This window comes from Puntigrus tetrazona, chromosome 13 (assembly GCF_018831695.1).
Source record: "Puntigrus tetrazona isolate hp1 chromosome 13, ASM1883169v1, whole genome shotgun sequence".
NCBI classification, from domain to species: domain Eukaryota; kingdom Metazoa; phylum Chordata; class Actinopteri; order Cypriniformes; family Cyprinidae; genus Puntigrus; species Puntigrus tetrazona.
Window position 1 is genome coordinate 18,913,154 of NC_056711.1, and position 115,000 is coordinate 19,028,153.

General features: G+C 37.6%; 2 protein-coding genes and 2 pseudogenes across 2 annotated transcripts; 1 reads left to right on the top strand and 3 right to left on the bottom strand.

Annotated features, from left to right (window-relative positions):
* Window positions 1-44,549: 44,549 nt before the first annotated feature.
* LOC122357020 (bcl-2-like protein 11) lies at window positions 44,550-62,371 on the bottom strand. The gene is made up of 4 exons (XM_043256197.1): window positions 62,019-62,371; window positions 60,211-60,488; window positions 57,565-57,698; window positions 44,550-47,388 (listed from the first exon to the last, which is right to left on the bottom strand). Exons 1-4 carry the CDS (start codon window positions 62,033-62,035, stop codon window positions 47,272-47,274), a joined length of 546 nt encoding a protein of 181 aa, XP_043112132.1. The 5' UTR covers window positions 62,036-62,371; the 3' UTR covers window positions 44,550-47,271.
* Window positions 62,372-62,677: 306 nt separating this feature from the next.
* Window positions 62,678-95,713, bottom strand: LOC122356839 (acyl-coenzyme A oxidase-like protein). The gene is made up of 7 exons (XM_043255910.1): window positions 95,670-95,713; window positions 95,116-95,269; window positions 93,170-93,259; window positions 88,195-88,289; window positions 87,601-87,712; window positions 71,412-71,513; window positions 62,678-64,025 (listed from the first exon to the last, which is right to left on the bottom strand). Exons 1-7 carry the CDS (start codon window positions 95,711-95,713, stop codon window positions 63,849-63,851), a joined length of 774 nt encoding a protein of 257 aa, XP_043111845.1. The 3' UTR covers window positions 62,678-63,848.
* A 436-nt stretch (window positions 95,714-96,149) lies between these two features.
* Window positions 96,150-105,816, bottom strand: LOC122357017 (annotated as a pseudogene).
* A 3,199-nt stretch (window positions 105,817-109,015) lies between these two features.
* LOC122356840 overlaps window positions 109,016-115,000 on the top strand; it is a 13,234-nt pseudogene continuing 7,249 nt past the window's right edge.

Sequence of the window (115,000 nt, forward strand, 5' to 3'; positions counted from 1 at the left end):
CTATCTATCTATCTATCTATCTATCTATCTATCTATCTATCTATCTATCTATCTATCTATCTATCTATCTATGTGTCTATCTATCTATCTGTCTGTCTATCTATCTATCATCTGTCTGTCTATCTATCTATCTGTCTGTCTGTCTGTCTGTCTATCTATCTATCTATCTATCTATCTATCTATCTATCTATCTATCTGTCCATGTGTCTATCTATCTATCTATCTATCTATCTATCTATCTATCTATCTATCTATCTATCTGTCCATGTGTCTATCTATCTATCTATCTATCTATCTATCTATCTATCTATCTATCTGTCTATCTATCTATCTATCTATCATCTGTCTGTCTGTCTGTCTATCTATCTATCTATCTATCTATCTATGTGTCTCTCTATCTATCTATCTATCTATCTGTCTGTCTGTCTGTCTGTCTGTCTGTCTATCTATCTATCTATCTATCTATCTATCTATCTATCTATCTATCTATCTATCTGTCTGTCTGTCTGTCTGTCTGTCTGTCTGTCTATCTATCTATCATCTGCCTGTCTGTCTGTCTGTCTATCTATCTATCTATCTATCTATCTATCTATCTATCTATCTATCTGTCCATGTGTCTATCTATCTATCTATCTATCTATCTATCTATCTATCTATCTATCTATCTATCTATCTATCTATCTATCTATCTATCTATCTATCTATCTATCTATCTATCTATCATCTGTCTGTCTGTCTGTCTGTCTATCTATCTATCTATCTATCTATCTATCTATCTATCTATGTGTCTATCTATCTATCTATCTATCTATCTATCATCTGTCTGTCTGTCTGTCTGTCTATCTATCTATCTATCTATCTATCTATCTATCTATCTATCTATCTATCTATATCACATAAAGACTAAACATACAAAATTAGACAGAAAGCTGTGTATGAACATTCAGCAGTTTATGTCAACCTTATGAAAGCGTACGGTCTTATAGGTTAACTAAAGTCTCAGTGTTGCACGTTATATTATTTTTCCATGAATTTGTTCTCTCTGACAGAAAAGGAAGTCTGTGTGACCTTCTTCATTTCCCATGCACCCTTTGGATTTTTCCCGGCGTAGTGTGGGAGAAACGGCTCCCTCCTCCAGTCTATCTTTGGCTGCTTCGCTGTAGGCAGGGCTGCGTGGTCCATTCAGAGAAACGCTGGCTGGGTCCCAATTCATATCCTAGCTCTCATAAACAGGCTAGTTGGTGCACTCCTAACCGTAGTAAGAAGAAATGCAAAGCCAAAATGAACAAATACGAACCTAAACAGCAGTAATGAGACATTTTACTACTTAGTACTCGAGACGTTACTGAAGGAGAGCTCTGTATTATTGTTTTTCACTAAATCGGAGAGATATGCAAAGCCAAAGTGAACAAATATGCCAAAATATATCTTTAAAATGCATTCTTTGGTGAATAATGTGCTGCATGGAATATTCACAATAAAGCGTGGCCTGTCGTACCTTATTGCTTTTATACAATGCTTACCGCACAATAAAAATATTACAACCAAAAACGTATGTATTAATATGTGGGTTCGTTAAATGTCCGTCCGCTAAAAAGTAGCAGTATGTTCCGAAGCCTCATCCTCAGAACGGAACTGGAACTAACCTTTTTATGAACGTTTTTATAAAGCCAAAATAAGCATATAGCCCTATTAATAAAGTGGGCTAATAGTAACATATTTGAATAGGGTTCGTATGAGGCGAGTGTTACACGTTGTTGGGACGTTACATTTCTGATGCTTGTGGTGTCCGGCCAATCACAATGCACTGTTTCAGTTGGCCAATCAGAGCAGGCTGTGCTTGTGGGAAGGAGGTGGGGCTTAGAGGGGTTACAATAATGTCCAGTATTTAAAAAATAATGTGTTTTTTGAACGAAGCACGTCAACATAGTCTGGTACACCGAAATATTCCAAATAGGGATACTTAAAATTGCATCACGTGACCGCTTTAAGATGAACAGCATGCTAATGCTAACACTGTAAACTCAATGGTAGAGCATGATGATTTTCATAAAACTGGCAAGGAATGCAAAGGTGAACAAATACGAACAAGTATTAATAAGTTAAATTAACATATCATAGTAGCGCTGTGAGTTATAAATAATGCACTACATGCTAATGCTAATATGAAAACACAAACAGCACTACTGAAGCAGAGATGGCTGTCATAAAACTGAACAAACATGTCAAAGTGAACCAACACGAACCATTTAAGATAAATGATGCACTTCATGCTAATGCTAACATGCAAACAAATAGAACTGGACAAGTTGAATATTGCACACACGTGTTCCAGTACTGGCGCGTTACTTTACTACGCATTCAAGACGAACCATTGTAATGCGTTTAATTCAAACGCTGTTTCATTAGAAACAAATCGATTCATTCGTCTACCGAGAAAATGACCCAGAGAAGAGCTCAGCTTCTGGTTTTGAAGCTAAAGCGCGTTTTGCAGAAGTGTGACAGGTCTTGTTTTGATATTGCCACGCAGAACAGACTAAAATAAGCCCTTCACGCAGGCATGTACCCCACACTAGTGTACCATTTACAGTAAGTGGAGAGCGTCAGAACTGATAGCGTAAACCACTGGCTCCAGGGAGCATGATGCATTGAGCACTGCGTGGGGTGCATGGGCGGCGAAGACAGAGATGAGTCAGCAATCTTACCAAGCAGAAAACAGAGAAAAAAAAAAAAAAATTGATTAGTCTTTAACGTTAATCTTTGATCTAGAGTGTAACATTCTCATAGACGGATGATTCTCGGAGAGCTTTCGGCTGTAGCGAGAGAATTGAATCGGAGGTTTGTTTCGTGATTTATTTTTCTTTCTAAGAAGGTTAAGACTTATTCTATGCGTGAGCTCATCTAAGACATACGTGCATCTCGCTTTACACAAAGACTGCACTGTCATTGATTAGAATTGTAACGAATTTTTGATGCATTCAGCTTTTGCATTCATGTAATTATTTTAAAGCATTACTTGTGCAGCTTTTATGATTTGTATTGTGCTCTGCTTTTGCACACTGTATTCATTTAGCATAGTTAATAAGTTAATATTTTTTATGCTGCACACTGTATTCATTTAGCATAGTTAATAAGTTAATATTTTTTTATGGTGCACACTGTATTCATTTAGCACAGTTAATAAGTTAATATTTTTATGCTGCACACTGTATTCATTTAGCATAGTTAATAAGTTAATATTTTTATGCTGCACACTGTATTCATTTAGCATAGTTAATAAGTTAATATTTTTATGCTGCACACTGTATTCATTTAGCATAGTTAATAAGTTAATATTTTTTATGGTGCACACTGTATTCATTTAGCACAGTTAATAAGTTAATATTTTTATGTTGCACTGTATTCATTTAGCAAAGTTAATAAGTTAATACAATTTTTTATGTTGCACACTGTATTCATTTAGCATAGTTAATAAGTTAATATTTTTTATGTTGCACACTGTATTTATTTAGCATAGTTAATAAGTTAATAATTTTTTTATGTTGCACACTGTATTCATTTAGCAAAGTTAATAAGTTAATATTTTTTATGTTGCACACTGTATTCATTTAGCATAGTTAATAAGTTAATACAATTTTTTATGTTGCACACTGTATTCATTTAGCATAGTTAATAAATTAATATTTTTTATGTTGCACACTGTATTCATTTAGCATAGTTAATAAGTTAATTTTTTTTATGTTGTACACTGTATTCATTTAGCATAGTTAATAAGTTAATACAATTTTTTATGTTGCACTGTATTCATTTAGCATAGTTAAGTTAATACAATTTTTTATGTTGCACACTGTATTCATTTAGCATAGTTAATAAGTTAATAATTTTTTTTATGTTGTACACTATATTCATTTAGCATAGTTAATAAGTTAATATTTTTTTATGCTGCACACTGTATTCATTTAGCATAGTTAATAAGTTAATTTTTTTTATGTTGTACACTGTATTCATTTAGCATAGTTAATAAGTTAATACAATTTTTTATGTTGCACTGTATTCATTTAGCATAGTTAAGTTAATACAATTTTTTATGTTGCACACTGTATTCATTTAGCATAGTTAATAAGTTAATAATTTTTTTTATGTTGTACACTATATTCATTTAGCATAGTTAATAAGTTAATATTTTTTTATGCTGCACACTGTATTCATTTAGCAAAGTTAATAAGTTAATTTTTTTTATGTTGCACACTGTATTCATTTAGCATAGTTAATAAAACTTTTAATCAAATTTGGCAATGAATGGAATACTTTCACTTGACAGCTTTAAGGGCCACGTCATTTATTGAATCTGCTTGACCACTAGATTGCACACACGTCATTTGTTGCCCATATTTGACCGCTTTTGCCTTTTCGTATTATATAGCGAAGATTAATATTTTAATGCGAAGCAAAATGCAATGCGCGTTCACATTTAATGCAAAACAATCCCTTAACCCCATGTACAACTTAGAAGAACGATCACAAATCGGCAAATATGATCAGTCTTTTTTTTATAAATGCAAAAAGACTTTAAGAAAATGGCTTTCTTTTCTGCCCGGTGACAGAATAGGCTAGATACGACAGAAGGTGGCTTTTGAAATAAGTTTACACGACTTGTTATGATTTCTGGTAAAGGTGATGTTGAGCTGGCTAAATGTCATCTTAATGTCACAGGAAAAGGACGAGTATCAGTTGTTCGAGTGCCAAATGACTCTAAAATTGCCTATTTGATCATGCGATCCTGGTTTCAGTTCGTTTTGTCATCAGACCGAACTATCCGAATTACAAATCGCAAATGTCTGCGAAACGCTTTAGTCATTTCGTCAGGTCTCTCTTTTTAGTAGTAAGATTCAGCACTTTTTTTTTTTGTTTTTTTGTTTCGAAGGGTGCGAAGAATAGGTTTGCTGGCGCGTGATGTCAGCAGGGCACCGCGCGGCCCCGGGGCCCCCGTCTTTCTCCTGCTTTTAGTCAGCGCTGCAGATGCTCGAGATTGCACGTTGTTAAACGCGTTAACTCTTTGCTCATCCGTTCATCGCGGGCAAGACGACCCTCGTATTTGGCTTGTTGTCATAAACTTTCACCTCACCGCCAATCGAAAACAATAAACGGTTTTACGCCGCGGATCGGCCCGACTTCAAATGCGCCACTGAAACAATATGCAAGGCCAAAAACCGAGAGAGAGAGAGACTAAACAGGACAATATAATTAATAAGTTAATATGTAAGTTGATATAAGACATGGGAAGTGCTTTGTCCTTACATTTGCACTTTTTGATCGCATGCTTTATTTAGCATTGTTTATTCTTTGCTGTTTGTCAGAACAAGCCCACACTTCGTTCCGGGTCAGATACAAACGTTTTAGCTTTTTCCCTGTTAGTGCTTTCGTGTAGTTTGTACGAGGACGTTTGCCCTCGGAAAATATGCCGTGCTCCCAGTCAGAAACATGTCTCGCGAAAGAAATAAAAGAGGGTGAGTCGATGAAGGCAGCTCGCTTGTCAGCAAGGCCGTGTTTATTTGATCATAAACGCAGTAAAACAGCAACAGCGTGGAATATTATTACGATTTAAAATAACTCTAAAATGAGAGAGCGTTTCTGCTCATCATCAGCGGTGCTTTGTATTTTTGTGCAAACTGCAATCCTTTTCATTTTCACGATTTAGGAAGTTAAAAAACAAAACAAAACAGACATACTACAATGCATCCTTGCTGACCTTAATATAAGAACTTAATTGTGCTCGGTTCTCAGTTAAAACAGCTGCGGATATGTCATCTCATTACTGTATGGCTTCCCTTTGCTGGACGGATTTGAAATAAGTGATGTTTTACTCAAACGGTGACCGCTGTGCATGTACAACTACTCTTTTTAGTCATTTTTCAGTTTTAAAATCAGCAAACCCCGCGTGGCTAAGTTTAGGAAGGCAGGCCAACCCTGTCAAAAGACCACAGCCCATTTTATATCGAAAAATATTAATTAAAATAAATTACTGACGTAAGACGAAATATTAATTAAAATAAATTACTGACATAAGATGATTGAAAGATCTGTCCCCGCCCACTTCTCTCCCTCCACCAATCAGAGCACAGCTGTGCTCATTGTTTGCAGCTGCTCTGCTGAACAGGAGCTTATATAAAAAAGCTCTCTGCTTGATCAGTGCAAACACAGGAGGTGCTGTTAAATTATGCTTTCTTAAATATTTGCCTGTTTTTATGTTCCTTTCAGTCTGGCAGCATAATTTCACCCCCCTTCAATCTACCACATCTTATTTAGTTTTATTCTTAAATTTGTTTGAGGCACTTTCATTGGCTTAACGGAGAAAATAAGGGGAAAGGGGAGGAAAAGAATCAATTTTATGAGGTTTCCTGGCCGCTTTCTGCCCTTGATCAAATTAACTTGAGCGAAACGAGATGTATTTGCAAACGGAAAAGGTTTGTTACGGTTCCAAGCACTTTTTGATGCAATGAAATGTAGGGCGCCGTTTATCGGCTTGCAATCCCGCAGTTGGCCAGCTGGTGTCGCCAAACGCCCGCTTTTAGCCGCGGCTCTGTTTTTCTATCGTCTTCCGAGTCGTTTCGACGCAGGTATCTCTCCCCGTATGCCACAAATTAGTCATTTTGAAACAAAGGGAACTCTCTTTTTAATTTCGCAGTTTCATTTACAAACGTGCGACCTTTAGTCTTTCTTAAAAAAAATAAATAAATAAAGGCGTTTTTCATGAAGAGGGCAGAAGCTGCAGCCTACATACAGAAAGTGACCCGGACCCCGTCGAGTTTATTTAAAGCCACCGCGATTACGACTCAATCTCTTCTCGCTTTTAGGCGACAGCTCATTACTTTCTTAATAAATTACTCACAAACGACCGCCCTTGTAAATATTCTCATGGTTTCTGTGGGACTGTGAGCTGTTTAGCTCCAGTTAACGCGGCAAACGGCTTATTAAACGACACCTGAAGCCATTTTGAGTCAGTCCCGTGAAATTAAATCCGTTTTGGCGTTTCTTAATTTTTGGTTGACCCCGCTTTAATTGCAGTTACGCTTAGCACAGTTTATTTCTATTGTTAGGCCTGCTCTGCCTTTCGAAATATTAATCAGATTTCTAAATGTCATCGTTCTGGGTTTCAGTGTCTCTTTGAGTATATGTCTGTTTTGTTAACCACATTCTGAAATGTGATTAAATATCCAGATTAGCATAGTTTTTCATAAATTGCAACAGGTTAGCAACTTTTTGCATTGCCTGTTTATTTCACGCTAGCAAGAGAATTATATGCAGGCATAAATAAAATAAATAACACTGTGATTTCTGTTTATCAAATAATCCTAATCCTGTAATATTAATATACACTAAAAAGTGAATAAATACATTGCAACCCCAGCTGGCTCGTCATAATTAATTTCTTGGTTACAGTCTTATGTATTCTGGCTGATTTAGTCATTTATAATATTTCTAAATCAAACTTATATTTTGATGTGCACATAAAGCACATTCACAGCTCTGACGAAATGCTTTTTAATTGTAGGATCTGTTTTCATATCAAAGGCCTTATCTTTGTTCATGTATCGTTGTATATTAACCTGAATCACTGGGGTGATTTGCATTTTTAGTCAGATCCTCCGAGGGCGTTTATTTCCTGAGCTGCACACCTCTTATCTAAAACCTTTTGAATTCGCTCTTGTGCGTCAGCATTTAATTTTTGCCCTTAATTGTGCGAAAAAACCCAAATACATTTCTTTCTCTCTGCATCACAAAAGCGATTTCTTTGTTTGAAGTCACTCAAATGCACGCATTTTAAAAACCAGGCTTTTGCCCTGCTCTGAGGTCATTGCCCCCGGATTAAACCGAGATGTTTCAGGACGTTTATTGTTATCGTATCAAAGCGCGTGCCCGATCAATGCGACTTTTAAAGAAGCAATCGATGAGAATTGTGCGTTTCCTCACACGGTTACCTCACTGACATTTTGTGAGTTTCACACACATTGGGCGTCAGGGTTTCTATCTTTACAGCCAACACAAAAACTATTGCTCACATTTAGAATAAAAGTTTCCAGTTCATGCTCAGCGCTTGAAAAATGAATCACACGAGTGTTTATCCACGATGCGGTCTTTATATATATATATATATATATATATATATATAAGTGTGGAAAATATTTGCAATGATTATAAAAGATGCAAAAGCCGATTCTGCGCTCAACTTTTAAGTTTTAGATTTAGTTGTGTGTTTTTTCTTTCGCTGTCACGAAATCAGTTTTCCTTCTCAATTCGGTCTCATCTCCGGCTGCCTTCGTTCGCTAATAACCGTGATTTATGGGAATCCTGTAGTGTCTGCCGCTCGTGTGCCCTTTCTCGTGTAGGCTGCAGCCTTCAATTGTGACATTCTGGTTCGCTCACACTGTGGGTGGATGAAGACAAAACGAACAATCTCGTGTGCAAGATGCGTTGCGTTCCCCTAAAAGCCGCCTGTAAATCAATAAGGGTTTCTTAGCGAGATTCGGAACGGACCGGCGGCGCTGCGTTCGATAAGAGACGATATCGCGGGGACTATTTCGATATTAGTCAGTGGAAACGGCTTATAAGGATCGGTTTTAGATCGAAGATTGTCGAATGCGAAGGGTGAGTCGGGCTGCTTATTTTAAGTTAATAACTGGAGGTTTGAGGTGTCTGTCGTGTTTGGGAAGGGCGTGCGTCGAGTTGTGGGCGTCCATACGATGAATGTGACTATATTGTTGTTGTTGCAGGGACTTTGCTTGTGCCTGGATGTATGTGCGCGCGCGTGACCGCTCGCGGTGTGCGTCGAGTGGAAAGGAAGCACTTTGACAGGCGTTCTCTTTGTTCTGAAGCATCGGTTTGACTGTGCCGGGGCTGATAAAGACCGTGGAGCGCGGTTCTGATTTTGCTGCAACGGTTTGCCACGCACAAGTTTCTAAACATCCTTGAAGCCAAATATCGGGAGTTTGTAAATGTTGCAAAAAATTTTTTGACACCACGCAGATATTTATAAGTAACCAAGAAATCAAACACCGGAGTGTGTGCGTGTCGCTCGTTTTTTTTTTGCACTTAAATGTTTCTCTGCACAAACATGAAAATGCAGGTAAAATTGCATTTCGGCCAGTCGTCAACCCAGCGAATATTAATAAATAGGAGCGTGTAAATATTGCTGCAAACGTACTATAATTCCACTCCAATTTTAGCATCTTGAATTGCTTTGAGACTCCTTTTTAAAACTGCGCATGCAAAAGTTAAAATCAAATACTGAGTGTGCATACGCACAATTGCCTACTTTGGTGTCTAGTTGAATTTCATGCTATGTTTAGTTGCAATATGCAATTCAGGCGTGTTTCTTTTTGTCTTGCATATCAGATTAATTGGCACCAAAATACTGTGAGGACGGTGTGAAAAGCCAGTATTCTGAGCCTATTCTGTTTTCCTCCTCAGGTTTGATTTAGTGCGGTTAGTTGCATTTTATTATTTGCGCTAAGCTTCAGTTTTTTTCCAGCTCTGTGCGATCAAAACAGACCTGTGACCCATTTTTGTCTCGCGACCCACCGGTTACAGCACCAGCTCACAAGATGCGTGTGTGTGTTTTTTTGAAACAGGAAATGGCCACATGACCAGTTTATCACCTCCATTGTCCTTCTTACTGTGTCTTTATGTATCGGTAAAATGTCTGTGCGGCTTATTAAAGGTTTTGTCGGAGAAATAAACTACAATGTCATCCTATTTAGCGCAGCAGGCGATTTATACATGTGCGGTACAGTTTACAGTCGGGGTAGAAAGATAAAAGCGAGCATTGGTTTTAAGACAAGTGCATTTACTTTGCTTTGCTGTCCGTCATACAAGGAAAACCGTGGTGTTATGTTTAGCTCTGTTGCACTTTGTGAAACCAATGCGATGGTTCAAAGCAGCTGTATTTTGGGCTTTTTGCAGCACAGACACGCCGACCTTCTCCCGTGATGGACCGAAAACCGCCGGGGGCTCCCGAAATTTAGATTGTGAAAACAAGATGATGACATAACAGAAGATAAGAGCGGGCCGTCGCCTCTGAAAGCCGAGATGCGGTAAAAAGAAGTATTGTAAATTGCACACGGCTGAGACGAGAAACTCGAGCTGACTTCCACATTGTAGTTTATTTGAAAGCGGCCCGGTGGCACAATTGTTCTGCTTTGAGCGAGGAAATTGAGCAAGGCCACTTATTTAAGCAGCGAGAAGGAAATACGTAATTGGCGCATACAATGTCCTGAAAAATGCACCGTATGTGAATTTTTTTTTGCCGGATTACTTGACTGATAACTCGTGAAGCTGCTTATTTTTAGATGAGCTTATTTTTACAGTTACAGCATGGAAGTGCATCGCTCGATAACCACGTATGTCACTGAAAATAAATAAACTGATGCTTTTATTTACCATTCAATATCTCTTTTTTAAGTTTCTTTGCATAGAAATGTGTGACAAATGCATGGATGTAAATGCTAAATAATTGCATGATGCTATATTAAGCGCACATGAATCAACCGGTCTTCTGGGCTTTCACGAACGTGGATTTTTCAGTTTTCGATAACCATCTGTGTTCTGAAGTCCGAGTGAGTCTGTTTGCTATTCGTCTGTTTTTTTTCATTCCCTCACTGGAAACTGTCGGGAAGCGCGGCCTGTTTCACTGTGACCTTTAACCTTTTATTCGTCTCTTTGAAGAACAGCTGCGCTAGTCTTACTACGCGCAACACGGGACTGTTTCTGCAGCTCTGGAAAAGCAAAAAACGATGCCTTTCGCGCCGAACGGAACGAACGCGCGCCTTTCGCGTTCGCGTTTACGAGCTACAATATTGCCGCCGGAGCAGCGCTCCGGACCGGTGGCTGTCGAAGATAAAATGCAGCTTTCTGATAGCGAATTACCGCTCGTTTGATATTAAAAACAGTTTGCTGAGAGATAACAGGGGAGAGAGCCGCGTGTTTGTATGCGCGTGGGTTGGTTTCAGCACAGATGGCAGCAGCCAAAAGCATAGGATGTTTAAATGTCAGGCTAAAATACCATATCCTTCTCAAAATATAGTACGGTCTCAGCCTGAATAAATTGACTCTTTTTTTCTCTCTCTCTCTTTCTTTCTTTTTTTTTTTTTTTTAGTGAAAACCACAAGACTTTTCAGTTTTGTTTTTCGGGCGTAATTTGGTTTATCTTTAAGCTCATCGTCTTTTGTGTTAAGACAAACATTCCAGGAACCTCCACTGAGCATCGCCAGCGTTATTCAGAAAGCCTCTCGCTCTGGGCTTTATGTTGGGTTTTGTTTGCACGCGTCGATCGCTTCTTCGCAGCTATCGGTTTACGGGCCCCGCTCTTAATCGTTTTTTTGTATTGTGCACGCATTTGTAATGCGGGTCGGATTGCGCTAATAACGCTCAACCCAGGATTAATAGGATTAACCGATATTCCAGATGCCTTTACCGCATCGGTTCAGAAATGCACATTTTAATGAATCCAATCCAATCGCGTTTTACCCTTTTGGTAACCAATTGGATGATATTCTTGGATTGGTGCAGATTCAGAAATGTTGCTTTAATTGTGTGTTTTAGGTTTCTCTGCAAAATATTTCACATGGTGCTAAAAAAGAAAAAATATCACTGGTAAACCATAAGATTAAGATTGTTTCCTCTGACCTTTATTACTGCAGAGAGACCGTTTTAAGTCGTTTTCAGGTGAGATCTGGCATTAAACAGCTAATCTGTGAATCTCTGATCCAAAACAACAGGTCAAAGCCACAAAATTGTGCATAAATGCATTCAGTGAGGTTTTAAATTTCGCCCAGAAATAAATGTTACATTTCAAAAATTCACCTTAGTGGTTTTATGCCTGTGTAAGTGTATGATGTGCATGTGTGTGTATTGTTTTGTGTGTGTGTGTGTGTGTGTACTCCCACCTGTGGTTGTGTGTGTGCTGCTTTGCTCAGACAGTAGGAGGGCTTGCAGACATTTTAACGGCAGTCTCATAAACACTCCCGCAAGAAGCAAAAAAAAAAAAATACCCAGCTGCACACGGTGGACATTTTAGTAACTTTCTGAAATGCTGCTAAAATTTTATTTTTGATGTTCATCCCAATTCATTTTTGAGACCACGCTCTGCGTTTGTCAAAGGAAATGAGCAAATAGCATGCCATCAAAGTTTCCATGTTTACATAAACGTCTTGCCTTCACCTAATGACCTTCACGCTATCAAATAAATCACTTATAAATGCACAAAAAGTTCTTGATGGATATTTGCACCGCTTTTGGTTGTATTATTGATTTATTGTGGTTGATTTCCTCTGGCATTTTTCTCATGCACCTTTTAGCTCTCCTTTTAGGCAAGTCTGCGTTGACTAATACGAGAATGATAAGGAATTTAATTATATGCTTTGAAAAAAAAATAATACGTGAGTAAGAGTGGATGAGCTGTGCCGAAGGCTGGTCTGTTGACTGTGAAGTTTCAGTATTAATTTCGTGTGTAGGTGTAACTTGTTATCAGCAGTCAAAAACAGCGTACGATTTTACTCAAACTATTCGTTTTGGAGTCGTCACCATCCGCGTTGCTCATAACGCCGGGGCTCGAATGAATTTTTCGCGCGAGCTTTTAGTAAAAACCGTGCCGGGTTTTGTCAGACGACAATGCAGACGCGCGTGCAGAAAGATTAGAAGAGTTTGCACGAAAGCCAAAAATGTTATATTTTGACACTATAAAGCATTAAATTGTGTGAGGCGCACCGCAACAAAAAAGAGCCGCTACGACAGAGCTGGAGATGAGAAAAGAGCTGTAACGTTTGTTTTGATCTTCTCCAGGAAGATCTGCATCAGCGGTGCCTTCATGTGTGCAGCCCTCACATCTGAGCCGCCGCTTTAAAATGACCGACCGCTTTCGCGTATTTTCGTGCTCTTCTTGTTTCGCGGCGCCGCGGGAGAGGAAAGACAGGAGAGTAATTCGACGTTCTGCCCACGACAGTTTTCTCTTCGTTGCCTAACCACGAAGCTCATCAAACGCACTTCTTCTTTTCTCCCGGCTGCCTCAAATGACTAATTCTGATCGGGTAGAAACGCACCGTAAAAACGCATGCCTTGTCGTATTTCGAGTCGAAAAGTGGAAGGTTTTTTTTTTTTGTTGTTGTTGTAGGATCAAAGCTCTTTTTAGGTGAGGCTTTGGCTTGTTTTGGTTTCAAAACCCCCCCCCCCCATGGAGACTAAAACCTGAACGTGGTTAAATTCTTTAAATTGTACATTTCGTTTGCTAATTTTGTAGAAACACCCAAGCTCGATTTAGTTAGGTATAATTGGTTTCTTTTAGAGATCTGAAGAAATGCAGTTGGTTGCTTTTTGGCTTGTTGTTTACATTCTTAGTTTTTTCTCTCTGAAATGATCGATTTGGATTTGTCGGGCAAACTTTAATTCGGAGGCACATTCGTCTTGTAGTTGTTTTTATATAAATAAATCGAAGTCATTTTGAAACTGATGGTTTAGGTGATATTATAGAGACAGGGGAAATTTTGCCTCTTGAGCATGTTCTCACCCACTCAGTTTCGTAGGAAAATCTTTAACCTTTTCAGCAACAACACATGCCAATCAAGACAGAGAGAGAGAGAGAGAGAGAAAGAAAGTCTGTTTTTCAGGCCACTGGTGTTTTGAGGCAGACGACTTAAGGACAGCAGTTGTGATATTCATTTCGGTTATGACTCAGATTTCTCTCATTTGAAACTACAGATTTTACGACAATTCGCGGACTGATTGAATATTTCGCGAAAAATCGTTTCAGAGCGTCAAATCGGGCCGAAGTTTAGTAGACCGTATTTCAGAGATTGCAAAGATGATACCCGAGCAGCTCGTTTGAAAATGTGTTTTGCGATCTGCTGGTTTTAAACGTGAGCACTTCAGTGCTTCTAATCGCTCATTTATTCTTTCTATTATTTATTTCATTCGAAATTCACAGCTGAATCAATACAGGCACAGTCACCTAATAACATGTTTGTCCTATTTTTAATGTGCATTTCAGAGCAGCACAGCAGAATTAATAGAGACCTCATTTTCACACGTGGCCCGTTCGAATCAGAGAGGTTTCTAGTTTTAGTTCTAACAAACCTGCTTGATTCCCAAAGAGAATGATTTAAGCAGCCTGGATGCATCATGCATTTTCTTTCAAAGCCTTATTTTTTCAGCCCAGGCTAGGCCTCGTGCTTTTGACCTTTTTGCCTCCTGAAGGTCGCGTGAATCCATCGGACGTTGAGATTCTCCGAACCATTCGAATCGGCGAATTTGTTGTTTTCTCATGAACGGTCTCCTCACACGCAACGCAGATATTAGCCTCTCACTTCCTGTTTAAGCTTTTGTTTACCATTTGAAGGTGCTATTTTTAACCCTCTCGGCAGAGGCCGTTCAGACACTTTCTCGCGTGCTGCTCCTCTCCTCGTCGATGTATTTTTGCATCGAATGAAACGAATGCACACTCGCGTGCTCACCTTCGACAAATACCGTTTGACCTCGATTGAGAGAAAAAACACCCCGCCTCTGAAGTCTGTCAGCTCCCACACGAGCCGTAGACCGTCTGAAGAATGATTAGAATGATTCCTATAAACGTATCAGAAGCAATGCATGATTTTGGAGAAAATTGATTTCGATCTGCTCGGCGTTCCTCAATGCATCGATGCCAGAGAGAATGGCGCTCGGTGAATTAGCGACGAGAAACCGCGTATTGTCTTTCTCACTGTCTGACTAACTCCTGTAGTGCTTTGTGGTGAGTTTTGAATTTTGACTCTAAGATTTAGTGTAAATTTAGCGTGAACACAACTGCGTTGTGTCGTAACCTCTCCTTCTCTGTCTCATCCAGATGAGTAAGCGCGCATTTTTGATTGATATCTGGCAGGAACCTTTTTGCACGAAGAAATTTCTCGCCTACCGTCCACCTACGGGACTGGTGCTTTTTCACACAGCTCTTTTTCTTTTTCTTTTTTTTTTTCCTCGGCTCACACTGGAGACAGTTACTAATCACCGTTTCTAATTTGGAGCTGGTTTATCGACCGGCTTAGAGTAATAGATAGGAGATAAAGCGGCCTGCGCTCGCGTCAGCATGCGACACGCTTCTTTATGAGAGCTCTTGCTTATATTCCCCTCGAGTGTCCGCAGATATTTGCTCTCACGTTTATCTAAATGACAAATACCATGGCATTTATTAATGTCAAAGTGCATTTTCAGAGCTAAAGGTTAAATATTTGTGATGACTGTCATATTAGGATGTTTATTAAATCTCCCGTTTATGCTATTTGAATTATCGCATCCTTTGGTATATGTGTTACGCGTTCTTACTTGCATATGCAATTGTTTTATATGAATATTTACATTTCATAAGATTAGAGGTCAGGAACGTACGCTACAATTCGAGGCAAGGATGCATTAAATTGATCAAATATATATATATATATATATATATATATATATATATATATATATATATATATATATATATATATATATATAAAGCGATTTATAATTGTACGATATTATTATTATTATTATTGGGTATAATTTCAAATAAATGTTATTGTTTTGAGCTTTTAATTTATCACACACACACACACACACACACACACAAAATAAAGCAGCACTAAAGACTGGAGCGTTGATGCTGAAAATTCAACTTTGATCACAGGAATAAATCGCATTTTAAAGTGTGTTAAAATATAAAACTGTGTCTCACTTTATATTAAGTGGCCTACTATGTACTTGCATCAAAAAATAAGTACTTTCTGTAGTTCAAAACACTTGCTATTGAGGTAGTGCAATGTAAAAATAAGTTTAAATTAAAAATATTTCTGTAAGTGCATTGTACCAAATGGTTAATTTATTTCTAGGCCACCTAATATAAAGTAGGACCAAAAACTGTTATTTTAAATTGTGCAAATATTTAATAATTCTACTGCATTTTGCAGACTTTGGTGAATGTTGGTTATGTTGTCAACATAATATAGCCGTAATTTGTATCGTCAACTCAATACATTATTGTAATTTTTATTTATAACAGTTTTGTGTTTTTTCTCGGCATTAAAAGAACGGATCGATCGATGATTGAATAAGCCACATAATTGAAAACGGCGATGAAGCGCTTGCTGAAATCCTGTCAGTTTTACGCGTGAATATTTATATTAGGTCATCGAGTGCACCGAATTGATTAAATATACATAAACGCTTTAAAAAGGTCTCTCCTTACGGCGTTCGTCAGGCCCCAGGCCGAAACCGAGAGCCCTGTTTGCACTTGGATCTTTAAAGAATAACCACCAGGAGAAATAGAGACATTAATCTCACTCACGCATCAATTAACAGGTCAAAGACTCGCTCTCCGGTAACCCGCGGAGCGGCGTGAATATTTCATGGACAGGGACGGCGCGTCGTCGCCGAAGGGGCGTGAGTGCTGCCGGCGTCAGGCGATTCTCGTAACCCGCCGTTGTTTGGGTTTTTTTCTCGCGGGGACGTAAGCGCATTGTGCATCATTAACAAAATCAGTCTCAGAAGTGACGTGCGACATGCCATTCGCTGTAATTATTAGTGGTTGATATGACTGTGTAGTATGCGCCGTAGCAGACAGGTTTCGCAGCTAGCTGTGTTGTTTATCAGCGTCCGTGATGCATGTTTTTTTTTTGATAACTATTCTTTGATGATCTTGTGATGTGTGGTTGCATGTGTACATTAGTCTCTGTGTGTGTGTGTGTGTGAGTATCTAGGCACACTCGACCGCAGTGTCGGGTTTCCCATCAGGCCCTGAGAGAGCTTTTCTGGCTGTTATCTGTTTAGTCACGAGCAGCGCCGTCCCCTCCGGCGCTGACAGAGAGACGGGTGCGAGCCTCACCTTCACTCCTACTCAAACACATCCTTAAACTCTCACTCCGCGCTCTTACTTCGACAACTGTTTCGCGAGCGAACACCGCATTGGCGAAAAGGTCAAAGTTGTTGCTCAGACCACGCGCTTTCATAACTCAAGCGCCGTAGTAGAGATTGCAGCGCGTGTTTTATTAAAAAAAACACTTCATAGCAGCTCAGATCGTTCTGTCTTTGGGAGAAATCGAGATTTTGATTACAGTGTTTGCTGTTGTTGCAAAACTGAGCACACTTTAGGCGATTTTTTTTCAGGACAGACGAAAGCTTTATTACGCATAATAATGTACACGGTGCACTCGTATATATTATGTAAACGAAAATGTTTGGTTTGGATGCAATTAATTAGCGCTAATATATATTCAAATTCAAATTTTCACGCACATACAAAGGAAAAAGAAAGAAGAAAAAGTGCAGGGGATTTTAAATAAGAGATACAAATTAAATTAATATATATATTAATAAATTAATATTATTCATAATACTAAAATAAAATGATTAATAAATAATAATAGTATTATTTAAATCATTTTTGATTTTTTTAACCCTATCTATATATTAGATTTTTTAATTTATTTAAATTAATTTCCTTCAAGTTTTATTCATTTCTATTGTCTGTTTTAATTATTTTAATGCAAAGAGTCTTTCCTGTAAAATCTTTTAGCCGTGTATCATCGCCTATCACGTATTCTTCAAGGATGTGGGCTTTTATACGTTTCTCAGCGATAAACCAACAAAGCGCTCGATCAATGACTTTGTAGAGGGGGGACTAACACAGGATCATGTGGTTGAAGTTGAGCCGCCACGCACAATGCAAATTAAACGCTGCGTGGGTTAATATGTATTTGTTTTTGACATCATTTACTAGCACAGGTCGCACCGCCGCTCTTCCGTCGAATCGCCATCGCCACAAACTTACTTGTTTTCGCCACCTTCATCATTAGAGAAAAAACGTGTGATGTGATTTTTGAAAAGCTGCGCAAACGCTCGATGCAGATGTGTTCAGACCGTGTTGTTTTTCTCTGTAGGATAGGCTAATACTCTGTGTAATGTTTTAATAGCTGCGTGGTTGCGCTGAGATAAAGATCAAAATGAGATCTTGAATAAAAGTTTCCTTTTAGGCTTTCAGAATGGTGCTTTTTTTTAAAATGTGCTTTGAATGTCGCACTACAAAATTGAAATACATCGCATGACTTTGAAAGAGCAAAAAAAGATTTTCTCAAGTCATTTAACTTTTGTGTGTGTGTGTGTGTGTGTGTGTGTGTGTTGAGGTCAACAGCGTTATCATCTTAAAGCCCTAATCATTTTTTATGAAAATCCTGGTCATAAAACACGTCAGGGGGCATTATTTCTATACCTGCTGATGTGACACGGACTGCTTGTAATCTGAGGTTTAAGTATTATATTCCTGAAACGTGCACGGCTAAATCTGAAATAAATAATGCAGGTTCTTTCCCAACCGACGCCGTCGAGTTCTGAAAATATTACATCTGAAACTTCCAAAAACATTCTTTTTATTTCTTCGGTTATGAAAACATGAAGTGAACGTTCCATTTTAGAACTTGGCAAACGTTAGAAAGTTACTTCTGAATGTTCTCTGAAATGTTATCGAATGAACAATGGCATTTTTTTGTGTCTAATGTTTTAAAAAAACGCTATAAAACTCTCCACGTGACGAAAAAAACGAAACGTTTAAGGAAACGATGTGTGTTTTGAAGTGCATATTTGCATGAACTTTTAAATGAGCATTCGGCAGTAATTATTTTTTTAATAAGTAATGGCATTTAAAAAAGATCACCGTCCAGCTAAAGCATTTCAGATGCAAGACGTTCCACGAACCCTGCGTAGATGACGGTGCTTTTTTTCTGTTCTTTTAACATCGGAAGAGCGTTAACCGAACGTTTCTTGTTTTTGACCTTTCAGAGCAAACTCTATAAGTCTAATCCGTGGCGGTCATTGTGTTCTCTGTGCTTGTGTCTGTGTGTAATGAAGTCCGCCCGCTCGCTCCGGGAACAAAGAGACTTCTCTCGCTCATGATCGGGGAGGAGGGGGTGGAAAAGAAAACAGCAAAAAAAGCAGAAACAGGGGCTGATGAGGGCACGGCCCCAGGCCCTGAAACCTCAGCCCTGCTATTACCTCGCTCTCGCAGACAGGTGCTGCCTGATCGTGGAAGCTAACCCAAGTCTGTGTTGCTTTTGCGCAGGTCGCGGCGAGGAGAGGCCGAGCAGCGAGTGCATCGTCAGACGCGGGCCGCAGCACTTGAGGCCTTCGGGTCCTCCTGGGAAGTTCCTGCTTGAGAGCTCGGAAGTCGTAATTATGATGTGAAGCGATTCTGCTTGAAACAATCATGGACGAGCTGAGCACATTTATGCGAGTTTGCTGAAAGGGAGTGTTCAGAGAAACGTTAATAAATTGTTCGTGGAACGTTTCATTTGTGAAAACTTTTTTTAAACGGTTACTGGTTTTGGAACGTTCAGAGAACGTTCGGGAGTAACGTTGCGGGAATGTTCGCGGAACGGAACTTTTACATTACAAAAAAAAAAACACAAGATTCTGAAATAATGCTTTTTTTAATTTAATAACGTAATGGGAGCATCAACAAAACGTTCTTTCATTTTTGTCAGCTGGGAAAAGTATTTTTAGCTCCAGTGCAACAAATTGAAAAGCAAATGATAGGTGTTATTTAAGCTTTACGTATTTTATATTAGATAATGATTGAAAATGTTGTTGTTGTTGTTTTTTTAATCGCAAAATGTTTACATTAAATCAGCATTCACAGTCTTGCTTCCAGAAGTGTTTTTCTCGTTCTTTTTGCATAAACCAAAAAAAAAAAAAACATAACCCATTAAAACTTCAAAGAGCAACTAGTTCAAAGAAGGCAGAAGTGAGTGCAGTTCCATTTTTTGAGGAAATTATCTGCTCGTAAAATATTATATAAAACCCTTGACTTGCAGTAATTTGTTATTTATATCATAAGTGAAATAAAAGTGAATGGGTAACACTTTAATTAATAGTTATTAATTAATAGCTAGTAAGTTAGTTGGTATTGGCCAGCATTAGGGATGTAGAATACAGCGTTAATATGTGCTTAATTAGCACTAATAAATAATAAACTAATATTTTAGTTAAATGAAGTGTTACCAATACAAATATTAACTTTATGATCACACTTTACATTAGGTGACCTTAATAAATACAGTGCACTTATTGTGGTCATATTGTTGGAGATATGGGTAAAAAGAGCAAGCGATGGATCAACAGTGCAAACACAAACCCAATGATATAAATTAATTACAGATGTAATTATTTATTTAAATATAAGCCAAGCATGCACACAATAAATGCATCGCGCCGAATGATTAATTAAATGTAAGCAACTAGCAATTAAAGCCACCTAATAGGAATTAGGGACAATTGTGTTATTCGAATAGTTAATTATTTAATTTGTTTATTTATTTTTGCTAACGTTCCTCAAAAAGTTACAGCTTGAACGGAAGTGCGTCTTTTTAGAGCTCGTATATAGATCCGTCTCCCAAAAGGTTTATAACTCTATTAAAAAGACGAATGGGTTGCGCTTCTGGAACCGAACCGTCGTGCAGCGATTAGCTTCCGCTGTCCTTCTGACCCCGAGCCCAGCAACAAACAAACAAACAAACAAACAAACGACCGATATTATGACCAATTCCAATTGCTGATGCCGTGTCACGCCAGCACTTATCAATAAATGTTTCCCCCGAAAAACACGATCAGTTTGACATTTGTCTTTTTCTGCGGTCGGACCTGTGACTGTTTATTTTAACGGTGTGTTTACGTCGAGCTGCCCTCCTACGATCTGTCTGCCAGTCGCGAACAGAGCGGTTAGCTTGTGGTTTACATGCGCGCAGTGCATTCCCAGAGTCTGTGTGTGAGGACGCGCGTAACGCTCTCAAATGTCACTCGCCGCGAGCTTTCGTGTTGTTGACACACAAAAACTGCCTGTTTGAGACGTTTCTGCCGTTTTGTTCACCGCTTTGCTCCTCGCCTTGATTTTAGGGCCGTGCATTTCCTGAGCGTAACTATTAATAGATTTGCTTTTGTGTTTTTTTTTGCTGCTGCACCGGGAAGAATAGGTTAGCATATGAATTAATTAGAACTAACTGCATTTTAGGGGCTTTAACAAAAAAAACGGTTTAGTTCTAATTCGCATTTTTGCATTTAACTCTTGATTCGCACCGCAATTTCTGATCTTGTTTCTTTTAAGACCGCAGACGTGTTTGTGCATTGGTGTTTTTGCCCGTGTTGAGTAATGCAACAGCTGAATTTGGATTATGCAGATGTCATATTTAGTCCTCCCACTATTAACGCTAACGGGTGTCGGTTAAATCAAGCGGTCGATGCATGAGTTTTGCATAAATGTTAAAAGTCAGACGCAGACTTATGGGTTAAGGTCACCAAAATATTTGTGACTTTAGAGTGAGTCATTGTTAAAATAAGAACGGTGTCATAGGTGCTTAATCGGTGGTTAGTCGATGATAAAAAAAGTTACATGTGTAGGTGAAGAAAACCGAAAGTAGGTTGAGATTCAGAGTACTATTTGAAAAGTGTCTTTTTTTTCACTGAATGTTTGCATAAAAAAATATATATATATTTTTGTCTAGTTTATTAGTTTTCTTTTTTCATTAATTCTTTATTTAGATTTTTTTATCGCACCATAAATGCGCTTTTTTTTAAAACGATTAAATAATAATAATATAACAATTACAAAAATAACAACTTGTTACAGAATGTACTTACTTTTATTTATTACATGTAATAACTCAAACACAGATGAACTTATGTTTATACAGTATTTGCCATAAATGTTAACTTTTTACAAGGATTTTTTTTATAAGGATGTTTTTAACCCTATGATTAGAAAGCAAAAGAACAATTTATGATAAGCACTGTATGTAAAATGCGCGTATTATGTAATGTCAAAACATGCAATAAAGTGGAATAATTGAAGTCAGATTATTACGTTTTTCTTTATAGTACATTTTATATAAAAGACAGTTACGATTACAATACTATTATAAGCGAGTAAAGTGTGCGTGGGTGTATTTAGAACCTTTTATTTTTAACTCAAATAAAGCCAAATGAATGCTTTGATGCATGAATCCTATAACCGATGTTGACATTTCCCATAAATGTCAAGACATGTCATGTACTGATGCTGATGAGTATGCACATGCAAGCGGTGGTCCCTGAGTTCAGATCGGGTCACCTCAGGACAGCAAGGCTTTGGGTCCTCGCCAGGATCGTAGAGCAGACTCATCTGACCTCCGATCAACCGATCGACGCGAACATGAACAGTTACCAAAACTCATTCGCCTTCCAGGCTCGCCTTAAAAAAAAAACCGAGCTGGAAGTTTATTAGTTTAATTGAGGGAGTAATTGCTCGAATCACACGAGGAAATGGGTGAACTCGTAATCGTGCTCGCTTGCCCTCGAGACAAAAACATCCTGTAGACAGGCCCGCTCGTGGCCAGATCGGTCTGATACTTCGAAATTGTTCTTAATGTCTGTCTGGCAGCAGGTGCGGGGCAGATTTTTGCATGGAGAGGGCGAAAGCGCGCAGCTGCAGAAGCAGATCCCGGGGCTCGAGATGTTGCTGACGCACCTTACGCTCGCAGGCAAATCTCCTCCGGAGCTTCTTTTGACATTTACTGTACTTTTGACTATTTATATCACGAGCGAGGCATACCTTCATTACGCTCAAAGCACTTTTTTTTACTGCAGGTGCGCTGTTCGCCCGTCAGCACAGCGTTTGACATGAAACTCGAAATAAAATCAGGAACTAGCTCTATTTTAGAGGCATGGGTGAAACATCTCTCACAGCGGACGAAATTAGACACGTGCGGGAAAATACTGATAAAAACCCCCTGAAATGCAGTTAGCATCGCACAAAGAGTAGATTTTATGTGATTTTGGATCACTGAGTATCTAAACATTGAAATGTACAACAGTAAAAAAGACTTTCACTGTACAGTTTTAAGTGAATATTTCCGAAAAACTGATTATTTTAAATAGAAATGATTCACTTTATCAGCATAGCAGTCAGTAAATTGAAATGAATGGTAAATTAATTTATTAGTATTTGTGCTGCTGAAAAAATATCCGTGCCATCCAGACATTATGTTTAATTTTATAGCTCACATATTTTCATACTTACAAACTAAATAAGAAATTTAGATCAGTTTGCATAAACGAAAGAATTTCAATGCACACATGCATTTTTCTAATTAAACAATTAATTCTAATTATTAAATCTAATCACAAATTACATTATTACTTTGACTAATTTAATTTCAATCGATAATGCATTATGATTGCTTCATTTCTTTTTCTTTCTTTTTTTAATGTGTTCATGAAGACATCCATATTTAATAACGCGCCACAGGGTATCTAATGCAACTCAAAATATATTCCTATTTTTATGAACTAATGAAACTCATTACACAAACGTATATTTTATGCACATGCACGCATAAATATCTTTAATAAATAAAGATATCTTCAATAAATGATCTTTCACGTAAATGTTTTTACCTAAAAAAATTATTTTGATAAGTAAACAAAACATTTTCATATTTTTTACACTTTTTTCTGGAATGCATTTATTTATTACGAGTATTTCGACTGTTATCAGCGTGACGGTTTAAGCGAAGCATGCACGGATATTAAATCGGTAATAAATCAGCATTACAAATTGGTCTTTCTTTTTGTTTGTCTTAGAAGATTAGAAGAGGTCTTGACAAACAACTGCTCTTTCTGCCCACCCGTGTCTTCCTGACCACACCCACGGCTGTGAGTCAGCAAAAAAATACAGGAAGTCGCTTCATTACACAATGCTTACTAACTGTTCCCAGTTTTTCTTTTTTCACATGCTACTGTAAATCTCTCCGCCGAATCCTTTTCCCGATGTTCCAGGCGCATTTTAGCACCGTCCCGTAAAAAAAAAAAAGACAAACACGATCCGGTGTCACAACCATTATCTTATCTGGCGAGAGGCGAGAAGTCAAGGTCAGAGGGAGCGATGAGAAGACGAGAGGCATAAAAGAGCTCGACAGACGCGTCGGAGCCAAAGCATGCGTGATACAGATATGACGAATATCTGTTTACAGGCCACCGGGAGTCACTTCACAAAGACTGTGGTGACTCACGGCCGTCCGGATGCCGTCCTGCTCGCCTCGACTGGGGCTGTAAGTCAAGCCAGGCCTTCGGCGGTCCCGCGTTTAAACGCCTTTATGCCTCCAGGTCGTGTGTTTAAACAGCGGGGGCAGAAACGGAAAGGTCTGGGTGCGTAAATGCCACTCAAATGGGCAAAATTGCTAGGGATATTGAGGATGTGGATGAACTTAAATTTATCGGTTTTTATATGCAGTCCAACGCGCTGTATATCAAATGCCACGTTTCTGGAAAGTCTCTTCTGCTCACCAAGGCTGCGTACAAATGACAGCTTTTATAATATTGTTAGGATTTCGTTGGAATATATTTCAAAAAAGTAATTTATTCCTGTGATGTAAAGCTGAATTTTCAGCATCATTACTCCAGTCTTCAGTGTCACGTGATCCTTCGGAAATCCTGCTGATTTGCTGTTCAACAATCATTTCTTATTCACAAACATGTCTTTTTTCTGCTTAATATTTTTGTGCAAACTGTGACGCATCGGGGTTTTTTAGGTTTATCTGACGAGCTTGATGTTAAAAACGTCCATTTATTTGTAACACTGTAAATGAATTTTCTCCCATTTTTGATCAGTCGCATGCGTCCTTGCTGAATAAAAATACGATTGCATATGTATATATGCGGTATGTTGGCGCTTTACAATAAGGTTGCATTAGTTAAAATGAGCAATGCTTCTACAGCATGTATTTAATGTTTGTTAATGTTAATTTCAGCATTTACAAATGCACTATTAAAATAAAAAGTCGTGTTTGTTAACAGTAAAGCACTGTGAGCTAACACAAATAAACAATAAACAACGGTATTTTCATTAACCATTATTAACAAGGAATAAAAAAAGAGTGTAATAAATGCATTGTTCATTGCTAGTTAATTAACTAATGTTAACAAATGACACCATATATATATATATATATATATATATATATATATATATATATATATATATATATATATATACACACACACACACACACACACACACACACACATATATATATATATATATATATATATATATATATATATATATATATACTGTCTAATATTAAGTATTTAAAATACATAATATTTAAACTATATTTTACTGTATTTTCTGGTTGTAAAATGGGTGTTTTTGAATGAATATCTCATAAAAAAATAAAGAAAAAAAACATTTCTGAAAAGAAAAAAAGCAGTAAATTACCGTAGTTTTGACTGGACTGTATATGCAACAGCTGAGAGCGATCGGATCAATTGGGGAAAAAGTCGCTTCTGGAACGCAACGATTTTTCCTTTAATAAAGTAAATTTCTGTCACTGCTGTACATCATCCTTTAAACAGATGTTCCAGTTTCCAGAGGAAAGCCATTTGAATACAGTGTCATAATAAAACTGTTAAGTCACGGAGAAGCAGGCTTATTGACGCGCTCCTAAACTCTATTTGCGTTTCGTGCTGGATGTCGCAGCGTGAGGGATGTGTTTATGTTTCTACTTAATCCACCTGAAACTGTCTGTTACGGTCCGTACAGTACCTGACTCAACGATATTAGCATTCACGTTATAATCACCCCGTGACGACTCCAACCCCAATTACCCAGCGCCGCTCTGGGCTTTTATTAGTCTGAGGTGTGGTCATCAGTCTGCTCTTTGTTTATTCTCATGTAGTTATGACACAAATGCAGTTTTCTGTCTGGGCCCTGCGTGCGCCGCGGGGCGAGCGGCTCCCGGAGACACGCCCTGACATGTCGCTCCGCCGCCGACGTCTTCGTCCGGCTCCGTGTAAACAAACGCCGAGGAGTCGGGTGCAGAGTAAAACCTGCGATCGGTCACATTCAGCCCGTTTAATCTAAAGCGGAACAAGTGGCCCCGGATGACAAAATCAGTCACAAAAACACAAATATGAGATTTATGCATCACATGCGAGATTTATGCATCATATGGAAGCTGAATAAACAAGCTTTCCACCGATGCGTGGTTCGTTAGGACATTAGGCCGTGACTGAAACCGAAAGTCGTCCAAATTAATTCTTGGCAATGCTTATAACTGTTTAAAAATGAAGATTTTGATATGTGTACCGTGGGAAACTTACAAAATGGCTTCCCCGGAACATGATCTGTGCTTAATAGGCTAATGGTTTTATATACGCTATTTTATATAATATGCTAAAATGCACCTGTGCAATTTAAGACAGTGTCGCATATCTTCTACGCATTGAATGAAGGGCAAACCTTGGCCCTTTTTTAACTCGAGGAATATCTCAAACTGGGCTCAGATTCGCCAAGACATTAAAAAAAAATACTATTTCTAATGTCACGATTAAAAAGTAATGCTGTCGTATGATTACTGGCAAGTGGTCACAGCCAAAAAATGTGCACGTAATATTTGTACATGTATAAATACAGATACATGCATGTATGTATTTAGGAAAATATGTTTATATATTAAATATATGTGTCTATAATATAATATGTGAATATGAATATATACATGTAAATACATGTACATATGTTCCAAATAAATTCTGCATATATCCATATATACATATTACATGCACAAAGTAAACACATATGCATTCAGTGTGAAGATAAATTCACAAATTAGGTCATTTTGACATTTTTCCTATATATCATTAATAAGAAAAAAATGTATCTTTTAGACGTTCAGGTCAACACTTAAACGTGAAGATCATTTTAATTTCTCTATATTGTCTCGCGTGTTTTCCTAGGCGTTAAGCAGGCAAAAGATCTGTTTAATTTAAAGTTTCAATCATTTCTCAATTCACATTTCAATGTGAAAATAAAAAAAACGCTTTCCTCTCAAGAAAAGCATATGCATGTTCTCTGTGTTTCGGGAGAGATCTTATAAAAAACTTGTGTTCAGATTTGCCAAGACGTCAAAGTCTTTGTATTTAATTCTCTGAAGACTAAATGATTCATGCATGTGTTTCTCCTCGGCGTTAAATAGAGAGCAAATAGATTTTCTCTCAAATAAGGAGCGTAGCGTCTGACATGTGTCTCCTCTGGTTTTAGAAGAGATCCCAATCAAAGGGCCGACACTTCGGTGTGAAAACACGTTCAAGATGAGTCAGGTTTCAAGCCACACGAAAGCAAAATTACAAACGAGATCACTTCTGCCCTTTTTCTCATGGACAGAAAAGCCCCAACACGCTGCAAGACCTGCTGCTTCAGAGAGATGCATAATTTAACCATAAAATTGTTTCCGGCGGTGTAAACGAATGCGTTCGCTTGAATCAGTTCGATATTAAATTGTGTTTCAGATGTTAATCAAAAGATCGACGCTTTGATGTAAAGAAGTTTAAAGATGAGTCACACTCTTTATAATCTGCGAGATCTCAGTTCTTTCTATCTACATAACAATGAGATTAAACTGGTTTGGCTTCTCTTTTTCTCAAGAAAATCGTGTCTCTTCTGTGATTCGGAGGTTGAAATGTTGATTTAATGGTTGCAGACACTTTAAGGTGAACGTTTTGAGTTTGAGAAGTTTCTCCATTTAGTCTCTTTCCGTTGCATTAAACTCTCAGAGTCTAAAGATTCTCCCGAGACCAAATGACCGACATTAAACACGTCCCGCTTTCTGAGTCACAAATGAGATACTCCACCCAGATGATTTTCCTCCGATGAAATGATTCGCATTTAAACCACAGCGTGGATTTTATTTTAAGTTGCGTTGTCCGTCCGTTGATCGGTAAACACTGATTGTGGTTTTTTCTTTTCTAAGCAGAACATGTTCTTAGATCAACATGTTTTTGTTGGTCCTAGAACAATGTGCGTCTCAAAAAAGTCTTTACCCTTCTTCTTATACAGGTGCACAGATCTGATAGAGAAGACATTCAAAGACCACACTGAAAAAAGTCAATGGCCATATCATTTATTTAAAGTGCCTTTTTGTATTGGTCCAATCAAACATTATGATTTTTCTTCAGCTTGTCTATACATTTATATATATATATATATATATATATATATATATATATATATATATATATATATATATATATATATATATATTTTTTTATTTTAATACATGTGTACATGTGTGCTATGTATATTTATTATGTATATATAACCATGCACACGTACATGCATTTAAAAAAACACATTATATGTGTGTATATATATATATATTTTTTTTGTTTGTTTGTTTGTTTATTTAATACAATTGAATTGTTTATTTAAAGTGCCTTTTTGTATTGGTCTAATCAAACATTATGATTTTTGTTCAGCTTGTCTATACATTTATATATATATATATTATTTTATTTTTTTAATACGTGTGTGCTATTTATATTTATTATATATATATAAACACGCACACGCATACATGCATTTAAAAAAACACATTATGCTTGTATATTAAATATATTTATATATTATATAAATATATATAATATTAACCTACATTAAGTAACATTTGTATTTTTGTCTGTGAGGGAATCCAAATTTAAGGTTTGAACCGAACCATACATATAATTTAATGAAATGAAAAGAAATTGGCTTTTTTTATTTTACGCTTGTCCAAAGTGTCGTATAGCTTTCAGCGTATCTTCTGATTTATGGATCACCTCCTCCATCCGGTTATGTCATGTTGAACTGGCTGATCGTTGTTTGTTGCTTCTGATAAGATTGCAGTATGTGTTTGTTGTGCTGTGTCATCCATGCTTAGACCCGAACATCATGCTGAGATGCACAGGCCCGTTCAGGAGTCTGGGAAAGCCTGTGTTGTGTGTAAAGGCTCGGGTTTTGACGATAAGGAACGGTGTGATGCAGGCTGTTGTGTTTAGTGCAGGGTTCGGCGGGATAAGGGAAGTGTTTCTGATGCTGGTTCGGACAAATAGTGCGTGATGTTCAGACGGTTTCTGTTTTGGTCCTGGCAGATTATGATGTGTCTAAAGGTGCAACCTCCTGTGCTTATCAGATATATATATATATATATCAGGCCATTACCTTCCTAAGAACGACAACACACTCTCTGATTAGCACCAGACTGCAACGGCAGCCCTTCAGTAATATCACTGATTTATTTCAAGCAACTTTTAACACTGAAGCTGTTATGAATAGAGATTGCTTGCGTTTGGCTTAATGTTTAGGTTTTTTTCCGCAAGTAACATACAGTGCAGTTTTTATGTTCCCGTGTCACGAAGCCATTACTTTGTTGTTGTGAGAAACATGCATTACCTGTATTGACACTGAAAACCCCCCCCTGAAAAAACAGTAGTGTTTTTGCTTTTTGTAAGTATGTATTTTATAAAATAATTATCATTTGACACATTAACATGGAAGGGATGTAAATATATTTGTTTCTATGTATGTGTGTGTGTGTGTGTGTGTGTGTGTGTGTGTGTGTGTATATATATATATATATATATATATATATATATATATATATATATATATATATATATATATATAATATGTGTATATACACATACACATATTTTTTTCCCCAAAAACTCAACAATGCTTAAAAATGCTATGAAAGCATGATTAAAAGACTTTAGTGTTAGTGTTAAGCTCAGTAATAAACTCTATTTTCCTTTTGATATTACGGTAACAGAGTTGAAATTCTACAAAATAACTCTTGGTTACTTTAAAATGAAGTATTTTCTCAGAGACGGCACAGATACTTTTCAGTGCTTCAGATCTTATCTGTAACTGAAAGTGACATCATTTCCTGTACATTACACCGCTCTGAGAGTTAATTCCACCAATTTAAAGGCAAAACACTGCTTGGTAACAGAGCTGAAGCAAGATTTAGGGACACTAATTTTTCTAAGAAGAAAATACATTCGAAACGATTTAATGTTGTAGAATTAAACAAGTAACTATTTAGGGCTTTTATAAATCAAATGAATAAAATGTTGCCTATTTTTTGATTGCACATTGATGCAAAATGGAGTATGGAGTAATTCGGACAAGAAGAGATCGTGATTTTCAACTATTTAACACACTTAAATAAATTGTCATTTTTTATGGACTGTAACATCTTGTAATGCATAACCGTTAGTAAAGAGCAACAATAAATTAATTGAAATAAAAAAAAATAACCATTTGGAAAAAAAAGTGATTCGGACACCAAATGTACCCCCATATACATAAAAAGTTTTCTTCATATTTACGTTTACATTTACGCATTTTGCCGACGCTTTTATCCAAAGCGACTTACAATTGAATGCGTAAGGCGTTTCAGACAGACGTTTCACTTTGTATTTATGTGTTTCACTGTAATTGTGTAAATTCATGCATGGCTGGGTTTGTGATTGCGCTGCCTTTTAAAAGAAGAAGCGTAATGTCACAGTGTTGAAACGTGGTGGCTCCTGTGTAATCGACCTGCTAACAGATATACATTTAAACACTAATATATATATATGTATATATGTATATTACATGCATTGTCTCTGTTAGTGACTTCCCTGGCCCTCATGCCGTCCTGCTATTGGCTCCTTTGTTCATTGTTCATCCCCGTCACGTGACCTGTATTGTTCTCTATATGTAACCAGCATGTCTCTTGGAGTCGAGCCTGTTTCGAGTCAAGTCTCTTTTAGTCAAATCTCCGATTATGTTTGCTAAACCCGCCCTCAGTGCACTCTCTTTTACAATTACCCATTAAGGTTGCTCTCGTAGCATGACGGGGGTTCGTGATTGCGCTGCTTTTTAAAAGGAGAAACAAAATGTCAGTGTTGAAATGCGCTGGCTCCTGTGAAATCGACCTGCTCAATGACTCACCACAGGATGGCCTGCCAGCATTTTACTCATCTGTCCTCGCCGTGCTCTAACCCATAAACTCACACGCGTCCGCCGTCAGCTGTTTACGCCAATGCATTAGAAAAGGACTGGCCTGTATGCTCTTGATGTATCTAAACCAAAGGCATGAAAGCCGCTATGCATTTTAAGTTTGACTTCGGTGTCCTGCATGCTTGGGGTCACCGTAAAGAACGAGTAAGCGCTTTCTTTATAACAGACGGTATCGAGTGCAGGAAAGAGGAAGGTGAGTGTTCGAGGTGAGTGAAGGGACACAGTCCGTACGGGATGTTCCAGAGACATCCGATCGAGAAGTTTCATCTCTGAGAGCGTGTTTCACCTGAGCTTGCTTTATATCTGCTCAAAATAACCCGTCCGGCTTGGCCACACCTCATGAGTCACCAGCCGCTCACACACGTACACACACGAGAGCTGAATACACACATTTACATGTGCCGCTCTTTTTGCGTAAGGTTTGTTCTTTTTTTTTTTTATGTAGAATCATAAAGCTTTTTAATGTTTTACTTCTGTTCTACGGCTCTGTGGCTCTACAGCGTATTTGGCACAGAAAGAGAAAATAAATAAGTTGGGGACAATAAAAACGAGAGGAGAAATATTTACTTTAAAAATAAAAAAGGTGCAAAAATAATACATTAGAACTACTAAAAAATGCCTTTTTAATTTTTCTTTTAAGATTATATATTATACTTTATTATTATAATATAATATACTTTTAGGTTATAATAATTTGTTTTGCGCATCTTTGTGTTTTGTGGTAACTTGCAACATTTATTTTTTAAATCTTTTGATGCTTTTTTTGCAGGGCATAACTATAAAAGCCACCCTGTTGAATTATCAAAGCTTTTTGATCATTCGTTATCTGTGGCATCGCGTTTTGCGGTCATGCTTCAGAACAAAAGAATATTTTTGAGGCGTTTTCTCAAACAATTAGCCTAAACGGAAAATAAAAGCGATGTCTTTTTCTCCGAAGATAATGCATTCCGTCGAAATTTATTTTCATTTTTTTTTATTATATTGTGCATTCGTGTTGTGGTGAGTTTGGTCTGGCTGCGTTTCCATTTTTACGTGTTTTTATGCGTTAAGCCGAAGAACGAGCATCGAACTCCGAGGCGACGGCTGCAAAAGCGAACGAGCCTAAGATGCTGGCGCGTATGAAGAAGCAGCCTTCTCTGCATTATATGGTGCGCTCTGTACGGTAAAGATGACGGTGTTGTGTAAGTGTCTGGGCCGCCCTCGGGGAAAGAGCTCTGTTCGTGTTGACACTTCCTGAAGGGGATTTTTCAGGAGGGGTTGAGCCGGAGCGAGTGAAAGGGCCTATAGGATGACTGACTCACCCTGGAAAGTACACAGAAGTCCTGGAGGGTGAGGGGCCGGAACACAGGTGTGGCGGGAGCTAACCGGGATGAGGGCCGGGTTAGGGGCGGTGTTTACCCACGGAGGCCACAGCTGGAAATCTTTGGACCGTATTTGCACAAATAAAAAAAAAAAATCAGCGCGCGGCATGTGCGGATGCCTTTGGACGACTTCCTGAACTTTTATGAGGTTGCACAGTTAATGTTTGGTCAGCACGTACGGTTAGTGTAGCCAAAAATGAAAATGATGTCATTTTCGTGCCATTGCAAACTTTATTCATAAAAAAGTTTATTCGTGCGCTGGTCACTTTTTTTTTTGATTTTGTGCTATTCAGGCTTTTTCTTATTCTGCCGTTTTTGTATTAGTGACGGAAAGTGTTTAATGCACTTAATCTATTTGCGTCTAAATTGCAGGCGACACTTTTAACTAGTTTCTTAATAGCGTGCGTATTACTAAAATATTAGCCATTTATTAGTATTAACAAAACACATATTAATACATCCCTGATCCTACCCAAGTAACAATTACCTTACCGTTAATAAACATCAAATTAGAAATTATATGATTGATAGTGAATAAGTATTCCTTATTCTGAAGTATATCTAATTTTAATACATATCTTTATAGGCCATTTTGCACACTTCGCAGCACTTACATACACCAGAACCTACAGGTTTATTCTTACCCGTATGCTGAATGTATTTGCCTCGGAGTTTGCTTATATATTATTCACCTGAGCTTGCAGCAGTTCGTTGCCACTTCCTTTTTTCCTTTTTTTGTTAATGGACCGATATAAATCCCCTCTGTAAAGTTGAAAAAAAAATGAAACGATGTTCAGATTTCTGAATTAGTGAATTGTTTTTAAATCGCGCGATGGTTTGTCTTTGTGTCGAAACCTAATTTTAAAGTTTTTCAAACGACGTTTAGATTTCCACCCCTAAAAATGCATGCTAGTTAGTGCGTTTTCAATCGCGTTATGCATCATTTTCGCATTTAAGTAAACATTTTCTGCACGCTACCAATTGCCATGCAATTACAATGCTTGCCGCGTAAAACAAAGTGGATTCGAGCTCGAAAAAAGCGTGCATCTTTCATTGTGCTTTCATCCGAAGCTCCTACAGGTGGCATCTTCCAAAGCGGCTGCAAAATCAAGTATTTCAGAGAAAAGAAGTCTAATAATGGCGATCAAAGCTGGGGGTGTATTCTCCTGAAGGATTTGGGTGACACGCATTTTCCATGACTCTGGTGGCCAGCTCATGTGTTTGTCCTCCTTGCCCTCTATAGAGAAGAGCTCAGAAAGAGTCACCGCTGCCCCCCTTCCTGGAAACAGCTGCATGCTGAGAGAAAGACGGAGGGGGAAAAAAAAAAAAAAGGCAATAAAGTAGAGGGCTGGATGTATTTATTTGCTTTTGGTCTGGATTACCAGCAGCGCTAAGTTTCTCTTCCCACTAACACTTTACCAAGAGAAGTCCCCAGTCAGAGTTAAAGTCCAACGCGCTACGGTAAATGCAACCACGCTGTAGTTTGGCCCAATCGCAAACACCGATGCATGCAGCGGGCGCATCTCTATCTGTCCCATCTGTCTCCACACAAGGAAGTAAAACTTTTTGTCGCTTCTGTTTGTCTTTTGCAACGGCAGACGCTTTCGACCTACGGTGTGTTTATTCCATTAAACAACTAAATGAATCCCAGAGCAGGATTCAAAGTGCAGCTGCTTTGTGACTTAAAGGGTTTTTTTTGGTTTTTTTACAGTTGCAAGCGTGCAAGGAAAGATAGATCAGAAGGGAAAAAGAGAGAGAGAGAAAAAAAGGTGCTATGCAATGCGGCATCGATTCTGGTGCCTGATATTTTGGGGACTTTTGACATTTCATATTCAAATGAAAGATCGACATAGAGTAAGGTGGCCCCTAAAGTATTATATCACGAAATAAAGCAAATGTCATGTGCATTCGAGCATCTTTTCACTTCAGTATTTTTGATGACTTTTTGTGGATGCGTGAAGGTCACGCAGGTGTTATTCACATACACACTGTATGTATTTACAGTCGAATTAAGTTATGTGTGTGTGTGAGCGTGCATGTAAAGTGTGTTTGTGCCATCTTGTAAATAAATGACATTTACTTAAATATTATAATGTCTAATGGCTTTTCATAACGTGCTTTGGCGGTAAGAAAACATCCAAAATACAGTTTGTGTTTATTTTATAGCATGCATCCAAACACACAGCTTTATTCCTGTTTCATTTGCCTGATTTTATACAGCATTCAATTCCCCAAAATGCTAATCAGTTCGTGTTTAAACGTAACATTTAATAAATCTCGTAATTATAAGAAAGGTTGATATTTTATCGCTTATTTGTAATCGACACAAATGTATTTTTGTGCATGCAAAGCATCAACCGAACAATAGATCTAGTGCAGCACAAATGTCGAATACGAATATAAATACACTAACCACAAGACTTAAACATTAAGCGTCTCGTGCTGAGGCTGAAGACAAGGGATTGCTTACTGTCTGTTCGTATAAAGTTACAGTCAATATTTCCTCCTAATATTTCAGCTCTTGTCATGAGCACTTAAATCTGGTAAACCACAGTAACTTTCATACGAGATGCACGGGGATGCAACCTTTAAACGAAGTTAAATCTGGCCACAGGAATAACATCTGTGCTGCATGACTTCATGTGGCTTGAACAGCAGTACCACCACCAGAAAAAAACATCTCACACCCAAATAACACATGTCTTTCATGCAAAAAATTATAATAATAACAATTTAAGCGTGCATTTTGATGCACAGTGGTGGTATAAGGCCATAGGGCAAAAATGCATTTATCAAAAAAATGATTTTGGTATTTATTGCAACAAAATACACTCACGTTTGATGACAAAAAAATGTATATGTATGTGTGCACGCAGCGAACATTAAATAAATAAATAAATAGCATTTTATTCCTCTGTAGAAACATTAAGTCAAACCTAGTAGTTTTCGTCTAGTTTAGTTAATCTAGTTTAGTCCAGTTTAGCCTATTTATCCAAAATAAGCTACTGTAACGCTGAAAATGTATTTTCATGCCCCTGAGATGCGTGAAAGTTGAAGCTAAATGTATTTAATTGAGCTTCGACGTTTACGGCATATCTTTAGCATGGATTTCAAATATATGTGGGCCTGAAATGAATTTATTAGCCGAATGCTGTGCTATGTGTTAAACCAGCAACTTTCCTCTGCTCTGGTATATTTTGAAGATTAGGATCAGCCTTATAAGCGCACGAGAATGAGAGAATGACTGATGCACACGCAGCTTTAACCATTAATCCATCACCACCCTGATTAATATTGCACAGCTAGAAGAACTAGTAAAGCTGCATATTTGCCCGATGAGCTTTTTCTTTTAGTCACACTTTCCTTGTCAAAACAATCTTCTTATGACCCGCTCTCGATAGAAACTGGTTCAGGACCGGATGCATGTGCCTTTCGCCGCGGTTCGGGTTGATGCGCTGAACCCTCGAGCAGCGTTGGGAGACGCCGTTCAGAGAATGCACTTGTGTAACGACTTCAGCGGGTGACCTGTGACCCACTTCACTTCTCATAAAGCGCGGAGATATACAGAAACACGGCGAACGACGCATATGGAATGCCCTGGTACAAACAAGTCAGAATTTCCCTCACATTTCCCTGATGTATACCTCGCATTTCCTTGTTATTCGGATTTGTTTGCTTTTTACATAACAGTCTCTCACAAAGACCTACGCAGTGCATGTTCACGTGCCTTATTACGCATTATGGAAATTACATTAGCTTTCTTTTCTCGCCACATGCATTTTAAGTGAACACACGCAAAGTTTTAAATGCATTTTAGTAATATTTAAAAAAATATTTCCGACGTTCGCTTCTCTTTTGTAACCAGCGGCTTGTTTAATGGGGAGCATTGTGTAAACCGGTAATCGTTTGATAATGGTTTATGCTAGTTTTTCCCTCTGTCACTTAATGTAACTTTCCATCTTGCGTTGTCAAATTTCCTTTAAGTGACAAAACTAACAAAAGCCACTTCCTTAATGACATCATGGTCCAGGAAGTGACATGGTTAGAGAGGGAAAACAACACAAGCATCAGTAAATATTAGCAATTTGGTGAATTCAGTGGTGCTACAAAAAAATTAAATACAAAAATAAATATTACATGAAAAAATTATTTTGCAATTGTTTTTGTTTTATTTTAATACATGTATATATAAAAATATTTTTGGTTGTTAAATTTTAGATATTAAATAAATAAATATAAATAGGTTTAATAAAAATAAGTATTTTAAATATATATATATATATATATATATATATATATATATATATATATATATATAAATTTTAGATATTAAATAAATAAATATAGGTGTGTGTGAATGAGTTTTTAAAAGAATTATATATATATATATATATATATATATATATATATATATATATATATATATAATATATAAATAATAATAATAAATTATTTAACATACAAAATATATAAATATATAAAGTGTGCTTCAACATCTCCTGTATACTGTAACACAAGCACTAATAATTGAATATCTTCAAGAGACAGACGTCTAAGGTACAGCAGAACAGGACCTGCATGCTTCTGTTACCGTTATGGCTTTCTTTGAACTTTATTTTTCAGCTCATCTTCTGCGACCCACGAACGAATCCCTACGCCGGGTGTCACTTATTAAACCCGTGGCAGCTGCTGCAAATCTGATGCAACTCCACGTCGCGGCAGAGATGCACGGAGCAGATCTCGAGGTGATTCAACCGCTGGCAACAAGTCAATACAAAAGCTTTATTATAAGCTCATAACGTCTCATAAATAAGAGCAGCAGCGCCTCGAAAACACTCGGGACAAGCGTATCTGACTGTTTTCTGCCTTTCTTTTTCGACAAACACATAGCCACCGAGATTATTATTAGAAAGGACTGTTGTGCGCCTCACAACTCTGCTTTTTCCATTAGAAACCTGAGAGATGCTGGGCCGCTAAGAGCTCCTGACAGAATAGCTAGCATGCTAACCTGTGAACTACATCTGAACAACTATTTTCACTCAGAAATCACTACTAAATTTCATAAACAATTAGAAAAAAACCGTATCATTATAAGTGCTAAGTAGAAAAAATTAAACAGTATCTTCTTGTAAATCACACTCCAGTCATCACATTTGTTGCTACAATTTTTTTTTTTTTCAAGTATATAGACCAGGGTCCTTATTCACGAAACACCTTAAGGCTAAAAGTAGCTCCTAACTTGCTTATTTAGGACAAACCTTTATAATATTACCTGAAACTTTTATATGAATATGGCAACATAACATTGCCCTTTGTAATGTTTTATGAATAAACCCCTGACAGAGGCTCCTCCCCTTTCTTATCAGCCAATCACTGTGTGCATAGCGTGCTGACATCATCCATAGCAACCAGGTCGACCCCGCCCTCGCTCTTAGCTTAACACTTCTCTCTATTCCTTAGCAAAAGCAGCTTTGTGGAGAGATCTTAAGCGAAAAACGTGCTGCTATTTAGGAGAACTCTTTCAGGTTTATTAAAACTACAGCAAAATATGTCTACTACTTGACTAAAATAAACTTTGTTCAAAACAAAGACTGAAAATTTGTTTAAATTGATGCACTAATACAACTAAAATTGTAATGAAATTAATCAAATATAGATATCAATAAAACATATATTATTATAATTTTCATCAGTTGTTGTTATCAATTATTATCAAAACCAACAGGTTAATACATTTAATAAAAACAGCAACTTATCAAAACATTTAATGTACTTTTTACTAAATTAACACATTGTAACAGCTCTACTATTTAATTTAATTTAATATTTTTTTATGTATATCCTAATCACTGCTACATTGTACTGACTGGTCTGTTTCTTTATATTGGAGAAATTAAATTATATAAATGTTAATTAAAAACGCTGTTTTTTACAAAAACTGTACATAATAGTTCATTATGTCGGTTATTGACAAGAATGGGATTAAAAGTTGGAAATAGTTGCACGGTGTCAAGGCTAAAAGTCGTTTATTTGCCCTCCGGCGAATGAAATAGCTACCTAATCTGCGGGACTGTAGTAGTTATATGTCAGTATCGTAAGTATAAGGAATACAGGCGGAACAAAACAATAATTTGAGTTTAAACAGCTATCCGTTTTTCACTCTGATGATGAATTTATTTCCACATCCTGAGTTTGCCGTGGCACCGGAGCACATGCTTTTCCACCCGCGTACACGGCCTGACGCGAACTCCTCCGGCGCAGCTGGTAATGGAAACCGAGGCACCGGCTGCCACTTCAAAAACACGCTGAGATAAAAGCCCGAGTGAAGAGCATCTCGCTCGGTGCGCTTTGTGTCTCACTCAGAGCTACTGCAGGAAACCTCTCTCTCTCTCCGTCACAGCCCATCCTCCTCGGCCCTCACCGCGGCCTTCGCGTAGACTACAGCCGCTTGATCTCGAACGTCAACGACTGAAACAACATCGCGTTTCGGCTGACATCATCGCGACGGCACGGGCGGAGAAAATAGCCGAACCACTTCCCTTGACGCACCTGTCTGCCGCGGGCCGTGGCCACCGCATGAAACAGGCCCGTTTTTCCTCCCCAAACCCCATATTCCCAAATTAACCAGCTAGGTTTAGCTTTAAAGTTTGCACTTTGAGGAATATCAGAGGAGACACGGGACGCAGAAGTCGTTAACGTGAAACTAAAATGGACCGTAAACACAGAAATTTAAAGGGGTCACGAACTGCTTTTGTTGCTTACATTTGTACTGTTCTATGTTATCAAGATTTGACATAAACATCATCATGATATAGAAGCAAAAAGCTATTTTCTGTCCTGGTTTCGAGTAGGCGTGGCTGATTGCGGACCCGGAAGTAAACGGCCTTCTGTGATTGGCTAATATTTGTGTACGTCCGACGCTGCCGTGATTCAAAAAGCTCAAATAGCTCAGTACATATCAAATGGTGATAATAGATGATAATAGTGTATAATAATTGTGCTGCGACATTGCTGTTGGATCTCATACAACATTGTCTTCTAGTTTTAGTCTTTTTGAGAACCCTGCATAGAAATGTGCCTTATTTGTAAAAAAATAAAATTTATTAAAAAAAAAGGACCAAGGTCTTACCGACATGGTCCCGATCTTCAAAATAAAGTTAATACTCTATTTTCTAATTTTGGGATCCAAAGGCAATGCATGTGAACACTGTCTTTTTGTGAAGGGTCTTGTTGTCTTCAGAGCACCTTTGTTTAATTTCTGATTTATTGTATGAACCTGCATGTTCATCTCTCTCAACACTACATGCACGAATTGGTCTAACCAGACTAGAATCGGTGGGCGGGGCTGAACAGACAGTGATGTAGAATCGGTGGGCGGGGATAAACAGACAGTGATGTAGAATCAGTGGGTGGGGCTGAACAGACTACTGTACAATTGGTGGGCGGGGCTTAACAGGCAGTGATGTAGAATCGGTGGGCGGGGCTGAACAGACTACTGTACATTCGGTGGGCGGGGCTTAACAGGCAGTGATGTGGAATCAGTGGGCGGGGCTGAACAGACAGTACTGTAGAATCGGTGGGCGGGGATAAACAGACAGTGATGTAGAATCGGTGGGCGGGGCTGTGAGTTATGAGTTTGCATGTTTAATAGCAATTTCTGAACGCAAATTCTGTAGCATATCTTTTCAGTGTGATAATATTGTGCACTATTGATCACTGCAGTTTTTTGCAATGAAACAAATAATAAATACATTATGCTGCAAGAATGAAAAATATGATTAAGAGTAGATTCACTGAAAAAAGGTACTGAATTTACACGATTTTATCATCTACACTGAATCAAAATAACTAAAGCATCCTGAGAACTACATTTTTAGTCATTTCGAGCTTTTCTCTCCCGTTACGCAAACTACAGTTAAAGTAATGTCAACGAGAAAAGTTTGTGCATTTTGTATAAATTTATACGAATAATATCTTATATATTATATACAAAATCATACCCAATTAAAATTTTTTTTTACTATGTTAACAAAGCATACTGGCAACTACATTATCAGAGTTCACGAGAAAGTATTACTGTTTTACAAAGTGGCGTTTCATTTGGTGTGAAGTTTTTGATTTGAATTGGTTAAACATGAAAGTGCATCTCTAAAAAAAATTATGAATTCTTGTAAATTAGCCACCAATTCGGCAATAAGGAGGTGGAGGTTTTGTAAGATGTGAATGTGAATAGTACTAAAAAAAATGGCATTATTTTGGAGTAACAGATTCTACACAAATGTAGAAATGATTTGAGAATAATCCAGCAATTTGCCTAAAACCGGTCACGAATTGTCATGAAAATTAGTTTGCAATGTCTACAGCAAAAATGAAAGTGAGTCGACTTTCCAGTGGAAATGAGCTTTCTGGTACATTCACTGGAAGAAAAACAGCTGTGTATTTCACCATTCAGTCATCTATACTGTCCCATGAATTTAAATAACACCACATTTAATTCTCTATTGCTTTATCCAAGCATTCTGGGAATTCAGTTTATACAAATTAGCCACCGAATCGGCAAAACATGAAACAAATTGCCATGAAATTGTTTCAGCAACGTCAATTGCAAACATGTCGCAGGGCGCGTTAAAACGGCCTGATACGACTGTATCCAGAAGATTGCATATTTCAGAGAAGTACATGAATCAAAAACAAATCTAGTTTAGATGAGGAACGCGATTTAGTTGCGTGGATCAGAAATAATATTTCCTGTTTCTTAGTGTTGGAGGGTAAAAGCAGCAGAGCTGTTAGCTAATCATTTATCAGTAGCGTGTCAGCCGTTCTCGATTTTTGATTGGTTGGAAGTAACAGCAATTAAATGATGTCTTTCGCTTTACAAATGTGGGAGAAAATCGAGCCGTTTTATTCTACTCACACCTCACCACATCGACAGGTCCTGTCAGAGCATGGCTAACTGAGTCATGCTAAGTTACGCATAACTGATACTATCAATAAACCCTTCCTCCGTAGTACACGCGCAGTCATGTGAAGTTCTTTTGATTGCAACCTGTGAAAAGTGTGTGAGAAAAGGGTTTCATAGCTCATCGTATTACAAAACGTCAACGTAAAATGACGTGTTGAGATGCATAGTTCAGGAAGTGCAGTGTTGGGTTGCTAAAGGGTCGTTTTTCCTTTCTTTTTCGTGTTTGCATCTGCTTTTATGACGGTTCTTGACGCTGATATCATAGCATGACATTAATGAAGCCATCCTAAACAAACCAAACATATAGTATTTTGTTTCAATGTTGCTGTGGCTTTGTTTTCAGGTTTGTGGCACACCAACCGTTCATGTTGGACTGCGTCAATTGAAACGTAGACGTTTTAAAGGATTTCTTCTTCGTAAAAGGCATTACGATTATAGCTAACTACTTTTTTTTTAGTTTTAACTGCCTTCCAGCACCGGCTTCGGATAAAAGCTACTCATTTAACATTGCATAACAGGAACAAGAAGGCGATTTATGTTTTTTATTAACAAATTTGTTAAGGTGCGCTCGGACAATACTATATTATAAATGGAAAACAAAAAAAATCTTGGACACACCATTACCGCTGACGGTTATAGCCTGATGTGAATTCATGTTTATTTTTAAAACACTTCATAAAATGCAGATTGTTTCACAGCTGCTTCAAAGTATTAGCCTGTAAAATAAATGTCGCAAAAACTTCAAAAATTCGCGATTCTGCTGTGAAGCAACTCTAGCGAGACAATGGTTTCCTTGTTAAGCTCGAAATGGAACGAGTTGTAGGACGTTATAGTGTTGCTAAATGCTGCTGTTTGATATTGTGTTATGTTAAATAAAAATGCATTTATACGAAATGCTGATGATGTGGTTGTTTGGTGCTTTGTTCTCAGAATGAAGTGATTCATAGACACGCCTGACGGGAAAAACTCAGCGGCGTACTGGAGATGAGGGTTTCTCCCGTGTGAGCTGATGAACTCGCAATGATGGAAGTTCTCGGTGTGAATGAAGTCTATAGAGGAAGACGTTTGTCTGGGGGTCTAAACCACAATATCCTGAACACGCAGCCCCTGTTCTGCACAAGTGTAAGCCGTGACGCGCTGCTCAACACACCTCGCAGTGAAGACCGCCTGTAAGTTTCCTGAAAGATGCGGTTTCACACTAGAGGGAAACCAGCAACGAACGGCGGCTGTGCTGGAACCCAACGGGATACACGTCAAAGCAAACAGAGCTTAAATCTGTTTGCTTTGAGTTGCATCGCGTCCGACAGCGCAGACACTCGCCAACAATGCCAAGGAATCCTCTGACATTCAGACGAAATGAAGCGTGTCACATAATGCGAGTTTAATGCGTGCACTAAGCACTTCCTCACGCCAAGAACATTAACGAGAAAAAGACACACATTCAGTTTTTTTTGCTTTCCTGAAGGGAAGAAGAGAATTGTGTAAGTAGACTGTATTGGCCAACGCCTTTCAGATTTTATAATAAATGACTAATAAATGACTAAACGTATAACACATCAATTCAGTTACACTGTGTGGGATTTTATTTTATTTTATTTATTTTATTTTTTTAATAAACCCAAGAGTATTTATTCAAGAAATCAGAGACACCAATAAACAAGTAGTAATATAATAATAATAAAAAAAACAATTAAAACATTTATTTGGGTGATGGTACAATTATTAAACTTTTTAATAAAATTAACACCTAATTTATTTAATTCTTTTAGTTTATTTTTTAAACCCAGCAGTATTGAAGAAGTCAGAGACACCAATCCACGAGTAGTCGTGTAATAAAAAAAAAAAAAAACATTTATTATCATGATAGTAACAGTTAAACATTTAAATAAAATTTACATTTTTTTAATTTTATTTTCAAAGTAGTCCAACAGTACATAACAAAGAGAAATGTGAATGAATAATTGTATTATCGTTATATGTTTTATATTACAAAACGTATTAATTTTAAATAAGCATTTATGGACTGCTAATTACAGATAGTTTATACATTTTAGATTAATATTAGTTGCCGTATATATGCCGTATATATTTTGATACTGAAATGTGGAAGGAAGTAAAGTTACTTTAGCAGAAAGTATTGGAGTTCAATGTTTAGTTATGTTGAGAAACATTTACGTTGGAATTTTCCCTCATAGATCATAGAAGTGCTGCTTTTTTTAAATCAGTGTGTGATACACTTCGTTTGTGCCTATTTTGATTAGCTGGAATTAGCCAATGCAATTAAACGATGTCTTTCATCTTACAAATCCATCATATTGCGACATTAACGAGCCGTTTTATTCCTCTAAACTTCACCACATCAACAGGTCCTGTCAGAGCACAGCTAACTGAGTCATGCTAAGTTAGACATAACTGTAATATTCTGAATAAATCCTTCCTCTTTAGCGCACGTGCAGTCATGTGACCGCGCCCCGATTGGCTGAAAGCAAACTATGGAATTATGTCACAGTTTATGCCAAGCCGTGGAAGGTACCGTACTTTCCATGTCCTAGTGAAAAGCACTGATAGGTCGCTCATTTGGAGGAAGAGAGACTCCAGATCTCACAAACAAATAAAGTCTTTGTAGAGTGTGTCGCAACGTTTGAGTTTTGCATGAAGCCTGTACAAAGTGCACGTAATCTGACCTGTTGAATAGCGTTTAATGATGTAACCCAATGAATGGTCAGATTTGATCAATTATTAATTTTAAGTAAATGTCAGTTTGATTATGCGTGACAAATTTCCAACTACTTAAAAACTTTAATTTCACTTAAGAGTTAAAATGCTACCTTGACTTATTAAATTGATTAAATCATATTAAATCTTGTAAAAATTGTAATAAAGCATGGACATCAATGCTTTAAAAATCAATGCTATTTTTGTTGTTTTTAAACAGATCAATAATCACCTTGTATAGTATTTTTTTTAAGTTGTATACTATTTTTGATCATTTTATTTTATTTTTCACACTGACTGATCTTTCATTTCATTCAAAGTACTTTTTTTTGTATTTGTCTACTCTTTGCGCTCTGTCCAATGCATGATATTTTGCACAATAATGACATTAATGAATATTTTGCATAGTTCTTAATATTTTTACTCCCAAATGATTATATTTAATTAATTTGACCTTCCTAGTGATGCAAAAATGACTTTCTTTCTCTGTGATTTGTGTAGATATAATTACATTTCCTGCAGGGCATCAGTAAAAAACTTAAAACTTGTGCATTTTTTTTATTAAAATCTGTAAATGAATGCTTATTAAAAGAGACAGACTCTGTACTTAGAAAGTTGAAAAAAGCGGCTTTTATTTACAGCAGTATTGCACAAATTAGCACAGAAATGGTTCAGTGCAAAATACAAAAAAGATGCATTTAACAAACAAAACAAACAAACAGAAACAAATAATCATTGTGCTACAAATGTACTGGGTCCTGGGTGGCGTCAGATCGGGTAATGCGGGTGTTCAGTGCAACAGGACTGAAAAGACTCAGTCAGAGGTCCAGTGAGAAATACACAGGTTGGCCTGAAATTCATGAAAAAAAACCCAACAAAACGTTTTGTTCTGGAATCAAAGGGCTAAAGAACGGGAATGCTGCATAAATCTTTCAGAAAATGCAAAAAATGAACACATGCAACATGACACGATGTAGTATGCATTGAAAAACGAGGTCTTTGGTTCGAGTGGTAAACCTGGAACGGTAGACAAGCTAAACATTGTCATTTTGGCAAAGAGCAACAAAACCGATATACAAACAAATGCATATGATAACACAGGGCCATGCATCTTCCACAAGTGGAATTGTCTAACCGACTTCCTTAACTTTCAGCAATACCTTTCACGGTAGGTAGTCAATACATCAGTTCATATTTAAATCTTTGCAACTTATAAAAACACATCATTGTTATACCAACATACTTGACGACTCATCCTGAGCCTTGTGCATTGATTACTGGAATACTGGGACAAACGGTAATAAAAGGCAAAGCCGGGAGAATCTATAAGCTGAAGTAAAGACGGAAGACTGGTTTTGTTCAAGAAATCTACACAGGTGTATTTCCCTTAGTCCCTGAGGCTGTTAAAGTTCATTTAGTCAGGCCAGTTTGTTAGACTCGGGGTAAGGCTGTGGTTGTAATGCGTACGCTACTAGAGGACATGGGCAATTAACTAGAACGGTTGCAAATTTCAATCTCAAATTTGGTGTAACCATAAACCACGTTCCTGTGAATAAAATCCTGATCTATCACCATTGTGCCCCTGAGCAAGGCACTTAAACGCAGTTTCTTCTGTGTGTACGATCGCTTCAGAAGAAAGCTATTCCATATAAATCCCCTTGACCTAAACTACATTCACAAAAATAGTCATTAAAACATGCTGTTTGAACATTAATGAAATCATCAATTAAATGTCACTTTTGCTTACTAAAAAACAAACAAACAGTCCAAACAAGGAATCTAACAAAAACCGAAATACCAAATGTGGAATGTTTATGATGTCAAAACAACAAATATGTCTATGTTAGTTACACTTACTATCTTTGCCTGTCAGATTTGATTTAATCAGCGGCAGGAATTCAAACGCATAAAACAATGCTCGAACTGTGAGATTTAGGAGTACCTGAAGGTGCTCAGAAGACCTTCACACATGACTCTCATCTTTAAACACAAGCATAAAGCAGGCACTTTGATCTTAGCGGGAAAAGCTTTGAAGATAGCAAAACGGCAAAAGCTATTTTCTGGGTAAGAAACACAGTTTGTCAAATGTAGGTTCATTTTGAGTTCTATATAACGTGCTTTAAAAAGAGGGTTCAAGTTAATAATTGATTTTATGTTTTAGGCAAAATCAACGGTTATAAGTCTACAGGCCAAGAAAGGTCTAGTAGTCACTGCCGCTCAAACAGGAGTGCTTTCAAACCAAGCAGCTTTCGGTCGGTCAAAACGGTGATCACCACATGACCAACTTGAACACGAGTGAAATCTGTGCAAGAAACGTTTTTTTGGCTCTGATGCAAAACTCTCCTATTGATTCCTATTGAAATTTCTGCCACGAAATTTACCCTAAGCATGGGATCTTTTGAGAAGTCATTTTTATTTTTGTAATTTCTTCCAAATACACACTAAAATGGAAAGTGTCAGCCGTACTGTAACGTCAAGTTACTGTAACTAGCCAATGTCTTCCTTTCAGTTTATCAGACTACTGACTATAACCTAATGAAAATATTCATGTGTCCCTTCCATTTGTAACAAAGCTTGCAATGCAGTAGCTCAGTGCTTTAAATTTCTCAATGCATTGGGAGTCATGTGAAAAGGACTTTAATTATGTGGCTTCAAAGTGAGAATGCATTTGATATATGCAAATAATATAGGTAAAATTTCTATATATTGTGAGCTTCGGTCATATCCTCAATTGCAATTGTATAAAAACTCCGACTTCATTTTCTGTTTTGGGGTTTGTCATCTTCTATTCTATTTGATTTGTATAGACTACGCAAACCAAAGGCAAGTGCAAACCTGGAGCCATTGAACACGCGAGGGACAGGCAGAACCACTAATATCGCCGCTTGACCGACTAACGTCCACGTTCAAATTATACACAAAATGTACAAATTAAATACAGTGAAAATAAATATAAAAGCAATAAAGAAAAAGACAGGGTAAAGACCAAAAAGAGAGACGTGTCAAGGGCAAACAGGCAATGAAGGCACGTTTTCCACACTCCACGTGGGGTTAAAAAAACCTCCACGTCAACACAGCATCTAATGGCTCAGCTTTCCATGTGAACGCAGGAAACTCTGCTGTGAGTCAGTCTATGGATGGCCGAGGGTCCCGATTTATGTATCCGTCCAGGTCTGCACACATCCCGACAGGTCCAAAACTGTACGCCGAAACCCGGAGAGGTTTGCGGAAGAGCAGCGCTGCTGTTATCCCTTATTATGTACATATTTACAGTCAGATGTATGATGCTACATGTCTGCTACGCGTCTGCTGGGCGTTCAATGTGTCGATCATCTCCTTCGCAGGAAAAACTGTACTACACGTCCGATAAGGTCGTTCATCCACACGATGACGGCGTGTTCGTTGGGGGCGCGCAGCTGGGCCGCGTTGTTCCCGCCTGCACCGGCCTGTTCGGACGAGAGGAAAAACAAGGCATTTCTTTGAGAATCATGTTTTTAAAATCGAATAGTGCATGCAAATAGACAAGCGCTGCTGACAGATAGCAAGAAAAAGTGTTAGATCCCCGGTGGAGTCCTTTATGGACGCCGTATTCGTGTACATCAAAAACCTCGAGACATTTTCATCTTTTTTTCTATGCCATAAAACACTTTTCTTAAGCTTTACATGCCTTGAAAGAAGACTAATACAAAATACAAAGCTTATTCTCACGTTGATACAACTTTAAAAAATATTATGAATTTCATTTATTTAATTTATCAATGCTAAGAGTATTACAACTTTAATCTCACAATGCTAAGACTTCATTCTTGTAATTTTGACCATTTTCAAAACCTCACAATGCTTTAATAAAGGACTTTATTCTCAAAATATTACGGCATGTCATGTAACTCAACGTTCAGTTGAAATTTTTTATAAACAAAGACCGAGGCTTACAACAATACGTTACCGCGGCAGTGCTATATTGCATTTGTTAGAATCTAAAAGTAGTACGCATAAAATACATGAAGCATTTCATAGCTGTAATTTAACTTTAAGGGCATGAACGTAGACTTAATACGTAGAATCTAATTGGAGGGTTTAGCATAGCATACTAACATTTCTTTATTTATTAATTAGCTACATTTCCTGAATGCTAAAATTCTTTTAAGGGATTGACGTTGAGGTAAATGCTAAAAATAGCACTGTTTAGCATACTGATCTACTATTTTTGGATGCATATTAGCGCACGTACGCACATGTTGAAATCATTCTGACTCACAGCTGCTAATCTTTACAGTAAAGAGCCACCCAGGCAAGACCTTCAGCATATACCGTGACACTCTGCACCATGTTGACATATAAAATACCATGTTGAGACCTTGATGCTTTGAGGGATTTACAGTATCTTCACGCCGGTCAGATCTACGACAAACGTAATACAGGAACCAGCAGCTGCCAGGTTATCCGGTGATCTCCGAGTCTGTGAGATTTGGCAGCGGCTGACCTGAACCAGGTGGCCTCGTTCTGGCCTGCAGCTCTGCGCTGCGTTCACCCGGCGTGCTGAATGACTGCGATAAGCAGCGAGGGCATTTCCCCCAGGAGACTGGCAGGAACTCGTGAGGAAACGCACTCTACAAGCCAGAAAAAGAGACGAAAAAGAAAGCCTTTCCTGCAGAGAATGAAAGGGGGATGAAAAACAGCAGGCCGGGGCGTGACCCTCACCTCCACGATAAGAATCTACTCTCAGACGGCTGCTATCAACAGACCGGGTGAATCTCATAGAAACTGCTATTTCAGCCCACGATCCAAACACAAATGTTTCAAAAATAACAAAAATGATTCATAGAATTAATACATGTATTTAGGTGATGTTTATTTCACAAATGAAAGTAACTGAGTAAAATAAGCAGTAAAAAAAGCACCAAAAAAAATCTTAAAAGAGGCCTTTTATTTATGTAATTAATTTTACATCACATTTTCAACTTACAATTTACTTTAAATAATTTTTTTAAAGCTTTTGGTTGACTTTTTTTTTTTATACATTCCAACCAATTTTTGTAAATATTAAAAACTAAATTATTATAATAATAAGTAACAGCATTGGAAAGCTTGTGGTTTAAAGTGATCAAATGTTATGCTAATAATGCCCCGTTGCTTTTTTTCTTTAAGCCAAATCTAATTTATTTATATCTTTTGGATTTGGGGTGAAATTACCTATTTTTATGAGATTTTGTCATTCATTTCACTTCACAATTTCAATTTACAATTTAATTACAATATTTTTTATACATTCGTACGCACAAAAAAATAATAATAAGTAACAGTAATTGTAAGTTTGTGGTTTAAAATGCTTAACTTTTATGCTAATAATGTCACATTGCAAAAAAAGGCTCTTAAATAGGCTTTTTCTTTAAGCAAAACCTAGTTTATTTCTTTCTTTTGGGTTTGGAATGAAATGACCCATTTTATGAGATTCACCTGGCTATCACATACACATTCGTTAATTAACTAAATCACTGAATCAAGGCAGGTGTGCGTCTGTGAATACAATCGACCTGCATGGGGTCTAAATTAGGCCCTGTCATAAAACACTTTCTTTGCAAACAAAAGACAGAGAGTGAAAAAACACAGCTTTTAATTCAGTAAAAGCCCTGCCAAAAATCACAACGTGCCCAAGGAGGGATTGTGTGCTCAGCCAGAGGAAACAGGTGAGGAGGAAGTGGAGTGAAATGGAGGGAGATTTCACTGTGTGTGTGTGTGTGTGTGGTTATACAAGAGAATCATGAGTCAGTGGGACTGTGGCGCTCGAACCGTACATGCTTCAAAGAGAAATACTCGTTTCAAATGCTGCATATTTTCACATGACGTTCATTTCGACTTGAGTGAGTCAACGCTAAACCACGCGTCACTGCGAGTCAATGATTTCCACAACAAAATATCTCCCGAGGTCACCGAGTTTAAGTGAACTGAATACAAGGTGCATTTCAGGAAGCAGTGCCACACTGATTTAAATATGAAGGAAGCCTGATCCGAAAAAGAGCTAAGTTTACTGATATGGGTTTTTCAATGACCAGTAGGGAGTAGGATTGCCGCTGCATGAATGAAGATGAGCTTATCGGGTGACTGATTCAAATTATGTTTTGTTTTGCAACCTTTTTTTTAAAACCCAAGGAATCTGAAATACCATCAAAAACGTTAGCGTAGTTACAAATAGAAGCATACTACTGTTGTTATTGCTATTTTTTTACCTATTTTTTAATATTTCTGAACAATTAGGATGTTAAAGACATGCAATATTCTATATATATATATATATATATATATATATATATATATATATATATATATATATATATATATATATATATATATTAATATAGACATTTATGCAGTAGTTGCCTTCATATTTCATGCACTGTTTCTGCAAAGATATTTTGCAATTGTTTTACATTACTCCATATTGGCCACTTCATGTTAGATGACCTTAGAATTAACTTTTTATGTGCACAATGCATAGCATGTAGTGCAGTTAACCGAAATAATATTTAAATGCATGCGTAATGCGCTGTACGAAGCTGAGCTATATTCACGTTATATACCAAGACTGTTAGTGCGCATTTGCAAAAACAACTGGCACGATTTCAATAGCGCTAAAGCATTTACATGACATTTAAAAAGGATGAATTACATTTTTTATCTGACTGTAATCAACCGTTTTAAGTGTGTTACAAGCCCCTTAAGGATGGTAAAAATTTTAAACGACTTCAAACGGAATTCTAAGTCGGAACTTTCTGTTTTAAAATTTGGAGGGAGATTTAATGCTTCCATTAATTGGACTCAGATACGATGACCCTAAAACAGCCAAACGGCATCAGATTTATAGGTCTATCACTAGTTTACATAACCGCTCATATGCTGTTACGAAAGAGCAGTTGTGTGTTGCATGTACAACTTAAGCGGGTCACGAAAAGGCTCATGGTTGTGATGTGGTGAGCGCGTCTTCGAAACCAGCGTGACACTGCAGATCGAGTAAAATGACAGAGGCGCATCCCTCTAATCAGGCACAATTAGCTTGTGCGTCGCTGCGGAAAAACAGACTTATTTACTATTTCAACCCGGTTTGAGTTAACACAGATCAGCGCTAGCCTCCATCTGGGATCAATTCATCCCCGTTAGCTTTTAAAACAATCTTGACACAAAAGACGGTGTTTATCTAGAGTCCTATCTGTACTGTGGGATCGGGGGGCGAGCGGAGAGAGCATACGGGAGAAGAAGAGTGGCATCCCTGACTCATCCTGCGGGGACAATGGAGTCTGGCGTGGAAAAAAAACCCCAGCGACCACATGCAAGAAAAACAGAGCTGCCACAGCTCAACAAAGCCAGAGCGCAGCAAAACAATCCTCGCAGACTGTAGAGAGCTGCTAATGCATTCACAGATGGCCGGTCCGCTTTTGCCAGAGCTGGTAAAGTGCATGTAATACAACACAAGAGCATGTGCTTTCAGTTTACGTGGAGGAACAGCATGTGACAAACTCACGAAATAGAAAAACATGGAGCAACAAAAAACATATTACATGCTACGCCATATTAGCTGCACGGTCGAGTCGTGTTATTGCGTAATGACTTGAAAACACGAGAGAAACGTACAAACAGATGCAGAGGAAGCAAACTTTGGGACCAATGACAATATTTCATCAAAATTCTAAATTTACAGTAAGTTTACATTTGTGAACTAACAAACAAAAATGATCTTAGTAAATGTTAAAATTAACCTGAACTAAGAATTAAGTCCTAAAATAATCAAAAAGTGTCATTTATACATTATCTAATGCATCTGAGCCAACATAACCTAACAATAAACAGTAGTGTTATTATTTCTTCTATATCAGTTTTTGTTGTTTCAAAGTTTTTTATTAGTTTTCAGTTTGCTACAGTTAGGTTATTATATATTATTTATATTTTTAAAATATTTTTTTAATGGTCTTAGTTTCAGTTAACTACAACAACCGCATCAATAAAATATTTTTTATTAATGTTCGCAATGATTAAAAAATAATGCAACAAATTTCCTAATACACGAAACATTAAAATAATCAAACAAATCCGTCAGTTTTCAATTGGTAAATTTTTTTTACAATAAATGTTTTGTACAGTTTTTCTAATATTTATTGTTTAATTATTACATTTTATTATTACCATTTAAAAAATAACTAATGCATGCTCCTGGTTTTATCGTGCTTGATTAAAGGGCACGATAACCGAAAGCCATTTTATGTCATTGTAATCTAAATCCCAAAATAAATCGAGTTTTATATTTAATTTACCACAAAACTACGCAACAAAACATATTAAATTCATTTTACCCTTGCACAATCATTTTCATCCATTATGGTGTTTAATATCAACCCCGACCAAAGATGTTCACGCCACGAATAACTATAACAAAACATACTATATTAGTTAAGACCAATGCACGATAACATTCTGCGTGTGCTGCAGTTTTGTCATTTGCCGCTTTAAAAGTTTGAGCCCTTTCAAAGTCAAGTGGATTCTGATTGGCTGTGAGTGATTAATTGCTCATAAAATCACTCCGCGTGTGATTCCAACAATATTGTTTCTTTGTGTCAACTGCTGCATCGTTATCTACTCGATGAAGCGTCCGACGATTCATTCAAGCTGCGCCAGGCAGTTGAAGTTCTGACTTACTGCTAGTCACTCAATCAGCCCTAACCCTCAGGGAGACAGTACGTTTGCAGCATGTTCGAACATAAACGTATGCAATCATCTCCTGAGAGGTAGCCGCATGACTCAATAGAAACTTCGCCAGCTACAATGCCCCGGACTGTTCCAGTTCTCCGGGGAAGAGGCCTGCAACAAAAGAGCATTGATGCAAAAAGCTGACAAAGGTCCGTCATGTGTGATTTTTGCAGGGCGAGATGCAGACATTAGCGGCGCTGGAACAACAAGCAGCTCTGTGGCCAGACATCTGCTCTGCATTAGCGCGGTGCTTACGAACAGAGTGCTAGCATGTCACACCAGCGCTCCTCTATCAGAGCCAGCGCTGGAGAAGTGCTGAGGAGAGCGGACGATCTGGAAACAGACTTTGCGTCCAGGACAATTATAGGGTCTCCAATAAATCCCAGCTGAAGTTTCTGATTATCTTTCTATTTATGAGAGGAACTCGAACGGAAAGCTCACACCGAGTTCCTGCATTTAATAAACAAGGCTGCCAGGAGAGATTTGATTGCTAAAGTTTTTCTTCATTTATTTTTTTTTTTATTGGTGCCAAGCATCATTATTAATATTCCTCATACTCACTGTTAGGGCTTTATTCAAATCCAAAACACAAAGTGTTAGACGTTATTAGGCACATAACTCGTCCTAATACCTCGGATCTTGAGTGGGAGAGGTGTGATATTGATTTTCTAAGTGGTCGAAATTACAATTTTTGTCTGGCGAAGGATAAAACAAGCCAATAAAATCTCATAAACTTGCGATGAATTAGGGACCAGGCCATATTTAGAGGCTTGGGGATATTGTAAATGTTCTTAAGCGTCATTTTAAATTAGTGATTTTAAGAAAGTGGGTGTACATTAATGCAACTGCATCTTTAAAGATATGCCAAGCTCTAAAATATTTTGAGTAGAATGTGAATAATAATGATCAATCCATATGCTTTAACTTTTACAAAAACTGGACCTCACTGGGACTTTAAATATTCTGAAAAACTGGGGCCAGAAAGGTCTATATTATAATTAATATAAAATTAAAAAATTATTTCTAGGGTGTTGCTAAGTGGTTTATAGCAGCCTAGAAATATTTTTAATACACTATGAACCACATAGCAGTGCTCTGACATGAGCTTAGATAGCATTTTTACAATTTTATCAATTGTTTTTTGTGGCATTATCTGAATTTTTAAGTCCACATTTCAAATGTGGAAATACTTAACTTTGCTAAATCAGTTATACCAAAAATCACCACATAGACCTCATGTTAATGAATGAATGGTTCACTATGAATGTTCACTATGCATACTAAAGTGCGTGTAACCCGTCAAAATAAAAGTTTGGTTTACTATTGCTCTGAATAATGTACATAATGGGGTGCTACAAAACTTTAATTTTAAGGAATAATCATACAGTATTTCTTTAGCATTTTAACTGCGTTTATTAAACCCCCTTTATTTAAAAAAAACCCCAACTTTATTAAATAACAAATATTTTATGCCTTAAAATGTAAACACACAACATAGAATTTCTTTGGGGGAAAAATAATAAGGCTATTGTAAGAATGAATTAAACTTGTTTTTATGCTTTCAAATAATGCTAACACAGAATTTGCTAACAATAAAACATAAGCGTGGAAAAAATAAGACATATCCTAGGAATCTAAACTTGTAACTTTTGTTAAAATTTTAATAAATTGTGCTTAAATTGTGTAAAATTTATTAAAAATTTATAGATTTATTTATATATATATATATATATATATATATATATATATATATATATATATATATATATATATTTTTTTTTTTTTTTTTTTTTTTTATATATTTATTTCTGTAATTGTTAGGGTTCGTTTTTAACCCGACATTACAAATGTAGAAATACTTAAATCCTTTGACAGTTTTTCCAATCAATTATTCCAAAATTCTCCATATTGAGGTCAAACAAACATGATCCAAACAAACAAACTAACACACGCAGGAGCCCGAAGTTACATCACAGACACGTGAAAAAAGAAACAAACAAAAGCAAAGAGTTCAACCCCTCCATTAGGAGTGCTGGCAGGACGTTTCCTCTCTGACCCTGACAGAGAGCGGCTCTCGCTAGGCCCGAGTGCGTCTTTATGGCGCTGACGAGACTGACCAGCTGCATAATTAGAGCCCAGAGCCTAACCGCAGGGTAAACATAATGAAGCTGAGCCGTCCCAGACACATACAGCTCTGCCATGCAACCCTCTTTCTCTCTCTCTCTCTCTCTGTCTCTCTCTTTTCAGATGACCCCTCGGCCTATTAGAGACTCCACCAGGGCTATTAGTCTGAGTCTTTAAGAGAAGTGGGCGGTTTGGGGGGGCGGGCAGGGGATGAATTCTGCTCTTCCTGGGTCATCTGAACCACGGCAGACTCTGTACGACGTCGTTGACACGCACGCTGTAATGTTAGGGCTGCTCACCGTGTTTCATTAAATGGACCTCGCACCCGCTCTTAACCGTGCTGCAAGGTTATTTTTAAGTTTTGCATTGTTTTAACATATAAAATGTCCGAAATTAAACACCTCGGGACTTCGGGGTGACTTAAAATGCTTAAAAACAAAATACTTCTTTTCTTAGAATTCTGACTTGACTTGTTGAGTTTACGTTTCGCAATTCTGACTTCTTTCCATAGAATTTACATCCCGAAACTGTGATCCGAATTCCGAGCTTACATCCCACAGTTCTGACTTTTTCTTCCTTTTAATTCATTGGGATGAGTTACCATGCCAAAAACTCCTTGTTTTCTTCCTTAGAGCTTTCATGTGGCAACTGAAATAAAAAAAAAAGCCTAAAAGTATTTCTACGTGTGAAAAAGTCATGTAAAACACAGTTCAACATCAGCTTTCTCACACATTTATCCAGCCTAAAACCACAATTTCTGCTTTAAAAATGGCCTTCTGGGGTCCTAAACCGGAGCACCTCCTAAGATAAGGCTACAGGGTGTGTCTGGAGAACCAGGCAAACACGACACGTCTAGCAACAATGAATCACTGATGAATCAAGTGCACTTATTTACAGTAAATGCGTCATGCATCATTCTATAAGAGCCCATCTCTCTGAAGACATGTGATTGTTCTGGAAGGATATTATTTTAAGCAAGAAAAAACCTACACTTTGAAAACAAAACAAAAAGTGAAGTATGAGACACAGTTTAATCCAATTACCAACAAATCCTATTTACACCAGCATTCACAAGTTTGGAGACGGTTTTGTTTTTCAATATTAATAAAAGTAAAATTGTTTATTTAGGACTATTAGAATGATTTCCGAAGGATCGCGTGAAACCGCTTTCAATTGAAGGACAAAATGACTTCTTAAAAGGAAAAAACTATTTTAAATGGTAATAATATTAAAAATAAATTAAATAAATGCAACCTTGGTAAGCGCTTATCAAAAACGTTTTTAAAAAAATCTTACCAATGAAAAAAAATGATGGAAATGTATGAAAAAAAGCTCAAACGTAATGTCAGTCTTTCGTTCACACGCAATAAATAGAAACCGTTGCCTTAACAAGAAGCGCTAATAAATGTACCGTTGAGTTGTTTATGAGCACGTCTGGGCTCCTGCCTACAGGTATATCTTTCAAGAGGTTTGCAGGTCTTGCTCACTTGAACGGTGACTAAGGTAATTTTACGCAGCAATAACCAGAGATAGCCGGAGTAGATAAGGCTCTATTTGCATGCTGAGCTCACAGAGACGACCTCGATCAAAAGCAGAGAAGCTGTTCGACTAAAAATCCTCAAACAAGCGACCCCAATCCAAATCCATGACGAGCCGAGTCGAGAGCGCGAGGTCTGACGCAACATAATAAACACAAATACTAGCAGACGGAACGGTGTCCAACTGGACGGCTGCCCAAACAGGAAGCGTGACACACAAGTGCTGGAGTCCAAGAGGCGAAAGGCAATAATTCTTCAGCGGAGGTATTAATTATCTCAGATTTAACCAATGCAATAACAGAATCTTATCAGAGCCGGCGACGTCATTATACAGAGAAAACACGTTTGCATGTTCATAAAGATAACCAAAGGTGGACATACTGTACCGGCATGGCTATATTTGCATAAGGAATACATAAACAAACTTGAGTCGTACAGCTCTGGACGTTAATCTAACAAGGCCATATCTATAATATCTCATTTTATAGTAAGTGCTCATCAATTCATGGAATACCCGATTTGACCAATTTCATATATAGCGGTGCTAATAGCAGTTAAGACTATAACTGAAAAGATAATGCAGTAAAAATACTATGTACGTAAAAAATATGTATTGCAAAACACTTTTGCTGCTATAAAGGTGGGATAAGGGTAGGGTTAGGGAGAGGTGTGTGTAGGTATTTCAAAAAAATATAAGTACTATGTAAAAGTTAAGGCCCCTTAATATAAAGTGGGAAAGTTCTGTCTAATAAAATTACATTTCTAATAAAAAGTGAGACTCCAAAGAGGGATCGTAAATGAACGGTTACTGATTATTGTATAATCTAGAAACGGAGAACGAGATGATGAAAGGCAAAGTGTGAACACCACATCAGCCTTGATTCTTTATGAAGAACCTTGATTTCCTGACTGCTGCCGAAGTGATGCAACGTTAAGAAACACAAGTTATGAAAATAAAGCTCCCTTTACAGGGGCAGAGTAAACATTTCCCTCATTAAGGCCCTGATCTGCAGAGACTTGCGATGCCGCTTTCTCGTGCACGCTCCTCTCTGTCTGCAACACCTGATTTAAACTCTGATGCGAGAGGGGGGGCGGCATCCAAACGCAAATTCTAACCAGCTCCCCTGGACAGACAAAGAAAGGCGTTGCTCTAGCGAGTGAAAAGATTTCATCATCGTCAATCTACCGCGCTTGATCCTGTGGTGTCACCTCGATGTTACTCACCCCCAGACAGTACAGGCGGTTGAACTCGTCTCCGATGCGCCGCAGCTCCCGGGCGACCGCCATCTCCGGCCCCATGGCTCCGACAGGTGCTGCCATCTGCACGCGCTGCTGGCTAGGTTCGGCAAACCATACCTCTGAGAAACGCAAGTGGATTCAAATTTTTAAACGCGTTCGAACCTCAAATGATAGGGTTGAGCAATATGAGCAAAAATATTTTGCGTTTCTTTTTAAATTAGAGGTGATTCAAACACTTAAAAACGCTAACGAAATGTCTTTAATTTCCAAATCAAAGGTAAGTCTGATTTAATTTTTAATGGAAAACTTTAAAACACTAAAAACATATTTTGGAATACAAAACAACAGACAAAAAAAAAAAAAACTTTTTAGAAACAATTTTCATTTGCTAGTAAAACTGTTAATAACACTATAGCAATAGTAGCAAGTAACATGTATATATATATATATATATATATATATATATATGTATATATATATAATAAAAAAAAATATATATATATATATATATATATATATATATATATATATAATCTTTTTTGTCTGATATTTTTCATTTACAACTTTTTGATAAATATTTTTTCTATATAGTGAACACATTTTTGTTAAAAAAACATTACTAATCTTTCTGATCATTTACAACTTTTTAAAATAAGAATTAGTTTTTTGTCCCTTTATCAGTGAACTACTTCATAAGTCTAACAGATAAATCTGTATTTTTTTAAAAATACATTACTAATCATAGGTGATTTCTTTAAAATTAAAATATTTTAATTAAAATTTAATAAAACTAGCTTTGTCTCTGTGCATCTAGTGATTTAGAATAAGGAGGCATGTCATATTTAGAGATAAATCTGTTTTTTTACGAGAACTACAAATGAAGACATTTCCTATTTCATTTCATTCCTCTACTGTTTTTTTCTTTTCCTTCAAAAGCCACTATCAAGCATCCAAATGCGCTTAATTTAATTCAAAAATTAATTCTATTTGACAAGAGTCTTGCCGGATGCAACTTTGTCCTCTTGCATTTCTACTCTTGTATTTCGTATGGCATGGTCTGGCGCCCCCTCCAACCTCAGTTTTGGTTTTTCCAGCCATGAATATTTGGCAACCGTGCTAAAACGACACGTCGCTGATCGCAAGACAGTAGCTGGGTTCACGAGGCTAAACGCTAATATCACCCAAATTCTGTCTGAACTCAAATTGATCTCGCGTTATGACTCAGGCGAGAAGCTGTTTGACTGTTATTGCTCGCGCTCAATCATATTAGGACCATTGGATGCTCATTTCCCTTCGCAGCTCCGCTAGACCTGTACCAGACGATATCTCAAACATCGCTCGAAGTTTTAGTCAACGCTTTCACCTCGTTCTCCGCGCGGTGCCAACGATAACAATGAAGCAATGCTGCGGCGGTCGGGACGGGACGGCCGTGCGCTCGCTTCTGGGTTTGATTCATCTTTCTCAAGGCGGAATCAGACGTCTGACCCGGCAAGACGTGCTCAAGAAGGGTTCATTCGTGCCATTTCGAGACCTTGCGCCGGCACAATGCAGCAGCTGAAGGTATAAACAAGAGGCCGCTGGTAGAGGAACTCTCCCGTCGAGCTAGCAACAGATGAGAGCCCTGATAAGTTATTGTTGTTTCTCTTCGCCATTAAGAGCGGCTACAGGAAGACAATTATCGCCATCTCGTATCTCCAGGCTCTCAATGGGGAAAACGGAGATGGTTGGATCTCGTGTCTAGCCTTCACAAAAGGCAGGCTAGTCTATTTTGACTGCGCGCACTGAGGCCGATTCTCTGACTGCTTTCTTGAGGCCTCGGGACGGCGAAGGTAAACAAGAAGACGACGGGGCCAATCAGCCCGCTCCATCTGAGGCGTCACGAAAAGAGATGGGTCGCGCTCGGCGGTCAAGATGTTGTGAACGAACCGAGCCCACGCGATCTGATGTTGACGGAGAGGAAATGCAGGTGGCTTCTTTTTAGAGCCGTTTTCACAAAGACAAACGAGTCGACTCGGGGCTGCTTGTAAACGAGAAGAACATGCTTTCTGGAAGAGATTCCCGAGACAAGTGCACTGCCAAGCATCAAAACATTGTGCTTATCACTGCACTAATGGGGAAAACCGAGAGCCAAGTTAAACATCCGAAGCACTCAAATGGACGAGATTCATAAACCGCGAGAAGCGGCTACGTTCGTATTTTTAAGCACCTTTATTTCACCTGTCGAATCGGACTTTTTACTTGATTAACTATGCCGAACATGCTTGCCATATAACTAATGTATTACATTTTCACCAACATAAAATATTTTTAAACAAAAAATATGTTTTAGGTATCTGTCCACTGACCCCCAGGGGCCCCCGAAACCCGACTGCCCTTTGACCTTGGGAATAAAGCCTTGTTTTAGATGACAGTTAAACGGATTACCGACTTCAATTGCCGTAAAATGTTTACGAAACGATCGCCAAAGCGCGCGTGATTCAAAGGCGGGAAACTTTAGAATTTAAAATGACCCCGTTCTTAACGGACTAATCCGCTAAAAGAAAACCGTTAAAGCGCCTCGCTGTTCGTCGCGCTAAATGTCGCGCTCACACACCACAGAATAGAGCCTTTTATTCTCCAGGGGGCTCTTACCATCACTTTGGCCGTCTTGCGCTTCGGAAATATTGGGCATTAGCGGGGAACTTGGCACAGAATCGCTGTCGACGGAAAAATAGCCACTAGAGGACCTGGAGAAGGTTCGGCACATCGGTGACCTCGACTGGTGACTATTCGACATGGCAATCCCTCCCCTTAACGGGTCCCCATCGCTCGGCTGAGGGAAGTCAAAGTGCTCGGTGCGCAAGACGGCTCCGCCACCGGCGCTCTCTCCGCTCCCCCGCGAGGCCGGGCCATTGGCCAGCGTTTGCTCTCTGCAGAACAAACAAAACACTCATTACTGTCTTTTGCAAGCGTTTCGCAGAGGAATTGTGCGGGCTGCTGAATTTCCAGTCCGTTTCGCGGCGATTAGCACGCGATTGGAGACCCGGCCGGCGGCGGACGCCAAGACCGGCGAAGTGCGTCACAAACTCCGACTTCCTATTTCTCCCTTACAGCGAAACGTTTTGGGATTAAAAAAAAAACACGAGTACGCGCGGGTGAGCGTCGCGTCCGAGCACCGTGGCGGAATCCACGCGCGTCTTCAACTTTTGTTTGTTTCGTCCAGACGGGTTTATCGCGCCGCGCTTATTAAAACGAAAACGAATTCTCCCGTGAACCGGTTCAGTTTGCGCAAACCGCGACAAAACAGCGGCGTATTAGAAAAACAACTACGAGCTAAAATAAAAAAAAATAAACAAACTCCTTCGTGATGTCGCGCCCGCACGTCTTAGCCCCAATACGCGCTTTACCGTCCGCACGAGCGCGCGATAGAAACGCGCACGCGACCGGCTCGCGCGTTCTTTCTTCGGGTTTTCTTTGAGTCTCGCTCGTCGGCGAGCTGCGAAGTCAGCGTTTTACCAACAGCGACGAGCGTCGAGTGCGACGCCTTTATTTCTTCCTTTTAATTTCACTCGGTCCGACCGGCGGCGCGAGCGCGGGGCTTAACGGCGACTCGTTTTCGACGCGAAACACTACGCGCACCAAAACAAAGTTTCCTATTAATAGGAGCGCGTCGACGCCTCCAAGCGTTCGCGCAAACAGACAGCAGACAATAGCGCGAAGTTACGCGAGTATCGGTCTGACAGATCAGACGCTCGCGAAAAATAAATAAACAACAATAATAATAAATATAGGCGACGCGCGCGGCGGCGAGTTCGAAATCGCCAATGTTTCCGGCCGGGAACGTTTAGAGACATGTTTCGAAAGTAAAGCGCGAATAAATGCATCTTATACAGGCGTCGGCAGACATCGCCTGGCGTACATCTGTAGAACTTCAACAACAGCCGCGGCTTTTCACGGTATTTTCACTTATTTTCGGTGAATAACGGAAAGGAAAACAAAGCAAACAGGTGCCCGTCGTTCCCCATCGCAAAACAGTTAAATTATTCACTCTGGTTAAATGTCAACACGTACGGGCCACTAAGGGGAGTGGACTACATCTCAACTTTTGTTGTCTTTGCGACATTGTTTGGCTGGACGCTACGCAAGTTTCACTTTTTTCCCCCCTCCGCCGCAGCGCGCAACTTTTTGTGTGTGTGTGTTTTGTTTTTTTGCGCGTTATGCTTCGCTGGCATAAAACATCCACGCGAAAAATAATCCTCGAAAAACACTAAACAAATGAATCCACCCGATTGCGCTCCCTTCGGGTTTTAAATCACGTCGGTGGCGTAAATTCTTACCGCGTCGTCTCTTTAAAAAAAAAAAAAAAAAAAAAAAAAAAAAAGACAATACCGCGTAAAAAAGTGCAAAAAAAAAGTTGTCTTAAAGCCGGCATATTGCGCGATACGCGACAAACGACTCACCTGGACGTATCAGACATATCCGCCTGGGCGAAAACGCGTTAACGCATCTTAGCGATAGACAACAAAACAAAGGGCAAATTTCGAAGTATCCAGAGATTAAAAAGCGTCGTAAAAAATAATTGAGTACAATTCCAATAGCAGGCGATCGATGGCTCTAAATCTCTCGATGCGTTCGTTTCCTTTGGAGCAGCTGTCACATAAGATCCTGTTTGAAAATCGTCCACAGGATTGTTTTGAATGGTCTCTTTTGTCTCGGTGTTTTCTTAAGTGCACTTCCTCGCCGAGGCTCGCTCTCCGGCGTCTGTTCCGCAGAGAGAGAGCAAGTTATTCTGCCGTCTATTCACTGAAGCGAACCGCTGTGTAAAAAAACCCCGAGAAGCCACGCCCACGTGGGATGGGCTTGTGATGGTCAAACCCACAGGGCCGGGATCTTCTCAAAACCGCACGCCATCGGAGTCTCTAAACGTACACAAACACGTTAGATTAAACAAAGCGCTATAGTTCTTCTTTCGCAGAGCGAGCCTCTTCTGTGGTATATTTCACGTAGAGTCTGGTCGAATAATGTTTGATCACAAGTGGCACAAGTCACAAGTGAATCATGAGCATTATGAAACAATGTTACGTTGCGTGCAAAACAAATTCACAATCGGCAGACTAAGTATTTGGTGCACATTTTATTACGATATTGTTTAAATTAAGCATTAAACACAAAGACGATAAGGAAAATAATTCCCTTAGTTTGCATGGACAAGTGCAGAAATATCAGGGGATGCAATAATTCATTTGCACAGTGTTATGCAATTCAGTTTGCAGACATTAGTAAAAAAAAAAGAAACAATTGAAACTTTAAATAGGGTAGTTGGTAGTTTGGTTCAAACTTAGTGTATGACAAAAGCATAAATGGGCATAGAGCAGATTTTTAACTTTATTTGGCTCAAAATGTAAATGTATGGCAGTTGATAATGGCATTAGAAATAAAAAAATTATCCGTCCAACATGTTATTGTGGTTACTGTTACACAATGCATGTGCAATTACATAAATATTAGATATCTGGGTCCCACGATGACTCATTTGATTTATTTCACCAAAAATGGCCTGTCCTTTATGCTGTTACCTCTGTAAGTGCAAGATATTTGGTGCGTTTATAGAATTTTGATTCCGGTACGGCTGCTTTATTCGAAATCATCTCAGCTAAAATCACTTAAAAACTTTTAACCTGTATCACAGACACGAACTTCAACTTGTATAACTGAAGTTCCCTTCTTCACACACACACACTCTTAAAATAAAGGTTCTTAATTGGCACCGAAGACATCCATTAACATCCATTGAACTTATCAATTGGACGAAAGGTTCTTCAGATGTTTTTCACACTCAGGAAGAAGATTTATTAAAAATGTTCAATGAAATGTTCTTTTATTGGCATCTGTGGTTCCATAAAGAATCTTTTGACATCCATTCTTTGAATGTTAAATAAGGTTCTTTTAGATGTTCTTTACTCCAACAAATAGTTCTTTTATAGAACCGTTCATCGAAAACGTCTTTATGGAACCCAAAATGATTCTTCTGTGGCAGTGTTCCCATTGGAACCTTTATTTTTAAGAGTGAACAAGAAAAAGTCATGCCTATAGTGTATTTATTTTTTTAAGGCCTTGGCCATTAGCAGCAAGTCACCATTTCTTTCGGCACAAAGCGTGACGCTTAATCATAAAGCATCAATATGCGTTCGTAAGTGCATTAATCCCTCCCGAAGTGAAAGAACATCCAGCAACCTGACATCCCTTCATCGCTCTTCCTCAACCTCGTAAAGCCCCGTTCATTCTCTCTTTCAGAGCTTAGACTTTGGCTGGGTGCTGCCGGGATACTGTGGCTGCGGATAGAAGGCCCATTCGGCTCTGGGATTGGAGACTCCGGCGATAGGAGCCTGGATGCAGCAGGGCGGGATGTTGAAGTCGTCGACCACCTTCAGCGCCTCGTCCTTCACCGATCTGCACAGCTCCAAAAGCTTCAAAACAAGCAGGCCACAGTCACATGAGCGTTAATGCAGCCATTACACAACTATATCATTATACAACTGGATGTTTTGAAGAAAATGTGAGTACAGCTTGCCCAATGAGAAACCGCCGACAGTCACTCTCCATAATAAATAAGTTGCATAATTTTTATGTCTATGACACAAATGTCGAGGGACAAGTTGCATCCCAAAACTTTTATATTAACACCGGGGTGGTACCTTTTCAAAAAGATACACGTTTGTACCTAAAAGGCCCATTTTGGTACCTTAAAGGTGCATATTAGTTGTTAAAAATGTACATATCTGAACCTAACAGGTACAAAAGTGCACCGTTTTGAAAAGGTACCGCCCCAGTGACAGATTTTGTGACCTTTATTTCTGAGAGCGTAGGGTTTAACTCTAAAGCAAACATCACTAATGATGCTTCATATTAGCGTAACAAATAGAGATAATTCTTACCAGAAGAAATATTGCTTAATCAAAACTACACTGGAGAAAAACAAATGCTGGTAATATTTACAATTACAATAATAAGCTTAATTATGATTTTCTTGCAAAACACACTCCAGTAATCTTTTATTTACTACTTAAAACTTCTAATACGTTCTACAAGGTGTTAAGAGAACAATTCATCACAGGAAATAGAGAACTGTAACCGTATAGCAGCACCCTCTGGTGGATATTAACAAAGCAACACTCGAAAAAGTTCGACTTTAGTTTCCCAGAGTTCCACTTCCCAGTTTGCTCCACGGAATGAACTCTGCGTGTGGTGCGAGTCCAGACATTGATGTGTGAGTCACTGATGTGTGAGAACGCAGTCGGACCATCATGTCGGGGTCAGGAGAACAGAAACGAGATGTTCCCGCTTTAGCTAAAAAACTGATAACGTGATAAACGATAGAAATGACTCACCGCAGCCAGTGTTTGGAGTGATTAGATGACATACTGACAGATTCAGAAGTTTGCAGTACTGTAACATTGACTTATTCATATACTTTTTAAAATCTCGTGGTGTCGATATAGTTATTATAATTGCCTGGCCATATAATTGTGCCATCTAAAACATGTTTTATTATTAAAAATTGTCTGTTCTACATTTTTAGACCTGTAATATAGTGCCCTGTGCCATAAATTCCAGATATACGTTACCGTCTGTACCATTTTTAAAAAAAAGCTTTTGAAATGCATCTTTTCTTCTCACCGAGGAGGCATTTATTGGCTGAAAAGATACAGTAATACTGTAATAATGGGATCAGCATCATTACTTCAGTGTCATATTATCCTTCAGAAATCATTCTAATATATGGATTTATATATGGAACAAACATTTATTATTATTATTATTATTATAAATGTCAAAAAGTCATGCCGTTGAATGTTTTTGTGGAAACAGATACACATTTTCTTTTCAGAACTAATTGATGAATAGAATGTTTATTTAAAAAAATAGAATCGTTTGTAAATTTAAGAATCTTTACGGTTACATTTGATCAATTTAACGCATCTTAGCTAAATGAAATGATTTCTTTTTGAAAATAAGTATATAATCTTAACGACCCCAAAGCTTTGAACAGTATTACGATGCAGGCCCAGACTGTTTAAAGAAAGATCAAAAACGGTGAAAAAAGAAACTGAAAGTTACAACTTAAACACCTAAAAAACTAAACTTCCCATCAAAGCTTAACATGAGCATAAACTTTTTGTTGTTCATCATCAAAACGTATGCATGCTTATTTTGTTCCAGAGCACAGGCGTACTTGCTTAGAAATGACTAAAACTGTTCAAACTGATTAAATGATAAGAAAATTGGATTCAAATCACAATCACACCATTCATTTCCCGTCATTGCTTCATTCGCGAGGTGTCACGCTGATTCCACAGACATCCTGCGTGAGTCACAGAACCTGCTATTTTCTCTCGCGTCGCCTGACAAAGAGTTAATTTATCGTCCTGACACTTTGGCTCCTGCTCAAGTCCTCCAGAGCTCGAGATGAAAGACAAATGATCACAGGCTGTCAGTTTTCTGCAAAGCTCTGCTTGTGTATTTTGACTTTTATAACCCTGTACTATGAAACCCCCTCATTGTTCTGTTTGAGAAACACTCGCTTATCTGTGCCGCATTAACGGCTGAAATATGTTTGGACACGTCTTTCTCAATAGTCGTCTGTCCAATGAGGAGTCTGAGATACGTCTGACCTCTCTCGTTTTCTCTTTCCAGATCGGCTGAAAAGAAAGTAGCTTTATGCAGAGGTTATATGCGCCATGAAGCAACGCAGAGATAAGGAGAGCGTGTAAACAGAGCGAGAAAGAGGTGGCATGAAAGAAGAGTAAGGGAGACAGAGTTTGGTTTCTCACACACTGTGCAAAGACAAGTAAGTTAAGTCAGATCCACATGTGAGCATCTTTTAATAGCAAGATAAATATATTCTATTTCTCATAGAAGAGGGCAGCTTTCAGTTAGGAATACCTGCAAAGTATGAACTTTATATTTTAAAGATTTAAATACATTTGAATTTGGCATCAGATAGACTACCGTTTACTTTAAAATAACTTATTTTTTTATATCTGAATGCATTTTAAAATGTAATTTATTCTTGTGATGCAAAGCTGAATTTTCGGTGTCATTACTCCAGTCTTCAGTGTCACATGATCCTTTAGAAATCTAAAATGCTGATAATAACCATTTATTATGGTCGATTATGGTCGATCTTTGATGAGTACAAAGTTCAAAAAAACTTTTTTTTTTTTTTTGCAAAATAACATTTTAAATAAAATTAATGACAAAAAAAACCATCATAAATTCTTACTGACCCAGAACATTTGAACAGGAGAGTCAGACTTTAGTTGCCCGGTTTCGTGTTCCCTGTGCCAATATTTGGTTTCCTGCTCCTGCCCCTGATTGAGGTTATTTGATTCCAGGTGTGCCTCCTTAGTTCCTCCCAATTCCCTCGTTACTCTGAGTGCTTATATGCCCTGTGATTTGAGTTCTCTTTGTTGGCTGTTAGATGTCTTCCTGTCCATGCGTTATTGAGTTTGTGCTGCTGTATTCCATTGGATGATATTAAAAAAAAACAATAGAAGTTTGTTTCGTGAAAGACATGATGGTATGGGCTGAAGATGCAGCGTGGGGAAAAATATCACCCGCGTTAACGCATCAAAAGCAATGTCATGATGAAGAAGGCCTGTGTCGAGTTCAAAGGGGTGTGCAAAGCTGAGAAATCTCACGCATTCATAAAATAACTACAGATGCACGCCTTGGGAAGATGTTATTTGATTATTCAATGAAGCTAATCACAAGTGAGATCTTTTTAATGTTTTACCTGTTTCTCCTGGACACAAAGTAGTTTAAAGGAAATAGTCTCCTTTCTCTTCGCATTTAAAGTCTGCATTTAAATGTGCCTCATCTTGAATTCTGGATGGCAACATTTTCAAAATGTGCTAAAATATCGCAAGATGACCTCAAACAATTCTTAACAAACTCAACCAAACCAAGCAAATGATCTATGCTGACTTACAAAAGTTTTTGGTCTGTGAGATATCATTGAGACTCTTCTGCTCACTAATGCTACATTTATTTGATCATACAGTAATACAGTAAAGCTGCAAATAAATTATTACAACTGAAAATAAGTATTTTATATATTAATATTTTGTAAAATGCAATTTATTCCTGCGACGCAATGCACACGATCCTTCAGAAATTATTCTTATATACTAATGTGCTGTTCAAGATTCATTTATTAATGTTAATTTTGCTTTTAAAGTTAAAAAGAACAGCAAATAGAAATCTTTTGTGACATTAGAAATGTCTTTACAGTCACTTTTTTATTAAATGCATCCTTGCTGAATAAAAGTATTAATTAAAAAAAAATCACTCTAAAAAAATACTCTAAAACAATTGAGAACTCAAAGTCTCCAAAAATTAAAGAGCAATAATATGGTTTTTCCCTCTACATCTACTAAAAATCCTCTTAAACAGTTATCCATTACTCATACGTCATCACATAAAGCTCACAATTAAATCTAAAAACACTCTCCAACACTGCCTCTCTGTGTTGGGGTGAATGTGTTTGTGTGTGTGTGTGTGTGTGTGTGTGTGTGAAGCATGTGAGTCTGGCTCTAATGTTGACACATGTAATGATAGGAGTGTGTGTACAATAGAACTCATTCTAAAGAGCTGGAGCCACACACAGAGAAATCACACGTACATGTGAGGATCTCATCCACAGATACTGTCCTCAGCGCTCAGACCCCACACACACACACTGTCTTACTCAAAAAAACACTCACATACATTTCTTCTGCCTCACTCACTGCCACACACACACTCACCAATTAGTGTCAAGTCAAGCACTATTGCTGCTCATACTGAGGGTAGTGACCTGAACAAATCTTTAACCGGTGTATTAAACGTCAGTATCATTTGCCGGACATCAAACGTTCAGGAATCACACAGACAGAATGTAAATTAGACCCAAGTCTAATTTGAGACTTGAGCATTTCGTACTACAAATTAGAGAGTCATTTCTCTCATTATTGTGACAGATGAAAGGGAGTCTCTTCATACGCTCGCTGTTATGAAAACAAAGATTATTTTCATATTGAGTGGCATTTGCATACGCAACGTTCATACGTTTGGGGTCCGTAAGATTTTTTTTTTAATGCTTTTGAAACAAGTGTCTTCTATTCACAAAGACTAAATTTTATTGCAATTTAACATAAACGTTTTCAGTTGTAATATATTTTAAAATGTAATTTATTTCTATGATTTAAAAAGCTGAATTTTCCGCTTAATTTCTTCAGTTTCACATGATCCTTCAGAAATCAATCTAAAATGTTGATCGCTGGTACATTTACTATTGTTATCAATGCTGGGGACAGTTTCATATAGTTCAGGTAGTATTTCCTTCAATATCCTTTAAAGAAAACAATAATATACACAAAAGACTTATATATATGAAATTAACTGTGCTGAAAAGTGGAAAACTGCTGAAAGTGATTCAGGATGAGACATCTGTTCATTCAGCATTGTTTCTACAACACAGAGATGTTCTGGTTTGTCTTCAACAGACACTGACTCTCACCTCAATAACAAAACGTAATGCCAATCAGAGCTCTCTGAGCCTGACGCTATTTGCATGGCTTATTCCACGGCATGGAAAACTAGATGATAGGCAAAGATGCTCTCACTCTTATCTGTCCAAAACATGTTTTCATCTTGTCCGTGGATAGATCCTTTCTTCATCAACTCCCACTCAACCGAAAATAAGACAAATAGAGTGAGTCCCAACATAAACACGAAAGTCCCAAGGAAAATGGGTTGCTCTTTTACAACTTTACAAGACAAAATAGAGTTCTCAATTATCAGTCTATAAAAGCAGGCAGAAATAAGTCAATAGTTTACAAAAAGTAAGAGCATGAAGCTAAAAAAAAAATGTATGCGAGTATCCGCTAACAAAGTTATGAAAAAATGCTATTACAGTAACGTTAATAGAATGTTTGCTCAGAGTTATCTGCTTTAATTCTGTTTTCAAAAGATTAGCCCAAAAATGTTAGCTATACATCATTCAGAGTGTTTTTTTCTGAAAAGATTAGTTGACTGTTCATGTAATGTTTACAATTTAACATTTATATAACAAAAAACCACGTTAAAAACATGTGATAGCACCTCCTACCATACACAGAACATTTCTGTTAATGGCTGGGAAAGAGTTAATGGGAACATTCCCAAAATGTTCTCCCAACACAGCTCAGATCGTTTGGCCTGAGAGAGGTTTATATTGAAACTGCACGATGTGAGACATTACGGTCTTTTGACACATTTGGCCTTCCCATTTGAGCGGTCAAGATATTAGAGATGGCATTTGTGATTCTCATGTGCGTCCTTAAGTGAACAGCAGCTAATTATAAACAAGCGATTGGGTTATTTTCGCCACGTTATGCAGCCTGTCACATGATAAATTATCTTCAATAAGCCATTGAAAACATATAACAATAGTTCATATGAGTGCGCTGAAAGGAACCGTAAGCACATGCCTTCAGTCACGTGCGGCGGCCGCTGCAGACGCTCTGGGACAACAGAAGGGGTTGTTTGCACAGAGACGGCGGCTGTGTTGTGTTTGTTCGAGTGGTAAACATGCAGTAAAGCACCTGCTGACTGCATACTGACAGAACGGTGTCGACCCCGCTGTCCTCTCGGCTCATGTGTGGGAGTACCCCAGTGAGGCCGCCTGCCTGTTTAATCACAGCTAATTGTGAACAACTGGCTACTTTATGTGTGTGTGTGTGTGTGTGTGTGTGTGTGTGTGTTTCAGGTGGACAATGCTAATGTTCACATTCTGCCACTCTCTGTCAACGCCAGTTAATGTGCGAAGGGTTAATGAGGAGGTCTAATCCCAAACAGCCTCAGATGGGCAGCAGAAAGACTTTGTGCATCTTTAGCTGCCTATAGTCTGATTGACAGGATGCTGATACCCTTCTGATGCAGCTGCAGGTCAAATTCAGCCCATTTTCTCTCCAAAAGTGAGAAAAATTAAAGCACGATCACTTATTAAGATGCTATAGGCATTGACCCACTAGTAATTGCATTACTTTTAATTGCTCGCCTCATGCTTTGGCTAAAGACGCATGCACACACATTAACTTTTTAACATTAAAGCTGTATTAATGTTAGGACAAAATGTTCTTAAAGTAATAGTTATGGAATGCTCTAATAACTTCATAATGTTAAAAGATGTTCTTTGAACAACAATCTCAAATCGTCTATATGATGTTATTTGTTACATTTTAATAACCTTTAAATAATGTTCTAATTATAACAAGAAACGTTCCTAGAATAAGTTCTAATCGGGACATTTCAAAAGTATTCAAAACATTTCAAAATAATGTTTCCAAAATGACCTAAAATGTGTTATTTTAGGGCATGCATTTATAAAAGCAGAGGTGATTTTTATATGTATTTAGACATTCATTGATTTTTTTTGAGACACTAGCCTTACCGCTACCGTTACCGGAAGTCAGTGATCTGAGTTATAATTTTAAAAATAGAAATATTTTTGTTACAAAAACCCATCAATCTGCTTTAAAAGATGTGCTGGAGGTGTAAAGATTAGAGCTTCAAAATCATGGCCACTATCCACCAGCATTACCAAGCTTAGAAGGGCCAGGATACTTTTTATAAAAACTACATTTTAAAAAAGAAAGTTATACACACTTAAGATGGCTTGGAGGTGAGTAAATTATGGGGTAATTTTCATTTTTGGGTGAACTGTTCCTTTAAGTCAACTGTTCAGGGGGCTGAGAAATCATAAAGGTGCTTGACCGTGCTTTAGTTTTTGATGTCTTGGGAATGAGAACGGTTGTCAGATGAGTGAATACCTGGCTGCGGATCTGTCGGCTGGTGTTGGGGGTCAGGTAGTTGTGCTCCAGATACCAGGCTCTCTCCTGATACACCAGACTAGTGCCGTGAAGTAGGCAGAACTGGAAGAGAAACAGAAAAATATGCAACAGAAAAGACATTAGTAACACAATTTGACACAAAGACTTGATTTGCACATCTTGCATCTGATTTAATATTTACAGGCTGCAGTAGCCACACTGCAATGAACATTAAATGGTCACAAATGATAAAATGCATTACGTTCACAGTGCATACATTGCAGCATGCTGTGTGGTGAATTAAGGGTGGGAAATCAATAAAAAAAAATTTTTTATTTATTTTGAGGCACTGGGAATTGAGAATCAATTCAGTCAAAGATTCTGCCCTTTTCCGTTCTATAGAGCCAATTAATTATTAATAAATGCCTCTTGGTTGCTAACAGTGATGTGAAGTCCAGTTCATTTCTCTAAATCAGTTCTTTTAATAGTTGGTTTAAATTAATCAATTAAAAAAAAAAAAAAAAAAAAAAAAAAAAATATATATATATATATATATATATATATATATATATATATATATATATATATATATATATATATATATATATATATATATAATTATATTTATATAATTATATTTATATATATATATTTATTCAATTAAGTTAATGAGGTTTGTTTAACTCTGTGATCCTGATAAATACTGGTGGTATTTATAATGGTATTTGGTTTACAATGGTTTAGATTCAGAATTTGTTCTGTTGGCTTTAAGTGCTGCTCTGGACTAAATGACAAAATAACAGACACTAATAATAATCAAGGAATACTTTAAAATGAGATAAGCCTTCATATGTTGTAACATCGGGAACATATTCATCCAATCTATACTAATTAAAAGATCAGAGAAGTCAATTCTTGGAACCAACTTCCAGAATGAAGAATTAGAGTTAAGTCCAAACATTTCTGAATCAGAACAATGGTGAAATGCAATGAAAAACTATTTAATAACATGATCTTTTGAAATATAGGCTTACATAAGCAAATGAATGAAGTGCACTATCAAGCGCTGTCTGAAAAGGCAGTTGGGTCTGTTCCAAATGCAAAAACAGACACATAAACAGCACGTTCATTTTAGCAAATCTGATTCCAGTGGTTTACAGTCATGGTTTGAGGTTTGGGTTCAAATGGGTGTAAATGCGACACCCCTCCGTGTGTATATTAGATTTCATGAGAATCGAGTTGTAAAAGTTTGTATCCCCCACCAGCAATCATTTTATTATTTATGACCATTGTCAAAAGAGATATTCATTGGAGTAAACCAGAAATGCAGTCAGCTTTATTTAAATGCTGCTGATGCAAAACGTTTAAATTGGGCCTTAAGGGGCCAGTCACACCAAAATTATAACTGTAAGGTATATTATCATCCACACCAAAGCACAATCATGTTTTGTTTATTATAAGTGATTGCTGCCATTTCAGCGGCTATAATTGTTTGAGCTATTTAAATTCATTTAAATAGTAGACTCTGATTGGCTGTTGAGGTCAACAATATTGTATATTAAAGCTGCTGAAGTTCAGAATTAGAAAGATTATTAAAATATTTATAGTTATTGTTACTTCTTGATTTTAACATTAAAACATACATTTTCTTTAAATCTATAAAACAATATTCATTGTAAAAAGTGCTACAGTCATGGTCAAAATTGTTGGCACCCCTATTTTTTTTTTATATCTCACAGAAAATTAACATGTTTTGCTATACACATTTTTTTGCCTTTTGTGTGTATTGGAACAAAACAAAAAAAGCTAATTTGACAATGTCACAAAACTCCAAAAATGGGCTGGACAAAATTATTGGCACCTTTAACTTAATATTTGGTTGCAAACCCTTTGGAAAAAATAACAGATAATCAGTCGCTTCCTATATCCATCAATAAGCTTCTTACATCTCTCACCCAGAATTTTGGAGCACTCTGAAGACCCAACATCTCGGACGCAAACCCAGCTTTCTTACACTACATTGAAATCCAAAGTCCTTTGGTAATCCTAACATTTCATGATGCCTTGCACACAGTCAAGGCACCCAGTACCAGAAGCAGCAAATCAACCCCAAAACATAGCTGAACCTCCACTATATTTGACTGTAGGTACTGTGTTCTTTTCTTTGTAGGCTTCATTCCGTTTTCGGTAAACGGTAGAATGAAGTGCTTTACCAAAAAGCTCTATCTTGGTCTCATCCGTATACAAGATGTTTTCCCAGAAGGATTTTGGCTTACTCAAGTACATTTTGGCAAACTGTAGTCTTGCTTTTTTATGTCTCTGCATTAGCAGTGGGGTCCTCCTGGGTCTCCTGCCATAGCGTTTCATTTCATTTAAATGACAATGGATAGTTTGCGCTGACACTGATGCATCCTGAGCCTGCAGGACAATTTAAATTTCTTTGAAACTTGTTTGGGGCTGCTTATCCACCATCCGGACTTTCCTGCGTTACAACCTTTCATCAATTTTTTTCTTCCGTCCACACTCAGGGAGATTAGGTACAGTGCCATGGGTTGCAAACTTCTTGATAATGTTGCGCACTGTGGACAAAAGCAAATCTAGATCTCTGGAGATGGTAACCTTGATATTGTTGCTATTTTTCCACAATTTTGGTTCTTAAGTCCTTAGTCTATGGACTTTGTGTTGTTGTTTTCATGTCCCATGTGTTTATTTTCTCATTGTGTTCAGCTATGTCTTGTTAATATAGTAATTTACTTTGTGTGTTTAGTTCCTGTTTGTTTCAGTTCAGTTTATCCGATCTCGTCTTTATTACATGTAGTTTATCTGCCTGCCTATCTGCCTGTAGGAGTGTTATTTTCTCGTATGTGAATGATTAAAACTGTTAAAGTATTATATTCTCGTCTAACGCTTCTCTCTACAACCACACCGTGACAGAAGATCAGATCGTAAACAGTTTATTAAGCGGTGTGTTTTATTTTTATTTGTTTTATTTTGCCTTAATGTTTTTCCTGGTTATTGACCCGAATTTACTCATCCTCCTGCTGGAGCAGGGGGAACGCTCTCTCGAAGGCCACACGGAGGAGTTCATTGCCCTCACAAACAACTCACGTTACTTGGACAGCTTCCTGTGCTTGATCCACTTTCGCGGACTCAACACCTCCACACGAGCGAAGCTGTCCGGGTATGGTCCTTAAGAGAGCGCCGCCACTTACATCGAGTGAGTGCCCACTCCAGAACCAGAGCCCAGCACACAATCCCACCGCGTCGCGGAGCCACAGCCTGAGCCCAGCAATGATGCAGTTGCGGAGCCTGCCACAACCACAGTGCCATTGACTGAGAGAGCCAGAGCCGTGGAGCACCACCAGACCTGAGCCGACTGCGTCAGACCAGGTGCATGAGCTGACTACAGAGCACGATGGAGAAAGCCGAGTGCAATGAGAGTGCGGACTGGAGCGCCATCCACTTCATCACAGCTGAGGATTGGCTGATTATACATCTGGGAGCTGGATGACTTGAATCTGGAGTTAGACCTGGCACCTCCCCTGCATCCTGAATGTCCAGCGTCCAGCCGTCCTGAATGCCTGCTGGTCCCGTCCAGCCGTCCCTGCCTCAAGGGAGCCCCCCAGAGACTGTTCCCCAAGGGCGCCCCCCAAAGACTGTTCTGCCTCCAGCACCTTCTCCAGTGACAGCGCAGACAGCGCCTCCTCCAGTGACCATGCACAAAGTCTACCCGCCTCCCACCCTATCCAGCTGCCGCCTATGTTTCCCAGCAGCCCCTGCGCTCACTCTCAGCTCATCATCCGGTGCTGGGGCTCGCCACGGGTCTGCCTGTCACCATCGATGCCATGGGTGGAGGATCCCTCACCTCATCATTGAACCTCCGATTCCTCCGTCAGTTCCCCCTTGGCTCCTAGCTCCCTCCTCTCCACAATGGCCCATCAGTCCACCAGCTCCGCAAGGCTCCATTGTCCCTCCGACTTCGCCTTGGTCTGTCGTCGAGCATCCGTCGCCTCGGATTCCTCTCCTCCAACTGCACATCATCCCTCCATCCCTCCAGCTCTGTCAGGTTCCTCCATCCTCTGTTGCTCCGGCTCCACCGCATCCATCTCTTTCTCTGTCTCTGCATCGGTGGCCGGATAATGTCACGTCTTTGGACTGTTGTTTTCACATATCATGTGTATCGGCGTGACATCATGCACAATGGGGTCAAGATATCTTTCGCGCAGGACCTCTCAGCTGAGACACTGCGGATCCGACGGGGATTTAATTCAGTTGCGAAGCTGTTTGTTGATATCAACGTGCAACAAACCATGCAAGCTGAGAGTGCTACATAACGGCAAGATTCATCTTTTTTCAACGCCGCACAAAGCAGAAAAGTTCTACAAAAGCATCTCACAGCCAACGTAGAATCACCAGTTAAGTGAACTACGCAAACAAGTAGAAATATGTGATCAGCTGTAGAATACAGCGGATGATCGAGAGGTACAGTAGGAGCGGGTACAAGTCATTTTTGTTTTTATTAGTTGGCTGGATACAATTGAGTTGTCTTTGTTATGTACGTTTTGTAGATTATGGGGTAATTGGGAAGTGTTCTTGATAAGGTCAAGCTACATGGTTTTTTTATGTTAAAAGGGAAATTGAATATAAGTTGAATTGCACGTTTAAGTTGCACTGGTAAAAGGAATAAACTGTTGTTGGGATCTTGAGCTGAGCTATACTGAGAAAACTGGTCAAACTGAAACAAGTATTGAATAGGCTAAAATATCTCAAATCTAAAATAGTGTTTATACAGGAATCACATTTGATGGCATCATATGCATTGCTTGAGTAAAAGATGGCCAGGCCAAATATTTCATGCAAACTTCAGTTCTCATGCAAGGGGAGTAGTTATCCTTATCCATAGATCACTGTCATTTCAAGTTACTAAAACCATTCAAGACCCTTCTGGAAGATATATAATTGTTCAGGGGAGTATTTTGACACAAAAGCTAAATCTTATAAATATTTATAGTCCCAATGAAGACCGCCCATCATTTTTTGTGAAATTATTTTTCATTGTTTCTGATTTGGAGGGATTTAATATAACTGGAGGTGATTCTAACTGTACCCTCGACCAAATATTGGACAGATCCACTCAAATAGAAACAACTCGTATACAAACTAGGAAAATATTAATTGATTATATGAAAGATCTAAGTTTAATTGACGTTTGGAGAATGCTGAACCCAAATAAAAGAGAATATTCTTCAAGCATTGTCCTAGATGGAGGCTACAAACTTATTTGTTACAGGACCCAGCATTTATTATATTTGTGGAGAGCTGTATTGATAAATAATTTGAACTAAATACAGATGAAACTACAGCAAGTATTAGATGGGAAGCGTTTAAGGCTTACATAAGGGGAGAAATTGTCAGCTATACAAGTGCTAAAGCTAAACACCACAATCAAGAACTACAAATATTAGAAGATCATATTAAAAAAATTTGAATTGAAATTAGTATTGACAATAACCCATGAAAGGCTACAAAACTTATCCGTCATGAGAGCTAACTATGATAAATTAACAACTGATAAAGTGGCTAAAAGCCTGTTGTGGACTAAGCAAACATACTATGACCAGGGGGAAAAAGCAGGTAAGCTGTTAGCATGGAGGATAAAGAAGACGCAATCTGAAAGAACAATTAATAGTATAAAGCTGAAGTCTGGCAATCTAACTACAGATCCAATAGAGATAAGTAACCATTTTAGAGATTTCTATCAAACACTACAAATCAGAATATAATGGTAATAGAAACGTGCAAAAATTGTTCCTTGACCAGCTGCAATTTAAAACTACTTCGGAAGATGAGAAAATAGCATTAGACAGCCCATTAACAATAGAAGATCTTGAAGCTATAGGAGATATAAATAGTGGTAAAGCGCCTGGACCGGATGGGCTTCCCATCCCTTTTATAAGACATTTAAGAGACAACTTATAAGACCATTGCTTGATATGTATGAGGAATCTTTTTATGACAGAAACCCACAGTTTCATTAAGATTAGCCATCATAACTTTAATATTAAAACCAAATAGGTCTCCAACTGAGTGTTCATCTTACAGACCAATTAGTTTAATGGGATGTGATACAAAAATACTGTGCAAAGCGCTCTCTAGAAGACTAGATAAATATCTTCCCCAATTAACGGTTGACGATCAACAAGGATATATACAAAAAAGACAAGGATATCATAATGTCAGAAGAGTCTTGAATATACTATAGGAGAGGTACAGTGAAAAAGACACAGCGATGCTATCTGTAGATGCCCATCAAGCATTTGACAGGATAGAATGGGACTATCTTTTCAATCTGCTCCCAAGGTTTGGATTAGGTGAAGCATTTCTCAAGTGGATTCGGCTTCTATACACAAACCCAGCAGTTGAAATTTTAACTAATAACATCACCTCAAAACCTTTTAATCTACAACGATCTACCCGTCAAGGGTGCCCTTTGTCCCCGCTGTTGTTTGTGTTGGCAGTCGAACCCTTAGCCATGGCGGTAAGAGCCCATACAGGAGCATCAGGTATTATAATTGGAGGAGAGGACCATCGTATTTCTTTATTTACAGATCATATAATATTTTTTCTGACAAATCTGAAAAGAGGTATTCCTAATATGATGAGATTACTTGAAAACTTCGGAGACTTTTCTGGATATAAAATTAATAATTCTAAGTCTATATTAATGTTTCTCAATAAGGAAGAAAGACATAAACCTACAACAAACACCCCGTTCATGACAACTACAGATGGTTTTAGTTATTTAGGTGTTAAAATTACTCCCAATTTTAGTAAAATAATCCCAATAAATTATGATCCCCTCATGGACAGAACTAGTGAGATATTGCAGAAATGGTCAAATATACCAATATCTATGATTGGACGAATTAACATAATAAAAATGTCTATTCTACCCAAATTTTTATACTATTTTCAAACACATCCATTGCCATTACCAAATGCGTTTTATGATAAACTTAAACTACTTGCCCAATTTATTTGGAATGACAGAAAAGCTAGACTTCGTCTTAAACTTTTACATTTATCTTATGAAAGGGGAGGGCTTCATCTTCCTAATTTCAGATGGTACTACATGGCTGCCCAGCTGACTTCAGCGTTAAATTATTTTCATACAACACCACCTCCAGCTTGGGTGGACATTGAACAATCAGACACCCCCAGAATTGCCATTAAAGATGTATTTATACTCTTCAGATGTGAAGTTATTGAAGGGGAACACAAGAAATCCTTTTCTTAAAAATACAGTTTCAATTTGGCATGCTACACATAAACATATTGGGGACATGCCAAAACTGTCCCAATTTACTCCCATTTGGGGTAATACAATTCAGAGAATTATGGATTTATATGAAGACTGAGTTTTACTTTCTTTTGATCATTTATGCCGGAAATATTCAATTCCCAAAAAACATTTGTTTAAATAAAAATGAATATCATGTAAATGTAGACTTTACTTGGTATTGTACTGATTTGGGCATTGTAAATACTGTCTGTGACTAATTTATTCATTTTCCATTTTATAATTTTTTATTTATGTCTTTTTATTATTATTATTTTTTCCCTTTTAATTAATTTATTTATTCATTTTTAAATTATTATTTAATTTTTTATCATTATTATGTATTTTTATTTATTTTATTATTTTTATTTAGCTATTTATTTTTTTATTTTGTTTTCCTTAATTAACACCTAAATTACTAATGTAAACTGTAAATTGAACTGGTAATTATGGAAAGGTGGATGCTTGTATACCTGTTCAGTTGTTTTTGGGGTTATAAGAAAAGTCAATAAAAAATGTGCAAAAAAAAAAAAAAAAAAAGTTGCATTTATTCGGACAAAAAAAAAAAAAAAAAAAAAGACCAAAAATGATGGGAAGAGACCAATTGAATGACATAAAACCATACCATCAATACAAATACCATCCAAATATCATCTGATTCATTAGCATAAAATGAAAGGGTCATTGGTTTTATTCCCAAGGAAAGCTTGAACTGAAAATATTATATTTTCAGCACAAGAATTTACTGTAAATCTGTTGTCAACAAGATATTGTTTATTTAATCAAAGGCTGTAATTCAATAGTCTGGATGAGTCAACGCTTTTAGCCAAAAATCTGAGCTTTTCTGCAGATTTTGACTGATTTAACAGATAATGGATGCTCCGGTGTTTATTTGTTGTGTATGAATGTATGAATGTGTATGATAGTAAATGTTTGATGCCTAGTGTTTCAAAACTTTTTTCCAGCCTTCAAAGATTCAGCTTCATTAATTTGACAAACTTTGGCAGATCAAACATTCGTTATTGCTCCGTGGAAACTCATGCACTCCATTTGTTTCCCAGTGGACTGGTAAAAAACGTGCACCCTGAGACTCCTGCAAACTGTTCAAAAGCAAACAATCACGATTTCTTCCCGCCATCTTCGCGTGCAATATGCACCAGAACGGTGCGTCGCTGAGAGCATTCAGAGTCGGCACAGTGCAAGGCCAAAGAATGCAAGTGGAAAATACTTGCTGACCCTTGTGTGTTGTTTATTTTCCATATCTGAAGGACCCTACACGAGCTGTAGGCCCTTCACGTGCATCAGCTTTAGCGAGTACAGGATGTCATACAGAAGATGAAGGGGATGGAAAAACAGTAGTGGTACGAGCTAATATCTGTTCTCCTCAGAGGTGAGGTAGCAACCAAACCACCTAGATACATCAAAGAGCTGGACAGGAAAAAACAGAGCATGCAAAGCAATCGGTTGTAAAGCATGGACACTAAGAGGAATAATATAACCTTTGACCTGTAGCAAAGCGTGCACTGTATCCTCTTTTTTTTTTTAATTAACACCGGATCAAAGCAATATAAACGTATAGAGGAACATGATCTCTCTGGATCTCATTCTTTGTGTTACGCTGTCTTCCTCATATGCAAAGCAGAGGCTCCATGGCTTATCGCAGAGCCATTTAGTTTCTTATCAGGCCTTGCTAAACCAGGGTTCGCCTGAAATGGCGATTGTTGGCGTGTCAGCTTTGGGAACTGAAACCATGAGCATTACGCGCTGACTGAATACTAATTACTAAAAGCTTAAAGACCCTTAGAAAAACCTCAAAGAGTAGTTTCCTTTCCTGTTTTCAAATGGGAAGCTGGGAACAATAGCCAGTACGATTTAGTTATGTCACTGCCATGATTTGTTACTTACTAACCAAAAACAGTTGATATCAGAGCGATATTTTTTCCTAGAATGTAACACTTTGCTTAAAGGTTAGCTTAGTATGCATGGAGTTTTTCTATCTATCTATCTATCTATCTATCTATAAAATACTCAGTATGCACACATTATGTAAACATGAACTTTTATTTTAGATGTGATTAATCACTGTTAATCATTTGACAACTCTGTTATATATATATATATATATATATATATATATATATATATATATATATATATATATATATATATATGTGTGTGTGTCTCACTGATGGCTCAAAGTAGATCTGCCTTTAAGTTATCGTTTAAAATAACTTCCTTTGGAGAAAATGGATGGGGTTGTAACCTGTCTTTTGCACTCTGTTCATTGAAAACAATTTGTGTATATCGCACAATATTTCTTTAGCACGTTGGTTTTCCATTCCAAGCATACCCATCCCAACACACTTCTAGTATCTGCACTTATTGCTCCGACGCAACGGCAGGACAGATGCTATCGAGAAACATTTAGAAATGTCAAACAGGTCCCATGACTGTGCAAATCGCGAGTGAGCTCCTCGCCGCTAATAACAGCAACAGAAGCTTGAAGAAAGGTGGAAGTGAGGTTTTCCTGTTCCTCACTAGAGGACCTTGTCTCTCGATCACAGGACTGGTGTGACAGCACACCTCATGACCTGCCAGGAACCGGCTCATTATCAGCCATTTATTCATGCTAGGTGCTCTCCAGAGGGCCTGACAGCTGCTGTCAGCAGGTCTGAGATCAGTGCGGTTCTGCTCCGCTGCTCGGCAGCTAATCTGACACTCATATGACTGCAGCACACATCCTGATACTGCTGCATCACATTACCGCCAATGAAAGGTACTGTGTAAATCCACCCGTACGTCACAATGAATGACCGCTGAAATCAGTTTTACATAAAACTGAGCCGAAAAGAGCTACATTTCTGTCACCATCTAGTCATCCTTAAGTCACTGCAACCCGGTATGAGTTTCTTTCCTTTCTGCAGCTCATACATAGATTCAGGCTGAACGTTCACTCTGATATTTTTATACAAACACTAAGAAATTCAGTCTCCTAAAAGGACAAAGAAGCACCATAAAAGTAGTTCATTTTATTTTCATTCCTGATTTGAACAAACGTCGCTGCCATAATGTAAAATATTTTCTGTATATTAAGTAATAAGACACTGGGCCTTTTCCCCCTGTTTGTTGTGCAACTGATCAAACTTTTGCAAGCGAAACCGCTAACTGTCTCTAAGTTTTCTTTAGAATTTTCTTCACTTGCACTTTGCTTTTTTAAAATTCTGAACGGTTGCGCTGTAGATGTTCTATGGTAGGTGGTTGTTAAGGCGTTGCTTTGTGGTTAACAGGTTAAGGTGTTCAAGGTGGTAAGGGGATTGTAACTTGTTTTGTAGGTGATTGAGGGTAGTTGCTAGGATATTCTGTATAGATGAATTGGTTTCTTGGGTGTTTTAGGCGGTTGCTAGGTTGTTGCTATGCAGTTGTTAAGGTGTTCAAATAGGGCTGCCTCTGACTAAAGATGTTTCATTAATTTAGTAATTACATGATAATTATATGATAATAAATGAGTAATTACATGATAAATGCATAAAATTTGGTTTATGTGTAATACGTGCTATTAGTCCTGTTACTTATTTGTACTTTCGTTTACCACACATACTATTTAGTTGGTTGTTACATACGTGTAGTTACTCAAACATTACAGCTGTAGATAGCCTACTATGTGCCAATGTGTACTTACACTGTGGTTACATACTACTTGCAAATCTATTACTATGTAAGTACAGAGGTATTAGGGCCACTTTATATAAAGCGAGACCAGCCGTTAAAGCAGACAGGTTTTTCTTCCTGTGATTAACCAACTGATAGTCTAATAAGTCTTTACTGAAACACAGGTGATTCTGTCAATGCATGCTTTTTCTGAACGAATTTAACATCAATTTAACAACGGTGTAAAGAGCTTCAGGCATTATAACGGTCAGTGAAAATGTTCTTTGCTGTCAATGGTCGTTACAAATACAAACTTGCAATGCGCTTTTATTAAATTCACGTTATTTTCTGAAACGACACTCGCTTGTGGTACTAAAAAAAGTTGCATAGTCAAAGGATTTGGCCATCGCCCATCAATTAACATGGTCTATAAAGCTGCAAAATGCATGCACTCACACACGCATGCGAATCGAGATATTTCATGATATAGTTTGGCGTTCTAGGTGGTTTGCAGAGTCTAGGTGGTTTGAAAAGTATTCTGTTCGCTAGCTCAAGTCAAAAGAGTCTACCCAAAAGACCCCAAAACCCAGAACCCCAAAATGATTGTGGTTAAAACTTTTGCATGGAAAGCACCACTCTTTTTTTTTTTTTTTTTTTTAAATCTAAAAATGTAGCTTGCTTTATCACGCTGGCCCTTTACACCCATTTAGCCCCCTTTCTCAGTTTTGCAGCCTGCTTTTTCCAAACACGTGGTGAAGAGTGGAATCCTCTGAAATCTCCCTGCGATGCTGACGAGCTCAGATTATTGTTTTTTGAGTGGGCACGAGGCTGTTGTTGTTGTTTCTGAGAACTTTCCATTGGAACCGACTGATGAGTCAAAAGACAAAAAGAGAGTCGTGCAGCGGCAGACAGAGCAGAGAGACAGCACTTCACACGTACCTTGGTGAGCAAGGCACGGTCCTCTTTGATATGGCACTCTCGTACGGCGAGAGCAAACTGCTCCAAGGTCACTGAAGAAACATAACAAGAGCAATTAACAGCATTAGAGTGAAATTAGAAGGAGGCGCCGCATTAAAGATGTTTCTCCAAGTTATCTGCACCAAAAACAGTCAAATATTGTTTTTTGTTTTTGATTTATTTTCACCTTCTCCCTGACCCCTTATTACAAAATGGGCCACTTTGTCTTGAAACAAGAAGCAGTGCTTTGAAGTACCAGAGTCTGCTGCACCCGCGGGCAGATGTTTTGTATCTAGGCAATGTTTATGTCAGCTTGAAAGAGCAAAGACCAAAAACAATACGAAACTGTATTTATCATTCAAATAATCATATTTTGGTTTCAGCTATTTGCATTCTAGAGTGAGAAAACTACTGGAAAATGTAATCGATATATATTTGAGCTGAAAGGCTAACAAAAACATGTTCTAAGATTGTTTCTCTAATGTTCCCATTTAAGCGACGAAAGCTGCCTTTAGGTTTTTAAAATGGTTAAAAGTTTCAACATTTCATATTGATTATAATCATTTGGCGAACACTCTGGGAATATCACTTTCCAATGTTGCATTCTGAAACAAAAAGTAATGTCCAACTGAAGTTTCATGATAAAATATAGATTATTTTTTGTGCTAACATTTAGCAAATATTATTAAAGACCAGATTACTTTTAAAAACGTTCTATTGATGTTACCAGAAGAAAACGTTGACAGTTTTTTGTACCATGAACCTGGTTCAGTCCTAAAGGAGGATTTATTAAGAGCAAATTCTCCTTCATCAGTCAATAACTGCACTTTTTGCATTTGTATGATTTCTGTACTTTACAGTACATTTTCAAAGGATGCAGGAGAATTTAGTTTCACATCATTTTTCAGCCTTTTAAAATGGCTTTGCTTGCTATAAAAAAAAAAAAAAAATCACATATTACGCAGATTTTCTACCATGCTTTGAATGGACAAAAGTGCTTGAATTTACAGACTTGGTCTTTTTTGGATCTCTTTACAGTGCCTGTGACGCTGACTAATTTATGAGGCGCTGAACAATGTAATAAATATTCTGTGATCTGTGACCACTACTATGTGTTACAATCGTTCGTGTCAGTATTAATATCATAAATGAAAGCCCAAACTAGTGCAAGGTGTGAATAAAAGCCCCTCATCTCAATGTTATCAGCAGCATCTTAGAGAAAATTAGCGCATTGGGTGTGTGTGTGTGTGTGTGTGTGTGTGTATAAGTGTGTGGGAGGAGGGTGAGAGAATGGAAATTTGCTATAAGGGGAGGAAAATATATCTTGACACACAAACCCCTGCACACACACACACACACACACACACACACAGAGCATGTGGAAATACTCTAGAACATCAGACGCTGAGAACGCACAGCACCTTTCTTTTGCTAACTGAGTGTAAGAGTGAATCAGAAAGTCAAAGGAAGTTGAATAGTGTCTTTAATGATCAAAGACGTGTGGTGAGTTTAAAGTCTACGCCGCACATGAATCACCTAGACCTCACACAAATGCACATGCACTATTAATACACTGCGCTTGTTCAGTTTAGGACACATTCAAGAGCCAAAAAATTAGCATTTAGGTGTCCATCGCAGCAACATCCTCACCGTCTTTTAACTTATTTCCCTTAACTAATATAATATTTCAAACCCCAAAATGTTACACAGCTTTCAAACATTAAGACTGCAGCTAACAAGATCGTGGCTTTGTTTGATACGTTATAAATTGATCGTGTTCTTTTAAATATAACGATAATAATTTATTCTACTTTATTTCAATAATTGATTTTAGATTCATTGATTAATAGTTCATTCGTTTCAAACGCATTGTAGTTATTTAATAGATTAAAAATCAGCAACTTAAATGTTACTTTTAGTATTTAGGATATTTGAAACCGAAAATTCAGACAGATATTAAATACAAATAACCGCTTTGTCATCATGAGTGTAATTACACGTTTAGTTTGAGGTTTTATTTGTCTGCTGCTGGTAAGATCATCTGGCAATTCCTTAGAACTAACTTCCCATTTCTAAGCAATTTTTGCAATGACTTGCTAGTCTTTTTGTGAAATGCTGTAACAAAGGTTTGTTATTTTAAGAGGTTTCTTTTTGGCTTCAGTGACTAAATACTTTTTTTGGGTTGTTGTGCATAAAGCATCCTACTGATTTTCTGTAGCCCTTTATTATAATGTATTAAGGCTTTTGTGAGGGTGATGTATGTTAAAAGAGCATCTGCAGACATGCATGCAACACGTGGATTATAAATAATGTAGACAAACTTTCCTTTTCTCTCACCTCTGTGAATGTGTGCCACAGCCAAAGCGGTCACGTGATGTAAACAAGCATTCCAGGCCATGAAAAAATCATCTTTGTTTTTCTCTACCTGTTCGAAGAAATAAGTTGCCTTACAATTTACAGTCTTAGGAAAATACAGATGGCACATGTTGCATTTTTGTCCAATGAAATGCTCTCACAACCTGTCATTCTAGATATATATATATATATATATATATATATATATATATATATATATATATATATATATATATATATATATATATATGCAAAAAACATAGGAAAAAACATTTATTTTTTCTGTGTATAACAGAGAGATTTCTACACCTTTGAAAATCATAACAAGTCTAACTTTAGAAACTAAAGCTCTCAGGTTAACTATGAAACTGTTAATCAACAGGTTAATGGGATACCTCAAATTTCACAGAAAGATTATAGATATAAGTCATTTCTAATGAATCAGCCTGAAATTGCCGTCTCTTCTGACAAAGATGTCATTCACTTGTTTAGCAATTTCCTGAGAAACTTTAGTCAGCTTTTTTTGTTTATGCACTCTGTAAAATGACTTTTATTTGTGTTTCAAATATGTTTTCTTTCAATGATTTCCTTTATTTTTGTTTTTGGAACTGCGCTATCTTAATGGTTTAGCATTTCTCCGTTCCTTTAGAAAAAAAAACAATCAGAAAAATCTGTGATAAGCGCTCCAAAGTCCTGATGTGAATCAAATGATTGACGAACCTGCTCTGAAATTCCCATCTGAATCAGCTGATTCACGATTTGCATGCCGTAGACTACATCACTGATTCATGAGCCATCATTTCAGGGGCGTGTTTCCCAAAAGCAACTATGGTTACAAGTCCCATCATTACCAATAGGAGTAATGGGAGTATTACCAAAGTTCAATGGGAGTTCAATGGGACTAACTACCATAGCTAGTTAATGCTGCTTTTGATAAAAGCAACCCAAGCCTGCAGTGAGCACCCTTCTGAACGTAAAAAAATGATAAACAGGAAACCCTACAGTCCGCAGGTCCACAAGTTCTATTTGGGGCAAGGCTTTGGGAGCAACAACTTGATTCACGAACTTGAAAATGATTCACGAACCGACAAACTGAATCAAAAGATTCACAAACCCGCTTCAAAGTTCCAATCAAAATCGAATGATTCACAATATGGCACGATATGAATTCAATGATTCACTATATGCAAAGTTCTGATCTAATTTAAGTGATTCGTTTTGGAGCGCTTTAAAAGAGTGAATCATTTTTGACTCAACGGTTTAACAGATTCAGATTTTGTAAACAGCTCAGTTTCCCCCATCACTGGACATGCTTTTTAAAACCATTACAAGCAATGTCAAAATTAGCAGATGAAATGGTCTGGGTTTTGCTAGTGAACCGCTTGAACTGAATGATCAAAGTCACAAGTCTGAATCAGTCGGAGAGATTCCAGCGCAAATGACTCTCTCAACCGATTTGGTTTGTCTGTTCCTTCACTTTTCACATCTCCAGCCATGTTTACCCGACACTGTCAGTACTACTATTGGCTTAGCTCTCTTAGTTTGACATTAACTGAAGGAGAAAAAAAATTAAATATGTTTGCAAAGGATAACATTTATTGCCAACTATTAAAAAAAACTCAAAATGCATGTCAGATGGAAACATTATGGATTATGATCAAGACATCCATATAATTTTGTCTGTATTAGAAAATACTTGTAACCTTTAATTAACTTAATAATCACAAAGAAATTGGATTTTAGAAAAATGTAATTAGTTTTTACTTAAAACTTTACTGTTAATAAATGTTCAATTAAACATTTCACAGCTACTTGCCTTGTTCTGCCTTAAAATAAGCTGCAGTAAAACAAACTCTTTTCGTTTCCAGTGATTTAGTGAGAGCAACTGACCTTATTGTAAAGCCGACTTGCCAAGCTGCGCTGTAATAACCTTTCCCTGTAGCTCACCGCTTTCAGCAGGAACATTAGGTCTCCTACTTTATCCGCGCTGAAGCCAAGAAAGCTAGATAAACAAGGAAACAGCCAAAAGAAATATAGATTAACTCCGTCAGACAAAGAGATACTGTATAAAATCACTGAACCGCTATCAGAATCACATCTACACAAATAAAAGCTTATTTTTTTTGCAGTCCACAGTATGACGGGCGACTAAAGATCTCAGCTTTTGTTAATATGTTATGAATAGCAGGCCGGAAAACAATTAGACCTATCAAATTTTCCTCTTAGGCAGAATTGCTAAATTGGTGACCTAATTTAATGTAAACACACAAGTACGGGTAGACGGGTTTCTCGGGGCTCAACAGTTTGTGTGCAGCTTTTCTGGATTGTTGAGGTTTAGAGGCTAGATAACAGAAGCTGGTCTTAGCCGACAGATCCATCCATCCATCCATCCATCCATCCATCCATCCATCCATCCATCCATCCATCCATCCATCCATCCATCCATCCATCCATCCATCCATGTCTCTCTATCTATCCACTTACCTGGTTCTAAGGCTGTCTGACACTGAGCTGGTCCAGTTTCTGATCAGTCCCATCAGGAAGTTGTTCCCCATCAGTTTGGTGTATTGGGTCAGCAGCTCTCACCCACCACCTGCAAAACAACACAAGTCTCAGCCGTACTTAAAGAGAGACACTTTCATTGCTATGTTTCTTAACACGCTTAAGAACACCTTTGAAAAGCGCACTTTGTAATCTTTCGTTGCTCTTTAAGGAAGTATATTATTGTCATAATAAGTGCTAATGTCTACTTCTTCCACAAGGGAAATGATTCATTATTAATGTACAGTAAATGTCTATTTTAGACAGATTCGCATCATTTAGAGAATTTTTCTTCATTCTAATTGGCTTAAAGTAGAAACTATTATTGACTGTAGGAGAAACTTTGCCTTAATGGTCTTTGTTTGAGGATACAAACACTCTCTGGTCTGCATTAGCAGCTTGTCTAGGCCACTCCACCCTGTTCTTGGTCAAAGCAATATCACACTATAAACACCACAAACCAAAAGCCTGACTTTAGTGTTTTTTCTGCTCCCAGAATTTCAGACTAGGAAAATACCCTTCAAGTGCTGTTGGTGTTCCTCAGGGATATGTATTAAGTCCCTTGCTATTTGCACTCGTCACTCATGACTGTCTACCTGCCCGTGTAAAAAAACACCATTGTGAACTTTGTTGTACGCACCAGTGCAAAATCCAACAATAATTTTATCCTTTACAAAAGAGACAGCGATGGATTTTAGGATCCGTCCTTAAAAATGGGGCGGCTGTGGAGACTGTTTTAAATTCTTGGGGTTGAGCATTACACAGAGGATTTTTCTTGGACCACATACACCTCCACTGTCCTTAGAAAAGCACCTCAACGTGTTTGTTTTCTGAGGAGATTAAAGAAACTAAGATTGCCTCAGAAACGTTTTGTGAACTTTTAGAGATGTGCAAAGAGTGTACTAACTTATTTCATCACATCCTGGTACACAAGAAGAGCTCTAAAAATGAGCAAATTAGCAAAATGGCACAAAATACAAAACAAAATATATAACACATTTAAACCATACAATTACTTACTAAAAAAAAAAAAATTAAATAAAAAATTTTAAATAAATAAATAAATAAATAAATAAATAAATAAATATATATATATATATATATATATATATATATATATATATATATATATATATATATATATATATATATATAAAAATAATAAACTTTACATTTCAGGCTTTAATAATTTTTTAGGAACAAAATGATCAATTATTAAACTTGTTTAAAAGATAAATGTATCTTACTGTCTTAATTGTTTAGATTTTTACAAGAAACATTAGCTTCTTAATGATCCACAAGCTCCTGTTAAAAACTGTGTGTTTCTCGCTTAGTAATGTATTGAACTTGACATTGGTTCAAATGAAAAAAGCAGACAGGCTAAGTGAACGTGCTGATTCAATCTCCGCCAGCAGGTGTTGCTTTTGGAGCAGCAGAAATGCAGCTGTACACAAAACTCCTAAATGCTACTCTATCAGGCATTACGGGTAATGTAATGAAAATGCCATTTCAGTCGGTTTCACCTTCAGAGATATAAAAACACCCACGTTGAGTTTCGACTTTGAAACGTGCAGCGCTCATTTAATGAAAGCGTTGCCTTTTGAAGTTTAATCATCACATTAAGTCATTTCGCGATTCTGCCTCCAAACTGAAGCCGTCTTGAAATTATAATTGAGACTTTTGCTGTACCATTTAAGAAATTGAATTTTATTTTATTAACTTAAATTAAATTTACATCTAAATTTAAGACTTTCTAAGGACCCGCGGAAACCCTGTGATTGGTTACCATCTATATATTATATTTGCAATTGCGCTGCATTTGTTTTATGCACCTTCTTAAACTTTTAATCTACATTTATGATGTTTATATTTGTTGTTGTTTTATGAGAATGTGGGATACCAGCAAAGTTTAGTTTTTTGCTAAGCAGTCTGTTTACTCTTTACGAAGAGCAAATGACTCATTGTGTCATAATCATTGCATATATTTTCCCCTACAAATGCCAAAACCTAAAATAACCTCCTCTTCTGCTGCCTCCACTGCATACTGTAAAACAATCTTCTCAATGTAACCAAATTGGACACACTCTTTCAGGGCACAGCCCAAACATAACAGTGCGCTGGTCATGTGTATGAAATTTGGAGCTAAATGCTAATTTCCTTCATGACAGGTGACGCTCAAATCTCTTAATAACTTCATTAGACTAATGCCCCACAAAAAAAGTCCCAGCAATCTACGAATGAGAAACAAAGTGGCTGGCAGACTCTCTCACGATTCTTGTGACTTGAGTTTAATCTTTGGTCCCACAATCCCTGCACCCTCTATTTTCACATGCCCCAATATAACCTTCAGCATTAATCGAATAAGAGTCAAAATATAGCCCAAAACTTGTTAAAGTATGCTTTGAATCCGCAAAACTGCAACCTTACGATAAGAAAGAATGCTACCTTTTAAACAGAATTTAGTTATGAGCTCTCTATGATTCAAAGAGGTAATATCATGAGTTGTTTATTTGATTTGTGACATAAAATAGCCTGATGTACTACGAGGGAGGTCAGAAGGAGTTTATCCAAAATTAAAATCTTCTGGAAACGCACCCTCAGCTCATCTAAGGTGCAAATAAGTTTCTTCATCAGAACAGATTTGGAAAAATGTATCATAACATCACCTGCTCAGCACCGGATGCTCTGTAGTGAATGGGTGCCGTCGGAATGAGAGCCCAAACAGCTGATAAAAACATCACAATAATCAACAAGCGTTCCGCACCACTCCAATTAATTCATGTCTAAATATGAATCACCTACACATAATATCACTCTCTCCAGCAAAAGGGACATCTAGTTTAAAATACGCACAGATCACGCGCTCTTTACGAGTCAAAAAGTCCAAAGTAAGACCAAAACAGGCAGTGGGCTTTTTTTTTTTATGTGCTGTTATGAATTACATATTATATTTTGGCCGGTTAAAGTTAAAACATCTCAATGCTGGGTTCTTTTCTAACAAAGACAGAGATTTTTGCTTCTCGAGATGTTACATTGATTGACCGGAGTGGCGTGGATCATCGTGGACGTTTTCAGCAGCTGCTTGGTCTCTCTTTCCGATGGCACCCATTCACTATGGAGGACAAATTAAAAAAAGCAAATGATGTAATTCTACAAATCTGCAAAACTCATCTGCAGCTTGGATGGCCCGAGGCGCGCAGTACAGTCTAGGATGGACTGTACCTTTAACGATTGACACCCACATTTACGCCGTCGTGTAACGTGATGCCTACCGGGTGCTCAGAAACTTGGAAAAACACGGCAGATACCATTTTTCCTAAACAGCAGTTGTGCGTAACGCCTGCTTTTTCATTTTCTGAAAAGACACGGCTCGAATCAGCAGTCATCATTTACTCACCCTCATGTTGTTCCAAACCGTAAGACATGTGAGAACCAATAACATTTTACATCACTGTCATCACATTTAGTGTGCGCAATCATAAATGAGATGAGCGCAGAGGGGGGAGATTCTGTAAATCTTGAATGGCGGTTTTGCTCGATAGCACAATAGTCGCACGAATGTCTTTAGGTTATGCGCGCAGCTGTACCATTACCAAAACGTGACATAATCCCTGGAGATCAGCGACTGTCCGGGGAGAAGGACTGGGACTTGCTGCGTCACTGAACCTGACCTGCTAGATATAAATGCCCCTATTATGCCATTTTAAGCCTCCTAATATTGTTTTGGGAGTCTCCTACAATAGGTATACATGCATGCACAGGGAAAAAAAACGCTTTTGTTTTCTCATAATATGCGTTTAAGATCACCTCTTGGTTTCTTCAAAAACACGGAGCAGCAACTGTTTTCAAAAGCGATAATAATAATGATAATTAATGTTTCTTGAGCAGAAAATCAGCATATATCCGAATTTCTGAAGGATCATGTGAGTTATGAAGCTAAAAAATTCAGCAATACATTACATTTCACTAAATATCCAAATAGAAAAGTGTTGTTTTAAATCGTAATAATATTTCACAATATATTTTTGCTTAAATAAATGCACGATGAGCATAAGAGATCATTAACCCTAATGCACATGCAAACAAATATAAACTGAAGCAATGCGAAAACGCAATTGCTAAGCTGAAGCGTTAGAGAAATGTACAATTTTTATCCAAAGTATAATACTCCATAACATTCAAAACTGCAAGTGTAGCATTCCAACCAGACAGACAAACGTGCACATTTACGATTTTGAATATTGTTCTTCTTAATGGCTTTTCCCTTGTGTAAAAATGACAACGCCATCTCTAAATATTCACTAGCATGACTTTATTTGGCCGCAGAAGGGGATGATCTAATTTCAGCATCTCTTTAGGCTCCGTCAAGCTGTGAATGCGTACGCTGTGTTTGAGCCGTTACGTGCGCATGTGTGTCATCCTATGTGTCCAATCGATCAGAGCCGGCAGAAAATGAATCACAAAGCCGACCTAATTACCTCAGCAGTTATCTAATAACGAGCTCAATGAGGACACATTATTGCCATCAAATCGTGCGCGATCGCATCAAAATGATCCCTTTATTCCAATGCCTTCATAATTCACTTAATTCAATTTAGTTTGTGAGACACAGTTTATATTTTTTAAATAATTGCCACTTGTCTTGTTTCCCTCCAAGCGGTCGTCATGTAGATATCTCTGTGTTTTCTGTTTACACTGTCTTGTTTGTCTGAACATGGGCGTTTAAATGTGATATTGGACTATATTAAGGGAACGGCGCTAAAATAAGTAGGAAAACAAATAACAACCTTAAGGAAAAAGAGGGTAATAAACATGACCCTTGTGACCAAGCATTCCCCCCCCCCTCCTTGATACTTGCTGGCCAGTTTTATGAGTGCTTTTGTTGTGTGGCGTCATCTGAAGTAGTACTTATGAATACCTGAAGCATGACCATGTTGTCGCCCTCGAATGTGACAAAGACGTCGGAGTCACACTTCAGAGATGGAATACGGTTTTCCATCATAAAGCCCTGGAGGAAAAAAAAAAATCAACCACAGCGGTTATTTAAAAGAGGCTAAAGGACATCAAAATATACATGTGACACACAGTATATGCACAAAATGCACTCTCAAGCCATCCAAGAAGCAGATGAGTTTGTTTCTTCATCACATTTTCGTAAATGAAGCATTACATCACTTGCTCCCCGATGGATGCTCTGCAGTGAATGGGTGCCGTCAGAATGAGAGTCCAAGCAGCTGATAAAAACATCGCTATGATGCACCAGTAATCCACACTCCCCCAGTCTACCAATAAACAACTAAATAAATCCACCATTTAAGGAGGTTTTGACTTTAAACTATCACTTTTCACCAAAATATCCATAATTCATAATGATGCTTCCTGGAGTGAAAAAGTCTATCTCCTGTTGTCCTCTCGCATCAAAATGCACCCACGTATAGGTTTAGAATGGTTTTTATATGTAGATGGTGCTTGATTTGTGTATATTTTTCCAGCTGATTCAGAGTGTTTTACTTTTTAATTGGAGAAAGCAATATTATGGATATATTTTTAGGTTAAATACGTCTTGATGGACTTGTATCTTACAAACCTGCAGCTTTTCATTTCACGACACAGTCATTGATGGACTGTGGATTATTGTGATGTTTTTATCAGCCGTTCGGGCTCTCATTCTGACGGCACCCATTCACTGCAGAGGACCTGCAAGCGATGCAATGTACTGTACATTTCTCCAATTCTGTTCCGATGAACCACATCTTCATCACAATAATGATAAGTTTGAGCGAACTATTCACCCAAAGTCTGACCACTTTACTGATTTAACCTCATACGTTTAGCACAAAACCAAATAGAAACTAGCTATTTCGTTCTGACCAATTAATATTAATATGCGCCCACTTAAACTGATTTTCTGAGTTTGTTTTGAAGCAGTTTCATTAGTTTCAGTGTCACTCAGCACCTAACCGCAGCCAGACCCTCTTGTTTGCACAGGGAGCGTGTCTTGCAAGCTGGGGACTATTTTCCACAAGCGTCGCGTGATATCAACGCGTATGCTGCGCCGGATTGAGAGTATAGTTCTTAATCATATCGGAATCGCAACTTTTCGTTTTCCATCGATCTTGCTACCCGACAAAACTACAGAAGAGTCAAGTTGTAAGTAGGAACATTTTTGAAAAGTCTTTGGTCAATTTTTGAACGCGATGCTGCTCGTCTAAGAAGATTCAATGATTTAAGGAGTTGGAGAATGAGGCTATTTCCAAAAAAAAAAAAGTGGAGTGTTCCTTTAAAACAAGTGCTATGAAGCTCGTGTTTGGCGTTAAGTGAGACCAAAAATATGAAACGTCAGATGTGTGAAAATAAAATCGTGCACTATGATTATACATCAGCTCTGTGGTTTCACGCATTTTAAACATATACATGCTTTTCACACTGCAAGCACTGTGAGCTGAAAAAAATGCCTATTAACAAGGTTACAAAGGGGCCTTCACATTTATTATACAAAAAAGCCAAAAACCCACGAGAAATCTACGTTGCAAATAAACGTGGTTGATGATTTGTCACTTTCTGGATTCACTAAACCATTTCAAATTGCTCTGTAACGGACCTAGATATTCCAAGTAGGCTTTAAACGAATATAATAATATAATAAAAATAAAAGGATAAGCAAAAATCCATTAAAAATTGCATTAGAATATAGTATGTAAAACACGCCGCTGGCTACAAAAACGTCAATGCAAGTTATTTTTTGACAGTTCAGGATGTATTTGACTCTGTTACGTCTCTGCACCACATAACATTAGCATCGGTGTATATACGTGTGTGTTTAGGTGCAAGAACACACACACACACACACACACACACACTCACCATGCCTCCAGTACACTCTCGGCAGTCTTGCAGACACGCGACGTTCTCCCACGTGCTGTAGGCTTTGAGTCCCGCGACGAGAGCTTGCAGAGCGCGATTGCTCTGAAGGTCCTGACCCTGACACAAAGCATCGTCCAACAAATCTGCAGCATACCTGAGAGCAAACACGGGAACGTACGAACACATCAAACCTAATGCATCCCGGTGGAGTCATGCTTTAGCGCTTGAGCTACAGGAACGAATGCACCGATCTTAAAATGAATTGCAATATCAAAACAGAATCGTTATGACGAATGGCTTTTCTTTAACGGCGCAAAAAGCCATTTTTATGCGCAATATTTAATGAAAAATCTCTCCTTCAGGCTTCTGCTGCACAAATGTTTGACCATCAAACTTTCGATCTCTTTTATTTGCAATAAAGCGCAGATGAGTCAGATAAATAATGGTGAAACCTGCAGTGGTTTCTCAGAAGGAAGCATCTGAGCTCCTCTTTTCCTTTGATTCTCCTCCTGTGGTATTTCTCAGAATGTGCCAGTGACCTGAATCACACAAACACAGAGACCTCCAGTGGAGACCAGTAAAACTGCTCCTGTGTCATTCAAGGACATGTATGATGAAAAAAAGATGATTTTCTTGGTAGTTTTTACACAGTTGGATGTTCTCTGTAGACACCCAGACCATTTATAGAAAACCAAGCAAAAATGATTTCTCGCCCAAAGCTACCGTATGTCTTACAACTTTGCAAGATTTTGTACGTGCCATTTTAATAGGCTTATTTCACCATTAAAAAGTATTTTTAGCTTTTACAAAATACAATGGATCCTTTTCACATTTCTGCGTTCTCAAGAGCAAAATGAAGAAATCCACGACAGAGCTTCTATGACTTTAAAAAAGGAGCTTTAAACTAAACTTTAACACAAAGCATATCATTATAAAAGTATTTTTTTTTTTTATAAAATATGAAAAATTTTACTGGATGGATGGTGAGGACCGAAATCATCGTCTTTGAAAATTGTATTTTTGCAACACAAGGTTTGCAGAAAATAACAGTTAAGTCAAAAGTGTCTTTTTAATCTCAAATTTTATTTTCATTTTGCAGTATTCCTGTAGGTCAAACACTACGGCGCGATGCGTCACCAAGGTCACGGCTGCGATTTCCAGGGAATGCATGAACCGGAAGTCACTTTGCATGCATCTGCCAAATGCATAAATGTACATTTATTTAATTTCGCGATCGAATCAATAAGGAATCCCGATCTGACGTGAACAAGAAGCTAATTGCTCAGAGATCTGAACTTACTGCTGTGGAGAACTGAGCCAAAGCGAGTGAGAAAAACAGTGCATGGTAAATCAGTCTAATAGAAGTGTGTAGGAAATATGTTTATGACAACCAAATCAATCATTTTGCATTGAATGACTTATACGGTAAACTGACGACTAGATGTTTTGAAGGGTAAGACCATAGCAGAAAGTGGAGGAAACCGCAGACAAATGCAGTTTCATGAAAGCACTCAGTTTGTTCAAAAGATTGAGACACAGCTTTTATGATGTAGACAAGCAGTTTTGAAAATTGCATTTCTGATCTAAAAAAATTGCTCCAAAGCTCTAACAGCCATCACTGTACTTCTAAAAGGTTAGTAATAAACATCGCCGTGCTTCCCCAGTTAATTGATTACATTAATAAAGAATTACGTTTTCTGACATTATCTAATAAATTCTGCATTCATTTGCATGCAACTCCAGAATAGAAATCAGAATATTATATATATTAGTCAAAGGTTTTTTCAGAATTCAGAAAATACCGCGAACATCCAGAAGATGGAAAATAAATAAATACATACAATTTACATTTGAAAGAATGTAAGTGCTGCTCAGGTAGTGTTGTGTAATTGAAATTTAACAGATGCAAATAGATAAAGTGCACTCTGAAAGATGTCTTTCCGCTAGCCTAAAACGGCACTCTATGACAGCCCGAATCTCAAAACTGTCTAGTGCATTAAAAACTATGTTTCGTGTCTATGCAAATAAAAAGTTCACACTCAAAAGGATGTGGCCGTGGACGGGAAGTATGTACCTGGTGGTAAAGGTGAGAGCGAGGGCAGCAGCCAGGTGTGGCATCAGCCTCAGATACTGTGTTTGGTGCTCGATGATCTTCACCTCGTCCTGGTCCTTCGGGCCGAACTGTCTGCGACTGCAGAAGACATGAGTGATAAGAATACGTGCGTTTATGTTCAAAAGAAAACCTCCGTCACGGTCACATAATCACATACAAACCAAAACAGACGCTCAAAGGGGGTCACGGCTAAGGGCGGGCGTCCCGCGACACACAGAGAAATGAACCGGTAACCTTCCAGGTAACCCCGCTTTTCTAACCGCAGCGCAATGCGCCGGTGTGTGTGCGGAGGAAGGCTTGCTGCGGTGGACGTCTGGTCGAGCATCTCTGTGTGTTCGCGCCTCTCTGCCGTACTGAAGTCGAGTTCTGTACACCTGTGAGTCTTTAACTACCGCAAACTGTATCTCTACATCTAACATCTGCAGGTGGCTTCCCCACAGAGCAGACGAGATGGGAGCGCGTGCGAGCGTGTGTGTGTGTGTGTGTGTGGTTTTAAAGGTGAGAAGCCCACACAGAAATCCTATTGTGACATATCTCGTTTAAAGTTGAGTGTCTTCTCTGCTTCTAGTTAAACAGAGTTTATGTTCTAACCAATGCAGAAGTACATCGGGTTACTGATGTTATTGTGGAAACACCGTATTTATAGACATTCACAGAGTCACATTTATCTATATGGCAGAGTGTAAAAGAAAATAAGTTAAAAAACAACTTAAACCTAAAAAAAAAAGGACGCTATTCTTTTTCATTTAGTTGAGCGTTGATTCGATTCAGTTCACTATCTGAATCGAATCACAGTTCACTTGTGCATCACATGATTAATTACTGGACAATAAGCAGCCGTTGGTTCGAGTTAGTTGAGTAAGTGTCGAAGTTGCAGAGTCTGTCACCTATTATTAATTATTCTGCAACCGAAATATCCAACAAGAAGGTATTTTTGAATACATTTTTGAAGTCTAATACAAAAGTCTAAAATGACTAAAAATAAAACATTTAATAAATAATAATATAATTATCATATAGGTATCATAATATTGTAATAAAAGTATTATATATAGCTTTAATTTAACCAATTTATTTTCATGATGAAAACTAATAAAATTAATTAAAGCTATATATTATCATTTAAAAATAAATGGCAAAACCACGTGACAGAATTAACAAAATTTTAAATATCTAACTATTAACAAATACTACAGTTATAGTATAAAAACAACACTTCTGTTATTAACATGAACAAACGCGGGTAGGGTTCTTTTGGTCACTGTCGTCTTCCTCAGTTCAGTTCGTTTGTAGGAACGCTGATCTAGGAACTGTTCTGAACTACAGTATTCTATAGCGGAACATATATAAGACGGCGGAAGACATAGTGGAACCACATGATGCAAGCAAACACCTACATTTCCTGAAGACTGATGAGCGCCGTCTGCCATCTGAACAACTGTCCTTCATAACAGCGCGTCTCTCGCCATTTCATTCCATCAACATAATAAATTACAACGCATTTTATCTCCCACATACTTCCTACTTGCATAATAATCTGCTATCAAATAATATGCTATTTGTTATTAAAGATTATATTTTAAGACTTTGTGGCAATAAATCACCGTTGGCTGTCGGTAAGATTATAGAAGGACCGCATTAACTAAATTCTGCTTGGCTGACGGACAGTACAGTCATTGTTAGGTACCACAAAAAATGCTTAATCGAATATAAAAACTATAAATAAAAAAATGACAAAGTGATACATTTTTGCTTAAAAAAATAAAATAATAATAATAATAATATATATATATATATATATATATATATATATATATATATATATATATATATATATATATATATATATATATTTTTTTAGTGACTAAAAGCCATAAAAATAAAACAATAAAAACTAATGAAAATGACTTAATCTATATATGAAATAAAAAACATATGGATATATTATTATTATTTAATAAATATTAATATAATATTAATATGTTAAATAACAATAATAAATCCTTAAAATTTAAATTAAAATGATAAAAAACTTATTCCAAAATACTATAGTAGCACAATAATTCATACGGTGCTGTGTATGAACTAATGGCTCAGTGATATTAGTGAAAAATAAAAGTCACTTTATGGACATCGTGGTAATGTGATTTTGTAATGACAAGCGCAAATGAATATTTCCCAATCATCATGTCCATTTCATGGCGATGACGCATTGGGCATCAATCTCTTCACTGGCCCTGCCACCATTAAAACACCCAATGAAGGACTCAGCGAGCCCCTCCGTGACCACCGACTGTTTGATGGCACGCTGTTGTTTTTAATCTTAAAACGTCTTGCTCAGAAAGTCTGAAGTGCAAAGGTTTTGTGGTGCGTGTCGTAATAAGAAGAGGTGTGGTGGGCTGAGAACATGGAGCCTGAAAACTGCGAGTGTGGTTTTTCTCTCACACCTGAGCGCTCATACGCTTTTTGGCACCAGAGTGCTGGCTCTTTGTTCCTCCTCTGATGTGTGTGTGCGTGTGTGTGTGTCTGTGTGTGTGTGTGTGTGTGTGTGTCTGTGTGTGTGTGTGTGTGTGTGTGTGTGTGTGTCTGTGTGTGTCTGTGTGTGTCTGTGTGTGTGTGTGTGTGTCTGTGTGTGTGTCTGTGTGTGTGTGTGTGTGTGTGTGTGTGTGTGTGTGTGTGTCTGTGTGTGTGTGTGTGTGTGTGTGTGTGTGTGTGTGTGTGTGTGTGTGTGTGTGTGTGTGTGTGCCGGGTTTTGCAAATGGAAAACCTGCAACTATAGAAAGCAAACATTTCCTCCTTCTGCATTTTTTTCAGCCCGGGGATGCCATGTTCAGAGACACCCAGCATCGCCCACGCAGACACACACACACACACACACACACACACACACACACACACGCATCGGCCACATGTGAGGAAGACGCAGCAGAGAGTATCCTCTGAACTGGATGTGCTCTGCGGTGAGGAGGAGAAACTCCATGCATCACGCCGCTCTCATTTTCACTCATTTCTAGGACCTGTTTATTTTTCTCTCCCCTGCCACCGCATTAATGGCTTTTGAAAGTCGATGCACTGGTGATAAATAATTACAGGGAATTCTTTTGATCTGTTAGCACCAATCGTTGCAACGCATTCATGCACAGATTTTTTTTTACATCATACCTGTGACTGTAGCGTACTGCAATGACGAGCCCCAACTGTAGAGAAAACACAGCGTGCAAAGTTGGACAAAATTAATAAATGCACCCTATGATCATTTATGCTCATTCTCAAGTTGTTACAAACCAGAAGCACACATGATGTTTAGCAGAATGACCAAGCAGCACTATATTATCGCCAAGCTCTTTATATATATATATATATAAGTATTGTACATTTAACTTTATCTGCATATATTACACTATATAACAATATTGCTATATTAGCACTATATTGTCACAAAGCATAATCTGTTAAATGCAGCTATAAAGCATGATGATTTCAAATACGTAAATATTACTATCAGGATTGTTCCAGAAAGCTGCTTTAAAGTATGTGTATTGTGAAATTATAGATTAAATTTTGACTAGATTTGAAGCGACTCCAGTCCTCTTTCACTGTATGGAAAAAATGCCTTTTTGTGTTTTTCACAAGATAGAAGGTCAGAAATATGAGAAAAAAATGTTAATATTAAATATATATGAATATATTTATGAATATATATATGAATATATAACTTTATATATAATTTTGTATATATGTTTGTGTGTGTGTACGTATGCGAATTAATTAGCAAAAATTAAATTCTCAATTTCAATTAATCTCAAACAAAATGCAGTTTGGGTAAAAACTTTTAAAACTGCTAACACAATAAAATCATGATAGCATACTAAACAGCATGGTTTTTCAAAAATGTACTTATTATTATAAGTTAGTTTTTATTTCATTTAATAAATTATATTTGTTCATTTTATTTTTACGATTAACTATCTCTTTTTGCAAATAAACTCTCTCTATACATATATGTATATATATAAACCTAAACTCAAAATGCTAAAATACAATCAAATTGAAATAGTTAAATAAAAAAAAATACATTTTAAATAATACATAAAATAAATTATAAAACTAAAAACTGACATTTAAAAAAATCACTAAAATAAAAAGAACTCCAAATATAAAAGTAAAAGATAATTAAAATAATACTATTAATAAATATAAATAATGCTAAAATAGCACGATATTAAGCTTGAAAAATAACTGCATGTCTCCCTCTTGTGGTGAATCTGAAGCATCACTGACTCACACAGAGATGCAGGTTTGTGGTGTTGCATATGAATCATGTTTTCAGGGTAATAACACGGATTACTGCTGTGTTAAATGTTAACCTTCATGGCAGCCATGGCTTGTACGGTGAGACCGAGGCGGGTGGGCGTCAGAGCCGCGAGCATCGCATTGAAGCGACTGCTTTTACTGAGGACCGGAGACGAGTACAAACCATCGGCGGAGACAGAACCAAACCTGCAACACATAAACAGAACTCATTTACGTTTAACAGACGAGCAAAGCAGCAAAAGAGCAAGAATGTCAACTATAGATACTATAACAACTAAAACATAGAAACAGAGTACAACAAGCTAGTGTAAAAGGCCTTTTGGTTTGTTATTGTACAATAAATAAAAAGAAAACACATAGATAGAATACAAAAAGATTAAAGAAGCTAGTGTTAAATTATTAATTTTATTATTAATATTAATTTTATATTCATTTATATCTAATATATATATTCATTTATATCTAATATATATATATATATATATATATATATATATATATATATATATATACACACACACACAAATATATTTACATTTTGTGTTCTAATGAGAATCTTCTAGTCATCTAATAAAATAAATCATAACACATTATCAAATGGAAACTTTGAAAAGAAGTATCACATTGAAATTAAACAATAACAAGATGAATAAAAATAGCTAAATATGTAAACATATACACAAGCCCTATTTAAATAATTTTGCTTTCTGCCGATTTCTAAAAAAAAAAAAAAAAAAAAAAAAGATTTCTCTCATTAATGAATTTCAATTATTCAATTATTAACGGCCAAATTTCACGAACCATTTAATAACACACGATTCCTACTCGCAAATAAGATTAAAAGCTTAAATAAACAACCCCCAATAAATAAATAAATTTTGATCGATTTTTTTCGTGTCTTTTAATCACACTTTTCGTATATTTCGTGCCTGAGGGAATCTGTGCTTTAACAGAATGAAACTCATTCCATTTTGTGTTTCTCTAATCCACAGCGTCCCGTCCGTCCGCTCACCTTCTCAGCAGATTGTCCCGTGGTATCCGAACGTTATCGAATATCAAAATGCCGTTGTCAACTCCGTGCAGACCTGTGCAAAAAAAATGCATGGAGTAAAACCGGCTAATCTTTAAAAAAAGCGTACCTGAGCAGGGCTGGATTGTAAAATAGAGTTAGCGTATTACCTTCCTTGTGCTTCATGTCAATGGTCGTCACTCCTGGCCACATGAGCCCGTTCTGATCACGCACGGGTACAATAAAGCAGTGGGGACCTGAGACGGCCATGTTCTCAATAAGATGCATGGTTTATCAGTCATATACACGCAGTACGGGTTACCCAAACGCGAGCTGATTCTGTCATGTTTAATAGATGCATGATGCATTCGATGCTTAATGTGAGCAGGTCCTAAGTAGACTGCTGATGAATCATGCAAGACGATAAACGAAATGATGCTAATAGGTGAGCTTGAGCAAGCCGGCCTTACCCTGGGACTCTCCTTTTATGATGAGCTGAGCAAACACAGCAGCGTAATGTCCTTTCATGGCGCTTCCCGATGTACATTTTCTGAGCGTCCTGGGAAGGCGTGTGAATAACGAACTCCTGCGGAAACAACCATCGGAAGCAGCTCAACCCAACTCTGCGACTGGCTCTCGATGCGAGAAATGAAAAGCGCGAACACGAACGGCCTTCGGCGGGTGAAGCTGTTTTATAAGTCACTTCTAGAGCTGGCGTCGAACGAAAATCGCGATTGTCGATCAATCGCTTGAAATTGTCATCGCGAGCAACACAGTTCACGCCGAATGGTGTCTGAAGCGACGTCATGTGAAAATAAATAAGCTGGAAACATTTTAATGCTTTTCTATAGCCTTTCAATTCGTTGGATTGGTTTCGTCTTTCACTTATAAACAAAACGGCAAAATATGCATGCATTAAAATGTTAAATTAAAAGCGAAAAAATCCTTAACCTCTAGAAAGCCATCTTAAGTGGAACAGTTATTGCCTTTTGAACTGTTAGGTAATTGTGGCAACCCTAATTAGAAATTTGATTTAATTACGCCCTAGGTTACTGTGAACCGTTACTTTGGTGCTTTTTTAACCTTGATTGTATAAATCTTAAATGCATTTTATTGCACAAGCAAGCGCGATGTCCGATGTCTTACGGTTTTACGAGCTGATGCCCGAGTTTTGATTTTCGGGTTGATGGAAAAGTGGAATGATCACCTGTGTGGACTGATCGTATCGGGCCTCGGTGATAATGCCTCGGACGTTGCTGCCGTGGCCCCTCTCGGTCATCGCAAACATCCCTGTGAACTCTAACTCCTGCAATTCAGCACAGGACATGTCGCGCTGTCATTAAAGGAACTGCCAAAATGAGCATTTGCCAAATATGCACTCAACCCCGGACACCAAGATACAGTTTGTTTCTTCATTCGAACGGAGTTGGAGAAACTCCATCACTTGCTCACCAGTGGATCCCGTTGAAGTGAATGGGTGCCGCCAGAACGAGAGTCCAAACAGCTGATAAAAACATTGCCATAATCCACACCACGCCACCGTCGGATAGCAGTGAAGCAAAAAAGCACTTTCGTGAAAAGCAAATCCATCAGTTGGACATTTTAACTTTAAATCAAGCATTTAAAAAAAAGTCTATCACTTATTGTTGTCTTACATCAAAAATCGACCTACAGAACGGCTCTGGGACTGTGGTGCTTAATCTGTGCTTGATCGCATGTTTCTTCCCTGATGACTTTTTCAATGAAAGAAGCTAAATTAATTATCCAGGACTCGTATTTGCTATATTGCTTCTTACAAACACGCAGCTTTTCACTGATGGACTGGGGTGGTGTGTATTATCGTGAAGTTTTCATCAGCCGCTCGGACCCGGATTCTGACGGCACCCATTCGCAGCAAGAGCACCCCCCAGCTGAGCATCTCTCCAAACTCGTCTGCATCTTATATGAGGGCAAGGAAGCTTTCATCCGAATTAAACGGCGGGGTAAACTATATCTCCAAATCAATAACTTCAGCCATTCTTGCAATAAACAAACAACGCGTGTGCAAGCGCACGGAGAACAAAACGATCAGGACTTTGACTCGCAAACATTTTCGTGCACATCTACTGAGGTCACAGAATTCATTCCCGACTTACTGAAATGGGGAGATACCACTTGGTCTTCTGCTCTGGACTGCCTAGGTTATTGACGGCGCCTCCGTACAGGCCGCACACGACGCCGAGCTGAGGGTTACAGCGAAGTGTGATATTCAAATGCATCTTACATGCAAATGCATGCCAACACTACATGCAAATGTCCCAAAGCTCAAAGTTACAGCGTAAATAACAGCAAGCAAATTGCAGAAGCAACTGGAATTTAAGAATGCAAGGCTAAATCGCTTTAACAGTTGTGAACAGAGCAATGAGTTTCTTGGCGTCCGATTTTCAAGCATAACCAGCATTTTTGTCGGTGCATAGCATAAAACGGACCGACCTTGACTCCCGTGGCCATGTCAAGGAGCAGATGATCTCAGTGATGCTCAAACTCTTGTTTATAAAGCCTTTTTGCTTCTCTTTTAGCTAATCGAACACAAAAAGCATGTTTTAAATAGGCATTACTCTCAAGTTACATTCTACTTCCTGCGTGTTTTTTTGAATGCAGTGGTTTTATGGTGTAAATGTGCTCAATTTACCATGTTTTCAGGACTTGTACCATGTTAACTCGTAATGTTAAGCCTTTTAGGTCAATGCCAAATGAATTGAAGTACTACAAATGCGGCAATGTTTATTGAATCGCCTTAATGCTTTTCGAATGCGTAATAAATGCGTGCATAAGACACTCGTTTCTCATGTACCTGATTTCGAAGGTGTTCTTTCATGAAAGGCAGCCTTAACGTGTGATACAGCCTTTCTGCGGTCAGGTCTCTGCTCTGATCCAGAGTCAGTTCATAACTGCACACAGAGAAATCGGCGCAAAATGGATGCAAATGTTTAAAAAACAAACACGCACAGCCTCCAAGAGACGACCGTTTGTTACCTTTTATGCACTCGATATAACTCGCGTGAACCAGTCTTTAAAGAAACACGGTTTACTTACTTGTTGGACCGAAACAGTTCACACGTTGAAATCGCGTCACGAAAAGCATCTTTAATCTGCCCAAACTCCCCGTCCAGATACCCGGCGAGGCTGCTGGGCCGTATTCGACTCTCGGATGAAAACATGACTTTGAGTTCCTCGTGTTTTCACTTTCACTGTAACTGTAAATGTAACACTCCACTTCCGCGTTTGGGAGTGATGTCAGCGCGTTGCGCGGCAACGCGGCCGAGTTCGCTTCTTTTTTTCTTTTTTTTTTATCGCGCACAAATTGTACTCGTTTACGAGGTTGCGAAATCTTTAAAGTTACACGGCTGTCAAATCATAACATCATAATAATGACCAAAAAATAAATAACAATAAAAATTTTTTTTTTTTTTTTTACTTGTAAAAAAAGAATTAAAGTTTTTTTAAATCTTTATTATTTAAAATGTTGATTCATGCCTGTTGTATCCTCGACCTTAATATCACAAAAAGTGATAAATTACTTTCAAAATAATAAAGTTTTTAAATATTAAAGTTTTTTTGTGTGTGTGAAAGTAAAAAGGTGACGTTTTTATCACAGGACTGTAAAAGGATAACGCGTAGCAGTCAGCAATGATGCCATTATATGAAAGGAGAGAAGCGAACCTACAGCTCTACAGGATTTCATTATGTCCTGTCAAAGTTAGATTGCTCCTCCCATTCTTATCAATGGCACAGCCAGGCGCCGGGCCCACGCAAATAGACACAAATAAACTACTGGCTGCTTCACAGGTCAGCGTGGCCTTCGAAAAAACAGTACCCCTTACTGCTCGTGCGGTAATATTTGTTACTCTAAAGCAATACTGATTTTTACATAAGCGTGCATTCTTTGGGCAGATGAAGACATACAGTTTATATGACATAAAATGCATACAGTAAAACGGGTATATTATGTGCATACATTAGGAATAGCTGATGATGTCAACAATATACTGTAGCGTATGTTTTATATATATGTGCAACTTATATACAACATATATCTGTAATAAATGTGTACAAAAATGACTGTAATCTTGCAAGGATCCTCATACAGTCAACCCAAGCTCAGGCTCTTTTTATTAAACTTAATCCACAAAGGAGCGGTATAAAAAGAAGCCTCTTAAAAGGAGTCATATAAAATGTTATCATACCAACACGCTTACTTGGGCATATAGACATCATTTTGAATTAAAATGAACATTTACACTCACCAAGTTGCATTCTGTTTTATAATGTGCTTTTATTACTGAGGTGCTGATATAAAAGAAAATGAATGCTATAAATAACGTGAATATTAATCTATTGCTGTTTGCATTTAGTGTGAATGGCTTCTATGTTAAGAAAACATTCTCTTTTCACCTGGTGTAAATAGAATGCATTTCTATTTGCAGTTAGCGTAAATGGCATGTTGCAAATTTAATGGCCGCTGACATTTTTTTAAAGCATTATAATGTTTAGTATATAATTTAGCATTCAGCATGGCGGTGTTTAAGATATTGTTTGTCATTTAGTGTTTCTATAAAAAGCTGAATCCTTCTACTAATGGCAATTTAAAACGCACTAGAAATAATGAGATGCGGGGTTCATGAATATTAATCACGTTGTTCGTGCTCGCTAAAATTGATTTGCTGAAATCAGAACATGGAGCGCCAGCCAATGAGATGCGTTTTGCGCGTTAGCTCCGCCCACTAACAGAGACCTTGTAACGAGGCAAACTGTAATTCGTTTGATAACTCGTTACTCGGCCGATAGTAACGCCGTTATTCTCATCACTGATCAGCATGCATATATATCGACTGGTATTACTAAGCATACATAACGTCTTACAGTCACCTAACCATTCATTCATAGACCAATCCAGGTGAAAACAGACCTCCGCGCCACGCTCCAGTACTTACTCTAAATGAATCTTATACACAGTTACTCCACTTTATCAGCCCAGTCTCGTGCTTATAAATAGCACGACTAAAAAGCGAGAAAAAGAATGGATTTTAGCGTATATATGACACGAACGTGCATATGATCCGCAGTGTTAGGGTACATGCATCGGCCATAATCTCAGCCATAATCTCACCCACGGTGTAGCATGAACACGACAAAGTACATTTTAGCATAGCTATACCACGTACTATACACACGTGCATGGCAGTGCTTTATCTGCATATTTTGATAAGTGTACCAATATGTCAAAATTCTTGCTAAAATTATATATGCTATCAGGTAAACTCCCTTGTCTCAGTCTATCTATCTATCTATCTATCTATCTATCATCTATCTATCTATCTATCTATCTATCTATCTATCTATCTATCTATATCTATCTATCTATGGTCTATCTATATGTCTATCTATCTATCTATCTATCTATCTATCTATCTATCTATCTATCTATATATATGTCTATCTATCTATCTATCTATCTATATGATCTATCTATCTATTTATATATGATCTATCTATCTATCTCTATCTATCTATCTATATCTATCTATATATATGATCTATCTATCTATCTATCTATCTATCTATCTATCTATCTATCTATTCTATCTATCTATATCTGATCTATCTATGTCTATCTATCTATCTATGATCTATCTATCTATATATGATCTATCTATTTATGTATAAATGTCTATCTATCTGTCTATCTATCTATCTATCTATCAATGATCTATCTATCTATATATGTCTATCTATTTATGTATATATGTCTCTATCTATCTATCTATCTATCTATCTATCTATGATCAATATCTATCTCTATCTATCTATCTATCTATCTATCTATCTATCTATCTATCTATCTATCTATCTATCTATCTATCTATCTATCTATCTATCCATCTATCCATCTATCAGATGATTGTCTAAACTGTATTATTATTATTATTTTGACCTGATAACCTGACTTCTAAAATTACTTTAATATCAATGTAACAATAATATAAGAATATATGAAAAGTGTGCTTCTTTTGTTGTTGTTGTGCACATATGCCTGACTATACTGTGCAGTGTGTGTGTGTGTGTGTGTGTGTGTGTGTGTGTGTGTGTGTGTGTGTGTGTGTGTGTGTGTGTGTGTGTGTGTGTGAGCTAGTTACTGGCCATACAGCGTGCATTGTTATTTCTGATATGACTCAAGAAGATGCGCAGACAAACAGTTCATCCGTGAGCTCTTCTCCCAGACCCGATCCCGAGAAAGCAGCTTCCGCACACAGCCGTCAGTCAGCAAGCAAGCAAACTTGTAAAAAGCAAACTTGTAAAACCTGTTTTAAAAAAATGTGAGCGGCTCGTCTCCAGCGCGCGCTCGATCTCCAGTCAGAAAGCCGGCTTGGATTTTTTTTTTCGTTTTTTTTTTATTTTTTTAAAGGTGAAATCACGAGCGGACGATGTGGAGATGTCTCGTGCCTCTCGCGTGTCCTCTGCTGATGTGTTTCTGCGGAGGTGTGTGTTTCGTGTGTCCGGAGATCTGCCGCTGTTCTCAGAAGAGCATCACCTGTAACAGCGCCACGGAGAGCCTGAAGAGCAGGACCACAGCAGACTGTAAGCACTGCGAAGCCCTACTGCAGTCCCCTTTACAGTTTAGTCATGTGTGCGAAAATAGCATGTGTTTATGGTGCACGAAAAATGCATTGCTTGTCATTTCTTACTAGCGAGTCCTCAGCGGATATCGTTTCAGTATATAGGGCGCCGGGGCAAGTTGTCACACCGTTTGTTTAACATTTTACATACAAGGCAGAGGAGTTATGTGTTTTATTTGCGTGTTTTGAGGTTGAAGTGTTTCATAATGGCTCTGCCTTCACTTAATGCGTTTGATGAACAGATGGGAGAAACTTTATTACTACAATTTCACATTTCAGGTGTATTTTTCAAATCAAAACAGAATGGATAAGCCGCTTGTTCTCGTTATTAACCTTATGTAATGTGACAACATGACTTTTAAACATGAAACACACCCTGAGACACATTCGTGGGGAAGAAGATTAGTTTTATTCATATTAAGATCATATCATTCCAAAAAATATCATTATGCTCATTAGTTGTCAATTCAGAACTATAATAATAGATCTTTTATTATTAAAATAATAAAAAGTCTGTTTATATATATTTATATATATATATATATATATATATATATATATATATACATATATTCACAACACACACACAGATCTTTTATTATTAAAATAATAAAAAAAGATGTTTATATTGATATATATATATAATAGTATATATATATATATATATATATATATATATATATATATATATATATATATATATATATATACACATACTATTATAGAATTTATATTGAAATAATAAAAAGTGTGTTTGTGTGTGTGTGTATATATATATATATATATATATATATATATATATATATATATATATATATACACACACACTTATAAGTGTGTGTGTGTGTGTGTATATATATACTGTATATATATAAATAGAAACTTAAAATGATTTTCACAAAATAATTAGCAAAAAGCAATAGCAGTCATTAATTTATTGCTTACTTTTAGTATTTGTTTGCCGATCATTGAAGCCGATGGTGAAAAAAAACACATTTATTACTGTGAAAGTAAACCACGTGAATATCATAAAGCACATCTGACACACCCAAGTCAAGCCAGTTTAATTATGTCATAATAATGCTGCTATTATAGTACAGAATGTTACTTTGGAAGCAACAAATAAAGGGAGGTACGTTATGTCATTTGATTTTAATGTGCGATCTCTCTTCTCGGGATAGTGTGTCCATGTTCAGTTTATTCTTTCTCTTTCTAAAGCAATACTTAACAACATCCACCTAAAAGAGGCAGTGGATGCTCTTATCTGTGACTCCTAAAATGCATTTGTAGTCTAAACATCGCGTGTGTGTACTGCTCGGTTATCTGAGTAGTAAATAAACAGTTATCTTTATTTACCCGCTTAATATCTGGGAAATGTACAATTTTATCGATACGTCCGCGTGAAACGCTTTAAACTCAAAATAAGCCATGGTTTCGCCGATGAGTTGTAAGTAATGACAGTATGTCCAACCTGACATGATGTGTCGCAAATTAATATTAAATATCTCGGAAACAGTGTGCATTCGCAAAAGTGCATTAGTTTCAGCTGAATTAAAAACCCCTAAATGTGTATTTATATATTTAACTTAAAACCTAATTCTGCTTAAATATATTTCAATTTGTATTATTTATTATACACTGTAATACTACTAATAATAAATAACGTAAATGTTGATTATTAAATATAAAAAGTGTTAAATAAGTGTTAATCTCAGTAGCTATTTAAATAATTGCATTAATAATCATGTTTTGAGAATTAATGCATGGCATAAAAAATCTGCTGAAAACTAGTTTCTGTTTCCACCTTATTTATTGCACTTGCATCCTGGCAGCTTGTTAGGATGATCACAATAACCTGTTAGTTTCCTCGGGCTCTGAACACACTAATAGGCCTGTTAGCAGAGCAGTGATGCAATATATACGCTTGTCATTACAGTCCTGCTTACTCAAGACACCTCTACCTTTTCTGAAAAAGCGACGGGGAGTTGTTGACGGTCAGGCTTGTGAAAAGGACTGTCTAAAATAGATGGGTCAAGTAGTTTTGTCTGACTGACGGGTCTCTCGATTCGGGTTGCCATCACACCCGCTGAGCTGATTGTGTTAAAAGAGTCTGTGTTTCACGTCCTTGAGACCTTGAAATCATCTTCTTCCTCTGGTGAAGCCTTGAGCCCTGATAAGAGTTATGTGCAATCAGGGACATGCGATATAAATGAATAATGTCCTTAAAATGAGAAAAAGCTTTTCCGTAACGCAGCTCCTTGTATTTTTCAATGCTTCGTAAGTTGTTTTTTTAATTCTGACTGCTGTTGAAACAAATATGTGGCAAATATCATTAATCCAGTTTTGGGAAGGAGCACCTGTCCAAGGGTAATTATAATATATAATAATTATAATATTTGAACACGTGAGACACGCTCATGTTAGACAAAGAAATTAATTAATTTTAATTTAATTTTAATTTAATTAAATCAATTTTAATTAATAAAATAGCAATAATAATCCTTAACTATTTATACAATATTTTATATTTAATAATTTAATAATAATAATAATAATAACAATTTATTTTACTGTAAGATCAGTATTTAATATTGTAGTATATTGTAATATTTGAAATATAATGCTACTAGTAATAATAATATTTATAATAAAATATTTTCTATTTTGATTCATTATTATTAATAATAATTGTTAATAAAAATGTATAATTATTATTAATAATATCGATTTAATTTAACCACACTTTTATTTTGACAGGTTGTAGTGAAGGCCTTTGATTCAGAACAGTAAAATAAAAATGAAATTTTGGAAATCGGCGAACGTTACGAATTTCCAATCCATCCAAAATGCATACATTTCCCGCACTTTGCACTAAATTCTGTCCTTGCCTCCACAGACATTCACATTTTAAATATTAATATATAATATAATATTTACTGTAATACTAACAATGATGTTTTATGCGCCTTTTTCAACTTAACAATGACGATAACATACAAACCTTATTTGTATTATTTTTGTTGTAGCGTAAGCTTTTATTTTGGCAGCTTGCAGTGAAGGCCGTCGATTCTTAACACACACACAAAAAAAAAATCTTTTATATTGATTATGTGCCGTAAAATTTCCAGCAGTAATTCCTTCCATGTTTTCCACGTCTCATAAAAGGAAATAAACACATGGCATAAAACGCCACTGACAATAAAAAAAGGCATTTGATTGAAAGGAAGGAGGTGAAGAAAGATACAAACGCATAAATACGACCGTTTTGAGGCTTCTTTATGCACGCTCTAGAGTAGTTTTTCCGCTACGTAAGCTTCCCTTGATGATCCAGCCCAGCGGTGGGTAGGAAACCTGACGGTCTTCACTCCGAATTCCGAGAGTCTTCACGAGCGCTAACAAGAGCTGGCCTCACATCATTAGACCAGCGCTGTGAAAGATGAATCGAGAAGCGCTTCACAATTACAAACCCGAGCACGGTGACCTCGCTTCAAAACAAACCTAACTCATAATTAAACGAGCGGAAAGGCCCCAGGCTCTGAATGGAAACGCGAAACGTAATTTGATGTCGCTTTCTTGTGATTTGCGTCGCATTTTTAGCAGTGTGCGTCGGGAAACGAATGTTATTGCTAACCTTTATTGCTGTAGATGTTTGCTTCGCAGTGGATTTAGAGAAGTGTTGCTATTCCAGTGAATGGGTGCCGCCGCAATTAGAGTCCAAACGGCTGACGCGAATAAAAGTGCAGTCCATCAATGAAACATCTTGTGAAGTCTTAACTTTAAACTATTACTTCTGGACATATATACTAGTCTATAAGAACGCTTCTCCCTTGTTATCCTCTCACATCAAAACCAATATATTTGGTTTTTTTGCTTGCAAACAGAGCAGATTTTTCTCCTGGTTCGACTTTTCGCTGGAGAAAGCAGCAACATTATGTTTTTTTTCTGAAAATAAAGGTTTAAACGCTTTTTGATGGTTGATTAGCGTCTTACAACAGCTTTTTCTCTTCTCAAGATGATGGACTGGAGCGGTTTGGATTGTTGTGATTGTCTTTTTCTGACGGCACCCATTCACCGCAGAGGAAAGCGTTACTGAGCAAGTATAAGCATATAAGCATTCGGCAGAAATAGTAACAGCTGTGTACTTTTCTCAATACTGTTCGTTTCAGATTTTGGTCCTTGCTGGGTGAGCTTTTATCAGCTTGGTCTCAAGGTGGAAGTAACTTCCTTGAGGCTTATCAGACCTTACAGCCTATCCACATTTTCCGCTGAATAACCAGGATTATTAATTTTGTCCAAACTGCGTGACATTTCCGCGAGTGGTTGCTGCGGTTATTGATATCACAGACCTCATTTATCCTCGATTTCAGAGATTTGAACTACATCTCGGTGAGGACCATCAGCGCTCACAGTTTCGACGGCCTGAAAGGAGTGAAAAGAATGTGAGTATTCATTGCTCTTTAAAAAATATATATGCAACCAGACGTTTAGCGCGTCCAGCGGCTGGAAACGCCATCCGCCTTCCTTCTCCTCGAGCCAACAGGCTCACTCTCCACATGTGAGGAGCATCTTTGATGTTCACTCCCTTTCCCAGAACGCAGTACAGACGGGGATCTCGATGCCAGTTTTCTCGCGGCTTTTTTTTGTAAAAGCTCAGGACGGTTTGTTGAGGAACAGTTTGAGTGCTTGCACAGAATAGATAAGTCTTTGGCGCGTGCATGGAGTGGTTTTGACATGATGGTGACGGTTTTAATAGTCCAGCAGATTTCTGGGAGCAGTCTTTTCTCCAAAAGCCATTGAAACGGCCTCGATGAGATGTTTTTGATCGTTGGGCAATCGCAACTTGCAAAAACCTCAATTAGAATGCGCAGGAATGCAACGCAATTACAAATTTACCTGTCGTTATTATACCAGTCGCGTTTTTATTAGTAGGTACGTGAGAAGATACAGACGTATTTTTGGCCAGATGTACATTTTATGAGCATGAAATATGTCTAATAAAAGCCACTGTTGGAATAAAGCCGCTAAAAGATCAGCGGGAGTTAAGGGCCCTGCGCCGATAAAAACTACAATTTGATATTAAGGATAGCAGAGTCCGTAGCGCAACGATGCAGACATTGACGGCCAATCAGAATGCATCCTGAGAATTTAAAGCGACAGGCGCGCAAAAGTGGTGGAACATTTTTACCGCTTTTAAAATAAAGCAGAAAATATTAGAATGGCTTCGGCGTTTATTTAATGCATGCGCTACTTTTAATGCAATTTAATTCGCTTCGCTCGGTTCTGTGATTTCTAATCGAATATTTTGAACAGGCATTTCAAAACGTTTCTCTACCATTAAAGAGAGTCCCAATATTTCAGAAACCAGTTCCAGTGTTTTTACGCCAGTGCGTTGATGTTGTACATTCAAAAATGATTGAAACGTATAAAATGCACCAATCGAAATCAGCGTGAATTCAAATTTAACCCGGCCATTTCTAGATTCTGTTTTGATCGTATACTGCTCATTTATTCCGTGTTATGAGCACAGATGAAAGCAGAGCGCTGTGTATTATAGGACACGTATTTTCATTTCATCTGTTCTTTTGTGTTTTGGGATCCAGAGAAATCTCCCAGAGCATATCAGTGGAAACTATAGAGACGGAAGCTTTCAACAACCTTCTGAATGTCTCGGAGATGTAAGGAACCGTCCGAGGAACCGTAATGAAAGTGATTCACGGATAATTTTATGACTGTATTGAATTATGAGACTGGAACGGAACGCTTTCTAACAGAGTCTTTTCACAGAAATGTGTC

What these genes read in the sequence shown, in the direction of transcription:
- LOC122357020 (XM_043256197.1), bottom strand. An exon ending in GCAAGACGGCCAAAGTGATG is followed by an intron (nt 57,699 to 60,210) that starts GTAAGAGCCCCC and finishes TGCGTTTCTCAG; the next exon opens with AGGTATGGTTTGCCGAACCT. An exon ending in ACCGCCTGTACTGTCTGGGG is followed by an intron (nt 47,389 to 57,564) that starts GTGAGTAACATC and finishes TCGTCCGAACAG; the next exon opens with GCCGGTGCAGGCGGGAACAA.
- LOC122356839 (XM_043255910.1), bottom strand. Translation starts at nt 95,713, where the DNA reads ATGACACAGGAGCAGTTTTACTGGTCTCCACTGGAGGTCTCTGT. An exon ending in ACAACATGGTCATGCTTCAG is followed by an intron (nt 88,290 to 93,169) that starts GTATTCATAAGT and finishes GGTGGGTGAGAG; the next exon opens with CTGCTGACCCAATACACCAA. An exon ending in GCCGACAGATCCGCAGCCAG is followed by an intron (nt 64,026 to 71,411) that starts GTATTCACTCAT and finishes CTTGTTTTGAAG; the next exon opens with CTTTTGGAGCTGTGCAGATC.